The 137,047-nt window shown below is 40.2% G+C and overlaps 7 protein-coding genes across 7 annotated transcripts; 4 read left to right on the top strand and 3 right to left on the bottom strand.

Moving 5' to 3' along the window:
• Positions 1-1,791: 1,791 nt before the first annotated feature.
• LOC117534699 (N-acetyllactosaminide beta-1,3-N-acetylglucosaminyltransferase 2) lies at positions 1,792-3,125 on the top strand. The gene is given in 2 exon segments (XM_034198932.1): positions 1,792-2,395; positions 2,398-3,125. Coding segments are annotated over 2 exon segments (1,332 nt in total).
• Positions 3,126-5,055: 1,930 nt separating this feature from the next.
• Positions 5,056-8,711, bottom strand: eif1ad (eukaryotic translation initiation factor 1A domain containing). Its single transcript, XM_034198929.1, has 5 exons — positions 8,534-8,711; positions 7,721-7,838; positions 7,504-7,612; positions 6,378-6,486; positions 5,056-6,261 (listed from the first exon to the last, which is right to left on the bottom strand). The coding sequence occupies exons 2-5, from the start codon at positions 7,805-7,807 to the stop codon at positions 6,027-6,029; spliced, it is 540 nt and encodes a 179-aa protein (XP_034054820.1). The 5' UTR covers positions 7,808-7,838; positions 8,534-8,711; the 3' UTR covers positions 5,056-6,026.
• Positions 8,712-9,477: 766 nt separating this feature from the next.
• ctsf (cathepsin F) lies at positions 9,478-18,148 on the bottom strand. The gene is made up of 14 exons (XM_034198941.1): positions 17,740-18,148; positions 16,823-16,933; positions 16,099-16,180; positions 15,235-15,296; positions 14,667-14,739; positions 13,522-13,635; positions 12,872-13,020; positions 12,662-12,758; positions 12,439-12,519; positions 11,487-11,606; positions 11,003-11,067; positions 10,775-10,865; positions 10,629-10,687; positions 9,478-10,419 (listed from the first exon to the last, which is right to left on the bottom strand). Exons 1-14 carry the CDS (start codon positions 17,983-17,985, stop codon positions 10,345-10,347), a joined length of 1,425 nt encoding a protein of 474 aa, XP_034054832.1. The 5' UTR covers positions 17,986-18,148; the 3' UTR covers positions 9,478-10,344.
• Positions 18,149-18,931: 783 nt separating this feature from the next.
• Positions 18,932-28,786, top strand: aup1 (AUP1 lipid droplet regulating VLDL assembly factor). Its single transcript, XM_034198942.1, has 12 exons — positions 18,932-19,240; positions 20,205-20,342; positions 20,841-20,991; positions 21,167-21,354; positions 21,838-21,910; positions 25,090-25,163; positions 25,427-25,493; positions 26,352-26,457; positions 26,593-26,730; positions 26,844-26,983; positions 27,212-27,300; positions 28,418-28,786. Exons 1-12 carry the CDS (start codon positions 19,200-19,202, stop codon positions 28,461-28,463), a joined length of 1,251 nt encoding a protein of 416 aa, XP_034054833.1. The 5' UTR covers positions 18,932-19,199; the 3' UTR covers positions 28,464-28,786.
• A 600-nt stretch (positions 28,787-29,386) lies between these two features.
• fnta (farnesyltransferase, CAAX box, alpha) lies at positions 29,387-34,893 on the top strand. Its single transcript, XM_034198928.1, has 9 exons — positions 29,387-29,575; positions 30,064-30,149; positions 30,373-30,487; positions 30,930-31,034; positions 31,617-31,743; positions 31,919-32,067; positions 32,286-32,348; positions 32,960-33,152; positions 33,954-34,893. Exons 1-9 carry the CDS (start codon positions 29,451-29,453, stop codon positions 34,077-34,079), a joined length of 1,089 nt encoding a protein of 362 aa, XP_034054819.1. The 5' UTR covers positions 29,387-29,450; the 3' UTR covers positions 34,080-34,893.
• Positions 34,894-44,259: 9,366 nt separating this feature from the next.
• Positions 44,260-46,059, top strand: LOC117534710 (transmembrane protein 271-like). Its single transcript, XM_034198948.1, has one exon. It carries the CDS (start codon positions 44,913-44,915, stop codon positions 45,696-45,698), a length of 786 nt encoding a protein of 261 aa, XP_034054839.1. The 5' UTR covers positions 44,260-44,912; the 3' UTR covers positions 45,699-46,059.
• Positions 46,060-66,343: 20,284 nt separating this feature from the next.
• Positions 66,344-136,652, bottom strand: pigg (phosphatidylinositol glycan anchor biosynthesis class G). The gene is made up of 9 exons (XM_034198953.1): positions 136,638-136,652; positions 130,558-130,770; positions 121,375-121,592; positions 119,750-120,034; positions 104,530-104,927; positions 95,711-95,902; positions 79,766-80,075; positions 73,244-73,407; positions 66,344-68,049 (listed from the first exon to the last, which is right to left on the bottom strand). Exons 2-9 carry the CDS (start codon positions 130,763-130,765, stop codon positions 67,827-67,829), a joined length of 1,998 nt encoding a protein of 665 aa, XP_034054844.1. The 5' UTR covers positions 130,766-130,770; positions 136,638-136,652; the 3' UTR covers positions 66,344-67,826.
• Positions 136,653-137,047: the final 395 nt, after the last annotated feature.

Below are 137,047 nucleotides of genomic sequence, written 5' to 3'. Positions count from 1 at the left end.
TTGTTATTGTTTTCCATGTACGTCTGCAAGGAGTTAACTCCCTCCACACATACCTGTTCATTCCTTTGCTCTTTCATGCCGATCAAGCGAGTCAATTAATGTCTTTACGTCCGACATCAGCTCACATCCTGGGGTTCTCCGGTTCCTGGAGCGGTGTGTCTGCCATCCTGAAGCCTGAAGAGTAGACTCCAAGTCCGGTTCTCCTGCTGGACTCTCCATGTTGACACCATACTCCAGTAGACCCTGTGCCGCATCTTGTGGGTTGTTAAACACCCTGACTTTTCCGTTTTTCTCGAATAATTTCAGTTTAGCAGGGAACAGAATGCGGGATTTGATGTTTATTTCCTGGAGCTGCTTCCTTACTTGTCTGTATTTTTGCGCGCTCCTTGAACACTTGGGTGGTGAAGTCCTCATCAAAGAAAATCCTGCAATCTTTCACCCTAATGTCCTTCTTTGCCCAGGCGGCTTGTAGCACCCTTTGCCTCACGTTGTAGTTTTGGAAGCGGACTATTATTGATCTGGGACGGTCGCTGTGCCCAGTGAGATGCCCCGTTGCCCGGTGCGCTCTCCCTGCATGTATCCCTGCCTCATGCGCACACCTTACCTGTTGGTGTCTTCTTGGTAGTAGGCATTTGCAGAATTACGTTCCTTTTGTGAGGTACAGCAGTCTAATGTATGGGCTGGACAGATGACCTGACTGATGACAGAAACCAGAAAAGAGAAATAATGTTGACTCAACATTAGAGAAACTTCCATCTTGTGAGAGAAGAAGTCAATCTTGATTTTATTTCTTAAAAATAAAGGGCCCATCGGATTTCTAACATGGACTACCTGCTTTGATTTTCTAAAAAAGACAAGTACTCAGTGAATGTTGGAGTCTTCACCTAAGGCAGGCAAGCAAATAAAACAGCTGACTCATTTATATTAACCCTTATGTTGTGTTCGGATCTCCCATGACCCGTTTCAAGTTAAAATGATATAATAACTACGCTCTAGTTTTTTATCGCAAACAAGGCTTCATGATATCCTCCGCAACAGCTATATAAACACTACAAAACTGATTTTGACCATTTTAGCCTAGTCTGAAGGTCTCTAAAAAAAAAAGTGTATAATTTGGTGTTCGGGTCTGGGAAGACCCAGCAGAATTGTTTTGGGTGACTCGGGTCAAATTTGGACCAATCAAGATTCATCTTTGACTTTAGACATTTCGCATGGCATTTTGGAGATGGTTTTTTCAACTTTCAGTAGCCTTTATCTCCCTCATGGGTTTTTTTCTGTCCATGTACAACTCTGGGCTTCAATGTTTCATTAACTTAGGACTTAGTGTTCTTTTTATAAGGTCCATACTTGTACTTAGGGTTTCTACTTGAACATGTTTACATGTTTTAATGTTGAAAAAAACCGAATTGTTTATACTATGACCAAGTATACCTGTATTCACCCTCTGACCTAAGCGGATTGATTTTGGCAACTTGTATCCTAAAGCAAAGTCAAAAGCAAAAATAAATTCCTCAGTGTGTGGAAATTCTCAGATAGGAGGCAAATATTTTAGTGACATGGGAAGGGGAGCCATATCTTAATGTCTTATTAAACGCCATGTTTCATCACAACAGACATGACAACAAAAAACGAACTTAGTTGTCTTAACTCACAGTCTGTCTCCAGATACCCAAATGTTTGTGCACAAGCCCACAAGTCCTTTCAATGTATTTTGATACTCAAAAACATGTATTTTTTACACAAATGTATTATTTATCCACTCGAACATTCTTTTCATATCTTTGCAGTTAAATGGCAAGGTGCTTCTGTCGCTGGCGCAGAGTGTTGATCTGTGTGTGCACACCATTCATCTCCCTGGCACTGCTGCTATTCCTCATCATGGTCATGTTGTGCAAGGCCATGGAGTCAGGTATCCCAAATCCTCACTTTGTTCCCCTGGGAAATCTTAAGAATGAAGGCCTCGCCCCACTGCCCAAAACGTTCTGGGTTACCAGCCTGCATGGTCAAGCCATATGGAACCGCCTCCAGCTGACCAACGAACGTCGATTCAACCCCATCCTCCACCCCAAAAAACTCACGAGGCGATTTGAAAATGGTAACTTTAATGAGGCCATACTGAAGAATGTTTACTCTGAAGTTACTGACTCAAACACAAACAAGCTACCACAGCAGATACAAGATTTTGTGAGCCAAATGCAAAGGAGAGACTACCCTTTGCTCCTCCAGCCAGATGGAGTATGTGGAGCCGGGGCACATGAGGAGAAGGAGCCCCCTCTTCTTCTTCTGGCCATTAAGTCAACAGAACTGAATTTTAAGAACCGACATGTCATTAGACAGACATGGGGCCAGGGAGGATGGGCAGCTGGACGGAAGAGAAACAACAATGGTGGAGGGTACGCCGCAGGGTCTTTTTGCTGGGCAAGGAAAATACTGAGGAGTTGGGTGTGGATCTATCTGAGATACTGCAGATGGAGAGTAAACTTCATGGAGACATTCTGCAGTGGGACTTTAGTGACACATTTTTCAACCTCACCTTGAAAGATGTGTTGTTCTGGAGCTGGTTCTCAAGCTTGTGCGGCCAGACTAGCTTTGTGTTTAAAGGGGACGACGATGTATTTGTCAACATCCCAAATATGTTGAGCTACCTAAAAGGTGAGCTAAAGAAGCCACAAGCACACAAGTCAATGAAAGGCTTTATGGTTGGCAATGTCATAATTAGAGCTTTACCCAACCGAGTCAACAAGTCTAAGTACTATGTCCCAGAAAGCTTCTACAAGGGCCAGTATCCTTTATACGCAGGTGGTGGAGGGGTGGTGTACTCAGGCCTATTGGCCAAACGCCTACACAATGTGTCTAAAAGGGTCCACCTGTTCCCCATTGATGACGTTTATGTGGGAATGTGTATGGCTAGGCTAAATGCTGGTCCGGTCCACCACCCTGCCTTCCTTACTTTTGATTTCACCGGAAACGATGAAGACCAACTGTGTTCGTATCATGGAATCCTGTTGGTGCACAGACGTCTCCCCAACCAAGTATTAAAACTGTGGGCCAACATGAAAAAAACAGAGGCACAGTGTTGGGGTGTGCCCCTGATAGGAGGGACGAGAATAAACACAACACTGTAAGCAAACCCCAAGTTATTTTAAAGATTCACTGAAGTTCAGCTGTCAGTCATAAAGAGGTGACACTGTATTACGCTGTATTTATTGTCTGCAGGCATCCATGTTCTGGGGTTATATTTAATTATCTTAAACACTGTGAAAGTCCTGGGATCCATCAACATAACAGACTGACCAAAAATACATAATTATTGTTTGAACATTCATTTCACATAAGAAATATAATATGAAGTACCAATTATTAATATTCTTATTATATACAAATAATTGATTTTAACTAGAGAATGTAAAGCATTACCATTCACATTACGTCTTTTTTTAAGTTTAGCCAAAGCTTGCTAACATTAGCCAAAGTATGCACAGAAGTTAGCCTTTTTGTCAAAAGGGTTTAGGCAACTAAACGATTTGGTCGAATATAAATAATCAACACCATTAAATATCATGGTTTGGGTTAAATTAGACCCTTTCTGGCAGAATGCACTGATGGCTAACTTCTGCCATTAGCCCACCGTAAGGTAGAGGTCATATAAGACAATGTGAGGTTGAAGTAGCAAAACTTTCAAGTGAGCAATAACGTTTTTGTGTCCTGTGAATTCATATTTCTGGTAAGCAGAACAATATGTTATTATTTCCTCAAAATACAGAAGTCTTGTTTTTAAGGGCTAGTAAAATATCATATGACCTCTATTTATCTAACATATGGCCCTTGCAATTTTTGTCTCCATCTGTTCTTGTAAAGTAAAGTTATTGTAATTGTTTATATATATGTCTTGTCATACATTGTTTTAGTTTCACTATTTAACTGTAATGATCCCTCCTTTGTTTTGCTATGTATCATCTTTATTTTATCTGAAGTATGTACAAAAAGTATGCTCAATGTAACTATGTTAAACCACTGCTGGGATCATTTGAGTTAGAAGTGGTTTAGCCAGATCTGCAGAATGCGTCATCTGAACTGAATGTACTAACACTCCAGCTAGTCAGAAACATATCCGTGGTTAGAGGACCTGTGGAACTGAAAAAGGCGTTTACTTTATCCCTCCACCCCGACTTCTCAACCAACAACTACATTTGGTCAACCTGCCAATGTTTGATTTGTTTGTTTTTAAACTATTTAATATGTCCTTTAAAGAAAGGATGAGTCATTATCCTGTGACCAAAGCCAAAGCATGACAGTTAACAATGCTTCAAAATATGAATGTCTAAAGATGGTTGCTCCACACACCCTCATCACCCAAGATTATTGACACAAATTCAGTTTCCATCCAGTTGTGAGATATGGTGTCAATCTCTCCTTCTTGGCTAGAAAAGTGTTTTTGCTAAATATTATAACGTCACAGTGAGGTTAACCTATTGGATATAAAATGTCACTACTTTATCATTTCATCCTTTTAGACATTTCTATGAAATATGCCTTTGCATTCTTGAGTTATGGCCAACTTGTTGTGCAGTTTACAGTGAGCTTGATCTTTGACCATCAACATGTAATAATTGTATCTTTTTTTAATGAAAACATGTTTAAAATCAATATATATATATTGTCGAGATATTTCCAGTGGTATGAATTTATATAAATTGACTTTGGTATTGTAATTGGGTTAAAATGTGGGACTATCAAGTAGCAGACTGAATAACAGGGACTTCAAATATTAAAGAATTATTTAGGGTCGAAGTTCTTCATCCACATCATGTTATTTCACAGCAGAATGAGTGTCCTTACAATGCTAAATGTAAGTTTAAGTTAAGCACTCAGCACCTGTCTGCATCAGAAAGAACGTCCTGTAAGACTGGTTTCACTGACATTTCAATCATCCTTTTTTTTTTTACTTCCATGTATTGTGAGCTCATTTGAGTGGAATTGACACATGTATACATATGGTAATTTTGGACGTGAATTGTCATGCTTCAGGGGAAATGTTTCAAGAAGAGATAGTAATCTGAAATAAATAACATTCTTTACAAGGAGAAGATCTATTTCAAAACTTTCAATATTACACAAACCAAAATCAGAGAACGGGTAAGGAATGTCAGATGATGCACAAAGCGATCACAATGGCAGCTTATTAAGTACAACAGCTTGAGGTCAACTAAAATTAATACAAAGAGCGGCAAAAGTCCAAACAATGGCCTCCTGAGGCAAAACTGTAAGGGTGTTACACCTCACACCCCACAGAATAACTATGCAAGTGTTCCGTCATTAGTTTTGAGTATTTAATTGTTGTGAGTGTCTCACAGTCTAATTTTGTCCTATGCGGTATGAATCGATGAACAGTTTACATATACATTATCCTGCATAGGAACGTTATGACCTGTTATATTGGTGATCAAGTAAAGGCTGCACTCGAGGTCATTTTCAGTAAGACACTGAAAGTACGGTAGAAAGTGATCATGAAGTAATACAGCATTCTTTTTCAATTTCAGGTCAAGTTTGATATTGCATATTTCCAATTTTTCTTAAAGCATATAACCAGCAAAACTTATTTCGTTCCATCAAAAGATCAGTGTGTGGATTTGATTCCCCCATGTATTAAATGTTGGGTTCTTAAACACTTCACAAACCCAGCACAATCTACCGCTTCTTCAGCCATGTGGATTCTTGAACCAAGTTAAGACTTCAACACGCAAAAGGAAAGTTCGAAAACACAATTCTTAGTTTTAGGTGATTATACACTCTGGAAAACAGTTATGAATATTATAATTATTTTCTGCTCTACATTCTTAACACTGGTCCTTTAAATACAAGTCCGTTCAATGAAGCGTCAACAACAGGCTACCTAGAGCGAGCAGTTGCATGAGGATCGATGTTTCAGATTATCATCACTTAGTCAGCGATATCAGCTGACTCATGATTTCTTTTACAGCTCTCGTTGGCTCTCCTGATTGTCCGTGTCCTCCTCATCTCTGCCACTACGAACCATTTTCTGTCCTTTTCTCTTTGCCATCTTCTTCTTCCTCATCACTGTCCTCCTCCTCGCTCTCAATGTACTGGTAGTTATTGCGGTTGGTGTTTACAAAAAGGTCGCTCTCGTCATCCTCAGAGTCACTAAAGTCTTCTTCGTCTTTATCCTCCGTGTCCTCTCTCTTTTCCTGCCCTTTTTTTGGCTTTTCCGGCTCCAGTGGCTCCTCTGTGAATCCCTCCGGCCTGAAGGAAGTAAAGGAAACACAAAACAACTCAGTTACTCTTGACAAACTGATTGGTTGTGTGTATGTGTGTGTGTGTGTGTGTGTGTGTGTGTGTGTGTGTGTGTTCCCACTTACCAGAGCTGCTGTTTCTGCAGGTTCTGAATGTGATCTTTGTAGAGAATGAAGCTGATCTCTGCCTTCACCTTCTCTCCTTCCTCAATGGGATCCACTATCACATAGTCACCTTGGAGATTAGAAACATATATGAAATATGAACCAAAAAATAAATCTCATTAAAAATAGAATGAGAGATTTTTCTTTGAGCCCGTATACTAATTCCTACCCACGTATTGCACATTTAGTTTGGATTTTATATCAATATCTATTTTTTTGTAAAAGCCCTAAATACAAAACAGCATTTTTTTTAAAAGCCACAGACAACACAGGTAAAGATATTGTGTTAGCATATGTAAGCATTATACATTTTCTAAAACTCTGATAGTATATGAAAATATATACCACAGGGGGTTCTCTAGAAAAATAAAGTATAGATGAGAGCAACGCTATCGTCACATCCGGGCGAAATGAAGGCCCCATGTCTTAAAGCTGTATATTTTGCACCTCAAACAACACAAATCCCAAGTTACGGTTTCTTTACTACCTCTACAGAAAAAAAGACATTAAAAGAAACGATATAATTCAGAAATCACAGTTTAAGTGTTAGCCCGGTTTAGACAAAACCCTGTATACCCATTGATTAGCTACATACAGGATAACAACTTTACAAATCCCTATGATATTGCAGGATTTTGAAATAGATCTATGAATTGCTATTAGCAATATCGAGCAGTTTTTAATGATCTACATTTTCAATCTAAACATCCATCACTTACCTTAGTTTAATATAGCTAAGAAACCGTTTTTATTGGGTCAACAGTTGACAGTAAAATATATAGAAAAGATAGGGTATAATACTAGAGTATTGCCTTATTGCGTTTATGTCCTAATTTTTCAGTGTTCATAGTGCAAGCTCATTTTGTTCGGAACCCAACATTACATTCAACTCATTTGGTTATTGCTGTAACTTTAATCATGAAACACACGTCACATACATATTCAATTCAATGTGTGTTGAGTTCGTTATTAGCCGTTTATTGGTGTAGATGTTATGGCACCCTTGCTGTAGTATCGTAAGTAAGGGTGCCTGTGAGACATTCTCTTCTGTGTCTTTCGCTCAAGTGTTTGTGAACCCCGGACTTACCTCTCTTGATCCAGAGGTTCTTGCGGAACTTGGGGGGCATGCTCACCAGGAACGTCACGCCCTGAGCCGTGACAGCTTCATGGAGGTTGTTACCACGGCTACCAGTAACCTACCCGTGGCAAAGGAGGGAGACAGAGTGAGGACAGGGTCTTGTATCGATGAGGGTGGTTATTTACAGTCAGTGCGTTAAATACAAAGCAGTCTTCACACAGTTCACCTTCACTATCTGCTGGTTCTCTGTGGGAGTGACAAAGTCTCCAAGAACTTCCTTCACAACATGCTTGCGTTTGGTGGCCTGTGACATTATCAAAGGTGAGCTTCAGTTCCTCCACCAGCTGAGAAAAGAGAGTTTAAAGTAATGGGTAGCATTAATTCATCATTATGATATATTCTTATAAGTTAAGCAACCCAGTAGTATATAAAGTAATTCAAATAAACCCAACGTTTACCACTTTTCACTAAGTGCATCATTGGAAGTTATATCATTTAGAAATATAATAGAAATAATTATAATTCAAACATGTGTAATATGGTGCTTAAATGGGCCATTCTGCATAATGAGTACTTTTACATTTGGTACTGAAAGTATATTTTGATGGTAGTACTTTTTTACTTTTACTTAAGTACAATTGTAAAAAGCAGTAGGCCTACACTGAAATATTGCTACTTCTAAGTAAATCGTCTGAGAACTTCTTCCACCGCAGGTTAAGTAGACAAACTATAACAGGAGGTTTGACTAACAGCAATATAAAAAATGAAAACTGACCAGGTAACATGAAAACAAGCTAAGCTCACACAAACTAGACACCGGTTAGCTTGGCAGATGTTAACCGCTGCGATTTCAATGATGGACGAATAACAACACTTCATATTCCCTTAAGTTTTTGTGCTAGCTGCTAAGCGTAACGTAAGAAAAAAGCTGTTTTCCTACTTTACTAATAACAGAACTAGTGCCTTATGAGAGTAAGCTAACATTAGCTATCTCAAAACATAGCTCAGGTTCAACAGCGATACCAGGTTACATAAATACCTTGAAAGAAAAGAGTAATTGTGTCTCTGTAAGGAAGGCAGTGTTTAAAGGCAGCTCGACAGCAGCTGAGAATCACTTTTGAATCACGTAGAGATGAATGTATCTGTAACTTAAAGCCGAGCCACATGCGTTTCTGTTTTCTTGCTTCACTGAATGTTACACTTCCGGTGTCAAGCTCTCCCCTTTCAAAATAAAGGTATGCAATTATAATTACACTTGGACTTTCAGATAAAAGCCAATCAATACAAAAATGCATTCATTTGTTATTACCTTTCTGACTAATAGTAACTAATAAGATCAGATAATTGTTCAAAAAAGATGGGGGGTCTATTTCTTCCGTTGCAGTGCTATTGCATTGTGGGAAATAGAGTTTTTTTGTTCTCAGTTTGTGGAACATTCAAGATCAATAGCATTCATGATAAGAGACAAGATGGTACTTTATTGATCCCAATTTGGGAAATTGTTTTTGTTGCAGCAGCATGAAAAACAAGGCATTTTACAATAAAACAAAAATAAACAAGAATAGAAATAAATAAATAAATAAAAATAATAAATTTTATATTAAAATAAAATATAAAATATACATGTTGAAATATAAAATATAAAAATATACATGTAGATATTACGAACTGTTCTCACACAATTCCCAAGGTAAAAATGTTACTTTGTGAATTTCAAATGTTATCTATTTTGTACTTACATTGGCCAAATCCTTGTTAAATACAGAAGAAATCCACAAACACACGTATTCAACACAATCTTAGTGCATGTTTATACAGTTTTCTCTACAAAAATGTGATCTTTGCAGTTTATGAATAAGGTTGATTATACAGTTTAATTCAATCATAGTAAAATGTGATGTTGTATTCGTTTGCGTTATCAATTGATTCAAATGAAATGTGTGGTTCAAGTGCATATAGGAAAACAAAACTGTACACAAAGAATTGGATTCCACACTTTTTTATTCAACCTTCATTCAAGTGTGACTGTCTAACAGCAGTTTTTACAATTTCATTGCAGTTACGATCGGAGCATATGTGCAGACCAATATATGGTAAAACTCCCATCTTTCAAAACTCCAGTGCTAAATAGCATTAGCATGAACACTGTTAAAAACATCAAAGAAAACCCACAAGACAGAACACTAACTACAATATTGCACGCTCTTCATCAAACTAGAAATCAGTTACTGTGAGGAAAAATGAGTTAAAAACCAAAACTGCATACAACACAGCAACCACTATGACCAAACGGAATAAAATCTGCACAAATACTTTACTTTAAAATAAGGATCAAAGTCCTAAGAAAAACTAGCTTTATTAGAGCTGGTATACTTTTAGTAAACTGACACGAGGTGTGAGGTATGAGGTATGAAGATGTGAGTTTGGTTTAACGGAAAAGTAACATCAGTAGGACTTTACGTGTGTGTGGTCTAGCGTTACCATACTTGTTGGGACCTACATCTGTTTACACAGTCACGTGTGGGGACTGGCTTCCCTTATGGGGACAAAATGGAGGTCCCCATGAGGGGAATCATTCATTTTAGGGTGAAGACTTGGTTAGGTTTAGGGTAAGGGTAAGGGTTAGGCATGTGTTGGTTATGGTTAAGGTTAGGATAAGTCTCCAGGAAATACATGTAAGTAAATGTAATGTCCCCTGAAGTGATGTGTGTGTGTGTGTGTGTGTGTGTGTGTGTGTGTGTGTGTGTGTGTGTGTGTGTGTGTGTGTGTGTGTGTGTGTGTGTGTGTGTGTAATCATCATGTGTTTTTGATCAATTGTGTGTGAGTGTGTGTATATTGGGTGTTGGTGGTTTAGTTGACGACAGCAGATGAGCACATCTGGTTGATCCCACACGCATTGGACCCCCTGTAGAGGTAGTAGTAACCCTGTATGAGAAAAGAGAGAGAGAAACAAATACACATGTAAAAAAACTCATTAGTTCTGTACAGCATCCCAAATCAAGAAATTCTGCCGATCATTAAATAAAAAAATCTGAATTTGGTTTTCCAACTGCTATATTTCCAAAAATAATAAATACATATTTTACTCACTCGAATCAACAAACAAAGACTGTAAGAAGGTGAGGTTGTCTTACCTGCTCTCCATAATCCTCTCCCCAGCTGTTTTTGATGGCCCAGAATGGGATATTTTTACCTGAAAGCACAGAAACTTTATTACACTTTATTACTTTATTATTAGTAAGTGGGTATATGAGTAAAAAAACTGAACAAAAACTCTTACGTTCTCCGTATCCCACCATCAGCACAGCGTGGTCGATCATCCAGGAGTTGCAGAAGATCTTCATAGGGTGAGACACACCCTTCCTGTAGAACTGCGGGAATGTAAAAGACAAAATGAATTAAATGTGGTTGCATGTCGATGATCCCATAAGGTGCAATTTGACATTATGTTATCTTTTGATGTATCATGTAGATAGAGGTGATGGTAGTGGTGGACAGAACTGCTTACCTGCATGGCGAAGGCATTCAGTGCAACAGAGACGGGTCCATTCTCAGCCAGCCAAGCTGCAATGTCTGTCAAAATATAATAAACACGTAGTCCATTGAATAGCTCTTTGTTACCTATTTTTACACAGCAAAATGATCAAGTAACATTAAATTAACCTGCAAAATCAACACCTACTCATTTCCACTTCCACTTATTTGAGTCATATTTTCATTTGACCTTCATCAATGCTTTGACCTAAGATACAAAATGAAAATGTTCTGAAACCGAGGTTCAGATTACTTCTTGACTGAGCTTTAAATAGAACTATTTTAGCCAACTAAATTGTATTTATTATAGGTTGGAAGTTTTCCTCCAGAACCCTCGACATAATTGTTTTGCCGTTTTCAGATGAATTGTTTTTAGGATATTCAAATATAAAATGATGATTTTCTGAAGCCACAGACTGTATGTCGTTATTCCCTCTCTACAGGCTCAGCCCACTCACCCTTCTCGTCCTTGGACAGCTCCACCGAGCTGTTGATGTAGGCGGCCACCTTCATGCTGGTGAAGTCACAGCTCTGCTTCTTGCCGGTGTAGGAGTAGTCTGTCTCTGTCTCCAGGCCACCTAAATAACACATGCAGGGGAACAAAGTGAAAAGCTTGCACACAGTATTAGCATTAATCACAAGAACACTTCCGCGGGGTGTTTAGATTAGCCGTGGGATGATGAAAACTTTTAATGTCATGATTATTCTGACAATGAGAGTTGTGATTCACAATATTATTATTTATTCAAATGAGTGTCTTCTAAAAATGACATTAAACAACGTAAAATGAAGATCCATTTCAGTGTAATACAAACAATCTTAAATATATATTTTCTTTTTTTCACCTTCACTACAATGATAGTTTATAGCTTCACTTTTAATGGAAATATATAAAGATATCAGGGTTTTTTCTAGAAAAATACAGTATGACGGCAATATTGTGGCGCTGATCTTGTATATATATATATATATATATATACACACATATAAATTATAGATGTATCAATTATCGCGAGAACATGACGCTCGTCTACAAGATGGCGACGCAGACGTAAACAACAACAGGATGTTGGAGGCCCATAAAAACAAAGCTGTCTATGCCGTCTGACGGTCTGTTTGACACGATTTTCCTATTTCTGGAGTAAATGTATTGTTTTGGACGAACAGAAATATGGTTTTCTGGCATCACTTTTACATTTTACGGGGAAAAACTGCATTTTGGTATGTGCAGCGCCCTTGTTATCTGGTTCAGACAAAACCCTGGATCCGATTATTCTTAGTGTTTTTTATCATGATCTGCAATTAAATCCTACATCGTCCCGCCCCTAGCTATCAATAAAAAGCTTTCACTTCCAAAGTAAAAGTATTGGGTATTTGAAGCTTAAATCTTTCATCTCAAGTCTTTCTTACCCAGCTTCTCTATAGCTTCGTAAGCGTTGGACGGCAGCCCGCCTTTGCACGCCTGGTCCAGCCCATCACAGTCAACCAGCTCTGAGAAGGACAACCAAATAAACTAATCAAAACATGACCTATATCTCGTAATATAAGGAAAGATATTTTTTTGAGAAGGAGCTAAATATAAAATGATTGTATCGTTTGTGTCTGTTTGGGTCTGTGCACATGTGTGTGTTACCTTGTTCAGAGAGGGACAGCAGCGTTCCATTTTTCAGGAACCACTGGCCTTCGATGTTGCCAGTCACAGAAAATGCCCAGCAGGATCCACACATACCCTGCGACACAAACAAACAGAAACACACACTCCAATCAGCAGGAAGTGGGCAGGAGGTGTAATGTATTCATGTTCCCCTGTTAATTAGGGTGACTCACCTATAATTAAACCTACCTGGTTCTTGATAGAACTGACAGCCCCGTGATCCCGCCAATCCCAGCTGGCAGGGGCGGGACCTCGGGCAGGAGGAGCCGGTTTCATTAGTCGGTGAAGATTCCATTGACTCAGCAGCGGGTTCAAGTATGCAGACTGGAACTCTTCCTCTGGAGGAAAACAGAAGAAGAGCAGACACACTTTAGTGTTACTCAAGAGGATATCTTGGTGGAGAAGCTGATACAACACAAGAAAAGCAGAAGGGGCCTTTCCTCACTTGAAACTGTGTTGAAATACACACACCACACACACACACACACACACACACACCATGTATACATCACTTCAGGGGACATTACATTTACTTACATGCATTTCCTGGAGACGTATCCTAACCTTAACCATAACCAACACATGCCTAACCCTAACCCTAACCAAGACTTCACCCTAAAATTAATGATTCCCCTCATGGGGACCTCCAATTTGTCCCCATAAGGGACTGTGTAGACACACACACACACACACACACACACACACACACACACACACACACACACACACACACACACACACACACACACACACACACACACACACACACACACACACACACACACACACACACACACACACACACACACACACACACACACACACACACACACACGTACCAGTCAGGTCGCTGAACTTGGTGACTCCATACTCGGCTGAGCCTTGGTCTAAAGTCTGCAGCTTCTCAGCGGTCTTCAGGTTCTCGTGGAAGACAAACAGACGATAATCTGCCTCTGCAGGATCAAAGGGATTCGAAGAAATTCAAAGACTTTATTAGTCACACGCAGAACAGCTCTTGGCAATACAAAGTGTCAGTCTCCTCCAACAATGAAACATCGGTATGATTGACAGATTTGGCCTTTAGCAGTCAAACACTCTGGCCTGGTTATTTATATGGTACATGTTATGTGACAGGTGTAAACACCCTGGGGTTTTGACAGGACACACAATTCTGGATGCAAAGCAACACATCAAATATCCTGTGACCCTCTCTTTTAGTCATTTTTTAAATGTGTTGGAGTCCTTTTAACTCCATTATAATAAATACATTTGTATACCAATAAACAAGAAATCCACAAAGATGTTTAAGATGAAATCCAAGGTATAACTTCAGCCTCATATGTCTATTTTCCAACAACCAGTTAGTCCTTATTTCATCTTTAATAGTTTGTTTTTATTATGTGCCACAGATTGAGATATAAACCCCTCCTTAGTCCACGCCATTTTTAAATGTCTTATTTGGGATTTTTTTGTGAGATGCTTATAAGCCATTGGTCCACAGGTGCTGAATGGATGTGGGATATTAAGCCTTATGTTTAGTCTTTCATACTGGGGTTTTTATTGCTTCAAACACTCAAAGGTTTTGTTTGTCATATGCACAAAGGCAACAGCATAGTTGTTGGCAATCAACATCTAAAGTCCTGTTATATTTATTGTATAATTGATATTATATTTTGGTCTTGTCAACAGTTTTCACGTCTCTCTGTCATTTAAAGCATCTGTGATTACAGTTAGAAAGCTAATGATGTTTTGCTTTGTACATTATCTGTGTAGTCTTTCTACGAGTGGGCTGTGAGCACACTAAGGCGGCAGGTTGTGAAAACAGGAAGGAATATGCACATTGCAATGTTTGTGGTGTATAATACATTAATAATAATAATAATACATTTTATTTTTAGGCGCCTTTCATGACACCCAAGGACACCGTACAATTAGATAAAAAATAAATAAATAAATAACATTAACATTAGTGTCAGTCCCTCACCCTCCTGGCTGCTGTAGTCCTTGTTGTATTTGACCATGAACTCTTTGAACTGGCCCAACAGCTCCACAGAGTCCTAGCAGATAAAGAGCAGACAAACAAACACACAGAATCAACGACACACCTTTTACCTTATCTCAAATCCCGCTGATGACAGTGAATGGACCACTTTAGTGATGAATTAAAAAAAAAAATTACATTTAGACATCACTATGAAACTTCCTCAATGTGATACTTTTGTAAAGACAGTTAGATTTTGTATTATATGTTTTTTGAAGCGTTATTTTTAGATATAAAAGGAATTATTATTAAATATGTACTAATTTGAAGACATTTCCAGAATAGAAATATGAATATCGGATAAAGCCAGGATGAACCTTTTTGTTTATTTAGTCGACATATTACAGTAAAATGTTGTGAGGAGGGCATTCAAGAAATGTTGTATAATTTGATCAGAAAATACTATCAACGGCCTTTAAACAAATCCATTTTCAGTATGTTTTTAGAAACTAAATGTTCTTTAAATCAGACTATAACAGATTTAGATCCAATTCCTCTGTAAAATGTTTACCTCCAGAGGCTGGCTGGTTGATGCATCGACGATGTTGTTTGTCTCTTCTTGTTGAACTTCAACTGATGAGAAAGACATCAGGACATGTTATGAGTCAGTATGCAGAACATCTTAATTAATGTGTCAGACAATACATGGATTGTAAATGAGTATGCCTATTCAATTGTTTTACTGGGCCTTTTTTTGTTTGCTTGTAAATCATCAGTCAATTGTGTATTCTTCATTAGATTATTTCTATTTTTTGTAATCATTTTCTTGAAATGTATATAAAATATGCACTTGACCTGATAACTATGTAATAAAACCCATGAATGTAATGACTTAATGAATATTGTATAGATAATGTTCTGATTTATATTGTAGTAACATTTCAGGTAGCAGATGTTAACATATTTTGAAGGATGATGTAATATTTTGAAAATAATTTTCTTAAATTCCTTATATCGTCAAAAGGCATAACACTATCGGTAAACATGTTTTGTACAACATCAGCCAGGACATTGCATTTGTTATAACACTTTTGATCAGGTCAAGTCAATTCATGACATTTTTTAGGAGTTTATAACATTATTGCGGGTCTAAAACACCATTTAAAAGATTATTTAACCACTTTTTAGAGCCACAGTTACCCTGGAACATACTGCTAATAAAACAGAGGAAGCAAAGCACATGGGATATTAGAAAGATAATATAGACAGCAGACTAATAGTAAGTGCTGTTAACCCTGATGTCTTATGGTAAGAATAAAGGCAAGATACCGGTGCAGAGGAACCACAGTCATTCATGTTGAACCACAGCTGTGTTATTCGGCTTTTATTAGACTAAAGCATGTGTTGACTGATCAATGTCAAAGGTCAAACTCACCTTTAGGCTGGCACTTCTGCTTGAGCAGAGTGGAAGTGCCCTGCCAGGGAATGTCCCACACTTCAAACAAACACACCTCCGTCTGACATAAACATGAAACGTCACAAGATAGAGATATGAATGGTTAATTAATATGATAGGTTTTCAAATACAGTGTATATTAAAGAAGTAGAATAATCTGTTTAGCACGATGCAGCCTAATCTCCCTTTAGATCATCTGTTTGACACCTGTATAAAGGCTGTTTTTAAAAATAGGAATGGATCGTCCCTCTAAAGTAAAAAGGAAACAAAGAAGTGTATGTGTTAGTGCTGTGTATGCATGCCTCTGGCTTGCATACACAGCACTAACACATACACTTCTTTGTTTCATAAAGCATTAGCAAGCTTGGGTTCACTTGAAGTCAAACTCAAGTCACAAGATCATATGACTGGTGACATATCTGCTGATTAAATACTAAAAATAAAATACCCCTCTGCAAAATATATGAAAACACAATTAGATGCACCTTTCCTTTTTTCAAAAAATACATCATTACGTCTTCTTATACAACCATGACAATGACCAACTTTGTCTTATTTATCAACAAAAACTCTGTCTTTCTGTCACACTCACACACACACACACACACACACACACACACACACACACAAACACACACACACACACACACACACAAACACACACACACACACACACACACACACACACACACACACAAACAACCTTGAGTTTCTGTATCTCGGGATAGAAGTCACATGTCCTGAGCATGGTGGATTTCTTGCATTGAGTGTTACTCAGTTCCACTGTGATGGAGTAGCGGATACCCTTGACAAGCTGAAAAGGGAACAAATACACAACAGACAGTGGTCAATTGTAATGTACAAACAGGGAAAAAATACTTCAATAAGAGAATTAATTCAAGATATAACTCTAATAGTGGTAAAGCCTAGTTTACTAGTGGCTATTCAATGTGTGTATTTGAATGTAATTTACCAGACTTTAGGGATTTTTACTGTTGTTTCTGGATGCTTCCATGCTGTATGGAGAGACCATATATACAGTCTATGGGAGAGACTATGGTGGCCCATACTGAACAGTGATAGACAAAGGGAGCTTGTACTGCACAAATGGATAAGGCAATTTGGTTGTAGTGTCAAGTCAGGTGTATTTCAAACAAATGACTTCCGGGCATAATGAAAATAATGAGGGGGAAATGCTGCTAGTAACCTTTCTCTGTATGCTTTACAGACAGTGAAAATATTAAAATAAATAACAAACTCAATGAGAAGTCTGTGAAAGATAAAACTAAAAGCATATTTTATTTTGTATTGTATACCTCTACGTAAGGAACATAAGGCAGACGAGTTTAGGCCATTATTTTGAAGGTAAGTCAGCGTATTTCCGGTCTTTGTTTAGCTAACTCTTGCTAGCGTGACGCAGTTTTAAATGGCCCTATTAGGTGATGTTGTTTACAAAAGATGGAGAACATATGTCTTACTCATCGGTCTTACTACAATGTAAAAAAACAGTATACAGACGACCAATTACAATTGCAACAGTCTGTTATGACAAATGATGACGATACAATGCCGTAATTAATTTAACATGTAAATATTGTAACAAATAACCCGTTTGTGCACCTGTTTGGTGGCCGAGAGGAGCCTGCTGACTTTGCGGAGGTGCATGGCGTTGGAGCCTTGGTTGTAGCGCTCCTCCGCGAACTGCAGAGCCTTCTTCAGCCCAGCGTCGGACTCATGCAGCCGGACGGGAGAGCCTGGAGGCCCGATCAGGGACCGGTCCATGTCCTCACCGAGCCCGAGGACCGAGCCCTGCACGGCGGCCAAGGCCAGCCACAGGATTACCGGACAGCCGAATCCGACCATCATGATGGTTTCGGTGTATTGTCAGAAAGAAATGTTCAGATTAAAAGATAGATGTGATGTTTTTCTTAGCTGACGAATCAATTTCAAACTCGTAAATATCAGCAGTGGTTATACAAGAGGTTTAGCGTTGTTGCCAAACAAAACAGGACTGAGGATGTGGGAGGAGACAGAGTATTAACAGGCGGGGTGTGTTCAAGAGACGTACACACACAATTTAACAGTGTTGCAAATCCGTAATAACAGATACAGATACAACATTACTTTATACATCAAAAGGACTACAATTGTGTGTACCTGGTTATCATATATATTAGTGACATGGTAAAGCAAAAATAAATTTTAAACGTTTGCTATTTAAATGGTTATATTTGATTTTACCACAAAATGTGAGGCAATCCCTACCTTTTGAAATACATTCGGGTCACCCCAGACACAATAATAATAAAGTGTATTCTTTTAAAATCTAGATAACGCACTTAGATATGCATTAAAACATATTTTAGACCACGGTCTCCCTTGCGTCATATTTCAATGTCCTCATGGATACTTTGATTTATAATTGTTCGACTAAATACGAATGAATTTTGTACAATCTCACTGCACAGTATTTTTAAAAGACTATACCTAAACAATATGGCAACATGTAATTATTATTATTATTAGATAATGGTCGTCGCAGCCAATTTCCAATTCTAATGTAATACATCCACCAGAGGGGGACATTATGTCGATGCCTTTTCATGAGGGGACTTTAATTTTGAAAATCCGAGACCAGACGAAGGTGAACTCATAAACTAATCTGGCTTTAAATGATTTATAAGGATTTATAAAGACGTCAGCAAAAGGGTACATTATTGTTCATTTGTATGGCAAAATTAGGAAACCTTTATTATGGCTCTGCTTTATTCAGTTGACATAAATGGATTTTTATTCTGGAGGATTCTGGCCGGAAGTGTTGTTGTTGTGTAGTGCTAGTGGAGCACAGGCGCTAGCGATGCTAGTACCGCAGACAGCAACATTTTTGCTAAGCTAACATTTCAAACTTGAAAAATAGACTGCTAGTTATTCCCGGGGGCATCGTGGGCATAATAACGTTAGCTGACGCTTAAGCCCACCGTGCGACAACATAGCTGCTCTGAACGTAATGACTAATTTATTTGTAGGGATCAGTTTGTATTCTTAGCATTAGCCTCCGAGCAAAGGTCTGACTGGCAGACATGGAGAACCGGGGGATTGAAGATATGTTCGACTTTCGTCGGTAAGTCAGCTAACTGCAGCTAGCTAATGCAAGCTGTTGTTCACCTTCAGCTAACGCTAATTAGCCGCATTAGCATGGATGTTACGGTCGTATCCAGTGTGTTAAAAAAATATATAGTAACGTTATCTGCAGTGACGTGTAATGTTTGTCCGCTAGCATTAACACACATTGCGGAAGGCTTCTCAGTCCAAACGAGAGGCTATTTAGTATTGTATTAACTTGAGCCAGCTAGCTATCATAGCTGTGGTATGGTGACGTTAACGTTTTATTGCTAACTTTTGTTATGCAACCTTGTGCAATACTCATCTCAGTAAACATGTCGCCCAGCCATTCACTGTAGCGTTAAACGAGCCGTGTAAGGGAAGCTAGCTTGGCCTTACACGGTGGTTAAAGTTGACTTCGTAAAATGACTCTTAAAGAACAGAGCTAAGTTTCCTGAACGTCTAAAGCGTGCACAGTAGAATGAGCTAATGTTGAACCTCTACATAGAGTACCATGGCCATTACCCGTCACCTCCGATTTGAAAAGTATATTTTGTGCTTGGCCAATATGTACTACACACCAATACAAGTATCTTTCACATCAATGCAGGTGGGACATGGGGCCTGTAGGTGCACCAGTGCACATTTGTGTGTGGGATTTTAGGCCAGAATAGGACTACTTTGATATAAAACATCCCGAGTGTTCTAAAGCACCCAACCTTAAAGACAATCAAGTAGCGACACGTGTAATAACGTGTGGGAAATGAACGCTACGGGCTGTAATACAACATGGAAAATCAAGTTTCAAACAATAATTGATCCAGCAGTGAATAATTAACATACTAAATCTGAGATGCGTGCTCAGTCATCATGTAAGACCTATTGTAATTCATGTAGACTGTAAATATTTCATCTGCTATAACATTTAAGTTCAAGTTCTCTCCACTGAATTAAAACATGTTTTGCAACTTTTCCTTTGACAGGTTTCCCAAAGATGCTCTAGTCCTCCTACTGTTGCTGATTTACTTTCCAGTTGGTATCTGTTTGATGCTAATACGGATTTTTGTTGGTGTTCACGTGTTCTTGGTCAGCTGTGCACTTCCAGAGAGTTTTATTAGAAGGCAAGTATTTAACATTATACAGTGTACATTTCTCTATGGTCCATTTTACCCTCAACAGTGTTGACAATGCTGTTGTAGTTACTGTTTGTGTATCATTAAGAGTAATCTTTTAATAATATAAGAGTGTGTATCCATGTCTTAATATGAGGAAGTGGGAACAGTTTATGTTATCATACGCTATATAATGCATACTTTGTAATTAATTTAAATAATTGCGTAATGGCTGCCTCAGTTAAAATGACGCTATTAATCACAGCCACCCCATACAAAACTGCAAAGGCTTAAGTGCTAGTTGCACTCTATTTGTTAGTGTTGATAACTCTTACATTTCAGATGGTATTTGGCTTTCAGTCACTTCAATGTTAAGTTAAAGGTAATGATTGTGGGAATGAAGAGCCATAAAGCAGTGATACACCATGTATGTTCTAGATAATTGCCCACTACATATTAAGATAATCATCCCGATTAACTTCAGCTTTATTCCTTTTGTTCTCTTAGATTTATTGTCAGGATTATGTGCTCAGTCCTGGGGATGCACGTGAGAACGAAGAACCCTCGCTCCAGGGACAAAAACACCAAGCTGTACATATGCAACCATGTGACAGAGTTCGACCACAACATAATCAACCTTCTGACCCCCTGCCATACCGTGAGTGTTTGTCTTTTAGATGGGCTAAACCATGTCTCAGTTTCCTGTACAAGTGTGCACCTGTGAGTTTCAGCGCTGATGCAACGTTGGCATTATTTTTGGTTTAACCAGTGCTGGTATTGTTTCTGCTGAATGAAATGTTGGTGAGATGCTCTGTCTCTTTCTGCGCCTTTAGCCCCAGTTAGAGGGCTCCACCGGCTTTGTGTGCTGGGCCAGAGGCTTCATGGAGATCCATTCAGCATCTGGCCAGGGAGCCATAGGAGACACTCTCCAGAGGTACTGCTCCACTGAGGGCACCTCCCCGCTGCTCCTGTTCCCCGAAGAGGAGACCACCAACGGCCGCGCTGGCCTGCTGAAGTTCAGGTTAGTGCCATCAGGATCTGCCTAATGTTTGACTAATGTCACTGAGGCGACAGTTATCATTTCTCTGTGGAAATTGGTTGATGCAATGTGAGCAAAAAGTATGAATAGCTGAACAAATGTAGTGTTGTTCCTGCAAGTTCTATCTTTAGCCTTCCTTTCTGTTTTTGCTAGTCATTTCTGTTGACCTGAAACAGTGAAGCCAGCCCTATAGGACAGCAGTGAGTGTTTGGAATATATCATTATCTGCACTTAGAGACAGGGTTTGGCCAATTCTTCATTTCAATTGATAATATCTTTGACCTACCAGTTACCTGACAGTTTGCCTTATGATTCTGCTACGTATTAATTTGTTTGCAAATAAAATAAATTTGACATGTTTAGAAATCAATTCCTCTTGAGTGAAAAAAGCCACATTTAGCTATTTATTTAAAGCATACAACCTCAAAAACTAACACACTAATGATATACACTTTCCCTTCTCAGTTCTTGGCCTTTCTCACTGACTGACTCCATTCAACCTGTGGCCTTACGAGTGACCAGACCGTTGATTGCTTTGGTAATTATATTTGAACTTGCATTTAAGACAGCAACACAGTGAATGGATAAATAAACAAGAAGATCTGAATACCGATACAAATATATGCTTATTTTGAATGTACGGCCTTAACTGTTTGAATCTTACATGCGCTCTAGACCAGGGGTTCCCAACCTTTATTGTGCCAAGGACCGGCAGATACATTAAAACAAAATCGCGGACCGGTTGTCAATTTGAACTGATTTTAATATTTACTCACCACCAGCAGGTAGCAAGTGAGGCTAATTGTAGCCTATGTAACAGCCTGAACAAATACTAGAACAATATGCATCCAAAACATATTAATGTTTAAAAAAGAACCGGTGTCGTTTTTTGGTTTTTCGGAAAACCTGACGTTATTCAGTTTTTAAACAGATAAATCAACGTTTTGGTTTTGTTTGTATGATTTACGGATAATCCAGTGAATGCTGGGAAAACAAGGAGAAGGCGCATTATTGCACTTAAATGATTCAATACATCCTTTGTACTGAAGTATTCAAAAGTTAAAATTATTACATTTTTAATATAAATGATTTGCTGTGGCCAAATGTTTTCATTGCATTTACAGACCCTGAACTCTCTGATACCACCCAATGAATGCACTGACTTGCTTGTAGAACCACGCAACACAAAGCAGATAGCAACACCAATAACAACTTAAGCATAGACATTTAAAAAAGGACGGCTACCCTATTTTTGTATATTTTACATTTGTATTTAAACAAAAAGCCCTAACAAAACATCAGGGCTCTATGTCTATGTCAAAATACAGCAACAGCTGACGTAGAATCTTAAAAAATAAAAATAATCTTAAATAAATAACATAATGAAAATAAATATTGCAATGCTCAAAACAGCAGCAAATAACAGTCTCTATCATACAAAAAACATAATAAAAATAAATGTATTGTAATGTGCAAAACAGTAGTAGCCTATCAAACAGTCTCTAATGAACCTACCACCGTCAACTATCAAACTGTAACCTTTTCTTTTTCTTTTCAGGGCAGATTGGCATTGAGGAAGACCAAGTGCCTCAGCTTAGAGGGGTTGATCTGGTTTCTTCTCTCTGTTATTATCTGCCCTGTTTTAGAAAAGATCCTTTCTGAGGGGACTGATGTGTCTACAATGCATAGTCGCCGTGTTCTCAAGTGCCTGTGGAGGTTGTTTGTGGACCTTGCTCTATATGAGAGCTTCATCATGTTGCAAATGCTCTTTGAGCCGGCTCGTTCGCGACACTACTCTACACCCCTGGCCGACATATCCTTAAAATGAAGTCCGAGTTTGAAATATATCTCAAATAATGCTTGCACTGCCATTTCCCCACATAAACATAACAGTCTGCAATTAAACGGTTGTCTCCTGTGCGCTCCTCTTCCTACTTGGCGCACCGGTAACTTTCTCGTGCGCACGAGAGGCTGAGACCCTATAGGCTCTATAGAGGATCCGCCGAATCCCTCGGAACATCATAAAAGCCATTTTTAACAGTTTTCTAGTGAAAGTTTAACCAGGCTACTGGATGAAATAATATGACTGGTATAGGTGCAAAAATTAAACACTTTTTGAAAAAAATATTATGATAAAATATTTTTATATATTTATAATTCTGCAAATATTACGATAAACTCACAGCTAATTCGCGGCCCGGCAGTAACACCTCCGCGGACCGGGGGTTGGGAACCCCTGCTCTAGAGTATGAGTGTTGCACAACAAGTACAAGGAGAAGATATTTCTATGATTGCAAAATGAGTGAACTCTCCTGGAAGGAGCGAGTGCTGCTTTAGTCTAATCCAGCCATCTCAGTACCGAGAATAATTAAGTGTAGTGTTGATGTAGGGGTGGGCGATATTGAAAAATACAATATCACGATATTTTTCAAGCAGTATCACGATATTTTTTCATGTCGGTTATTATGGTTATTTTTCAAGTTACTTAACAGTACAACCACCTACAAGGTAACACAAACTAAAATAAAAAGGAGTAACAGACCAAAATACCATTTCAAGCTGGTTTTAATTCTGCAATGAATCCCTGAATGAACAGTTCAACAGGAATTTTGATATGGCTTCCTCAGTGTTCAAGTAGGTAGGCCTACACCCTACAACACACGTTAACACTGGTTTCTTCACCAAGTAAAGTGCACTCTCTTGCTAAATAAAATAAAAATATTCAAGGCACAGTTTCTCAGAATAAAAATGCACTTTCTGTTTTAGGTAGCACTAGCAGTGATGTAACATCAATAAACATGAGAATGAGAGTAAAACATCAATGAGGAAAAGTCCGTGCCAAACAATTAAAATGTAAACTTTAGACTTGAAGTGCAATCAAAGACTTTAACATATCTGAACATCTGTTTCAAAAGGGAAAAACAATATAAATACCTTTATTGATAAAATAAAATATAAGCCAACAGAATCAACCAAGACAATAAATTAAGTGCAATACTGTCTGAATCCTGACTAGACAGCTTGGTTTTGACTAACCGTTATCAGTATTTAGTTACTTCGGCATCATTTTGAAACGTGTATTACAATTAAATCACGATAAAATAGGTTAATTTTGTCGTAGTTGGTTTCCACCACAGTATTTACATGGATATAAGCCCCGCCCCCTCTCCAGCGCGTCCTGTTTGAATGACAGGAGTAAACACAGCTGACAGCCGCGGTGAAACTCCAGCGGTTAGAGCGATGAGAATATTCGCATCGCGTCCGTTGTGAACGCAGCATAATGCAGTTCAGAAACCACTGTTCTGACGCTTTTAAAGCAACTTCGAGATGTTGGCAGTATCAGGGGCACGCAGGCCATGGTGGCCGTAGGATGTTCAATTATTTTCGGGGCTTCGCGGCCAGACCGAGGGGCAATGACGGCATGGCCGCCGTGAAAATCCTACCCTGGTGCACTCGCAGCACTCACATTCTATGACTGAGTGACTCTCTGTATCACGATAGATATGATATCTCTGAAAAGGCATATCGTGGAGACCTAATATCGTCTCGACGATATATATCGTCATATCGCCCACCCCTATGTTGATGTGTGCTGCAGATATTTTTAAATAGCTGCAGGATTGTCTGGGGCACCTGGACACTGACACAGCTATGACTTTCCCATGACACTGTAATACATCCATGTGATTGACTTTGTTGTGTTTTGTCTGTTCACAGAGCACACCTGACTCGAGCTGGATGAAGGAGCTCTTATGGACATTTTTTGCTCCATGTACAGTGTATCATGTAAGGTACTAAACCATTTGTATCATTACTTCTATCAGCAATTGCTTTTTCAAAGTGGAATCCAGATATTGAAGCCAAAAGATCAATGACAAAAATGATTTGTTTTCTTATACATTGAGGTAGTTTTGTGTTGAAAAATCACTCAATATTTTAAAACTAAAATGTTTGCTTTTTGCTTTGAGTTTCAAACTATTTTGAATATTTCTGCTGCAATAATAGTTCTTGTACTTCAAACGTTGTTGTTTCTTTGTGTTCATTTTCTTCCCAGCTGGCTCCCGACAGTATCCAGACAAGATGGCGAGTCCACACAGGAGTTTGCCAACAAAGTCCAGGAGGTAAAACCAATGTTTGCCGGTTGAGTGGATTTGTTAAAGCTTTAATTTTTCTAACAATATAAACAAATCAAAAGTTACACTTGGTCCCTCTTTGGTGAACCTCAAAGATGTTTGCTTTAATAAGACAAAAAAAGAAGGCACCATTATAATTTCTTTATGATTTTTCCCCTCTATGTTTTTTGATCAGACTCTTTTTTTAAAGGTCTCCTATCTTGCAAAATGCACATTTGTACGTCTTCCATACATAAAGATGTGTCCCCGGTGTGTCAGGGAACTCACAACGTGTCAGAAAACAAAACCCTCTCTCTTTTCCTCCGTGCCCAAATCTCTAAAAACGGGGGTACAGCGGAGCTGATCCAGATTTGTGTCCGATATGACGTAAACATGTGCTTTAAGAATATTAAATAAAACAGAATTAAAATATTATATAGGCATAAGAACTTTTACAGAAGCTTTTGTACTATAATATTAAGCACTAATAAATATGTAAAAATGTATATATTACATTATAAAAAGTGGTGTTTAAATATTATTAAAATATTAAAGATGAAAACCAGTTTATTCCTTAGCATTTACAGAGTACTAAAGTTATACTCTTCAGTGTTATTAAAATATGTTTTCTGTTTGTTAGTGTCTCACATACTTATTATTGCAATATATCAGGACATTCTTAAAATTGGGCACAAACGGAACATTTAACTCCAATGTCTAATAATATGATAAAATGATGAAGTGAAAGCATTTTGGATTACCGGATGTAATCGGCCACTTGGCTGGTTGGCGAAGCTTCAGTCGCAAAGCAGTTATTCTAGTTTGCCTTTGTGCTGTGAACTAAAGGTGTGTCGGTTTGTCTTTCAGCTCCTGGCTGGGGAACTGGGCCTGGTCTCCACTAAGATCACTAAAGCCGATAAAGCAGAGCACATCAAACGGACCAAAAGACACACCGTATCACAAGCATCTACAAGTAAGTCTATTACAAAATCTAAAGGATCAAAATGAAAATATTTGATTCGTCCCAGGAGAAAACAGCTCCATTTAAAAAAGAAATAAAATATAAATAACAAATATCATACAATGCCGTTCTTCTCCCTTCCCCTAGGTGCCAGACCAGCATCTATCGGCCTTGGATTCATGGTCCAGAGTTTGGGTACGGATGATCATAGGATTGCTAAGATGGCCCAACAGGTGCAGGACGTGCTGCCTCACGTCCCGCTGAATGTCATCGCAAAGGACTTAGGTAGGGCCGCTAACTCTGCTTCATCCTTCCTTTACATTTGTAACACATTCTTCATACACTTGAGCAGGGTTTGGATATCTGTGAACTTACAGTTGTCTTTTGATTGTGTTCAGCTGAAACCAATTGTGTGGACACCACCATAACTAATCTGCTGGAGAGCAAGGAGGAAGGTCCGATGGAAGCAACCGGGACGTCAACGTTTGGGTCTTCGATGAACAACTCCTATTCCTCTGTCCCTGCCCCCACCATAAAGGTTTGTCAGGGCTCTGCAGAATGATTTGTTAGAGAGAAACTCCCTCATGAGAGATCCCCAAAAAGCAGAAAAGGGCCTCTTTAAATACATTTACAATTTACAGTTAGGTCAACAATCTTTCTTGTGCAAGTCCTATTTTATTTTATTTGCCAGTAAATACAATCCATCTAACTGTTTTTTTCTTATTATTAAGAAATAATAATAATAATGTTCTCTTTTCGTCCACAGCCTGCTGCCAAATGTTTCGGGAGATACCCAGTTGACAGACATTTGTCTCTCCAAGAGAGAAAAGAAGCACTGTATAATTTTGCAAGAAGGTGAGATATTCCTGCCATAAGCAGTGTCACATAGTTACATCACACTTGGAGAATATTGTATTTTAAGCAAGACGAGCAGAATGTCTGTTAATTGTTGTTGTTTGGGCAGAAAGGTGGAGTAAAAGTTTCCATTATACCCTCAACTATTGTTTAAAGGTGGGGTAGGTAAGTTTCAGAAACCGGCTCGAGTGCACTAACATTTGAAAGTACACAGCCGAAAAGAATCCGCCCCTTCCTTCAGACTTCCTTACAGAGCACCTCCTCCAACATACATGAACGCACAATGCACGCCCAATGAGGGCACGAGATACATTTGTGCGTGCACGAGATGGAAGGCTGACAGACAGGGCGGCAATCTAATCCGTTTAGCTGGCCCGGCTAAATGGATTGGTTGTACTTTTTACAGTACCACGGCTTCCACAGATGACATTTTTTTATGGATTTATTGTCAAAGCACTTAAGATATTCATTGCTATCGGGATGTTAAGAGCATTCCATGGAATATAACAAAAAGTGTATCTCGAGCCGGTTTCTGAAACTTACCTACCCCACCTTTAAGTAATACATTCTGGAATAGTCTATTCGGTTCATGTTATAAAGACACCTCTAAATTAAGCTATCACTATGCACAATATTCATTTGATTTGAGATTTACTTTGAATTCCTTTTTTTGTGTCATTTAAGATGTATTCTGAAAAGTCAGTGAAGGATTACAAATCAAGAGAAATGTAGGACTGACCAACCCTCCTTACTATACTCTCTCTGGCATTACGCTGAGCATATTCCAGAAAATGTGTCGCCATTTTGAAAGTGACAATGCGTGCAAATACTTAGTTTTACTTAAAAGCTGCAATGTATCAATATTTGTGAACAATGGGTCCAATAACTGGTTACTGTGAAATAGGTGAATTGTAGTGATAAACTGTAATAGTCAAAAGCACACTCTGAAGCACACTTTTTCTCTATTGAGTATAACCAACTATTACTTTGGGACAAATATAATTTAGATGTGCAGCTGCACTGTCTGTAAAGTTGTGTTTGTTCCACATTGTAATATATACCAGGCATATGTAAGTAAAAGAAGCACTGACTGTTATATCTGTTTTTCCTCATCCAGACGCTACATCGAGAAACACGGATTGGATCAAGAAGACAGTCAATGAACTCGCTTTGGGTCAAGCCATCATTGATAATATGTCAGAGAGAAGCATATTCAACCTGCATAGCTGTCTAAATTGAATGGTGATTTTATATTCCGTCAACAGGTTCTGTTGCAAAACAGATCTTGTTAATTGCAAATAAAGGTGACAAGTGTTCAGAACATGTTACGTTGATGGAATGGTGATTATGCATGTGTTTAATTCTTCATCCTGGCTGGTACATAATTTTGATAACAATTTGTATTACGATCCACTGACTGAATCATCTATTTATTTTTATAATGTCCAGAGTCGTTGATGAAAAATAAAGTTCAGCTTGACCTTAAGAAATGTGTCACTGATGCTGTTTCAATTAAAGGTTGAAGCAAAAGTCCACAACGTGGATGAAGTAGAAAATGATTCAACTGAAATGTGATTTGCATATAATCTATACTTTAGATATCAAATGGTAATTAATTGATGTATGACTGTTAACAATATTTATATTTCCTAATGCATGTCTGCATTTCTCCCAAATATAAGAACTAAATGTTGCCATATGATGGAGCTAAAGAGTAGAAATAACTCAAATAAGTACCATCTACACTCGGATTTAGTAATTGGAACAGATGCATACAAACAATAAAAGCACAATATGTGTGAAAGCATACAGCTTGGGACGTTGATCGGAATCATTCTCAACTTTTCTGTTCCTTATACGTCACATCTCAGCAGCGTGTGTGTCAGTAAATATCAGTGCTTACGGGATTGCAAATTACTGTATAATTACATTGACAGACAAAAGTGAGTGTTTTATTTGTACACGATACCTTAATGTTTTACAGTTTCTTTCGGGGTAGATTTTCAATTGAACCATATTTTAATCAAACAGAGCAATGTTTGGTAGAAATGATTAGTTCCCGCAGTACGTGAAGGCAACTCTGCTACACCGGATATGACGTTTTCTTCCTTCCTCGCGGACTACAGGAGCGATCAGGCTACACAGTTATCATGTCAGGTGCTGAAGCCCTTTCAAATGAGTCTGTGGAGCTGAAAGAAGACAAACAGTTTGATGTGGAGGCTGAAGACAACCTCGAAGATGATTATTTTGACCCGACCCGATATATGTTTTACAGGTAATGTCTGTTTATCACTTAGCATGCCTATTCTGTATGCTAGCTTGATAGCTGCTCTAACGGTAACCACTTATTCATTAACTTTAGTTAAACGCAGTAACGTTTGATAACTTCTACTTTAATGTTTGTTTGTTTGTTTTTGCTTTGTTGTTATTATAAGGCTACCAGCAGTGCCATTGGGTGTGGTAGCAAACCCTATTATCCCTATGTTGGTATAATGTTGTGGTAATTCACTGCTGCTTTATGTTAGTCCGCCACACCCCTGCGAAGTAGGACGTTTTAAGAAGCTAAAGTTAACCAGGGCACAACTAAACGGTCCAATACAGAAATACGTTTATTTTAATTATATATCTACGAATAAAAACGTGTATTGTGTTTGTTAAACAAAGCAGTAGGAACTGTAAGTAGTGCTAGCTGCATTAGCTTCCTTCATTCAGAATAATAGGTGACAGCCATTAAACCCGCCACCCCCGTGTTTTGTCTCTCAGGGACAGAAAGGAGTGGGCTGACCTGGAGCCAGTCCCTCAGGACGATGGACCCAATCCTGTCGTGAAGATCGCCTACTCTGAAAAGTGTAAGATTGTTATTAAGAGATAATCACATCAAAATTAAAGGAAGCGATGTTTAATTTACAATGTACTGCCTGTAAACTTCATACATTTGTAATAGCTGAATTATAAACACAACAATGATTTTACCAAAGTCTCACAGACATGAGACCAGACAATATTCAGTAGTAGTTGGAGTCAGAACTTTGTTGATGTTTATACCAAATGTGTTAATATTTCTTCCAACAGTCTCAGATGTGTTTGACTATTTCCGTGCACTCTTGAAGAATGATGAAAGAAGCGACCGGGCTTTCGCTTTGACAGCAGAAGCGATCGAGCTAAATGCTGCCAATTACACCGTTTGGTAAGCAGGCTGCATGTTTGCAATATGGAAAACTGATGTTCACTATTAAGTAGGGTCTCTTTTTCATACCACAGTGAAACAACACATGTGTCCCCTGTGTGGAAAGAGATTCTGAAAGGATCAGGAACAAAGATTCTCTCTTTTTCTCCTGATCCATTTCTATAAAAACCTGTCTGAAAAAGAGCTGATCAGATTTTGGCCACTTTATGATGTCATAACGTTTTTTTGGCTTGTGTAACCAGTAGCCAATCAGCATCCAAGGTACTGGGCTGCACCTCCACAGTCAGTTAGTAAAACATTTCATCTTTGGATCTCATGTTGTGTTGGATAGAGCCATACCTTGACAAGATCACACTCATGAGTTGTCAACTACTCAATTCCTTTACACTTCTTCACCTTCTGAAAGAAAATGTATTGACAGTCCTTGTGTTGGTGTGTTCAGGCACTACAGGCGCGTGCTGCTGCAGGCCTTAACAAAGGACCTGAGGGAGGAGATGAGGTACATTACAGCCATCATTGAGGAGCAACCCAAAAACTATCAAGTCTGGTGAGTGCTGTCAAATTCATTTCAGGTCACATGTGTCGGTAGCTGTTTTTTTAAAGAACCCTGCATTACTTATGGAAATCTTTATCACCAGGTCTATTAATATAAGTAAAGTATTTGTTAGCAAAGGGCTGTTTTTGCCAAGTTATATGTTTTGTTAAAGAGGCCCTATTATGCTATTTGGAGATGTCCCTTCCCTGTAGTGTGTTATAGGTTTCTGTGCATGTAAATGGTCTGCAAAGGCTAGAATCCCCAAGTTCCCTCCAGAGAGAGTCCTTCACAACACCACGTTTAGGGTTTTTGAAGCATACATGCTATCGCCAGAAGTAAGAGGCGGACGTTGGGCTATAAATGAACTACATAATGATCGCATAACTCACGTCGCTAAGCTAAAGGTGGCGTTTGGAAGAGTAATTTTAGCCACAAGACATTTAAAAGATAACAAATTCACAAGTGGTGAATTTATTGACAGGTTTTATGTCATAGTCAAATCTAACCAAAAAGCCATTAACTTGGAGACAAGAAGTGCACAAATGCTGACTCACTGCAGCACTATGACACTAGCTTCCTAACCTCCTCCTCCAGGCATCACAGACGTATGGTGGTGGAGTGGCTGAAGGACCCCTCAGAGGAATTGGAGTTCATTGCAGATATTCTCAGCCAAGATGCCAAAAACTACCACGCCTGGCAGCACAGACAGTGGGTCATCCAGGTAGGAGTTTGAGCATTCTTTGAGTTTGGATGAGAAAATGACAGAAATCCAATGTTCTGCTCACAGTGAACTCGCCAGAATGAATGCTTTCTTATTTGTGTGGTTAAGTCCATCTGTGGTCAGTACATGATACTAGTACGTTGCCAACAACAACACTGTCCTTGTTTACCTGCAGGAGTACAAACTGTGGGACAGTGAGCTGGAGTTTGTGGAGACTCTTCTGGAAGAAGATGTGAGGAATAACTCTGCATGGAACCAGAGGCATTTTGTTATTTCTCACACTACAGGATTCTCTGAACCTGCATTAGTGGAGAGAGAGATTCAGTGAGTATTCTCTTCATGTCTGGACAACTTGGACACACAGTTCATTTGTACCTTTTGAAGTTGGATGGTACGTTGTTGGCTTCACACCTTAAAGTCACTCTGTTAAGCTTATTTTCCAGTATTTACTTCCCAAAACAACCCAACATTGTTTCTGCTTCAGCAAGCGCTTTACGTTGTCTGTTGCATGCATTTGACTGATTTCCCTCTCTATCTGAAAGGTATTGTCTGACCCAGATCAAGAAGGCTCCACACAATGAGAGTGCATGGAACTATTTAAAAGGGTAAGCTGTTGCATATCAGAATTATTTTTTTCAAACAGCAAAACATGACTTTGTCTTCTTTCACTTGCTTTGACTGACCAAGAAGTTCTTCAGGAGAAATCATTGATATATCAATTTGCCATTCCTAATTCAGAAATGTACGAGATATGACAGGGTTAAAGCGTTAACACTTCATCTGGCAGCCAGAAATTCATCTTAAATGAATCTCATTACGAAGTTTGACCCCAACTTTTTATACCATGACATGCATGGCAGTGAAAAGGCAAAGTAAGCTGCACATGCTACCTGCATTCACTGACTGGAGACCAGCGGACATCAGTAAGCCTCAGCGATGCAACACACCCGGTCAAAGACTAACAGAATCTGCACTCTTTAGGTGTGGGGAAAACGTCGGAGAGGCATTTTACTGAAGCTTACGCCAGTTTCTTGAAGTTGCACGAGAAACACGATCAACTCTACAAATCTCCAATAAAGGCTCGAAAAAATAAAAGAATAATCTGAATAGAATCCTTTATTGTCCTTCTACAGGTACAATGAGAGGAGTAGAGCTGCTCCTTTTTGAAAAAACAAAAAAAAGCTCATTGACAGTTTTTCTTTTTTGACTCCTCAAGGATGCTGCAGGACCAGGGTCTGTCGTCGGTGCCGGGCCTGCTGGAGAGGGTCCTCCGGCTGAAGGAGACGCACTGCTCCCCCTATCTGCTGGCTTTCCTGTTCGACTGCTACGAGGACGCCTTGGAGAACAGCAGTCAGGAAGAGAACAAGTCGGACGAGGAACTAAAGGAAACTTTAGAAAAGGCTCTTGAAGTGAGTGGAAATATAAACTTACAAATCATTGTAACTGAGTATCGAGCGCTGAAGGAGGAAGTCCTGAACCTCGGAAATGAGTCTGCATTTTTGTCATTCCAGTCCCTTGTCTCAAGGTCACTGGGGTTTGAATGAATACCTAGAATGATGTCATCTTAGATGTATTTTGTGACATAAGAAATGTCAGTAAGTAGCCAACTCGTAAGTGTGTAGCTTTTATGAGTCTTGAAAAAGGGTGTTGCTAACAAATGGCCTTAGAAGAGCCTTAAGAATCAGAATCCAGTTTGTTGCCAGGTACGTTTACTCACACAAGGAATTTGCTTTGGTATCTGGTGGTGCGAACATAAACAATCTAAAAAAACAAGTTGCAAATTAGGTAAAATAAATAAATATATAAGGATAAAAAAGAAAGAATTTAGCATTAAAAGTATTTTTAACAAATGTAAATGTAATTATACAAATAACCTTAAAGGCTAAAAAACTAAAACTCTTAGGACACTGAGTATATGGCAAACTACAGTGTATTTAATTTGAAGTGCGCGAACACGAGGGGCACTCCAGGCTTAACAAATCAGAGGTTTGGGTTTATTTGTAAAAATGAACGTGTTATTTCTTGCAATATTGAAAATCAAATTCAAAAGACCCCATGAGTGTTTTGGCCAACACAAATAAGTCATGACTGCAGCACTTTTAAAATGTTACCTGTGAGAGATCAGGAGGATTTTGAATGACAAACAAACTGAGATATATCCATTATTGTGGTGCTTTGACCCTTCCTGTGATTGTTGTCCCCCTTTTTAGATTTGTCATCTTTTGGCCCATGAGACGGACACCATCCGTAAAGAGTACTGGCTGTTTCTGGGACGCTCTTTGAAGAACAAGCAGGGCGCTGATGAGCCTGCGCCCGGGCAGCAGGAGAGGAGCTAAACCACCGGCTGTTCTCTTTGCTTCAACACAACCTTCTGTTTGCTTTGAACTTGTGGGTGTCAGCAGCACGGATAGCGCCCGACAGTGATCTCATGCACACTGAATTCAAACTGTCTTAGAGTGAGGATGGGTCTTACGTATCTTACGTTATTATCTGTTGTAATAAAACGACATATTTTCTAGAAGGAGCTAACTGACATGATCAGAGTTCTTTATGTTGTGTTTTAAAAAATATATATAACTTAAGCTAGTTTTGTAACAGCTATATTTCTTAATGATACTCATTGGTGACAATATGATTTGATCCCCGAATCAAACATTAATAGAAGATATAGTTTGTTGGGTTGTGAAAAAGTGTGACATCATGGGAATTGTTGTCTTTACCACTATTAGTTTTTGCAGTCAGCTTCTCACGGTTTAGATCTGTTCATTGTTCAGGGGGATACACTGAATAAAACATCTTCAATTCAAGTCAGTGTTCGGCTGCTGCTAACTGCTAACTCGAAATCAAGCTGTCCAATGTATAAATCCTTCATCCGAGTGGAAAATATAGTTAAGAATGACTTTAGATGTAAAAAGTGTAAAAAGTGTGGTTTGAAACTGGTTAAAAAGCAAACAAAAAAGAGGTCTAGTTTTTGACATTGTATTGCCAATAGATTGATACCTTTAACTCCAAATAGGACTGAGTGGAGCACAGTGTGCACGTACCACTCTGACTCCAGAGCAGTGTTTGGTGGTTTTGTGACATGTCATTGTGTTTTAATGGAAGGCATCAGAAAGCATCAAGACAAATAAAGTAAACTGTTTGCAGTCATACTGAGAGTTGTTTGAAACAGTATAAGAAATCTAAACCTTTATCAGTTACTCTGAATGTTCTCTGAGCTAAGCTGCTAGACGAAAAGTGAACATAGCAGTGAACTTGCTTGTGTATGACACATGTATGACACTGACAGCCTCAGGTCCTGAACTCCCTTGCAGGGACATGGATTTCCCTCCACTAGATGCAGCTGTTTCTACCTCTGCTGACACTGGAACACATTACATCCCCTTTCTAACTGAGCAGTTGGTTTGCCAGCAGTGTGTAAGTACAGCTCCTGGAAACATATGCTATTAGAGTGGGGACTTGTGCTTTTCTTTGTTTTAGTGTGGAGGACAAAGATTGGTGAGTCTACGTCTAAAACTTTATTTCATGACATGGGGCGTTTCCTGGACCTGGAAACATTCGGGGCTTAGCCCACAGTTCATTAAGGTACATTAAGGCAGCGGGGGTTGCCAAACTTTTCAGCCTGCGACCCCCAAAATAACAGTGCAAGAGACTGGCGACCCCTTTCAAATTAATTAATGTAAGTGTTCCGCACTCTCGCGGGAATATCTGCAATGGAGCGAGCTTAAGTTTCAGCAACACCTTCGTCACACATGTTGCCACTTGTTTGTACCATTTTCAGGCGATTTGTAATCCGTTCTAGAAAGACGATGTGTTTTTTAGGATTTCAAGAAGCAAATAAAACAAACAATGGATGTATTTTATGAACATTTATCCATGCTGAAAGTAGATTTAGATGTTTTAGGAGTGAGATAGAGATTATTATCTATGATGCATTGCATGAAGTCTGTTGATGATCAGAGGCTGCATAAAGCAACATTTATTTTTGTTTTTGTATTAGGCAGACGCAGGCCAGCCCGATGGTCACCAAGGTTCATGTTTTAATAGCATTTTTACAAAAACGTGAAAAAATGGCTTACACCTCAGAGAGTTCAACTTGGGCCTGCGACCATAGTTTTACTGTATATTGTTTTGAAAATCCACAGCCACATTTTGCATATCTCTCAGTAGCCAACGATCTGTGAGTCTGTTGTCTCGGACATAAACTCCGAAATAAAAGGAGTCTACATTTCATAAGAGGTGTAAAACCTGTGAGCATTTTAAATCGCATTTCTGTGGACATTTCTACTGCAACACTCCCCACACGCACACAGCACACCTGCGACTATTACAATGAAGGCTCGATAATCAGCTCACGACATATAGGTCTGTAAGCAGGGGTAAAGTGCTATTTTTATAAGTGGGGGGCGGACCTAACCTCCTCTAGGGGGGGGTCTTCACCTCCTCTAGGGGGGTCCAGGGGCATGCTCCGCCGGGAAGATTTTTTAAAGTTAAAAGCATCAATCTGGTGCACTTTGAGAGCAACATTAAGAGATTTGATACATCTCTCAACACGCATATGAAACAGAACTGTAAACACTTTTTCTTTATGGATATTTTACAAATCACTCCCCTGTGACTGTGTAATGTAAGGTATAGCTTCTAGCTTCATGTCGAACACTGACAGTAAGTCAACATTTCCCAGAGAGCTTTCTTTGAAATCACCAGGTAACGCTAACAAACACAACATTTATATTGTATGACAAAGTGTTAATTAATATATATGGCTAGCTATAGCTACTTGCTAACGGTTTAGCTTACCCGCGCGATTCAAAGTAATGTCAACAACGTGTAATTTATGCCTTACATGTTCGCATAACTTGGAAGTTTACTGACATTTACTTTTACTTGCCGCAAGTGGTGGCTCTGGGGTTGTTGTGTGAGCCACCACTTGAGAATTGTCGTGTTTTTTAAGAAATGTTCTTATGTCCATCTTCAAAAACTCAGAGTCCGACTGACAGTTTAATCATTTGTCACAGGATAGGTACCTGTCAACCAATAAGACACGTTTATTTCCATGCAACTCTCTGGTAATTGGTCTGGTGTCTTGCCTCTGTTGCATTCACTGAACACGGGAAATTACACTCCTGCCGTCCTCTCTAGTGTCATGATGAGGTTCAGGTAAAGCACAGTTAATAGAATAGAATAGAATATCTTTATTGTCATCACACATCAGTGTAATGAAATTCAGTTGGCATCTCTCACTGCAGTACATAAATAAGAACACATCCATAAAGGCAGTGATAAAGCAGAGATAGTAGCAATAATCAGGGTCATCACTTAAATGCACTTTACCAGAATGTTAAAAATACATTTTTAGAAAAGCATATGGCATTTTTGGCTGCAGTCTTTGATGGGAGGTAGTGTGTTTGTATGTGTGCATGTTCAAAGTTGAGTTTTGTGGTTGGACAGGGATGGGACGGGAGTGATGGAGGCCACAGCTCTGGGAAAGAAGCTGTTCTTCAGTCTGTTGGTGCGTGACTTTATTTCGAACAGTGAGTGGCCTGGGTGTGTGATGTCTCTGATGATACTGCTGGCTTTCTTCTGCAGTCGACTCCTGTAGATGTTGTCAAGGTTGGGCAGCTCAGTCCCAACGATGCGCTGAGCAGCCTTCACCACCCGTTGCAGGTCCTTCCGCTCTGCGGCTGTGCAGCTGGTGTACCACAAAGTTATGCAGCTGGTCAGGGTGCTTTCAATGGTCGACCGATAGAAGTTTACCAGCAGTTTTTGTGGAAGCCTGGCCTGTCTCAGTTTCCTCAGGAAAAACAGTCTCTGCTGTGCCTTTTTCACCAGGTTTGAGGTCCATGTTAATTTATTGGAGATGTTGACTCCAAGGAACCGTATAGGTCTTCCACGCTCTCCACTGCTTCTCCATGGATGTGGAGGGGGAGATGGACTTGAGCTCCTTAGTTTTGGAGGTGTTAAGGACAAGGTTGTGCTCCTTACACCAGTCCGTCAGATGTTCCACCTCGAGCCTGTAGGCTGTCTCATTATTGTCTGTAATAAGACCGACTACTGTGGTGTCGTCTGCACATTTACTATGGAGTTGGAGGTGTGGATGGGGGTGCAGTTGTTGGTAAAGAGTGTGAAGAGCACAACGAGTGTAAAGAGTGTGAAGAGCATGGGACTAAGTACACAACCTTGTAATGTATTATATTATTGAGGGAGAATTGTCCGGGGCTACAGAAAAAGCATTCGAGGCTCTGGCCATGACTGAGCATAAGAGTCACATGACACAAGAGGGCACAAAGTGAAAACAACACACTGCCAGCACTGATTTTCTTTAACTTTTTCTATAGGTTTGGAACTGTTTTTTTTACTTTTTCCGACAGATCTGAAAAATATAATCCTCTTGATAAAGCTATTTTATAAAAATATTCTTTGTTAACCTTGCACATGTGATCATTATGATAACATATGTTGCTTTAGTAAAGCACATTCATAGTGTGATCATCATCTTCATCAAAGTAAATCAAGTTGGATATTTGAACACAAATGAACTGTTCGTTTTGATTGATTTGTTCTTCCTGGATTTAGTTCATGTTGCTCTTTGTGCCCTTTACTCTTTGATAAATATAGTTGATTAAAGTCACTCCATAGAAACAAATTAATAATGTATAGATGAGCATGAAATCAATGATGGTATTGAGTAGTGCAACAAATTAAAAAAGGGGACGAGTTTAAAAAAAAAATAGACTTTTGATTGAGGTTAATTTTCTAGATAAGGGTCGAACTCTATTTTTAGGGTCCCCCGTAAAGGAAAGGAACATTTTCAGATTAGAAAAAACGTTTTATATAAAAAGTAAACTTTCTAGATAAGAGTCCCCCCTTTTGTCTGGAACTAACTATTTAGTTAAAGGTCACATGTCATGGCCATTTCCACTGATCATAATTCCATTGTTGAGGTCTACTAGAATAGATTTATACTGTGCAATTTTCCAAACTCACATTGGTTTCTCATACAGCATCTCTGTAAAGTATGTGTATTCAGCAGTATTCACTCTCCACTAAACGGCTCGTTGCAGCTCTTGCCCCCCCCCCCCCCCCCCACCCCCCCTCCCTGTGAGCCCAGTGTGCTCCGATTGGTCGGGACCAGTCGGGACGTTGTGAATCGCGCTGAGCTCCGTGGAGGTGTGATTTCCTTGTTTAGCGATACACAGCGAAACACAGCCAAACTCACCCTGAGCACACACAAAGTCACAGCCGAAGTAAAAACAATAAGTGTGGCTTAATATTGAGTAAGAACAAGGTTGATAAACGCTGTGAGAATGGGTCTGCAGAGAGAATGGGTCTGCAGAGAGAATGGGTCTGCAGAGAGAATTTCGCTGCGATCCCAACTGTCTGTTATCAGCCAGGGAGGAGAGATCAGCAGAGCTGCCTGCACTGAGTGTGTGAGGAAGTCCGTGGATTGGTCAATTTGGACCAATCAGCGGGGGCTTAACGTAACGGCTCCGCGGACGTAACGTAGCGGCTCCACGGATTGGTCCATTTCGTTCCGGGTACGACATGACATCATGATGTACCCGGAAGAATCAAATGGATGATGACGTTTCACCAACGAGGCGTTTTGGGGAGGTAGAGTTGTGTTAGAGTTTTACTCCCTACAGGGTGTACTTTGAGGATTTTGACTCTGCACACCGTTTACATGCATAAAAACCTTCATAACACACAAGGGGACGGATAATAACCGGAAAAGCATAACATGTGACCTTTAAGGGTCCATCTAAAATAAAAGCCAGGTAGCCTACAGTTGGTGATTCTGAATACAGCAACCTGGTGTGTCTGCAGATGAGGTGAATGAGAGCAGAAGTCAAGGGCTAGAAACCAAAACAATTAAAAGAGACTAAAATGCTCCTCAGAGCAAAAACTGCAGAGCTAAGTGATGATTTTCTGATTGTCACAACCAGCAACACATTTCAAGTTTCACATTTCCATTGATACATTGTTCATATCAAATGATTGACTGACACAGCTATTCAATAATACTCCACCTGACCACCTTTCTCCTTTGTTCAGCTGCCTCGCATCCTCTCTATTGGACAGGCCCTGTTCTTTGTCCCACCCTGGACGGACAGCCCCTCTGCCTCTCTATTGATTACATACAGTTCTAAAATAAACATAGTTTGAGTCCATCCAAGCACCAGCCAACAACAGGGGCGAGAGACTGCTTTAGATTCATTAATATTTATAGGCTAACGCAGGTTTTTACAGACCTGTCACCGCTGTTGTAACTGCTGCTGTAGAAATGCATGCTCACTCCTGGCACAGCTGAAGCCCTAAACACACACATGCACAATCCCACACACACAGTGACTTCTCATGATTTGTTAAAATGCTGGTCTTGAAGGGGAAAGGTGATTTTACACAATGTGAGGAATAGGGCTGTTCATGTTTTCTTCACATTGCTGTTGCATCCGTGTGTGTGTGTGTGTGTGTGTGTGTGTATGTGTGTGTGTGTGTGTGTGTGTGTGTGTGTGTGTGTGTGTGTTTGCATCCGTAGCATTTTTACCACTTAGGTCAGGAATGACTTTCCTCTTCAGTAGCAGCTTCTTCCAGGTTTGTGACCATGACAGGGCAATTGTCTGTGTTATGGAGGTGAGCAGACCCCTCCTCGTGCCCTAATGAAAGACATACGCTGTTGACAACTTCTGCCTCATCAAATTTGCCGGACAATTGAATTCACTAGTTTTCCCTCAGATTAAAATACATGCTGCGTATACCGGTGATTGCTTTAACTGAGTGAACTGAAGCCATTTTCTGAGCTGGCCGGGGCCAAGTCTATTTGTATAGCTCTTAATCACAGTTACAGTCTCTAAAGGCTCTGAAACGCCCACGTTATGGAACAACAAATGTGGAAATGAGTTAGAATCTGTTGATAAGCAAAGTGTGGACATTAAACAATACTATAGCAAAAGTAGGTGCTTTTTTTCTTGCGGTGAGGTGATGACTTTCAGTCCGTCTCATCGTTGTTTGTGATGGTGTTGACATCCTCAGCGCTGCTGTTGGAGTGACACACACCCACTGCCAATCAATCAAGCAATCAGCTGATCATCAAAACATCACTCACTGCACCTTCTCTTATCTGCAAACCTATGCAAATAGCAATTACCTAATTAGAGTCCTGCTCACACACACACACACACACACACACACACACACACACACACACACACACACACACACACACCACACACACACACACACACACACACACACACACACACACACACACACACACACACACACACACACACACACACATCACACACTCACACACACACACACACACACACACACACACACACACACACACACACACACACACACACACACACACACACACACACACACACACACACACACACACACACACACACACACACACACACACACACACACACACACACTGGCAGCTGTACTGGTACAGTCAATGAGGTGGCTCATTGTGATGAATGGCTGGGCGAGGGTTTTCCCTGGTGTAATTCTCTAACCCATCAAATGTTTGGTTCATTAATTCAAAAAGTCATGCCTGTCCTCTGAAGGTTTTCACATTCAGGCCAAATGAATTGGAAACAAATCAAATCCAACAACCTGCAGCAACTTGGCAGCAGGGTCACACCATGGGATCATTTTTATACCCTTGAACTTTTTCTCACATGGTTGCGTCTGAAGTTTGGAAAAGTGATTTTTCTTTCAGCTGCTACACCATGGTAACCTCTCAATAACTACAGGATGGATTGCCATGAAATGTTGGTAGAACTATAATTCCCATGTCTATAATGTATTGTATGCTTATAATGTGTAAGAATCTGCTTTTGGGTTTATCCTTTAACAATAATCATCACTCATAAATATTCATAAATGCTCTATATGATTTTGTTTCAATATAATTTCTCATAAAGTCAAATATGACCTATTCAAATCAAATATCACAGAGTTTATGATTTTTGGAGAGGGTCATAGTGCATTTGCATTTGTTGTCTGTTAAACAAATGCATTTCATTTAGGTTTTTTCTTGAAAATATGTAATCTTTTATTTGTTATACTTTACTTAGGCTACAAGTAGCCTTTGCATAAGACATTTACGTTTTTAGAAAGTATAGCAACGTTTTCTGCAGATATGTAAAGTCCAGGGGCCTCATTTATAACGCCGTGCGGATTCACGTGGGAAGGTTGCTTACGTAGTATAAATCCAAAAAATAGGTACAGAAATGTTCCGACATTTTCCGATTCACCAAACATTGCGCACCGGCGAGGAAAGTGCGTACAGCACTTCCTACGCCGGTTTCCCTTTATAAATCACAACCGACTCGAAAAGGGGTGCAGCTTTTGCGGGCTTCACGTAACGCCCATATTTGCCTATAAATAGTCAAAGAAACGCCCATTCATTCATTCATTTATATATACAGTCTATGATTCATTCATTCTGACTGACTTTATGAAGAAGATAGCAGGAAATGACGACAGAACAGCTAAAAAATACATCTCACACCGTGTCAGATTCTGGTTATTTTGGGGAGGTCGAGATAAATCATATTGTTTGGTGGATGCAGTTTGAACCAGAGTAGCAGCATGGAGGTCGGATCGTCACCAAAATAAATAAATAAGTGGTCCGAAAAAGGTTAATGACAAAAACAATACACATAGCCTTCCTCAGGCAGTGTGTTTGTACCGGGGACAGGAGACCCCCCTTGATGAGAGACTGTAAGAAGTGAACGGGGAATCCCTCCAGAGTGGAGTCATGACGACTGGATCTAAATTATGTTTTTGTATTTGGTGGTTTGTGTTCCAGCTGTCGATCAGCTGTGCGCAGCGTCTCCACTGCAGCGTCTCCACCGCAGCAACTCTATATCCACCAGTTAAAGGAAATACAACTAATGTGTGGTGTTATATTAGCTGTACAATTTACCACATATGGTGTTCTTAGCTTCCATACCTCCTGTGTTTTACGAGCGACTTATCAAGTCTTGGCAAACGGCATAAAACACGATTAAACATGATAGTATATAAAACCATGCTCGTATCTACAACCTATAGAAATGCAAAACGGCGTCACTTTAGACGTAATTCTGTCCTCCTGCTTACCGCATCATTTGAGAAAACATTTCATAACATTAACACAACATATTCGAGGTGGTTTTAAATAACATATCCGTATTTATTTATTTCTCCAAGTTATGTTTTTGAGTGCACTGAGGAGTCTCAAACAGGCGTTTGTTTAATCATTTTAAGATTGGCTTTAATCAATGTTTGAAAATGAATTCTTCATATATGATAAATGAGAGGTAACATTTTGTTTATGGTATTATTTCCACATATTTCTCTCCATTCTTCCTTCTGCCAACGGTGTCGCAGTTTCTCGTCTCTCCCGTTGTTGTGCTTATGTGCGTACGCATGGGTTAGAGTTTGTTTATATATACAGTCTATGGGAGGACCGCACGTTTTCCCGTCAAGTTAGTATTTTATAAATCGCAAACATTGCGTAGAAACTGGCGTACGCCATCTTTTGAGCGTATATCCCTTTATAAATGAGGCCCCAGGAGATGTTTCTTAATGCATTTAGTGACTTTGTGCCACCATGAGTTTGATTTGTGTTTCTGAAATGTTTCCCTAACCTGAGTTTTCATTTGTTTATGACCACATGTCTGATAACTGACTCTCCAAACAGCCTCAGACTTTGGTGCTACATAGCAACTGTTGCATTCAAACAAACAAAACTAACTCAGCATGTGACGTAACAATTTACTAGCGGTAGGCTATTTACATTTACTTGCGGTACCGAGGTGGGCCGGCGGTACCGAAGTGGGACGGTCGAGAGTACCGGGCTGATTTTTAGTCCCAGTCCGCCCCTGATGCTGAGGTTAGCATTTAGCTCAAAGTTTAATCTGACTTTATCTGACGTCATGCACCTCTATCTATTCACATATTTACTTTTAGACTGTGAGTCAGCTTCTGTTAGCATTACAGCATCAACTTTGGATGACTCACATTGTCCTTATTTGTTTTGGTACTAAATGGAATTTCTAAACCGTAATCTAAATCTGCTTCTTCTTATTTTCTCTCCGATGGTCTGTTGCCCTCACAATCTCCATCATTTTTCCCTTTAACAAAAAAACCGTCCCCACCTCCACAACAGTGTCATTATCCGTGCTAAATCAAACGTGAGAAGTGTAGTTTCTCCTACGTGTTTTCTCTGTGGGTCTGGCTGAGAGTCAGCTGCCATCTGGATGTTTCAACACCACGGACAGCGCACCGAGCAGATCCATTATTAATGCCTCTGGTGAGGATTTCCAGAAAGATCCACCTGAAAAACAGCAACCTTGAGAGAACACTAAGCAAGGATAACGTAAAGACATGTATAGCTTTTTTTTTTTTTATCAGAGTAGAGTTATATAATCGTAGAAATTAACAAAAACTCATCTCCCAGCTTTTTATTTTCAGGAATGCAGTTAAGCACAATTCATTGAGTTGCTGCTCCCAAACTGGTTTTATGACAAGGCTTGGTGCTGTAAGGGGGTGTGGAGAGACTATGCTCCTGAAAGCCAATGATTTCTGCTCCTGCTCGTGTTTGTTTTCCCAGGCACCAACCACAAGTAGTTAACCCACCTTTTCCTTTACCACAACGTCGCTACAAAGTCACCACGGGGCACATGAGACACATGTAAAGTCCATGAAGGAGTGCTGCAGGGATTTAAAAGGCCAGTGGGTCATCGGTCATTGGTCCACAGGACCCTTGAGCATCTCCAAACCGAGCAGCCGCCTCCTCCTCCGCCACTAAAACACCACCCAGCAGCATTCAACCCGACGACTTTGCGGACTGCAGACTAGCTCCTCAAGAGGAGGGGAAAAATGGAAAACTTTTCCTCAACAGGAGTCTGATAGGCGGTGAGGGGTAAAGTGATCATTGCGTTTGCATGGATTATCGATAAGTGCAAAAAAGAGGCATTAGTTATTAATATATTCCTTTAAAGAGCGGGGATGCGAGAGAGACGCCACAGTGGCGAGGATCGCCCGCGCTGAACCGGAGGAGTCACCGGCAGATGATGTCCCGATGTGAGAGTGCTTCCAGAGGAGACGAGGGAGGATGAAGAAGGGGGAAGAGGGCTCTGGAGCGGCAGAGGTGGAATATAATGAAGTTGAGTGGGAAAGGACTGTGCACCGTGTTCACCAGCACCCTCCTCTTCGTGTGCGCCCTGAGCGAAGTTGTGGTTGGATTAAGATGCGTCTCTTTGGGATCTACGGTGAGGGCGCATTTCCACCTCGGCGCCGCGGCCGGGGCTTTCTACTCCGGGCTCCTGGTGGGGGTCGGCCAGGTGCTGCTGGGCTCCGCGTTGCTCTTTTGCATGGAGAAGCCCGGCTGCAGGAATTTCTTCCTCCTCGGGGTTGTGGTCTTCTTGTTGGGGGTGCTCACCGCCTTCTCGGGCGCTGTGGTGGACGGGGACACTGCTTCTCTGGTGGAGAGGAAATACACCCACTACTGCTTCCACTCTTTGGAAGAGAGCTCTGCCTGCGAGCAGCTAAGGGATTACCAGCGGAGTTTGGTCATCTCCACTGTTCTCAGCACCCTGGAGTGCATCCTGGGGCTCATCAACTTGGTGGCTATCAAAAGGTACAACTCAGCACAGTTTACTAGGAGCCGACAGAGGCAGCGAGCCGAGGCGATCATCTTCAGCGAGGAGCGGGACTGCTCCTCGGCGGATTTCCAGCCGGTGTCTTACATCAATCTGGGTGTTTTTAACGTGTTGGACGAGACAGGTGCAGAAGTGCAGTGCGGGGGGCATCCGTCAATAGAGCTGCCGGGATACTCGCCATCAGACCCGGAGCTCAACCATTGCTTCCCTTTCTCATACCCACTCCCCAGCGAACTCCCGCCCGCATACGAGGACATTTTCCCCGTTGAGGCATGCAACACATAGCCGCCCTGGAGCAGCTTTCTCCTTTTCCTCTGCTGTGACAATCAATGACTTAGTGCTTAAACAATCCCATTCTTCTTGTTCTTCTTCCAACTCACACAACAACAAAAAGCAGTAAGTTACAAAGGAGGACTACAGCAGTGGATTGAATTCACCTGATTCCTTCTCATTCTAATATTTTCTTACATCTGCCTGGTATTGTACATCAGCAGTGAGAATATTAACTACTCATCAAAGTGACAGGCCCAGACAGTGCAGGCCCATAAACGCAACAGCTTGCTAGTATGACAAAAGCAGAGTTTGTGTTTTGAATGTTTGCTGTTAAACATTTTTACTTGTGAATAAAAAGTGTATTTAACCTCAACTGACGTCATGAAGCTGCTGCAAATATAGCTTAGTTCATTCAACTTTTCGTAGGTGAACCATTTACACTTTCTATGTTATCATAATCTAGAGCCATGAATTGAGAAGATACCTTGAACACATCATCATTATGCGATAATATTGAGGAACAACAAAAGGTCACCCACACATTTAATAATTTGCTTCAAAAAGCTGGGGAAGTAAAACAAAGTTTTAAAATAAAAAGATCCTTCAAAATCAAGGTAGCAGATGCCAACAGTCCCAAATGTTGGTTGAGCAGTGGCTCTTCCTTTCCCGAAATGCAACAGGGACACATTTGACGAGAACCTCCTTTTCTGTTGTGTCTCCAAGCCAAAGCTGAAGCAACCCCGATGACATCACTATGACATCATCAGGGTAATTTATTCAGACATTGACAAAATGTCAGATAATAGTGAAAAATCCCATTAAAAAAAAAAATCCATGTCGTGTTCTTTTTGTCCCAACACAAAAAAGGAAATTTCAACATTTGAGAAGATGTTATTTTCTGTCATTTTTGATTTACTTTAACATAAAGATTATCAAAAATAATTGTCTGTTAGTGGACTAATGGTCACAGAAAGCATGATCTCCAATGTGATTATCACTGCACTAAAGTACAAGAAGCTTAACAAAAGGTCTTGTTGTGTGAAAAAGCCAGGTAGCAGGTAAAATGAATGGGATTAATGATAATGATTATGTGGGAAAGATTAGGAGTTGGAAGCTGAAAGCACCTCATTTGCATTTAAGTAGCATGAGGGGTAATGATACAAAACCCTTCATTTTGGGGGTCTTTTCAGACTGAAGGTCGTCTTGCACCTTTTTCAATGTAAGAGATTGAAGATGTGCAGCACAGCTTCCCATATTGTTTGATATGACTTCAAATAATTGATGAACTCCATCCGCACACAAATAACCACATCCGCTCTCGGCGTGCACCCTCCGGGGACCATCAAAACACACTCAGCCTCTCTGTTATTCATTTCACTTAAAAGCTAAGAGTGACAGAAGGAAGCTATTTCATCATTATGGTCCCTTTTCACTCAAATTAAAGCCCTTATGAAAAGGCTTTCCACAGCCACATTTCTGGTCAGGGGCACTTGGAGGGAGACACTTTAATAAGTTCTCCATCGGTGTAATAATCTTCCTCTTATCCTTTTTCAAAACCACTCTCTCGTTCTACTTAAATAGGGCTTCAAGTGCCAGAGCTGAATGCAGGGAGAAAAACCCCTCCTCCTCTCCACTCCATGCCATACAAATACACAGCCATATCCCGAGATCCAGCCAGCAACCGACAAGGAGCAAAAGAGAGCTGATGTCCTAAAAGTTTCATGGAGGTGCTGCCAAAGAAAGCTAATGGTAAGAGCTTTTTCAGAAAACAGAAAAGCAAGACTACGGGTTGGAAGCCTTTCGAACAGATAAGGTGTTGCCCTTGCCAGCAGCAAGTCCTCCACCTGCAGCACATTACAGGTCAGCAGTATCACCACTAATGAGGAAGCTCTTCCTTTCTTAATCTGTGTGGAAAACAGATTCACCTTTAGACAAAAGTACAAGAGAATGTTTTCTGTCTTATTTCTTAACACCTTGAAACAAAAGTGTTTTTTTGTGTGTGAAAGGAGCTGGTGCATTGAAGCGATGTTGCTTATATTACATATTCTTTACTCACGGAAAGCGGTCCGACATTCAGTAACTGAAGCCGAAATAATATGGTGAGAAGATGAGGCAACTTTGGTTTTGCTTGGCTGCCTCTGAATTGGATCTTGCAGAGACTTCATGTGGTATAAATAAATCTGAAATATAGACGGTGGTGGTATATGGAAACCCAGTCTGCGATGGTGCTGTGATCGCCATATTAAATCACTGGGACTTTAGCACTGGCTTTGTTTGCGTGGGGAGGTATTGGAGAGAAGGTGGCTTCCCTTTTTCCATTTTCCAGTTGATTGTCGGCTAAGCTAAGCAGAGGGAGAGATGTCCAGGATGCACAAGCTCTGTTTACATATAGAATCATTGAAATGATGTCCAGAATATATGCATAGAAGCCAAACTGTGCACAAACATCATCTCAGGAGGTAGATACATGTCTGATGATCTCCTTGAGAGGCACACACAGATGCCCAGACTAACATTTGTTGACAGCTCAAATCAATCGCATTGACAACGCAAGGAGGTTGTTTTAAGCACACAGCAACAGAGTGATTTAATGAAGACTGGGCAGTCTTCTTGCTCCTATTAGGACCCTGTAACATTGCACAGCACTAAAACCTTTACTTATGTCCATTATGGCTTTTGTTAGCATAGACTTTACTGCATCACAACAGACTGGACACACAGTTTGGAACCCAGTGCTCTATGGGGTTTGATTTGTTCGGGACATTGGGAACAGTTGGTTCTCTGCAGTTTGCAGACATTAAGAATGGTGAAACTCAAGCAAAACTATTCAATACTCAGAATATGCCTCATCCCATTTGAAGAATAATGACACCATCGTTTCTGTTTCCCTGTAAGCCTAACTATACAAATGCATTCTGTCTACCTTCGGCTAGCGATCTCCCTTTCACAATAAAAGCCCTAGATATATACTGTACAATGAATCACTGCCTACCAGAGAGAATCTTGATGAGGCAATTCAACATAATAGCTTATAGTATACCTCAGGTAGTTATATTATACCCTGAGTTTTCAAAATCAACAGCGTCTAATCATCCAGTAGAGAACAATATATATTAATATAGAGTTTATTTATATACAAACCTGTTACAACGGCCCAACACATTTCCTGCGGTTTCAGAAACGATGCAAATATAAACCAACTTGACAAAAACAGCGGCAACAGCATTATAAGTGTCCCAGCATTTGCAACGTTTGGTTGATGCAGTGCATGTTGAGTTAAGATGGTAAATGGTTTGTAAATTATGCAAATGTGTAGTCAAGTTGGAGAAAAATGTGTTTTGGCACAGTTGGGTTTATATAGTTGCATCAGTTCTGAACCTGCAACGCGCTTCTCCTAATCGAAATGTTTTGGACCGTGAAATGCTTTTACACCTGTCGGCCACCGTAGAAAATATAAAACAATACAATAGACGCATTGAACAGGCAGTATTCACAAGGGTGAAGATATGCGTCAGTGTTTACTTCTGATGGGCGTTAGAGGGGTTAGAGCCTTGCATAGTGCATCTTTTCATGACGATCGACCTGTTGACCTTTCTGTTCACATGTAAACTTCTTTTTGAAAATGGAGCACTTATGCAATATCAAAACTGCTTTGAAATGCCATTGTCAGGGAGTATCTGTAAGTGTATGAACTGTGCCTCCAAAGATAGCTCGTGAAATATTTCCATATGAACAGGTCCTGCTGTTTCAGACGCAGCTCATAATGATGAGTAATTGCACATTTGTAAAAAGCAAAGACATGTCAGGTTGTAATGTAGGGCAGTGTATTATCTTAAGATCTTGTGCTGTCTTTTCTCTTTCGTCCCAGTGGCTGATGCTTTGTTGGATAGCAGAGCTGCATTAGTGTAATGACAGCCCCCAGCGCTGGTCACACAAAGTAAGAAAGCGCTGAGTCGCATTTTTAGGTTCCTCACTGTGAGGAGTCTGAGGGAGGGTTTCAGCTCAACTGATGACTCTGCAGATATTTGGATGAGTGATGTACGTGGACAGAAGAGTGCAGCTGACGGAGGAAGGGAGATTTAAAAAAGTGTTTGGTGCTACGCGAGACAGATAGCTCATTAACGCGCGTAATAATGTTCTTAATGATCTCATTTGGAAGCCGCTCACATAGAGAGAATACTAGTTGTGCTGCTGAGCAAACATTAAAGACTCACACGCACATATCATGCATTACATTGGCTTGTTTCAATCGGCCAAGCTAAATGATCTAATTTGGTTTCTGCTCACACAGAAAGAATAATTGTCGTGCTGCTGAGAGAAAGACAAAAGGCAGGTTGTTTTCTCCCATCTGCATACTTGTCCGAATGTATGTCAAGGACAAAACTGCCGGTCCAAACTTGTGGAAAGAAAAACGAAATCAATACCCCCTAAAAGCCTTTCATTAGACACATATCCATTTGTCTGTGCAGCTGCCAGGAACAGTTGTGTCTGGAAAAGCTCCAGTGGCTTTTGAAAGCCAACACTGGGCCTTTCCGTTCATTACCTAGGTGTGAGCTTCTAAGCCATTAGTGCCAGATCCTGCTTCGTAGGGTACAGAAGGTTTTCCTCAGCAGGAGCCACAGTGTTATGACTGAATGCACAATGAAAGCCTAAAAAAGGTTATTTGTGGATTACATTGTGAATGTATAGCTTTTGGCTTTACGTGCCGAATCACAACCACAAGACACTGATACCCTGATGCTGTTTGCTTTTAAAAACATCATCTATGTGGTTGGTGTCAGTGGACTTGTATGAACTTAAAGAGGCCCTATTATGCTTTTTGGGGTTTACCTTCCCTGTAGTGTGTTATATAGGTTTTAGTGCATGTAAATGGTCTGCAAAGGCTACAATCCTTGAAGTTGATTTGTCTGCGCCATCTTGAGTAGCGTCCCAGTGGCCTTATTTGTGCCGGAGGATCGAGGATCGAGGAGTGATAATGGAGGAGTGAAATCCTCAGACACTCGCCCCGCCCCCTTACTGTGTATCGCTCACTGATTGGACGATGCAGCGCATGCACTGATCTGGCTGCTGTCAGACGATCAGCTGTGCTTCAAATAGTGTTTATTTTGATAATGGATTAATCTAATAATGACTTTGAAGATGAATCATTTAGTCTATTCAATGAGAAAATGCAATGTCTGAATAAAGGTGAAGTCTTTAAATATATTTTCTATTGGGCTTAAACATACCCAAAATTAATCTACAAAACAGAGAAAAAAACAGATTTTAAATCATTAGAAGCTGGAACCAGAGGATGTCTGGCTTTTAAGGGATTACAACATATATTTAAACAATTAATCCGTTTTTCCAAATCCCAACACAAGGTCTACCTACCGATTTACACACACAGTGTTTATCTGCTTATGATAACTGTGAGAGGATTAACAAGATGGACGAGAAGTCCTTAAAGTGCGATGTAATCTCGTTACAGCTAATGCATCTCCATGACTTCATCCACAGATTAGGACCATGTGTTTGAAAACAGTTTCCAGTCATCATGACCTTTAATGTGAATGATAGAGACTCCAACCACACAGGTGCAGAGGATGCTGCAGGAAGTTGTTGGTTGATGGGCAGTGATTTAATGATTACAGCTAAGTGCAGGCTATTTTCTATTCAGTAGGACTATTACATATAAATGTATTACTGTATCAACCATACTATAGTTGATAAGAAACCTCCTACCTACAGAAACATCACGTTTGAATGATAGAACTTTATAGTGTGTATCACAAACAACCTTCACTGTGATTTAAAAGGATGAAATACTTTGTATAAGAGGAGAACAAGTTCTATTGACCTCCTGCTGGTTGCCCAAAAGTGGTCGATGAGTGGATGACTGAGCAAACATTCCCTCATGACGACCTGCAGCTGGATCTGTGGATTTAAATCGTCTCCTCTCACACTGCCGCCTGCTGAATTACTAATAATGAAAACTTTTCCCCGCTGTTGATGTATAATTAATTATTTTTTTGACTCAGTGTGACCCAAACTCCCTGCACCAGATGTCTGTTTCTCCGTGAGTCTGCCAGCAATATGAGCACAGAAAGGTGTTTTCTATTGTCGCAAAACTCCTGGCAAGTTTGTTCACGCACTTTTCAACACTGGAAATTTGAATGTCAATGGGATTGCTGAGAGTGGAGTTTCTCACCTCAAACTTCTCCAAGAGACACACTGGTATATTATTCAGGAGCCATTATGTTAGGGCCAGAGAGAAGTCTGCACATATAATGACAACAAAATACAGAATATGGAGCTCAGGGTGAATAGTGGCCGTCAACCGATTGGAAAGTCGATGGTTTGATACCCAGCCTCTGCATCAACATGACAATGTGTTTTTGGGCAAGAAACTTAATGCCAAACTGCTCCAGATGGCCAGCAGTGTGTGCATGTTGGGGGGAATGTTAGTTTCCTTGGTTCATGGCAGCCTCTGCCTCTGTGTGAATGTGTGTGAATGGTGACTTGTACACGCACAAGCCCTTTGACGGGTCGCAATGACCTGTAGCACTATATAAATGCAGTCCATTTACCTTTCCGAATGACCTCTAACATTAAGGACACAATCTAATGGGGTTAACAAGCAGCTTTACTGCCTCGTAAAGTCAAGCCAGTAGTCATTTCATGCAAACAGCAAGTGTTCCCTTCCAGGCTTCTTAACAACCGAGCAGAGCTTTAGTGAGCTGGACTCCTCTCAGCAGCTTGGAGCAGAGAGTGAGATGGGGGGGTCTGCGCCACCGAGAGAGCCGCGCGTCGATCAATAGCTCCTGCAGTGGCTGTGTTTTCAGAGCCAGCCAGCTCTAAACTTGCAATAACCTCTTTGGCTCGCTGCCATCTGCCACTTAGCAGACAACTGCTGGAGCATCAAAAGAGCTGCGCGGTGCAGCTGAGGTGAGCTCGCTTTCACACGGACAGCTTCAACTCAAAAGGCTCAAATGTAGTCCTCCAGCTGCTCTACTCTAGTTTCTGCTGGACGGGCGGCCATTCGTCCTCCTCACTGAGGAAGACACATACATCAACATGCTTCAGATATGTTTCGCATGCTGAGAAGGTGCAAACTGTATTACTGATTTATGATGACATGATGTATGTGCTCATAAAGCTCATAAGATTGTTGCAAACCAACAGATTTATCGCACCAAGACAGGAAGTGTCACCCATTCTGTTTTGTTTCACGAGAGGAAAAATCTATTTGCTTTTCTTTTCAGTATTTTCAAGGAGGACCTTGATTGTTTAGTAAACACCTGAGTGGGAGGAGTTTGGTCACTTGGGAGTGCTGAATTAAAAAGGAGTATCGTTGTCTATTAAGTTCCTATGGCAACCTGTTAGCAAACAATTGCAATAGCAACATTAGTATGGGTTTACTGTAGCCTTTTATCTGCAGAACAGCTTTTACTTAATGCTTTGTATTATTTGACCTAAATACATGCCCATACTTTTAACATTGTCTTTTGTAGAACGTTGAGCTTTAATTGTGTCAGATTAGACGGTTATTTTTTCTAATTCATGGATTTGCCCCAATTGATCAAGTCCACCTTTGAGTGGCGCTCAACTTGCCTTTTTTTGGTACTTCTGGTTTTGAAGTTCTCAGTTTTCTGGAAAGCAGCATTAGACTTAAGTGATAGCAATCAAGTGTGCAAAACAACCACCGTGTTGTAGAGAAATGTACAGGTGTATCTGGTACCAGAAAACAAACTAAATCTGCGCTGGTTGCAACAAACTCTTGGATGTGCTGAGTGGTGATCGCAGCCTCTTTGGTTGCAGAAGCACAACTACGAGCCGAGTGACTTTTGGTTCCAGCAGAGCGACAGACCCCGCAGGAGGCAGGGTTCTGCCCGGACCCTCTGTGGAGAGGGAAGTCTGTCTGTGACACATGGCTGCAGCAGGAAGAGAGGAGGAGAGGGGGTCCGCTTTCTGATCAGGTCACACTGTGAGAAGGCCCTGGGGCAGACCCAGGACGATGAAGGATGTACCGTCACTCAAGTAAGTACTGTACTAAGGTATAATCTTAAAGGTCACCTATTATGCAAATCCACTTGTTCACGTCTTGTCTACATCAGCATGTGTCCCCTCTACGTAAATAGATTCTGAAAGTTTCAGGAAAAAAGATTCGCTCACTTTTTGTCCTGATCCATTTATATAAAAACCTGTCCAAGGTACCCCCCATTGTCATGCTGAAAGACCCAGCCATGTTTCATCTTCAATGCCCTTGCTGATGGAAGGAGGTTGTCACTAAAAATCTCACGATACATGGCCCCATTCATTCTTTCCTTTACACGGATCAGTCGTCCTGGTCCCTTTGCAGAAAAACAGCCCCAAAGCATGATGTTTCCACCCCCATGTTTCACAGTAGGTATGGTGTTCTTTGGATGCAACTCAGCATTCTTTCTCCTCCAAACACATCTAGTTGAGTTTTTACCAAAAAGTTCTATTTTGGTTTCATCTGACCATATGACATTCTCCCAATCCTCTTCTGGATCATCTAAATCAGGGGTCTCCAACCTTTCTTCATCTGAGAGCTACTTTGAAAAAATGAAAGTGGCCAAGAACTACTGGCATCACATCGCTTACATTTATTCATATAGCACTCATCAGTTGAATTAAGCTATACTTTTGTACACGTGTGAAATTGCAATACCTAAAGCTTATCACAAATCTTAACTTCACATCAAGGTCCAAGAAAACGAAAATGTCTCACATATTATTATGGCCCACATAGTAAGTAAGTCACTGAAAATTCACATAAATGTCCTTAATCACCACCTTACAAGCATCTTATGCACTTATGGTCAAATAAGTGCATTCACTCTTTTTTACAGTTAGTGAGATGAATGGCGCTGCATAGAGTCCACCATAGAGGTGTATGCTGGAGTGTACCCACTTAGGTTCACTCTAATAGAGTCATTTGAATGTTGATCAGTCAGTCTTGTTCTGTATTTAGATTTCATGACATTCATGTCAGAAAAAGCTGCTTCACAAAGGTCTGTAGAACAGAACCAAATAAAGCAGACATTTTCAGTGCTGCTTGGTGATGTTCTTATAGTTTTCTGGGTCTACAAGGCTCCAGAAATGTTGAGAGTTTTGCTGAGACTTAAACTGAACATGATTTTGGAGATTTATAACCTCCATCTCCATCTCCACAGGATTAACACTGAACAGTTCAGCCATCTTTTTCATCTTCTTCTTCGTCTTGACATGAAATTATAAACCATAATAAATCAACTGTATAGGTCTAGCCTCCCTATATCTGTGTGTGAAATTGTTCCATCCTCAAAAACAAAAAACTAATACTCTGCAGTCTAGCTGCAGCTTCTAGCAACGGTCTTCTGTTAAAAAAAAAGGATACTGAATGTCCTGAATGTGGCATCACACACATGACTTGACAGGAGTATTTACAACAGCATTATAACAACAAAATACTGCATGTGGGTGAACACTCACATTCTCTGTTACTGTTACATAAATTCCATGAATGTATGAGACTAAGTTATGTTCATCATATCTCAATCAGTGATTAAGTGAATAATAAAGTTTCTATCGGGTCACTATCAGCATGTCACTCATTATTTTCAGGGAGGGGGCGGGGTTTGGAGGAACGGAGAGGAGACGGTGATCGCGGAAGCTTTCCTCCTGCCTTCACAAACTTTACACAAGTACAGTATTTATCAACTGAAAATAGCAAGAGGACATTCATACTCTGCAATCCAAGACTTGATTAAATCCACCAAAAACCTGACATGACGATAACTAGGGTTTTTCAAAAAACACAAATCCCTCCCTGTGTGTCTCTGAGCCGCGGCCGAGGCTATATACAGGACGGTCCTGTACACAACGCCAAATGGCTATATACAGGACGGTCCTGTACACAACGCCAAATGGCTATATACAGGACCGTCCTGTACACAGCTCTATGAAATGGCTATATACAGGACGGTCCTGCACAGAAGCCCTGAAATGGCTATATACAGGACGGTCCTGTATATAAGGTCTCTGAAATGGCTATATACAGGACGGTCCTGTATTTAAGGTCTCTGAAATGGCTATACAGGGCGGTCCTGTATATAGCCGACGACTTCTCAGTTGCAGTGGGTGACATTATTGTCACAAGTAAGAAGGAAATTACATACCTAGGATCTATTCTTGAGGCAAACCTCTCCTGTGACAAAATGGCATCCAATGTAATAAAAAAAGTCAATCAAAGAACTAGATTCCTATACCGGATCTCCTCTCTGGTAAACAAAAACACCCTGAAAACTCTGGCAGGAGCACTCATTCAAGGGTACTATGACTATGCTTGCACGTCATGGTACCATAGCACCTCCAAGGCGCTAAAAATAAAACTTCAAACATCGCAAAATAAACTGGTCAGACTACTGCTTGACCTTTCATCTAGAACCCACCTCACCTCTGCCCACTTTGACAACCTAGGATGGCTTAGAGTAGACGACAGAGTACAGCTACTTGCAATGGGCCTGGTCTACAAGATCCACTACACCTCTATGGTACCCATGTACATGTCAAAATTCTTCCCAAAGGTCAAGGAATACCATGATCATAACACCAGAGGGAGCTCCACAAATCATGTGAAACCCAGATTTGGCACAAAAAAGGGGGAATACACGTTTCGCAATTATGCCACATCAAGGTGGAACGCTCTTCCCACAACTGTAAAGGAAAGTAAAACTATACTTACCTTCCAAACCTCTCTTAAAGAGCACCTTCGGGGGAGAGCATTGCAAAACTGGCCCCGGTAATGGTACAAATCTCAACCTGTCGTTCAATGGACAGCTTCCCCCCCCCCCCCCCCATCTATGTATATACTCGCATTTTAGACTCTGTTACTAACTGTACATCTGTAGACTTGGTATGTCTTAAATGTCCGGTTAGGATGTATTAGAACGAAATCTAAAATGAAAATTGTAAATAAGCAATCTGTATGTAAAAAACCACCTGTATGTAAATTGTAAATAAGCCATCTGTATGTCAAATATGTCTTATATGTCTTAAATGATATGATGAATTGGAAATGGGGGACCCTGATGTAAACAAGACGAAAGTCTTTCTCTGGTCTGCATCCCCGTAACAATTGTATGTTTTGAGCTGTACTGTACTGTACCCAATATACAAGCTGTTAATAAACTTTTCAATCAATCAATCAATCAGCCACTCCCCTGAGCCGCAGCGACAGGGTCTGATTCAGAGCGGGTCATTCTGCTGTTGGTTCTGGACTGGTGTTGCTGGAGAAAGCAGACTGGTCCGTGTGTGGTGTGCCGTGCCGCTGTCACGTCTGTTCCGTGATCACTGCGTCACGGACCAATTTGATATTCGTGTGACAGAAACAATTCTAAAATAAAAAAACGTTATTGTCGAGCCGCGGCCGAAAAATCAAGAAGCAACCTTACTACGCTATAATCGATAATCGAGCGGCGAGCTACTGAAAAGCTGCCCGCGAGCTACCGGTAGCTCGCGATCGACGTGTTGGAGAGCCCTGATCTAAATGCTCTCTAGCAAACTTCAGACGGGCCTGGGGCCTCATGTATAACGCCGTGCGTAGGATTCACGTGGGAAGGTTGCTTACGTAGTAGAAATCCAAAAAATAGGTACAGAAATTTTCCGAAATTTTCCGATTCACCAAACATTGCGTACCGGCGAGGAAAGTGCGTACAGCACTTCCTACGCCGGTTTCCCTTTATAAATCACAACCGACTCGAAATACGGTGCAGCTTTTGCGGGCTTCACGTAACGCCCATATTTGCCTATAAATAGTCAAAGAAACGCCCATTCATTCATTCATTTTGACTGACTTTATGAAGAAGATCGCAGGAAATGACGACAGAACAGCTAAAAAATACATCTCACACCGTGTCAGATGTGGGTTATTTTGGGGAGGTCGAGATAAATCATATTGTTTGGTGGATGCAGTTTGTAGCAGCATGGAGGTCGGATCGTCACCAAAATAAATAAATAAGTGGTCTGAAAAAGGTTCATGACAAAAAAAATACACATAGCCTTCCTCAGGCAGTGTGTTTGTACCGGGGACAGGAGACCCCCCCTTGATGAGAGACTGTAAGAAATGATCGGGGAATCCCTCCGGAGTGGATCATGACGACTGGATCTGAATTATGTTTTCGTATTTGGTGGTTTGTGTCCCAGCTGTCGATCAGCTGTGCGCAGCGTCTCCACTGCAGCCTTTGCGTCTCAACCCCCCCCCCCCCCAGCAACTCTATATCCACCAGTTAAAGGAAATACAACTAATGTGTTGTGTTATATTAGCTGTACAATTTACCACATATGGTGTTCTTAGTTTCCGTACCTCCTGTGTTTTACGAGCGACTTATCAAGTCTTAGCAAACGGCATAAAACATGATTAAACATGGTAGTGTATAAAACCATGCTCGTACAACCTATAGAAATGCAAAACCGCATAATTTATGAGAAAACATTTCATAACATTAACACAACATATTCGAGGTGGTTTTAAATAACATATCCGTATTTATTTATTTCTCCAAGTGATGTGTTTGTGTGCACTGAGGAGTCTCAAACAGGCGTTTGTTTAATCATTTTAAGATTGGCTTTAATCAATGTTTGAAAATGAATTCTTCATATATGATAAATGAGGTAACATTTTTTTAATGGTATTATTTCCACATATTTCTCTCCATTCTTCCTTCTGCTAACGGTGTCGCAGTTTCTCGTCTCTCCCGTTGTTGTGCTAGTACGTACGCATAGTTTGCGTGGAGGACCGCACGTTTTCCCGTCAAGTTAGTATTTTATAAATCGCAAACATTGCGTAGAAACTGGCATACGCCATTTTCTGAGCGTATATCCCTTTATAAATGAGGCCCCAGGACATGTACTGGCTTAAGCAGGGGGACACGTCTGGCACTGCAGGATTTGAGTCCCTGGCGGTGTAGTGTGTTACTGATGGTAGCCTTTGTTACTTTGGTCCCAGCTCTCTGCAGGTCATTGACTAGGTACCCCCGTGTGGTTCTGGGATTTTTGCTCACCGTTCTTGTGATCATTTTGACCCCACGGGGTGAGATCTTGCGTGGAGCCCCAGATTGAGGGAGATTATCAGTGGTTTTGTATGTCTTCCATTTTCTAATAATTGCTCCCACAGTTGATTTCTTCACACCAAGCTGCTTACCTATTGCAGATTCAGTCTTCCCAGCTTGGTGCAGGTCTACAATTTTGTTTCTGGTGTCCTTTGACAGCTCTTTGGTCTTGGCCATAGTGAAGTTTGGAGTGTGACTGTTTGAGGTTGTGGACAGGTGTCTTTTATACTGATAACGAGTTCAAACAGGTGCCATTAATACAGTTAACGAGTGGAGGACAGAGGAGGCTCTTAAAGAAGAAGTTACAGGTCTGTGAGAGCCAGAAATCTTGTTTGTTTGTAGGTGACCAAATACTTATTTTACCGAGGAATTTACCAATTAATTCATTAAAAATCCTACAATGTGATTTCCTGGATTATTTCCCCCCATTCTGTCTCTCATAGTTGGTGTACGATGAAAATTACAGGCCTCTCATCTTTTTAAGTGGGAGAACTTGCACAATTGGTGGCTGACTAAATACTTTTTTGCCCCACTGTATGTGCCATTCCGCATAATGGGTACTTATTTTCATTAATTCATGTATATTTTGCTGACTCATGTTTACGTGAAATTGAATTTTTAAAGATTTTTTACGTAAATATACGATCGGAGTACTTTTCCACCACTGCATACATTCATGATAACATTACAAAAAATATATAAAAAAGTTAAAAGGAAATGGTAAAAATATATCTATATATGTGTGAAATAAAATGCAGACTGGGGTAATTTATTGATGCTTGCATCGACATTTTTGGACATTCTGGTTTAAAACTTGTTGAATTTAGCTCTTCAGGGCATCTTCACTTTGAAGGTTTTTGAGGAGAGACTATCACTCTGAAGTGAGCGCAGCATAAAACGACAAGTCACCTTTAACGATTGCATTGGAGTCCAGCTCCTGAAGGCATAACATCATTGTTTAGTGGGTGGATAGAAGGATGATACTAAATTATCATCCTCCTACAACTACAGCGTGCGTGGAGCTACGCTAGGCGCCCTTTCACAGATGGTTTCGTGTCCACTTTTTTACGGAGTCAGTAGGACACTTTAACAAGGAGAAACTGCGGTGAAAAGTGGCTCATATGTCAGCCGTCCTCCGGAGCAGACAGATGGAGCTCCAGCAAGGCTGCACCGAGCAGAAAGACAATTCAATGCGCAGACAATCACTAATAATACAGCATGAATTCTTATTAAAATTTCCCCTTTAAAGAATGTGAATGTCAGGGCTTTCTTTAGTTGTTGCAGCTGAAAAATCACACAGAAATTCAAATTGTACGGTGTTGGAAATAATTTATTTCATTATTAAGCACATCAATAATTCAGGAGGAGTTGATTAATAATCATTCAGAGGAAAAAATCATTCGTCACTTTCTTCATTTGCAACAAAAACAAAAAAGGAAAAAAAAAACACCTCAACACAGATTATACAGGATAAAAAAAAAGGACAACATTAGCTGAAAACGGAAAACAATAATAGAAATACAAACACATAACAAGATAAATGGCCAAGAAACGAGGCGGGATATTGATACGAAGGCTGATAACCTGTACACGACTAATTTCTACAAATTGGAGTTGAAAAAAACATCAAAACAAAGATCAGTCCACCTTCCCTGGGATGTATAACGGCATCGGCAACACGTGTTTAAAGGTTCTCAACCATGTGGAAACTACAATTATTCTGATCCATTTCACAGCCTGGTGCTTTTTGGATACAGAGGAATGATTTCACAAAGGAAGCGCGGTCCCATCAGATTTGTGAGAAGCTGCTCAGAGGCTTCTTCTTGCACTGCTGCAGTCAGGATTTACTCCAGGCTCCAGGAGGAAGACACAATTAAACTATGTAGAGAAAGTATGCACCTGTCGTTATTACCCGATTGTTTCCCCTGTTCCATTGGGGTTCATTACAGTTACCCTCTAGCTATTCAGATGTATTCATATTTCATGATTGTCGTGTAAATAAAAACCCTCTTTTGGCCCCTCTACTTGCACCTGACTGAGGCTCAGAGTCACTGTGGGAAGTGTTGATGTCCTTCAATAAGTTCATGTCATGTCAAGAATGATTATAAGTGTAAATATGAATGGAAAAAGAAAATAACCTGACAAATGCCCCTCAGAGACCCTCCAACTCCATCATCAGAAAACCAGAGGAATAACAAATCACATTGCTGGCCGCTGGCGCTGAATCTGCTGCAAACACCAAGACAAATGGTCGATGTAATGATATTATCAAACTCAGTGTACTTCACAAGTTTCAAACGCCACCAAACTAAAGTGGAGTCACAGGTTTTGTTTTAGTAAATTAGCTGATGAGATGCAGAGGGACGCTGATGTATCAAACATCATTTATCTCCAGTGCTTTAAAACAAGCAGAGTGCGATATGACTACATTCATTTATACTTTCAGAACAGAAGATCCATCCACCTCAGAAAAGATGTGATGCAGGTCATTTTAAATATGCTATGGATTAAAATGATATGAGAAACTGAGATATTATTGACACAATGTTGAGTTTTGTATTATATGTCATCATAGTTTTCTATTTGGCTATAATTGGCTTAGGATGTTATTTTGAAAAGAAATGATGTTGGCTGAGAGAAAAGCAAAGTGACGTGAAGCATCCTAAACACTGATTATTATGGCCACGAGCTGTAAAACTTGTGTCTGTCTACACCCAATCTCACATTCTATTGGACCTAACAGCAAACATATCTATCTATTATAACAGGTTTCAAATATCCTATTTTTGTTGTACCATTAATGAGTCCTGATTCCTCTTAAAGGTCCGGTACAGACCTCATGGGATCAACAACTGCTTCTGTTTAAAGGCATTTCCAGCAACCAGCTTGGCTATAAAATAGCTGAGTCTCAATTCTCGGACTTCTTTGAATGTGAAGTATGTCAAATGACTCATGACGTTCAAAAAGTCAAGTGTTGTCTGCTAAACTCACAATCAACAACCGCCATCTTGGCTATAGTGGAAGTTGTCGGACCAGCCACGACTTCAGTTGCTCCGGTGAACACCGCAACATTCAGATCAAAGTTATACATCTGTGTATTTCTATATTTGATACTCGTACTTCTACACTAGTGTCGAATTAGAAGCCACCATTAATTGTATTGGGTGAATTGGGCAGTCAATAAATATTATAAACGATAACGTTAGCTATCTAGCTAGCCTCTGTTAGCTGATAGTTAGCTAGCTAGCTTACAGTGGAGATTGTCAATTCTGGTCAGGGCACAGCAGCAGTGTGGGATTTGAGACAACACTACCTCGAGATTCACACACTGTGTTCACACGACATGGCGATGCAAGGACAGCGTTTAAATTGAGACATAGAGCCTCAACTAGTCTGTTGATGCCACATTGTGACTTTTATGGGAGCTCATGTTGAACTGGCATGGTTAATTCCATAGCCGATACATTATGATCCACTAAAGTTAAGCATAAATAAATAATTGTTTTTCTTTCTTTTCTATAATCTTGACTAAGGGAGTCACGATATAGTGATATTAAACCTGTCATTCTTTGATAGGGGAGACACCTGGGGGAGATCTGCACTCTACTGACTGCCCTTTAGTAGATATTACTGCTATTATTACCTGGTTCATAAACTATTTCCATCAAACTTTATCTCTGTTCAACTGAATAGGGAAGAAGGCACTTTACAACAGTATGTTGTCAATTTAAAACAGGGAGCTTTCAGCTTCAGATTTTAACACCTCAAAGTGGAGACCTGCTTCTGATGCAGACGAACTAAAGTGATCCATATGCAGCACTTGTCTGTCAGTGTGACCCTGTGTATTCAAATGTAAATCCTCTTGTTTGTCTGACTTTCCAATGATGTTCAGGGCATTTCAATTCAGTTTTCTGTGGGTATGCTCAACGTCGAGGTTGTGCCTGTCAAGTTGAGTCACAGCAACTAGCAGCAAAACAAACAAGTGTGAGGCGCGCAGTAAACAATTCAGAAACTATCTGAACACCAGCAGGGCTTTTTTCCCACCCCATCCCCACTTTGGCAGCTGCATCTCCGCTGCACCTCGGGGGGATATCAGTGATCCAGGGGCGGATCTAGACAAATATTCATGGGGTGGCAAGAGGGTGGCAGGAGATTTTGAGGGGTGGCATCCCCTGACAGAAGTATATGCTGATTTAAATCGCAATCATATCAATCAATTAGGGGTGTAACGGTACACGTACCCGTACTGAAATTATTCGGTACGGGCCCTTCGGTTCGGTACACGTGTGTACCGAACGAATATAGCGTTAAACGTAAAAAAATTGAGAACATGAACAACTTTCTGGAAGTAATCTCAGGTATATATCATAGAGCGACCAAGTCATTTCATTGGACGAGAGGCATACTATGAGAGCTGGTCACAGGGATGCGTTCAAATGTAGTCAGTAATTTGAGGAACTGTCGAAATGGCGAACGCAGATAAAGTTGAGCTCGAAAATCCTCCAGCATCATTGAAGTCTCCGGTTTGGGAACATTTTGGTTTCACAGTTACGTACAAGGATGACGGACAAAGACAGGTGGACCGAACCAAAGCTGTTTGTCGGTATTGTTCAACTAACATTGGTTACGCGGCTGGCAATACATCAAACTTGCACACTCATTTGAAAAGGCATCACCCGAATGTGAATATCACCGGTACCAAAAGAAAAAAGACTGAAGTGCAAACCCAATTCCCACTAGCATGTAAGCCTCCACCACTCGCAAAGAGTTCAGACCGAGCCAAAGCTATTACAAACGCCAAATATCCTTATGTTGCCATGTTAGCAAAGCGCTACCTGGCTGTGCTACCTCTGTCCCTAGAGAGGGTGTTCTCCACAGCAGGAGACATTGTTAGTGCCAGCAGATCTGCCATTTCAGCAAGCAATGTGGACAAGTTAATCTTTCTTTAAACAACATGAAAATACAATGACAAGCAAGTCCTAATGTCAAGCTGGCTGCTTAGGTACTAGTACAGTTCAAATACAGATTATTTCAGTTCATCGAAATGCTGCACCTTAATGTTTATTTTACTATATTTTGTATTTATTTGAATACATTAGTCAGTTTAATAATAATAAAAAAAATGTTTTTAATGTTTTGTGATAATTTTTTCTGCTGTACCGAAAACGTACCGAACCGAACCGTGACCTAAAAACGAGGTACGTAACGAACCGAAATGTTTGTGAACCGTTACACCCCTACAATCAATGTTAACTTGGAAAGCCACAATATTAATATTTTAACTCAATCACATAGGTGACATTATTGTGGCACATCAGTAAAGCCTTACATATAAGGTGGCAGATGTAATTTAATGAATTTTAACTGAACAATAACTGAATGAGTTTGTCTCACTCTTAGACCAGCAGGGGAACCAAATCTATGCAGACTGCTGCAATAAGTACATTAATTAACTGTCTCATCGATGTTTGTCTGAATGAATATGATACTATTAACAATCATATTATTCCTATCAGCTGTCAATCACTGTTAATAAATAGTAATAATAATAGATTTAATTTGTTAGCGCTTTACAGGTGCTCAAAGACGCTTTTACAGATATAGTGAAGAACTGTTATGATTCACATATTCATTTATTATTGAATAAACTATATTTTTTGGAGGAGTTAATGATGAATGTTCATCAAGATGCTTGCTCACCCTCCTTCAAATTTGAAAAACAAGTAATTATATCATTATTGATATACAGTTACAACCTTGACTTTACATCAGAAAGAACAAACATTAAAGAAGTGACTAACTGCATCAGTTAGGGTTAAACGTGTATTCAGCTAAAACATCATTGCAGTTATTATCCAGTGGAAGGTCCTTACCTACTGGCCTAGTTAAATCAAAGTGGTTACTTTCTGTTGGCTGGGCAGTGTAGTTTTACACACCGTCTTATTTTACTTTCTCAGGACTTAAAATTGTTTTTTTGGGGGCAGACCCCTCAAAGAAAAAAATATATACACGCATACAAGGTCATCATCTTAATAGTTTGTTATTCTCATCGAGTCATCCGTGAGCAGAGCATCAAGTTGGCATGTCTATTACAGCTGAATACGGCGATTACTATTTTGTTCAGCAAAACGCCTCACAAACGTATTAAGATCAACAGCTGTAGTGCGTTTTGATTCAATGTTGAGTACAGCCAAACTGACAGTCTCTTCTTCATTGTAGACCGCAACTACCTCATTCCTTCAGTGCTTGGGTCCGAAAGGCTTCTCGTTTTGCGCCGTCCCCCCGTTCAAGTGAATTCGCCACCAATCATATTTCCACTCTCGCGCCAGGACCGGGGGAGGGGTTACATGACGTGCATCTTGTGCTGCATTCACTTGCACTCGGACATTAGAGACTTTCTCTCATAAATGTCCGATGAGCCACAACTTTTCTTTCAAAACAAAGATGCCAACTGGGGTGGCAGCTGGGGTGGCAAGGCTATTGTTTAGGGTGGCAGTTGCCACCCCATGCCACCCCGGTAGATCCGCCCCTGCAGTGATCCTAGCCCGGGGCAAGATGCTGTTTCAAGGCAGACAGCTCATCAAGGTGAGTGACAAGCATTGGGGCGGGAACCAACAATTGTCTTTTTCTGCCTCGAGGGGAGAAAGTTGCACACTGTGGCTCCAACAATAAATCTTTGCACTTGGCTATTTACCCCCCCCCCCCCCCCAAGTCTCAAAGGGTGATGATGTAAGAACTGGCAGGTTATAATCAGGAAGGAGCTTTGAAGTAGTCACAGCTGTTCATCGACATCAGGCAGACATGACTCAGCAAAATAGCTGCTGGGAGGGAGGTCGGGGCTTTTATTTTTGCTGCAATAAAACACTAGGACTGCACTACAGTGTACAGGGGGGGCTATTTTTCAGAAATAAATTAAATGAATGGGTTTATGACATGAACGAAGTTTGAAGAGACATTTACATAATTCTTCACTGTAACTGCTGTTTGCATATTTCCATTTTCTCCAGAATTACTTTTGAGATGGAATCCAAGCAAGCAGTGAAATACTGTAGTAATACAGTACGATACTATCTTATAAATCATTAATGAGTGTGCGCCATTATACTAAAAAGCGACACCCCTGCTCTTTTATGTCTTCCATCCAACTCTGTTGCCAGTAGTAACAAGAGCTAACTATTCAACTGTTTTTGTACGTTTTCTGAAATGTCATGTTTAAATATGAACATGGCCTTATGTAATGTTAACTACATACCAAGTTAGTTAAATAAACACATAGGTATGTCACATGGATGCTTTTTTACACTAGTCATGGAAAAAAGCCAACAGGGAAGCAAAATGGCCTAAAATTCTAAATTGGCCAGTGCTTGCTTGTAAGACAAGGTTTTTGCCTTAGTGTCTCACCTTGACTAGAAGAGGAAAAAGACAGAGCATAGCAGCCACGTTAAAGTTAACCTGCACTGGATCCTGATCTCGTTTAGAATATTGAAGATCTTTTACAAGTAAATAGCTCTATGACCAATCATTTCCTAAGTCCTCTGTTAACAGTTTTTTTTAATGCAATTTATCTCCTAAATATGTTTAACTATGTTTTATTGTACTGTTATTTGCTGCCTAAAAACAGTTCCTGTATTTTTCATGAAATATTTTCCGGTATTTATTGTAATTTTCTTTCATCACTTATTTGCCATATGTTAAGGTCATCAAACTACACTAACTTCAGGATTTGTATTCTATATTCAAATATACATCATACTGAGCAGTGTGGGGAATATAGAAAACAATAGGAAAGTGTAGTGTGTGTGTGTGTAGTAGGTGAATGAATGAATGATGCCTCTCGACTGCTTTTATTTGTTTTATGAATGCATTAAGTTTAGTAAGAGATTTCTAATCTAGTTATTGCAGTAAAAGCGTTATGCTTTGGCAGCCATGCATCTCATCAGATAGCTTGAAGTAAGAAACATGAATATGTTAGTCTATCTGATCTGAAAACATCCACAAATCTTTAGTTTGTGCATTACATGGATACACCCACTCACCTTCATATCAGTAGAAACAGAACACATATTCACACAGACAAAGCTTTGTGTTTCAAAATCAATAAATAGTTAATAGATTTAAAAAGAAACAGAAAAAAACATGATTTCACAAGAATATTTGAAAGGTTCTGAAGAGAAACAGTCCCATATTAAAAACCTTTACTTCACAGCAGACATTTTGACTTGTGCTACTACCAAACATTAGACCTATGTCCTCAAACTGCCATAAAGTGTATTTTAATATTATTTCCTTTTACCCAAATTCAGTTTTGATGATCACTGTCAAACATTTATTAATTTCCAGACGGTATCCCCCTCAAAAGCCAAGTTCGGCCTGTTGTATGTTATTAAAAAATGTAGGGGGATTTCTTTGTCTTCGATATGTTGCTATGACTTTGATGCACTTTTGTGAAAACCACAAAAGTAGTATCCATTTACCCCATTATGAGTTATAATCTGGTGAAATAAAGAGTGCATGATTGTATGCTGTATTGGCCGTTTTATCAAGTCCGTATGTCCTCTGTTCAAAATACATATTGAGTTCAGGTGATTTTCAGCATTCTCTGCCACATTCATTAGACCTGTGTGGATGCAGGTGCTAGCTAACAAGCTGAGCTGCATTATCACACACACATCACCCCGTGTTCACTACCCCCCCAACACATGGTGCTCTCCATGTAACAACACAATTTAGTCACAACATCGAACCTTCTAGTTGTCCGTACAGCAGTCCCTGAGGTAATATAACGTAAGTATATGTAAAAAAAAAGGTTCCCTCTTTCAAATATCTTGACGTAATTTCACTTTTATTCTTCATCCAACTTGGAAAATATTTAAACAAACGGCTCAAAAATACATTTTAAGTGCATTCCAAAGTATTTCTTGCGAACCAAAGGAAGGACCCTTTGTGAGCATCAGTAGTGTATCAGTCTGAAAGTCTTACATGTAGAATAGAGACTATTACTCAACATTTTGACTCCCTGTAATGGAAGGACTGCGTGTTTGGCCCCCTAAGACTTACTGGCAGTGTGGCTCTGCTCCATGGTGTTGAAGAAGAGGCAGACCCCCGCAGTCAGCAGCAGGTGCATGGCCTCGTACAGTAATTTGGGTGAAAAGACACTCCATATGAAGAGATGGTAGCGCAGAGTGGTCACCAGCACGATGTAGGCTGCAGCGGGCACAGACCTCAGCAGGGCCAGACAGTAGCAGCCATGGCCGACTGCAACCGGGCTCCTGCAAGGGGAGAGGACTCATCAGAGAGGAGGCAAAGCAGGACACTCGGTGAATAACTTCCTCAAAACTTTACGGGAACCAAGGTCACTCTATCTGCTTTAACGTTTTTTCTTATGATCGGTAAAGCTGCAGATTGTTTGACGATTCACAGCACATTTCCCCCTTAACGCAAGTACCAGGGAGAAGAGTTCAATCCAATTATCATCTTCTCAATAATAAAGGATTGCTGGCAAATTCAGATAGAGAAGTTAATGACTTAAAACCTGCATGATGGATGGGGGGTGGGAGAGAGGAGATTAGGAGATGATGATGTAAAACCAAACACGCGGAGATACAAAGACTGAAACACAGCGTTTAGCTAAGCACGGGGAGGTTGTGAGTTGAAACAGGCAGCAGTCCCATCTGAGGGGGAGGAGCGGACAGAGACAAGAGGAGTAGGAGACATTGGAAGGAGTCCAGGTTGGAGGTGGAAATTCAATCACAGGGCCAGCTATATCACACACACACACACACACACACACACACACACACACACACACACACACACACACACACATCACACACACACACACACACACACACACACACAGCACACACACACACACACACACACACACACACACACACACACACACACACACACACACACACACACACACACACACACACACACACACCCACACACACACACACACACACACACACACCACACACACACACACACACACACCAGCAACACACACACACACACACACACACACACACACACACACACACACACATCACACACACACACACACACACACACACACACACACACACACACACACACACACACACCACACATCAGCCCACCATAATTAGTCTGAATTGCAATCATTCAATTCTGTGTCAGACAGTAAAAACAGATCCAGTCTTAGGGAGGGGTGAAATGAGTCGATATTAATCGAATAAACAATATTACTAACCCATAAACACTACATCTGTTGTGCCAACAGTCTCTTCTTCAAGCGCCCCTATTGTGCTTTTAGGGTATTTCCCTTTCCTGTAGTTTGTTAGATAGGTTTTTGTGCATGTAAATGGTCTGCAAAGGCTAAAATCCCAAAGTTTCTCTCCCACACTCTCTCTCTCACCCCCCCCCCCCCCCGACTGAAACGCCTCCATTGGACTCCTTTGTTCTCTTTCATAACATAGTGACATCACTATGTAACACTCGCACGTCTATTATTCTCTCAGTGGAGAAAGTGGTGACAATTCTCTAATTTCACAAGTTTGGAAAGGAATGAGTTGATAAAGACTCTTTAGCTTGAAGACATCTTTAGAAATCATTTCACAAAATGATCAAACTGTAGAAAGGTCTGTAGAGAACTGAATTGTTCTGCCGTCAGACATGGGCAAAAGAACACAGTGTTAGAAGAGCAAATTGAAGGATAAATGGTCCCTGGAAATCCTCCACGAAAAACACTGAAATAAGATTTTGATGAAAGGCTACGGTGTACATTTTATTTCAGGAATGCATTTCCATTTTGAGCTCACAAAGAAGCAGGAAGCCTTGAAAATCACTGTGTGTCTCCAAGGTAATCTCAAAGAGTGTCTTGGAAATCAAGGCTAAAATAGAAACTACATTTGTCGTTTGTGTTTACGTCAGAATATCGGACACTTTTACTGATGGTAATTAGGTAAAGTGGTGTTTACGGGTCTCCTCTGATCGGTCAGTTTTGAAGGTTTACAGTGCACTAAAACAATGAAGAAACATTCTCTTTGCCTTAAGTAGAGTTTGAGTGTGTGGAGGGAGCCCGTCGGAAAGCTATCGATCAAAGTCCACTCCCAGCACTCGCCTTGTGGTCGAGCTGCTGATGGCGCACAGTGAATTCTTAATGAGCTCCTGAGCACCAGACGCTCTTACAGTTTCATTTGTCACCACGTCTGTGGAACCGAGCGTCATCATTATTTGTTATTTAATCTTTAGATACTCAACTAGGAACATTTTCCTTGTTGTTGTACGTCAAGAAATACATTTTTAAGATCTACAGTTATGGATTACACTGCATATGTTGCTGAAACTGTTTCCAGGTCAGCTATATAACAATTTTCTTCAATAGTGAAAGAATTTGTGCATATCTATATTCCTATCAGAGGTGGGAAGTAACTAAGTAGATTAACTCAAGTACTGTACTTAAGCACCATTTTGAGATACTTGTACTTTACTTGAGTTTCTCCATGTTATGCTACTTTGTTCTTCTACCCCACTACAATTCAGAGGTAAATTGTGAACTTTTCCTCCACTAAATGTATCTAATACCTTTAGTTACTTCACAGATCAGGATGAATGATGTGAAATCTAATCAAGTGTTGAATCAGACTTTAGTTCTACCTGGAGTAAATCCACCAGCTACCCTGCAGTATACAAAGTCATTCAAACTAGCTGCACCTTCACCAGCTTTGAGAAGACTTTCATGATCAATCATTATAAAACATATCATATATATTATTCTGAAATGGACCAAACTGCAGCATGACTACTTTTATTTTTGTTACTTTAAGTACATTTTGATGCTAATACTTTTGTACTTTTACTCGAGTCACATTTTGAGTGCATGACATTTACTTGTAATAGAGTATTCCTACACTTTGTACAAGATCTGAGTACTTCTCCCTCTTCTGATTCCTATGCATGTGTGTATTTGGGACTGTGTTTTTTCAACAGAGTGATACACTGAATCAATTAGATCAATGCAGAAGCATTACATGAAAGAACACCAAATAAGCCAAACTAATTGTAATGTTTTTACGAGGATTGCTTATTTTTCTTCATTGTAAATTGAATAGATTAAGTTTGTGGACTTTGATCAGACAAATCATTTGAAGATGTCACTTTGAACAAATAGACCATTGTTTTTTCCGACGTAACATTTGTCCTCCCTCCTATCTGAACTCTTTGGTGTTGTTGTTTACTGTGAAGTGATTTCTTTGCTACTGTATATGAGGTGCTGTCATGCTTCTGAGGAGGTTATAGTAGAAAATAAAGGCCATACCTTTCTGGAGCTCCCTGAGGGGTAGCTTTAATCTCAGCTGTGCTTTTCATTTGTAACATCTCTACTGTGGGTCTACAGGAGAGATGATGGAGGTCTTGGGAGCATGGCAACTGATTTTCTTTTTGACAATGTTTTGTCATGGATCAAACTGTTGGTCACCGGAAATGTTCTAACTCATTGTAGTACTAAATGAAAGGTCGAGATACATTCTGTGAGGCCCTTTAGTCCACATCAACTCTAACGTCGAAGAGCTGGATGGACGAATCAAATCAAAGCTAAAATCTCTAGGCTCTGCTGCGAGCGCCACAAAAACGCTCAGATGGGTAGAACTTTTTAATCAGGCACTGGAAGAGCTACTGAAATGTTAAACACATCATATTAAAATGTGGCATCAAAGATTATTAAGAATACAGATCATGCATGGGTATACAGCCTCTGCAGTCTCATTTCTGGAGACCTTTCTTGGAACAAAATTAAGAAATGTTTTACATAAAAGTAGTGACTTTTTAATCACCAGTTTCTATAATTTACCCAACAGAGGAAGTTAAACTCTTTTTACATTAAATTCAGCATTTAACTGTTGGCTTCACCAGCAGGGCAGCTGTTGCCCGGACACAGATCTCATCACTCAGCTGTGTGCCGCGGCGTCATGCTGAGGGCGAGCTGTAGTTGTTGGATGTTTCTCACACGTACAGACCCCCAGATACTGGCCTCTCTCCAGTTAAGGTCTTATGCAGGTTAAGCTGTTTACACGCATCTTTGATACCCTGTGAGCAAGATTCCTTTAACAGGGTATCTCAACGCACCAGCACCGCCCCACAGAGAGGGTTCGCTTCAAAAATAGCTTTGAAAATAGAAACAACCAACACTTAGAAATAACTGGAACAGTGATGTTGTGTTGGTGCAGATGGTGGAAACCAAAGTAAAAAGAGTGGAGAGTGGTGAGCAGTGGTTCATAAGATGCCCCGCCCCTTAGCCTATCACGTACAATGTGGTGGAGTGCTAGCCAATAAAAACACGTGTTACATGGTGATGTCATTATGAAACATAAGTAAACAAAGGAGTCCAATGGAGGCGTTTCAGGCATTGGGAGGAACGGGTGGGAGAGAACTTTGGGATTTTAGCCTTTGCAGACCATTTACATGCACCCCAAAAAGCATAATAGAGCCCCTTTAAAAACGATAGTATTTATGACAATTGTTAATTGTTACAATAATGTTTTCACAAATCTGAATGAGCGATTGGCAGTAGTTGAAAGTTTCAATCATTTCTAACTTATAGCTAACTATTTAAACGTAATCCTACAGCTGACTGGTTGATGGGCAGCTGACTGGTTGATGGGCAGCTGACTGGTTGATGGGCAGCTGACTGGTTGATGGGCAGCTAACTGGTTGATGGGCAGCTGACTGGTTGATGGGCAGCTAACTGGTTATTGTAAATTGCTAATATAAGCAGAATTACAATTTAGGCTGTTATTTGGCTGCCAGCCTCCTTCTCACGGGGACGTAGCTAAGCAGTAAAGCCATCCCTCGTGGCCCTAACCACAATTTCTTACACAAGTATACACAAAGGTTACGTAAAAAGGTTTTCCCTTCATTTCATCAAGAACCAAGTTCAACAAAGAACATAAAACACAAAGAAGCAACAATCCTGGAGGTAAATAAGCTTTCGATAGTTAAACTATTGTAAGTGCTACTGGATTGGCTTCATTAAGCAATCATTTTTTAAGTTCTACGAACAAAGGTGAGATTTTCTTTTTGGGCCAAGATGCAGTATAGGAACAGGTTGGCATCTAAGTCTGCGACGGAAAATGTGTAGACTGCTTTTCTGTCTGGATATCAATGGGGAATCAATGGGGAGCTCGGTTTCACCATTTGTGAGCCAGGATAGCCAACATTCATGATTTAGTTGAAAGGTCCCCGGCACCCCCCCCCCAGAAAAAGACAGAGCTTTTTCATTGACTCAAACATATTACTAATATTCAGTGGTGTCTATTATTAATACTTTCGACAACACTGATTATTTGTGTAAAAACTGGGCAACAATTTAGCACACCTTAACCATTCATTATAACGGTTTCATAGTGATTATAATCAAATCAATATAAATAAAAGTTATTTTTGTGTCGAGTTAATGAGTAAGTCATAACTGAGCCTCACCTGTCTCTCTGTGAGCTGAGGAAGCAGACCAGGTGGCACGCCCAGAGCAGGGGCCCCGCATAAGTGCTGAGGGCCGTTAAGAAGATGGCCGGTGCTTCTACGTAACTTTCCAGTCCAACGAAGCCCACTGAAATGTCCACGGTGGCGATGTTGTTCGAATTGCCCTGCAGGAGAAAAGAGAGGTCTAATTTTAGCATCTGTATATGGAGAGACAAAGGAGCACACAAAGATCTGTGGGTGAAGCTTTGTAAGAAGCAGCCCTTTGTCATCATTATGCTCAGCGGCTGGCCTCTTCCCAGCGGCCCAGTTTGTGTTTCCAGTCTCTCTGGAGCCGGCTCAGGTTACTGTGGAGGTGGGCACACACGCTTTGGTTTTTAAAGACCCAACATTTCTGGCGTATTTAACTTTCTCAACAATTTCCAGTATCCCTTGAACTACCAAATATGCCTGAAGTAAACTTTGCTAACCTTGTGTTATTTATTACAGTTCAGGAGTGTTACGTACTCCCCCCCTTTTGTTGTCCTCTTTGTTCTCTCTGCTGTGCAGGTACACCTGGCTCCGCCTTCCCCAGGTGTTCCCAGTTGCCAATCAGCCGAGCATAAAAGAGGAGACTGAAGGAGAAGGAGGGGGCCGATCACTACTCCGGATGTCTCTGCTGTGTCAGAGCTCTTTTGCCTTTTTGTTGTGTTTCCTGGAGGACGTGTTAGTATTAGGTTTTCGCGGCTTTATTTCTCCCGTTAGGTTCTGTTGGATTTTGGGTAGCGGAGGAAGGCTCTGGATCCTACGGCCCGTGGTGTGGTTGGCCCAAGTCCCCTCCGTCTGTTTGTTTGTTTTACCTGTCCTCCAGTGGAATGATTTAGTATTGTGGCAATAAATGTATGATCACAGTTTAGTGCCTACGTGTTGTGTACTTTTGTTTTATGTTGCGGACTGCCTCACGAGCCACTACTATTGAGTAGGGAGGCGGGTCGTAACAAGGAGTTTCATCTGAAGCTTTAGAAATTGCCGCAGGATTTATAGCCACAATATAAAGGGTATTTGGTTGTGCTAATGTTAGTTATATTTAGATCAGGAAAATATGCCTTTGCTCAAATGTAATAACATTTAGAAGATAAGGAAACATTTCATAACCTTGAATAATTAAGAATTGTTATTATGAGCTTGTTTTATCTGAGGCTCAACCAGCATCTAAGAGATTCATTTTAATCAAATATATAAAGTGGTAGTGGTCAGAATTTGGCTGCAGATCATAAAGTTAGCATTTTTTTTCTTCAATTTCACAGGACACTCTTTTAATCCAGTAAAAAATAACGACTGAACCTAGTTATCCCTGGAAAATATTTTCAGCCTTTTATCAATGGACAGACAGGCAAAGTATTTCATTTTTACATTTGATCTGACTTTAGGTTGGAGCATTTAGGTTGCTTTACATTTTTCATTGATTAGGTCCATTGGTTCTCCGCTATTATGTATCCCTAGCCTTGATAATGCTTATTTTACTGTTTACATTATACAGATTTCATGTATATGTATTCACTGAATAGGCAACTGTGTGAACTATGTTGAATGCACAGCCTTGATCTGATTTATAAACACTAATAAGGGTGCATATCTTTCATGTATCTTGACATTGAAAAAGCTTTAGGACAAGTTGATTTTTTTCTCCATATTATGTATATCCATACATTTTCCTTCAATTTTGACTTGTTAATGAATGTTTGGTAACAGTGTAGGGTTCATGGTGCATCAGTGTGTTGGCCATTAAATGCACTTTTTGTACCTTTGTGCCACTGAGCAACTTTAAAGGAATGAACGATGACCCGCCTCCAACGCCGTGGGCGCATTCTCATGATCCAACATGTGACTTGAAACATGTTGAATCCCATGTTTTCTGACTTAAACAGTCAAACAAAGAATGACTAAGTTGTCTTATTTTAACGTTTGTGGGTCGGTATAGGAACTCAAGGTACCTCAAATATATTCACACAAGCACTAAAACAGAGAGTTTTTCATATTATGTACCCCTTCAAAATGTGCTGGTATTACTATATTCAGTGTATTTTCCTTATCTTTGAATGCTATTTTCTGGTAATACATACTGTCCTTACTGTTAGGGAAATAATTGTCCTAGACTCCTAGATATGACGTACAGGACCAACCCTGACGTCTGTTTATCTCCTTTAAGGACATAGGCTGCTTCAGCCATAATGTTATTGTTCCCATTCTGTGACCGGTCAACACTAGGTCACAGATGGTCTGTTGTTGTGGGTGCACTGGGACACTTCCTTCTTTGTTGTTTGTGGACTCCAAGGTATGACATCTTCGAGGCCATAAGTGACGGACGCAAGTGACTCAGTGTGCCCAACTGTTTAAACTATCTTATCAAAATATGTTGATTACTCTCTGTGAAACCAGTTAAATGGGCTAACGAGAGAGAGGCGCTCCAGAATTGACGTGGCAACCCACCCGTGCAGTCTCACCGTGACTGCTGTGACTTGTGATGTGAACTCTCCGGCCGTAACTCCAAATAAATCATCAGTGTTTGACATCAAAGCTCCTGCTCTACCGTGTCTCCTTCCTGAGTCGGTGACTCCCACTGCATTGCTACACAGAAGTTTCCCTTACACTTACAAAGTGGTCCCTAATCAATCTCTGAAAGTCCTCTGATTGGATGATTGAGGCCTGTTGAGATGCTTCTTTGATATAAGATGAAAGTCGTTAAGTAGAGAAATATTTTCAGTATTAAGGGAGAGCGTGTGTGAATTCAGGTTATTGAAATCAAACACGTTCTGTTCAGACAGATCTGTCAACCTGAGCCGCAGAGCAGCAGCTGTGAAAACACTGTCATGGCTGAGAACATTGAAATTGGTTCATTTACAGTATTTCATTTTGACAGTGTTTTATACTTAGCAAATTCAATTTGCGATTTTACATCTAAAATCCACTCCGTGCAGGCATATTTACAGGAAGAAAAAACTGGGAATCAGTGGAGATCAAGGACGTCTTTCTTGTTCATTTGGAAAGCAGTGATGATCCATGAGCAGCAACACTTCAAATAGTTCTTTATTTTCCTTCTGTGCACAACACTTTGATCACACAGGAAGATATCTTAACAGCTGGCTTCATTTTCTACAAACGGTGAATATCAGAGAGCAGGTTGGGCTGCATATGGACATTTTCTACCAGCTTTCTTGCTAAAATCCTGCTGTGATCGTTAATATATATATACAAATATGACACTTGTGGAAAAGCAGTACTGCCTGAAAAGTTGTATTATTGAGATTCAGACTGAAGTGATTATTTAAAAGTCATTCATTAACCTTAAAAATGTCTTGCCAGAAATGTCCTCAGTGATTTGAATTTGGAACCTGGAAGTTCAGCTTTGATTTGGAGCTTTAAAGACATCTTTGTGATGATTCATATTTGATACAGACGGTTGCTCAGTTGTTTCTGATTTCATAACCACGATGCGACTTGTGCTTACTCATGTGGCAACACAAAGTCATTGGTGAAGGATAAACACCTCCTTTCTGTTTTACTGACCATCTGGTTTTGGGACGGGGACGTATTCACAGACAAGCCACAGCCAGATCTGACACATCCATCACTTGATTTGATCACGACAGCTCAATGCAGACGGGCAAAACTTCTACGGTGAGACCGTTCAACTTTTTTTGGTGTCTGCATCTGAGGTTACTTGGAATATTTCCCAAAATCCTGTTTTTGGCTGCCAGACAAGGCTCTCTGCCAATATTTAATAAAACACAGCAGCAGAAGCAACTAAAGCCGTTTTCAGACAAGGGAACCTTTTCCGAGTTCTAAAAATAGTTAATAGTCGAAAAACAGGAGTCAAAAGAGTGGTGCAGTGATGACTTATTTACGAAGGGGCCGACCTGGAAGTTGGCATCGCCAGGGTTCCCTCAACGACAAGTAATGGGATTCTTCCATTGGAGTTTGGATTATTGCAGAAAATAAGATCTGTTGAAAACACATGTTTATGATACCTACGTGTTTTCTTCAGCTTGATTATTTTTCTCATGTTAACACCAATTGTATGCTTTTTGAAGCTTGAATGCATCCGCTAACATTAGGCTATAAACAAACTACATGGCGGTCGCATGACTTTACATCAACAATTCTTCAATAAAAGGTAGATAATGTTGGGTTGGGCATGATGGGGTTTATCAGCGTCATTTAGACACTTCTTAGGCATGGCCGTTGAAAACACAGAGAAGCTCCTGACATTCACCAGTGGGGTATTTACTGACTTTTTGGGTCACAGATTTTTATTTTTGTTAACCACAGACCATATTTCAGGCATCTAGCTTAAAACACATTAAAAACTGTTGATTTCGAGACAAGAAGTGGTGAAATGCTAACTCAAATTTGGATTTTAGGATTTATTCATGCACCACTCTTTGCAGCAATAAAAACCACCTTTTATAAAAAAAAAGATATTAGCATTGTTAACAAAAGAAAACACAAACAAGTACAAACGTACAAACGTAAAAAAGGATCAACAGCGATGTTTGAAAAGTTCAGTTTTCATGAGCTAACAACCAGTGAGCTTTAGAACGAGCGAGAGGTGCTGCTCAGCTAGCTAAACCAGTTAGCGGAAATCCCACCAACAGCTGATTCAAACTGAAATAAACCAAAGCTTACTGATAATGACTGAGCTTGTTTTGGTCTGAATGATTGTAGCAGAGTTGTTTATTCTTTGCAGTTTTAGTAAAAAAGCTAAAAGAGCTAGCTGGAACGTAGCAAACCCCTCAGCTTACCCCACTTTACAGTCCCCCCCCCATTGAGTGGTTCCTCCCTTGACACCTTATGTTTGACTCTTCTAATTTCCTACTGCGCTGATAAATTAGGAACAGGAGCTCAGTGATCAGTTCTAATTGCTGTGTTATTATTCAACATAATTTGATTGTTCTACATGACACCAGTTTTTCTTTGGGAGCTGCACATTTTAATCACATGTGGCAGCTTTACAGATCCATTATGGTTACAGGCAGCTCCGGTATTACTCAAAGGTCTGTAATTACATGCCTGGGCGCCGGGCTGAAAATTGTCTGGTGGCATTCTACTCCCGAGCCCATCACAGTATTAATTACCCAAGAGGTGATGAGTGTTATTAAAATGTTAGCAATTTGGAAGTTCATTGTTGACAGAAATACAGATCTGATAACCAAATATTGGTGAAGTTCAAAAGACAGGTACCATATCTGCCTTTAAGGAACTCATTGCTCATGTTACGTTTTTACAGGAAACAATTAGTCCAGCTGGCTGTCATCCCAGTGCTGCATGAAAGTAATATCATTTACACAGAAGCACTTTCACTGCCCCGAACTGCACCTAATGCTGTTTCCAACACTTTATCAGTGGCGATAGCTTCTCTAAATGTTGCTACACTCTGTGTCAGAGAGCTAAATTAGATGTCTCTTACAATCAGACTAAAAAAAACCTACTTACTGATTTGTTGTCCCCTGAACTCTCTTTTGTAAATATAGGTCATTTGGGCCTTCTGCACTTATGGAGTCAGCACCAATAGGTATCACACTTTGTGAAGTGGTTGTAGCTTGTACACTGTTAATGGTTGGGTGATTGATTTTTAAGGGGAACACTAGTTTTAAGATTTACTGCAGCGAACATTTGACTGGTCTGGACTTTAATCAAATTTGAGAGGAGGTGGTAAGGGTTTGGAATTTACCACCTAACATTTAGAAGAAAATAAATCATTACAGTTACTTTGATTGAAACAAAATAATCAGTTTTAAAGTTAAAAAGTCAAACATTTGGGGATTACAGACGTTGGCCATGCCAATGGTGCGATCACATGCTTCTCCAATGGTCCCATTTCCTGAGTTGAAAAGTAATTGTTCTGACTTCAGGGTGTTCATAACCTTTAAATTATGATGTGGAAACAATTCTATAAAACATATAAGCTGTAATTTATTGCTCTGATTGTTTAAACAAAACGTTGCTGGCTATTTCCACTTAAATGTTTAGTTTGAGGAGGATTATGCGCTCATTTTGCTAAATATTGCAACATCACATACATGCAGAACAAATGCACCATCTCTCAATGCTAACTAAACTAAAATATGATATATTAAATTAAATATAATTTTTTGCGCACATGCTAAACCCCTCCACTGTAGATAGGTCAGTAGTATTTGTTTTGTAATCCAGCTGATTAACAAACAAACGGACAAACCAAGCCAAAAACATTGCCTCCATGATAAAGGTAATGAGAGCAAAGATATACCAAAACAAGCGATAAACTAAAGTGGGAAGTGGGTAATGTGTGTGTGTGTGTTGGCGGGGGTAATTTCTCACCCACTATTAGAAAGTATACAGTATACTGTAAATAAGTAATTTGTGGAGAAATACTGCTTTTGAAAAAAAAAAGAGAGAGATTTTGATGCTGTTATCCCGATTTATATACATGGAGTTTATTTGACTTGATAAACCGCCCGCAAACAGCTAAGCTCTGCTATCACTGACATCATTATGGTTGCTCACCTGAAAGTAAAAGAAGGCCTGTCCGAACCAGTAGTGCATGATGGTAGTTTGTGCCGCGTCGTAGTGGAGTTTCTTCCAGATGAACTGGGCCATGAGCGTCTGGATCAACAGGCAGCAGCAGAGGACCGGCAGGTTGTGAGCACGAAACAACAGCGTCACCAACAAGACCAAGCCACTGTAAATCTCCCATAATCCCCTGCTCTTCAACCTGGCATCTGATGTGATGATCTGGGACCGCAGCAGGTCTTTGGTGCCCGTGAAGAGGATGCCCAAGATGAAGACGTACACAAAGCGCGCCTCCATTGTTCCCCTAAAAGAGAAGGATCACACACGGTGTCACTTTTTGCATTTAAGCCGCTATTGATTTTTTTCTCTACAAAACTCCAAGTTCAATATTCAAGTAATTATGCTAAGTGCCTCTCGGAGAGGGGCTCTGGCAGCCTTGCTGTACCTGCCCATGCATTTAGCAATTAAAAGCAGACAGATTTAGTTTTTTGGACATGAGGAAAATAATTGAATTCAGACTTTATATACGGGAGGACAACAGGAAGAGATGCTTCTTATCAAATACAAGGTGAAAACTAAAAAGATGAAAAACAAGAGAACAAAATGAAGCTAATCAACACAAACAAAACAGCAATCTTAATACATCAAATGCACTAAAGCATAAAGCCTTCAAAAGCGTTGAAAACAAGACAGCAGGTCTGCATAAATTGTCTCCGATGCTGATATTGAAGAAAACGTTGATTAATGAGCAAATATGACGGCATCAGTTATAATGCTGTAAAAGCTCAAAACAATACTTTTCATTTCTTATCTTTAATGATTAGAGACTGTTTTGGACAATACACACCCAATTTCTCTATAGTCTAACAAACACTATCTCTGGTTCCTGCATATTCAGACTCTTTGTTATTATAGCATTTTAATTAATTTCATATCCTTGTCTCTTGCTGAACAAGTTATATTTCTGTAACTCATAACCCATCTTTCATTCAGTATGCAGCGTGTCGATGTAACATTCATAATTAAAGGTATGAGACTGGAAGACAGAGTGAATGGCCCGAGGAAAACAGACTCTCCCACACATCACTCTGTCTGTTGTACGTTTGCCATCGTTATGCTATTATGCTATTGCTGTTCGTGCTATTCATATATTTCTAGTGCATTTAAGGTCATATTGCTTTTTTACAACTGTTCCTGAGAGCAAAGTTCTCTTTCTTTGTATCACAAGTTGTAAATAGAAAGGACAACAGCCAAGACTACTCCGTAATGCCACAACATGTTTAAACCAGCTGATTTGTAATGCTTAACACTTTATATTATATCCACCATGACAAGGTTGCGGCAACAGTACGTCTGCTTTCCTTTCTAGATATTATACCCTCCCAAGGATAAAGGTTACTGTCCCTTTCATTTAGCGTTAGACAACACAAGAGTTATTGTTTACAGGAGTTGTGAATATTACAAACTTCTTTCAATTATAGGTACAATTCTGACCCAAATCAGACATTCAACTCTTTTTATCGGTAAAAAGAGTTTCTCCGCTGGCGTTGCCATTGTGTTTCTATGGAGGAAGCCACCTTCGGCATTGCACAACGCCCGGCATGTTTGCCGAGCTCTGCCCTTAAAGTTTAAGTTATTTCATTTTTGACCACGTTTACTGCTTACCTTTTGACGCCTACCAATCAGATGACAGACATTAGTAGCACAGAAGGTATAGAAACAAATCTTAACATGCTTACAGCTGGAAGACTCTGCACCCAACTGCACAGTGAGCAAAGAGTAAAGTGTGTATCATGTGAATGAGATTTAGGCCCAATTCCAAACAGAGCCCTACCCACAGAGGGTCCACTAATGAAGTGCTGTTCCAAACCAATCAGTGGGGACTGGGAGTGGGTTATGGAGCCCTTATTTTCACGTGATATACAGTGTATCCGTGTCTAGTCTAAACGGTACTTCATATTTATAGGGACTGCTGTAAAGCCAACCAGGTAATACACATCAGATCTGGAAACAAAAAGAAACTCAAAAAAAAAGAAATGTCACTAAAGTTTTTTGGGGGTTTTATCATCATTATTATTGAATATTTGTTGTCAGATATGATGATGATTTGAAACCATTGTTTCATTCAGCGGAGAGTGAGACTACAGATGGAGTTCAATGCTTCACGGAGTAGGAGTGTGTGGGGGTCGGTTTGGAATTTGGCCTTTTTTTTTTACAGTTGGCTTGTCCCACTTCAGTTTGTTAAATTTGAAAATGATTGTCTTTCTGATATCAGAAAACTGTGCTTGTTTTCTTAGCTCTGGTTGGTTACATGCACAATTGTTTCTCTATGACTCAACCTCTTTTGCCCCACACATTTAACAGGAAACAGGATGTCCTATCTTTAATAGTTTGACGGATGATCAGTAAGCTACATAAGCTTTAAATTCACGTCAGCGAGATTGAATGCAGACTTAACGATGGCTAAGGCCCATAATGACTGCCCTGTAAATCTGAGTCTAAAAGCTGAAGCTACTACAAGGTTAAACAAGGCTCTTCTTCTAAAAGGCTTACTCGACAAAAAATCATTTTCCAACCATCAATAATTGATATGCTCAAAAAGGTCCCAAATTGAAGCTTTAAAGGAAAAGTGCTTTCGATTGTGTGGGCATTACATTTAGTTCAATTTACATTTCAGGCATTCAGCTTTTTCTTTAATTCACATAAACTTCAATAAAAATACTTTTTCATCCTTAAAGGTGGGGTAGGTAATTTTGGAGGAACCAGCTCGAGTGCGCTAGAATTTGAAAATACACAACCGGAAAAAATCTGCCACTTCCTTAGAGCCCCTCCTCCAACACACACGAACGCGCACATGACCAATGAGGGCAGGAGATAAGTTTGTGCACAGATGGAAGGCTGACAGGCAGGTAGACCATCCAGTTACTTTAGCCGGGCCGGCTCAGATGATTGGTCGTGCTTTTTACAGTGCTACGGCTTCCACAGATTAATTTTTTGTATGTATTTATTGTCAAAGCATTTAATATATTCATTGCTATCGGAATGTTAAGAGTATTCCATGGATTATAACAAAAAGTGTTTCTGAAATAAATGATATACCCCACCTTTAATATCTACATTTTAATTAACTTACATTCATTAATATATGTCCAAAATGGAGGAATAATTGAATTAGGCCTTAAAAAACAGAAAATAAAAGAGTGGTAGGAGCTACAGTGATAAGTGGTTTTATTCCATTTCAGTACAAATGAAGAAGGAAAGAGAGCATTAAGAGCTAATGACGTTTGGGAAATCAATGCTTCTTTAAAGGAATTACAGCCTGAGGAAACTGACACTTTTAATTATATTCTTAGCAAACATGAAGAGATTAACCCAGTCATTAAGAATACACCATTTTATATTACTTGTACCTATTGATCCCAGTACCCCTCATCATTATTTAAAGTAGCTTCTGGTCATATTTCCAAACTACAAGGGCTCAAAAGCTTTTAGAAAATCTTTTCCTTCACAATCATAACATTGCAAACACCCTTCTTCTCAAGAGAGCGCTGACACGAGGTGAAGGGACGCTGCAGCAGAATGAAGTCAAAGCTGAAAAGTACGACAGGATAATAGCTGACCCTGAAGGAGTTGAGCAAGTATTGGACATGTATTATTAATCAGTGTGTTTTGTGGAAACCTGTTCCAGCGTAGGAAAGGAGCAGAGTAATATGTTCCATACAGCACTATTCTTTATTATTCACAACTCCCCGAACAATGTGGCAGGGATTGTATTCATCATTATTTGATGCAAAGGAAAAAAGGAAAATCCTGGCCTGGATTTGATTGTATGCGAGGACAGTGATGGATTTCAGCTGCCGGGCTTAGTTGTTAACTTCTGTGGGAAAAAACGGCTTTATGTTTGTGTTTACAAAAAGTACCATGCCTTTTCTTAAAGAGGACATTTCACATCTGATTTGTATTTAGTGTCCCTATTGTGATATGTTGAAATGCTTTAATGTTCAAAAAGTGCTTTATTTGCCTCATACTGCCTGCGCTTCAGGTTGGATGGCCGGCTCTGTTGTGATTGGTCAACTGCTTAGAAATGTCCCGCCCCTTAGCCTATCACGTACAGTGTGTTGGTGCGCTAGCCAATAGAAGTGCGGGTTTTTACGCAGTGATGTCACTAAGTTACGGAAGTTAACAATGGAGTCAGGGGGGGGGGGAGTGTGTGGGAGAGAAACTCCCTCTGGAGGGAACTTTGGGATTTTAATCTTTGCAGACCATTTACATACACAAAAACCTAAATAACACACTACAGGAAATGGAAAAACCCCAAAAGAATAATAGGGCCTCTTTAATACCATGCTTCCCACAAAGAAAGCAGGAACCAACAGAAAGGAATCTTGTTGCTTTGACAAATTCTGACGCAGAAATCCCTCTTCCATCTCTGAGCTATCAAGGCTATTTGCTGTTAACGCCATTTCCCCAATTGCAGCCCCACCAAAGTGGCGGCAGTTATTTCAAGTGTCTCCTGATTGTAGTTTACCAAACAGCACAGCTTTGCACCATTACATTCCTAAACGTTTCATGTCATACTTAAATGAGTCATTCAGCTAAAAGGGGGATTACGTAATCCATTTTCCAAACAAGTGAAGATGGCACTATGCAAAACATTTTGGATCTTCAGTCTAGAGGGAGATTAAGTTCCAGGCTACAGAAGGTGTAATTGTAAAGTCATTATTAAACAACAAACCTCTTCAGAAACAATTGGCCATTTTCTATATAGGAGTTTGTAAAAGTCGTTTTCCTTTAGCATTCTGCTGTTCAGACCACCGAGCAAACACCAAGGTCGCAGCAGTCTTATTCCAGAACAATAACAAAGAAGAGGCCAAAGTTGTCGAGATGATAATAGTGTTCAGCTGTGTCTCCAGCAGAGCACATTTATCACCAAGAACAATGGATAAGAGTTCGTTTTGTTTTGTTGAGATTGCATGTGGTCATGAGAATTTGAGCCTCGAAACATTACTACTGTCAGATTAATTAAACAAGGCGGGTCATTAAACATTCATTAAAGCAGATTCAGTAATGCAGTCATTAATCAACGGATCAAAGTATATCCAGTCAGGTACATTGTGTCAGAGAATAATTCTCCCTTACTCCTAAGATATTTAACTTTTCTGCCTGTTGACGTTTTATGACCAACCCTGACTCTGTTATCTCAGTTTATGACTGGTCAACTCTCAGTCACAGAGCCTAAGAGTCAGGCAAGTGATTCAGTGTCTCCAGATGTTGGGATATCTCCAGTGATCCCAGCTGTTTAGTGTATCTCCCCAAATATGTTGTTTATTCTCTCTGAACTAGTTAAAAGGGCTATCGAGAGAGAGAGGCTGGGCAGAATTGATGTGGTAACCCACCCGTGCAGTCAGAACCTCTTGCTGCTGTGACTTGTGATGTGAAATTCTCCGGCCGATACTTGTAATAAAACCACCAGTGTTTGACAGCTCCAACTCTCCTCGTGTCTCTCTGAGTCCTGAGGCTCCATTGCTGCAGAAGTTTCCCTTACACATTGAAAATCACTATACCTTAAGAATATGTACGAAACAGCATTACTCTCAAGCTGACTTACTCTAGTGTTGCTTTCATACCTTACACTTTATCATGACTTTATTTAAAGGACGGTAAAGGTTGTATGATGTGCTGTATGTTTCTGTATGTCCTTTTGTTGTTCTGTTGTTTAAGTTGTTATGTCTTCATGTGGAACCTACTGCTGCAGGTCTCCCTTGAAAAAGAGATCATTGATCTCAATGGGATTTCACCTGGATAAATAAAGCTTTTGAATTGAATTGAACCAGGCAATGCATTATGCAGCGCACCCTTATCACAGTATAAATCATAAGCCAGCACCCCAATAGGTATCCAGTATAATTACAACAATGCATTCTTGATTCCACATCACTGTCTACTGGGTGATTCTATTTTATGTTTCATGATATTTGATAGATCCTAGCTAATTTTTGTAATATTAATGTGGAATTGAATGAATAGATGTCAAATTCATGGATTTTGTCTGTTTAGAACATGGCAAAAAGTGTGACTATGTGCATATGAAATGGTAAATAAAGTCTGAACAAATAATAACTATATTTCCATATAGTTTACTTTATTTCCCATAATTTTCCACCCTGAACATTATCGGAATTTTGCAATCCTATGCACCAGCTCCTTATGAGGAATGGGGTCCTACATAAACATAAGATATCAAGTTATTCTACATTGATCTGCATGTTATCTTCTCACTGGTTTGACCTAAGTAGAAATGAAATTGGAAAAAAATAATGTCACAAGTTTTTAAATTATTAAACTTTTCATAAACTTGAACTTTGATTGGTGTTTATTAAGTCATAAATATGACATGTTATTGAGGGAAATGTCAGCTTTTTGTTCTCAGGACTTCTTTAGCCTCAGGGAATCCCCCACCTTGCTCTGTGAGAAAACTCGATCTGTTGAATCAATCTGATCTTGTTTGCTGCAGTTTGTGATGTTCATAGTAGCAGTGGACAGAAAACTGTAGCCTGTCAAGCTGTGGTACAGAGGAGCTGCCTGGATTCTATGTTACCTTGGAAACAAGCGTTGGTGTTCCAGCGAGTCAATAAGAAAAGGTAAGACTACGACCAATCCTCTCAACATGTTTGCTATATCCCCTTTATCAATCACCTGCATCGGGCCAACACTTACAGTAAATCAGCCAAAACAAGTCATTCACTGCCAGAGGAAGCTTTGCAGCAGACGCCTGAGGATGAGGAGGGACAGCCCACTTTGTCTGAGCCCTGGTCTTTCTATGGGATAAATCTAGGCATTTCAAAGTCGAAACTATTAAAATGCCACTGGGACAAAGTGCCAGACTTTGAAACAATGGTTACCAACAAAACGGCTAGTTCCACTACAAACCACTGGATCAATATGGGAGCATTTGGCAGACTGAATTACATTACATTACATTACATGTCACTTGTTAGACGCTTTTATCCAAAGCGACTTACATACTCAATACTGTGGACAATCCCCACAGGAGCAATTCGGGGTGAAGTGTCTTGCCCAGGGACACAACGACATGCTGACTGCAGTGGGGTTTGAACCTGTGCTCCCCTGATCCCAACACCAACGTAATAGTCCACTGTGCCACACGCCCCCCCAAAATTCATGAAAATGTCATCTCACAAGTGCTACATTCTTATCCAAGTGCTCTGATTAATAAATGTATTCTTTGATTCTGAAAAAGTAACATTATATGTATGTTATTAAGCCTTTCGAGGCCATTGCTAAGATGCTGTGCAACTTAGTCTACATCCTGATTTATTCACACACACTGAGAAAATGGATTGAAACTTTTTTTTACTTTATTAAAAAAAAAGAAATGTTTACACTATTTATAGGCTGATATTTACAACAAAACAGGCTTCACTCTATGTCATTATTTGTTGTGGTTACTACTAAGTAATTTCATGTGGACTTAGACATCCAGCACCCCATATAGCAGTGGTTCTCAAACTTTTTCCGTCAGGCCCCACTTTGGAGGAGAAAAAAAAGTCGGGCCCCCCCAACACAAATAATCACGTATTGGGCCAATTTAACATTTATTCAAATACATCAACATGAACATTCCTTTGCTAGAACAGTGATAATAAAACAATGCTCCATAAGTCTGTGTGCTCAAAAATTGTGCAATCCCTTTGCTAGAACAATAAGTTATAATACTTTGCCACTTTGCAATCTGTGCAAAAAGATGAAAAGAAAGAAAATGCTGATATTTGGCAAAAAAGTGTGTCTTATCACAGCATTAGTGGCTGCAATGAGCCTGTTTGGCACTGCACATTTCTTCAAAACGCGGCTGCAGGCTCAGTGGTGGCGCCAGAGATTTCTTTTGGGGGTGCTGTGGGGTAGCTTGACGTTTCATAGAGGGTGCTCAAACATTTAGGGTTTCCCATTAATGTACCGGTTGCTACAGTGACATTTTCTACTGCAACACTCCCCACACGCACACACAGTGCACCCACGACTGTTACAATGAAGGCTCGATAATCAGCTCACGGCATATAGGTGTAAGCAGGGGTAAAGTACTATTTTTGTGGGGAGTGTACATAACATAGGGGGGTCCGGGGGCAAGCTCCCCCGGGAAGATTTTGTTTAAATATTGTAGTTAAAAGCATCAATCTGGTGCACTTTGAGAGCAAAATGAAGAGATCTATAGACAGGGCTGCACATAACTGGTGCGCAGGTGCGCATGCGCACCTTCGCCATAAAAAGAGCACCGGGTCATTTGAAAAACAACATTGAGAGAGAGAGAGGAGAGAGAGAAAGGAGAAGAGAAAAGAGAGGAGAGAGAAGAGGGAAGAGGGAAGAGAGGAGAGAGAGAAAGATATTTGCGAGTTGCATATGAACTCAGGGTCGGGGTCGAAAATCGGGAGGGTTGGCAAGTATGGTTATAGATGTTCGCCTAGGGCGCCAGATCTGTGAAGGCGCTGCGCTGGCAGCTCTGGGAGGGAAAAAAACATTTTTGACCATTGGTGCTCATCCTAATTTTCGGCCTTGATGTAACAATATTCATAATTAAGTAAATGTAACACCGTTTTCACCCCGGTTACACGTTTCATTTGATGGGCTCTGTAAGTGATGAAAATGGGGGATGTTGGCTTATCTGGCGCCCGCAGCTCACAGCCAAAGTGCGAGTGAGCGAGGGAGAGAGGGAGGGTGCACCGCCCGGTACCGGCGCTGTTGTTATTAGAATCTGGTGCTAGCTGCTCTAACGGATATAAGAAGAAGATGTTTCTACAATGATGTGGAGGGAGAGTCCTCTCCAGTCAGACTGAGAGGCTGATAACTACAGCTCAGTGAGGTAAAGGACTGAGTGTTTAGATAGCTCACTTTAGTCTAAGTTATCTCAGTGGGTCTCAAATGTTTTGATCACAATTTATGTAAACACATATTTCCAAGGCTCTCCTTTATAATTATTGGGATAAACAGGTTTGAAATCATTCCAATGTATACTATAGGACAGTAACCAAAAATATCCTTTAAAACTGGAAAGATAAAAAAAAATGCATAAATAAATAAATGTTAAGGTAAAATAAGATATGAATGAACAACATAAATAAAATAAGTTACATTCATTTGTTATTGGCTATGGTAGGTTATTGGTTATGTTCACATACTTATTTGATTACATCCACTTGTCTAAGATGACAACAGAGACTTTCGACCCAAAACCAGCTGTTGACTTGTGGATGCAAGCAGCTAATCGCAGACTCAACCAGAGAGGAAGTAGTAGGCCTACATCATCAGCTACCATGTCTGACAGAGAGGAAGACAGTGAGGAGAACAGTCAGGAGGGACAGCTTGTAGGATTACTGGTCGTGCTAATGTTGTCTTGTGTTCACCTCTGCATGTGTGTTCTGTGTTCACCTCTGCATGTGTGTTCTGTGTTCACCTCTGCATGTGTGTTCTGTGTTCACCTCTGCATGTGTGTTCTGTGTTCACCTCTGCATGTGTGTTTTGTGTTCACCTCTGCATGTGTGTTCAGCGCCGTGTGTCCGGCAAATAAAGTCAAGACCCCTCAAAAGTTACGGTTTATTTCACTTTAAGGATGAGCACCAAGCAACATCTCCAGGTGCTCCTTTGAGAACCAGGGCAAAAAAGTTATGTGCACCTCTGTCTATAGATACCTCTCAACACCCATATGAAACAGAACTGTAAAAAAGATTTACTTTTTCTTTATGGTATTTTACAAATCACTCCCCTTTTAGACTCTATTCTTGTTTTACTGTCATAGTATTTCATAACTGTTTTTCATTTATTCTCTTATTTTTTATACCTATAATGATCGTATAAACGTGTGCCTCGGAAATAATTGTTTACATTAATCGTGACCAAACCGTTTGAGACACACTGAGATAATCTAAACACTGAGAGAGTCCTTTACCTCACTGAGCTGAGGTTATCTGAGCCTCTCAGTCTGAGCCTCTCCCTCCACCTTGTTGTTGAAAAATCTCCTTATATCCGTTAGTGTAGCTAGCTAGCACCAGATGCTAACAACAACAATCTCCGGTACCGGTGTGCACTCTCTCTCAGTCACGCACGCACACAAACTGGCTTGTTCCACACACACACAGAGCCGAGCTTGAATGAAACACAGAGACCCAGACGTACTTGTACTGTACTGTAGAATATTATTTTCGAATCAATCATTTTTCAAATTATGAATTCCACACATAAAAATAAAAAAGACATACATTTCTTGGGGGTGCTATGCAGGCTTGGATTTTCGTCATTTTAGGGGCAAGGCCATTTGTCCTTTGGTGTCACACGTTTTTTCAGGGCGGAAAGGCCACATGCCAGGGCACAAAGGCCATTGAGGGAAACATTTGGATTTGGAGCTTACAAATAAATAAACTTTCTTATAAGAAAAACACACGAATGACATGGAAAACAAATCACTTTTTTTATAACAATAATATCAACCATTATATCATCCTATAGGCCTATGCCTCCTTAGTATTACCGTGTATAAAATGAAATAGTTTACTTTGATTAATTAGTGTTTGGTATGTTTTCCATCTACTACTTCTCCCATTCACAAATCCGAAATCAAATCACAAATTATATTAATATGTAACAAATAGATTCCATTTCAGAGCAGAAGAAACAGCTCATTCGTGTGTGTGTATACCACAGACTGTCTGTGTCATGTCTGTCTTTAGGACGTTGGTGTGAGATTGGACGGAGCAGCTACAACGTTAGTTTAGCCTGATCGATCCGATCTCCATTCAGAAAACATGCATTTTAAAAGGTTTTTCGCCTGCCGTCTTGTCTGCACACTTGTCAAAGCATGGTTTTTACTAACCGTTACCAGTATTTAGTTAATTCGGCATAATTTTGAAACGTGTATTACAATTAAATCCCGGTAAAATAGGTTAAGTTTGTCGTAGTTGGTTTCCACCACAGTATTTACATGGATATAAGCCCCGCCCCCTCTCCAGCGCGCCCTGTGACAGGAGTAAACACAGCTGACAGCCGCGGTGAAACAGGGTGAAACTCCAGCGGTTAGAGCAATGCGAATATTCGCATCGTGTCCGTTGTGAACGCAGCATAATGCAGTTCAGAAACCACTGTTCTGATGCTTTTAAAGCAACTTCAAGATTTTAACAGTGTGAGGGGCCCAAAGGCCATGGTGGCCGTAGGACGTACAATTATTTGTGGGGCATAACGGCCAGACCGAGGGGCTACGACGGCCATGGCCGTCATGGCCTCCATGAAAATCCCACCCTGGTGCTATGGCTATCTCAGGGGGACCTGCAGCACCCGCTAGCGCCCCCCTGATGCCGCTTATTGACCTTCCATCCTCAAAATGTACATTACACACCTGTATCCTACAGCGCCCTCATAGGTTTCTAAGGTTTCTAAGTGTAACTTCCGCCGGTCATGCCGACGTGATAACAATTTTGTTTAAAAAAAAAAAGGTCCTCCTGGTCTCTGGCGCCCCCGTCATGCCTCTGCGCCCCCCACTTTGAGAAACACTTCCAAAAGATCAACACTTGCTATAGTGCTGGCAGTGTGATTATGTCTAGTGTTTTTAGCTTTATGTTAGATTACAAATAAATAAGCTTTTTTCTATATTAAAGAAAGATAAAGTACACACTAAAGCTCTATTATGAACAATGCTTAACATCAGCAGAGAATAAGGATTTGTTAAATGTTACCAATAATATTTTCAACAAACACAGAATTGCCTTTGAAACAGGGTTATAAAATAGTTTACCTCTTGGGTAATAAAACTGAGAGATGAATTCGGTGTGTGAGTCTGTGTCTGTCTGCGTGTGTGTATGGCAGGGGTTCACAGGTGTTTTGAGACGAGTTTGAATACATTTCCATTTTTAAGCGAGATCGGTATGCATGAATATTTTTAAATTGGGAACCTGCACAACAGTGGCTGTCTAGATAAAGTAGTACATGATAAAATGGGTCATGTTTTGTGCAGGTGTGAAGCACGTGCACACACAGAGATGAAAACAGACGTTTGCGTTGCCTCTTGTGGCTTTATGTTTGGTAGAATATATGCCATAAATGCAAAAGAAAGAGGACGGAGATGACAGAAACTTTGGCTCTGATGTATAAAGGCTTAGACAGACTTGGCCTTCAGCCAGATTCTTTGATGTCGAGCTATTTCCTTTTTGATCACTTGTTTAGAAAATGTGATTGGCTTCAGCCTTTCTCGTTACCTCAATTGCCTCTTTCGCCAAGATTGTTTTAAAATTGTTATTAATGCCAGGGTCATACTCTGTGATCCCCTCGATATTTAATATAAATAATGCGGGGTGCAGAACTTTGCTCTGTCAGTTCACTGGCTGTCTATTTTTAGGTTCATTTGTGATGATGCCATAAGGAAGGGTGTGTGTGAGAGAGAAGGAGAGAAACAGACACAGAGAGACAAACTGTATCCACAGTAACTCTTTGAACCGTTTAAAGGGAGCAGCGTTGGCGTTTCTCAACCCCATTAGCCATTTTGAAAGATGCAACATCGCAATTAGGCCGTTGGCACAAAGGGAAGGCGAGGAGGGAACCGGGGAGTTGTCAGGGGGCTTTACTCTGATAACAATTACAGAGAGAGTAACCCAGGAACAGCAGACTTTAACTCAACAAAGACACTGCTTTTAACATTTACATTATGTTGCGGAAGAAAAAACAAGGTATTGAAAAATGCAACATGTTTCTTTTTCATTCTAGAGAAAGAGAAAGTGCTCTTAATATTCTATCTAAATAAACTAATGGTAGAATGTTACGAAGTGCATCCACAAATACTGTATTTAAAGGGGCCCTCTAATGCTTTTTGGGGTTCTCCCTTTCCTGTAGTGTGTTATACAGTAGGTTTGTGTGCATGTGTATGGTCTGCAAAGGCTAAAATCCCTATGTTCCCTCCAGAGGGAGTTTCTCTCCCACACACTCCTCCCCTGCCTGAAACGCCTCCATTGGACTCCTTTATTTACACCTGGAACATAGTGACATCACTAGGTAACCCTAACCCTTCTATTGGCTAGCGCTCCAACACTTTGGGACATCACTAAGCGCTTAACCACAACAGAGCCGGCGAGCTTACCAATCAGAGCAGACTGGGCTCTGGTTTTAGACAGAGGGTGAAAAGAGGTGCTGCACTAAAGTGTTTTCATTATGCTTCTTTATACTACCCCACTACATTTTGTAAGCAAATGTTGGACTTTTTACTCCACTACATTTATTTGACACGTGAGGTAACTTTTCAGATTAGTAGCTAATACAAAAAACAAATCAACAAATAAATAAACATATAAGTAAGTATAGGCTGCAGTACACACCTTCATCAGTGTGCGTGAAAGCATCAATAATACTAATCCAGTATTTTAATATATTTCTGATTTGCCGTAACGCATTACGACTTAAGTAGCAGTACTTCTTCCACCACGGAAAAAAAACTTAAATTCGGCTACATTGTAGTTAACATAAGCCAAATCAAATAAATACAGTATATCCAGCCCATGAGAAATCATCAACATTCTTTGAATGAAATCAGCAAATGGACGCTAATCTACATTAAAGTATAAAAACAGATATAGCTTCTCCTCGCCAGGCAATCAGAGTACGGCGTCTGGGATGGACTGAATATCATTGTCATTGCCCAAGACTAAAAGTTTGTTTTTGCTAAGATATCTGGCAAGGAATTCACAGACTATGTCCAAAATACACCCTTGAGGTGGAGCGCCGTAATGATCAACTTGTTGAAGAAAAAGCTGAAGGACTGGGTCAACGGCAACCTTGTCAATCATGCAGTTCGTCAAAAGGAGCCAGGGTCCCTGCATGGCATTAGTCAGGTGTCTTTGAATGGGTGAGGGTGAGAGGTTGAGATTTTAATTAGCTAAGGAAGTAGGAGAGACTGCCAAGGAGAACAGGAAAGGTTAGGGAAGGCCAGGTACCGGTGGTAGATGAAGGAAGGTCAGGAAATCTAGACAGGAAGACTGTGTGCAGCCCAGCACACTCATTATTTTTCTGACGGGGGGTTAGTGGGAGATAACTCTGTGCCAAGCTACAGTCTGCAGAATGAAAAATTACCACACTTAGGAGCTGCAAGATTGTTGATTTCCCCTCTTTTCGGACAATTGCTAACAACAGCTATATATAGATTGCGCTAAAGGGTTCTGGGTACGCAGTCGAAGAGGCATCAATCTTCAAGGATAATCAAGCATTTTTCAAAGCCCACGTTAAACATGATTTTGCATTATTCATGGTGAGTTCAAGGACGCAACAGATTGTCTCAGGTGCACAAAAGGGGAGGGTTGTGCTACGCATGAACTGTTATATCATATGTCGGGTACAATGAATGTGATTATGAAACTTGTGTGTTTGATTGAATTTTGAGGGGCTGGGAGAGGAGATTCCTTCCCTCAGGTGTTCACAACAAGGGTTGCAGTGCTGCAGCAGCAGCTCGAAGGAATCCAAACTCCTCTCAGCATTTATATTTAAAAGATAGCAGGAGGAACTCAAGAGCAATATAGGAATTGAGATGAACAGGTTTATTTTCTCACAAAAAGCAACATCCTTATTACCAAGCAGTACAGCAGGTAGTTTAATGTCTAAATGTTAAAGCATTTTACATCATTACAAATGTGTTCAGTCTTCTAAGGGATATTCTTCAATTCTAACCCAGATCTGTCAAAGAATCGCTCAATTTAATATGACTTTTCCCCGCCTCACCTATAATATATTCATCGTGTTTACTATCCTAGTTCAGGGTGTTGACAGGCAGAGCATTTTGTAATGCTTTTTGTAGTGACATCCCTCTTTTTATTGGTGTACATTTTTGTACTTATTTATTTAAATTGTGTCTTAACATCTTATTCTATTTATTTGTTTTTTCTTACGTCTTCCTTTGTTTTACTGAGAGGGCTATCTGTCACTTTTGGATCACTATTTATTTTATTGTACTTTTTTATTATCGTACCTTTTTTACATCCTTGTATTCCTTGAATCATTATATTATGTTTTTATGTGTGAAAAAAGGTTCCAGCATTGACCTGAATAGAATTTCTCTCGATTTTAATTTGTAAGCTGCACTTAGTGAATTAAACGCGCTATACAAATAAAGTTGTTTAATTTTTATTAAAAAACAGAAAAGTGTTACTATAGAATGATACCAAAGACAGTCACTGAGGGTGAATAGGTAACTAAAGGACGTGCATTAAGACTTTAATACCTTCATCTGGATGGAAGCACTTAACCAAAGAGTTGGACTTTTAACACTTTGTTGTAACTTCTGAACAATGGAGAGCAAAGCATTGTTTTGTATTTTTGTCATGGGAACTAAACAAAAACAAATTATCAAGCCAAATAAAAAGCACATTTACAAGCTTTTATTTCAATATTTTACTATGTATTACCTTTTCACTATCTCTGCTCAATCTATGCTCTAATGAGCTGGCTTTGTTCTCAGTGTTGTGACTGAACGTGACTTTGTTTTCATCGCTTACAGACGACAGAAGGGGAGGGTGAGACTTGTGCTGGAGGAGACAAATAAAAAAGGTACCATTCTGTTTATACCACTGATACCAAGTGACAATTTAAATCAACCGTCATAGAGTGTGTCTCGCATTTTAGTGTAATTAATTTAATACACTGCCAGAATTTTTTATTCAGGACTTGCTGGTACACTAGGTCCGAGAGATTTACTGCTGTTAGATGTCAGGAAATAAAAAAAGCTGTCCAGCAGTTAATCATCACAGTTTAAGAGATGCGGGTGTTCGTCCCTAATGACACTTGCAGCACTGCAGCCTCCACGCTCACCGTGCTCTGTAAAACAACCCACTAACAGGGGACAGCAATTTGACGACTGCTACAGTGAATGAAATCGCAATCATAGGGGTTCACAAAAAAACTTACTTGGATGTAGTTCGGCCCGAGTGTTGCCAGGGAAACAAGACGTTGCCAACAGCTGCTCGGTAGCTGTAGACACCCAAAAGTCCGAGGGCGAGGGCAACCTTGGAAACCCATGAGCATCGTCTTTGAACCAGGAGGTAGATAAAAACCAAACAGAAAGCAGCCAGCAGGGAGAGAACGGTCCGGTGTTCAGAGCTGGAAAACATAACAAAGAAGCAGACAGGTGTGGGGTGAAGAAAAGGCTGCAGTCTGATATGGAGTTCATTTAAAGCACCATTTATGTGACCTTTTAACCCTAAAATAATAACTTTTAAATAATTGTAATGTTACCAAGAACATTGGTGTCTCTGTCAGTCCCACTTTAGGCCCTGAATCAAAGTGATGTGCAAAAATGAGTGGTATGTAGCGCGTTAGCCTGTCGAATATCCGAGTTGTAATTAATCCACTTAATTGAGTTAATAGCAACAAAAGTGACTAACTGGTATGATAATATTTTGTTAAAGGGGGCACTATTTTGCAAATGTTCAGGTTCATATTTGTATTTTGTGACTCTAGTGTCTCCATGCTTTAATGTTCAAAAAGCTCTTTATTTCTCTCATACTGTCTGTGCTGCAGCACCTCTTTTCACCCTCTGTCTGAAACCAGAGCCCAGTCTGCTCTGATTGGTTAGCTGGCTGGCTCTGTTGTGATTGGTCAACCGCTTAGAGATGTCGCGCCCCTTAGACTAGATCACGTAATGTATTGGAGTGCTAGCCAATAGAAGCGCATTCTTTACATAGTGATGTCACTATGTCGCGGAAGTAAACACAGGCTAAACTGAATGTGTGTCAGGCGGACAATTTACATGCGCAAAAACCTAAAAAACATGCATACTATAACGTGTGGCGGATACACTTAAACTTTAATGTGCAAAAGTATAAAAAACTTTTACATTTAAAAAATGTCTGAATAACCCTTCTCGACAACTTTTTGCAAAATGTAACTTCTATGTCATTCAGGTGATGTTTTCTAACTATCCCTCTGATACTCTCCTATTGCTCTGCCTTGGTTCTCAAACATTTACAGTTTCCTGATAGACAGAAAAGTGTTCTTGTTGCTAAAGTAACGCTAACTGCTGCTATCTCAGTTTGCCCTGCTGCCAGGACTGCTTTCTTTGATCACCTGGGGAATGTAGGTGTTTACACAGCTAGCACACAAGCTTTGAATGCTGGGAGGAGAAGATTTCCAGGCCTTGGGCAATGGGGAATGCTGGCAAGGAGCAAGTGAGAGCTTCACACATTAAAAAGCTGTAAGGCAGATGCAGGGAAGGCCTTTTTGCTGTTGCACTATTAAGAAGGTTAGCTGGTTTGCTATATCTTGTGTTTTTGCACTTGCTTCATGTTTAGCTGTGCTAGCTAAGGAATTTGCTTGAAAAATTGCACGTATAACGTTACAGCTGTCTGTAGTTACAACAGTCCGTAGTTACAACAGTAGTGTTTCAATGAAGAGCACAACATCGGAGGAAAATGAAACATGCTGTTGCTTTACAACACATAAACAGTTCATGTTGTATCTATTTTGACACCAAAATCAAATAAGCAAAAATTCATCAGGTTATTTGATCAATCAAAGAAGAAAGAGCAACACTTGAAGCACCGTAGACTTTGAGCAACAGAGAACATTTTGATGAGATGAAACACAGCCAGTCATATCCTCAAGGAGTAGTTTAAACTTTAAAGAGGCATAGAACTCCAATTGTTCACTGGATTTCAGGCAATAGTATGTAGTATGAAATTACACTTCCACTGAGCACACACAGGTAATAAGACCTCAAAGGGCATATATCAGAGTTGAAAAGAAGCTGTGTATTTGGACGTTCTGTGGATCAGACAGGATGAGGCGTAACACTACCTAGATCTCATTATCCGAGCAACAGGCAGCAAGAAAGGGCAACGCTGGACAGGGAAAAGGTCAGAATCAACATCTCTATTCCACAATGCATGTTGAAGAACAAACCATAATCCCCTGCCCCATTCTGTTGACGGAATATTAATGGCTCTGAAACAGTCGGTTTTACTGAGAAATCACCCCGTTTTTCTACAGACCAAGCAATCACAGAAAGCTATTTTCCCTCCTTGAATTTTCAAAAAATAAATGCTACTGTAAGTGGATGGTCCTGTCAGCTTCTCAGCCAGAAAAACACCCTTTAAAATGTTTCAGTGTCAGGAGCAAAGACTTGTATAACGTGAACACCTTACACCTTTCTAAATGTCACTGAATGATCACTAAATTGTTCAGGGACTTATTTTGCAGTCAAGTGTAATTTCCTAGAATATTTCACTCAACCAGCCCCATGAAGTATTTCCTATATTTCCCATAATGGCCTTCAATTCTCACCACAGAACAGGAGTGAACTTGTGTAGGTGGAAAGCCAAAAAGGATTGTTACCTGATTGTGTTCCAGTCTACTGAGGCTTCTTTGTCCTTGGACAAATTGGTCGCTTTTTCTTACAATGAATGTATGTCTGTGAGACTGCTGAATGGTCGTACTTAAAATAGTAAAAGAAGCCTATTATCTTGGATTTTCTGTAGCTGTGTTGAAAAGTCCTTCTTATATTTTTCTGTCACCTATATGTTCCCACCTATCCGCATGAAAAAGGCTAATAATTCTGCCTTGTCTTATGGGTTTTATGTCCAATATACTTCAAGATAAGCGTCTGAACACTAATATAATCACTCTATAAATCCAGCTCTTTTGTGTTGTTTAAAGGGAACTCCATTACTTTAAAGGTACTAAAGAGAAATAGAGAAACAAACCACTCGATATTTTTGCTATTCATAGAGTGTGTCTTTTCCCTGGGGATCATCTCAGTAATTACATAGCTGCCAAGAGTAATTCAAAATCAGCCAGGTAGCTGCTGCTGTTAACACTATTCTTTCTGCTTTGCTGCCTCCTCAAAACATCCAACTTTTACAAGCCAACTTAGCTTGCCAGCTGTGTAGCACTGTTAAACTAGTTTGGTTCAATAAGCCTAGCTAACAGAACCTAATCTATGCTCTCTAATTAAATCCATTTTTAACACATTTGAACTTTACCATATATTCAAACAACACTTGGAAAACTGGATTTAATAACTCCTCCTCACAAATAGAAATAGATTTCTAATACAAACATCTCTTTATACTTAAATATTTTATATTATACTTTCATGATTGTCTTATGCTTCCGTTCTGTGACGTAGTCTTCAGTGAAATTAAGAATGTCCTTTTTTAATGTCCTCAATTCGATCATTAATCCTTGTGATGCTTCTCCAATTGTGCCATCAACTACTCTCTGCGATACATTTCTTAAATTTGTTATCGAAAAAGTATCTGCTCTTAGGCTAGCCTATACTAGTGCTACCCCAGATCCTGCTCCCTTTCTGTGCCCTGCTGTCCTCGACCATTTTGAGCCTGTATCCCTCTCTTCTCTCTCGGAAGTAGTCAAGCACCTGCGGCCGACAAACTGCACCTTAGACAGCATTCCCTCTCGCTTCCTTTGAGATGTTTTTGAATCAGTTGGAGCAAGTGTTTTATTGCTTGTAAAGTAAACACTTCTCTTAGCTCAGGATGTGTCCCAGCTGCCTTCAAACATGCCGTGGTTAAGCCACTACTTAAAAAGAAAAATCTCGATCCCTCCATTCTCGCAAATTTCAGGCCCATCTCCCAGCTACCCTTTTTATCTAAAGCCCTGGAGCGAGTAGTCTACGCCCAGTTGCAGTCATTTTTAACCACGCATGGTATCCATGCAAAATTTCAGTCTGGCTTTAAACCTATGCACAGTACTGCCCTTTTAAGAGTTTTTAATGATCTGCTCTTAGCCGCCGATTCAGGTAGCCCAGCTGTTTTGGTGCTGTTAGATTTAACTGCTGCCTTTGACACTGTGGATCATAGTATCCTGTTGTCACGGCTTGAACAGTCCGCAGGCATTACAGGCTCTGCCCTTGCATGGTTCAGGTCTTACCTGACGGACCGTAGCTTCTCAGTGCAGTTAGGTGTCTTCTCCTCTGCCAAAGCCCCTCTTACCTGTGGGGTTCCCCAAGGCTCGATTCTGGGCCCCATCCTTTTTCTATTGTACATACTGCCCCTAGGTTCAATTATCACAAAACATAATATCCCCTTCCATTGTTACGCTGATGATGTACAGATATCTCTGCCTCTCAATCAAAATGCCAACTCATTACAGCAGTTGAAGGACTGCTTAACAGAGATTAAATCCTGGCTGAGTCAAAACTTCCTCACCCTTAATGAGAGTATTTTTCTTTGGACCCCAACCAACAGTCTCCCCGGTTGATATTCTGGGCTCCCTCAATAAAAATATCCTCCCCTCTGTTATGAACCTTGGAGTGACCTTCAACAGCGCCTTTAAATTTGATAAGCAGGTTAGCACTGTAGTCAAGACCTGCTTTTTCAAAATACGACTATTGGCTAAGACCAAGTCATTTTTATCTTTTAAAGACCTAGGTTATTAACGCCTTTGTTACCTCGAGACTGGATTACTGCAATGCTCTGTATGTGGGTATGGATCAGGCCTCAATTAGACGCCTCCAGCTAGTTCAGAATGCAGCTGCACGTCTTCTCACTGGCCATAAAAAGCGCGACCATATCACCCCAATTCTGGCTTCATTGCACTGGCTTCCAGTTCGGTTCAGAATAGATTTTAAACTCCTTTTATTTATTTTTAAAGCCCTAAATGGGCTGGCTCCTGCCTATATAGCCGAACTCCTCCATCGCTACACCCCAGGCAGAGCCTTAAGGTCGGCTGATCAGCTGTTGTTGATAGTGCCTAAGACCAGGCATCGAGCTTTCGCAGCGGCTGGCCCTAGGCTCTGGAATACTTTGCCCCTCCATGTGAGGTCGGCCCAGACCCTGGGGGGTTTTAAATCAACACTTAAAACTCACTTTTTCTCTCTGGCTTTTGTTTAATTATCTATTTATTTATTCATTTATTTTAATATTTATAACATAACATAGGATTTCATAAAGTATTTTTTAAATAGTTTATACATTATTCAAATATAGGAATAGTAGATAGGATTACTTAAAATATAGTACCTTATATTTCATCTTTTTTTTCCCTTTAGACCAGGGGTGGGGAACCTTTTTCCTCTCAAGGGCCATTTCAATTTTTCCAACATCCTCCGAGGGCCGTACAAATTATTGTCCTCTGCTTAAAAATACTAAAATCACAGCCCATTCATTCGGCCTTTCTTTCATGCTGTGCAAAGAAAAAGCAACCTCTCAATCCAGATATCTTGCCATGACTCACGCATGCATGCACGTGCACGGTGTGGCATGACCACCAAAACAGAAAGATTTGGACACAAGATGTGTGCAAATGTATTTAGTTTCCTGTCCATGTGGACATGATTTAAGTGGGGGGGGGACTTAATCTCCTCTAGGGGGGTCCAGGGGGCATGCTCCCCCAGGAAGATTATTTTTTAAATGTTGAAGTTAAAAGCATCAATCTGGTGCACTTTGAGAGCAAAATTAGGAGATCTATGGACACATCTCTCAACACCCATATGAAACAGAACTGTCAACTGATTTCTTTTTCTTTATGGATATTTTACAAATCACTCCCCTTTCAAACTGTATTCTTGTTTATTAATAACAATATGACTTTACTGTCATATAGTATTTTATACCTGTTTACTTTATTCTCTTATTTTTTTATAACTATAATGATCATATAAAGATGTGCATTTACCTCACTGGTTGGAGAAAAAGCTTCTTATATTCGTTAGCATAGCGAGCTAACCAGATGCTAATAACAACAAAGTTATTGACTGTCTGTATGATCAGTATGACGGATGAACAGATCGCCACTGGGCTTTCAACTAAGACACAGCCACGCAAAAACTGCGGCATGTGTACGGCTCCTCATGGGTACTGCAATTTTTGGAAGTGCCGGAGCCGCGTTCTGGTGCTCTCCGTCAGAACTACACCCCTGTCAGACGAGACATATACCACGTGATGACACGTTAGGCTCGTGTTGTATTCAAGGACCCTGACCATGGCTAGGAAAAACAGGGACTCGCTTGTTTAATTATTTTGCGGTCTAGATTTCTTTAATTTTTTTCTTTATTGCGTGTGTTTATATATTGTCTCGCGGGCCGTATACGGCCCGGGGGCCGCAGGTTCCCCACCCCTGCTTTAGACCCTTGCGATTTATTCTTACAAATCCTTACCCTTACCCACCCCCCATTTTCCCTCTGCTGGTCTATGGCCTTGTAAAGGGTAACGGGGTACAGAGTCGCTTAGATAAGCGGGGGAGTGCATCTGACGAAGAGATAGGTTGTTGTGCTCCCTATCTCGGTTTCTTATCCTATATCTAATAGAACTGCTCGGGTCTTGATAGATTGAGTGGGGAAGTTCATGAGATCTTTCTAGAGGGTTATCAAGAATAACTTTTATCCAATGACCTTTTCCCTCTCTGTCTGTGTCTGTGTATTCTCTTGTTCCGATTAACCCAGCCAAATCTTTTTTCTTGTTGTGTATCTATATCTACGCCGGGATCCGGAGTCGAGGCTGATCCTCTTGCTGTAGTCCTGTGTCTTGGATCCTCTATCCTGAGTTCTGGATTAAGTCGTGGACTTCGGGTCGTGGCTGAACTTGTCTCTGCGGTCCTGTCTTGATGGCTTCCACAGGATTGTAGCTGACATCCTCGTGGATTCATCTTCTTATTACAGACACATGCATTTCCTAACATTCGGTCTATATCAGGGGTGCCCAACCTTTTTTGAACCGAGAGCTACTTTTAAAGTTGCCAGTCTGCCGAGATCTACCAGTCCAAATAGAGAGGCGTAGCCATTACTGACAGCCTACTACCAGGTAAATACACACTTCTACTTGTATAAAACTGACCTTTGTACGATTAATACTTCATAAAATACTGCAGATCCTTTATCTTACCTCTTTCTAATCTACACACATACAAGTATTTAACTGAAGCTACACAACAGTGTTGTTGATACAGAGTTGGAGTTTATTCACACGTCACTACAGTGGGTAATGTTTTCAAGAAACATTGAACAGTGCTGCCACATATGACACAGGGAAAAAATAAAAGACTCTGAACCCTTTCTTTGCCATTATATAAAAATAGTGTTGCTACAAAAGTATAAATTAGGCTTACAGATCTGAAGCTACACAGGAATCTGCTGCCAAAGTGCAATAAAAAAGACTTTTTTTTTTAATATAATCAAACCCTTTTCTTGTTGCATTTTAGTAGAGTATAAAAATAAATGCCTTTAAAATAGGATGCAAGCAACACTAGTTTCTTAACCTGAATTGATAATAGACTATAATCACTTTAAGTTTGCATTCTTATACCATTTTGTACAATAATTATAATGAATAAGTTCAAACAAACTAAAACTTACAGCAGATTAATAACCGTATCTAACTTGAGTTTTTATTATATCAAAAACCTGTTGAAATGCTACTGTTATTTTTACTGTCCCCCAAAAGCGCGTCGGCAGCCTCCAGGAATGCTTCTTTCACAACTTCGCCGTCTTAGAAAGACTTCATGTGTTTCTCAAGAACGTGACTGACACGATAAGATGCTCTGGTAGCAGCCTTGCTCTTGTTGTTGGGCCTGGTGAAAATGGACTGCTGTGCATTTAGCTGTCCTTTCAGGCCCCTCCCCTTTTGGGAGCGTAGGGCAGAATTAGGAGGGAATTCCGTCTCGTAGCGTTTGTGCACTGTTTTGAAATGCCGCTCCTAAATTACCCTTCTTCGATAAAGCCACGCTCGCATTGCAGATGAGACAGATGGACTTTGAATTGGAATAGATACAAAAATAATCATCCTCCCACTCGGAGTGAAAATTATATATGTTTTGCTTCTGCCATAATTGCAGTCTTGTGTGTGTGCGGACTGTCACTCCTGATGACACGGACAACGTTAGCGAACTAGTGCACACTGCCCACACTGCTCACCAGCCACGCCCCGACACATGGGGTCACGCCGGCCAATCACAAAGCTTTGATGCGTTCAAGTGCATTATTCTGGCACAGGAAGATTATGTTACAGGACATTAACGATAAAACAGAATATTGTTGTTCTATTTTTAGACACATCTCGCGATCGACCGGGAATCTCCCCGCGATCGACTGGTTGGGCACCCCTGGTCTATATGCTGTAAAATGTATTATCACTTCGATTTACACACGGCATCTATTGCACGTCTGTCCGTCCTGGGAGAGGGATCCCTCCTCTGCTGCTCTCCCTGAGGTTTCTCCCAATTTTTCCCCTTAAACTGTGGGTTTTCTCTGGAAGTTTTTCCTTGTACGATGTGAGGGTCTAAGGATAGAGGGTGTCGTTTTTCTCATACTGATATTCTGAACAATCTGTGCTGTTGTATTTGCTGTAAAGTGTCTCTACTGTAGGCTATTTTTATTTTATGTACAGCACAAAATCGTTTATAAATGTGCTATATAAATAAAACTTGATTTGATTTGAAGCCTTTTCTGTTCTAAAGGAATTGGAATGTCCTTTTAAAATGGATTTCATCTTGTGACCAGAGGTATTTGTTTTGAATTATCATGGCCATACTATATTTGATTTCTTTTGCCCAGCTTCATTTTGAAATAGAGGTGTTGATGTCAGTGAGACTACCTGTGTGAATAAAGCATTTGCTAAGAGGCTAAAGTATTGGCTGACGCAAGGAGTGGGGATTGTTAAAAACACCACTATCATGACCAGACATGAGGAGTAACTGGCAAAAAAAAAATGAAAAAAAATGACTCATGTTTTAATCTATTTTTGAATGATTAATTAAAGAGGAACAGTAAACCCTACCTGTTGAGCCAGTGTCCCATGTCAGGAAGATGAGCCCACTGCACCCCGGTCTGGTTGAGGGAGCGCAGCAGTCGGCAGCAGAGCAGAGTGAATGGCGGTGTGGCTAACGCTAGCCACTTCTCTGAGTAAATCTCTGCCTTGGGAGAGGGGTGACAGTCTTTGGAAGGGAGGATAGACTCTTCTTCGTCTCCAGTGCCCCTCTGCTCTCTGAAGTACTTGCGGCAGACGTCCTGGAAGACGGCAAGGCAGAGGGTGTTGAGCAGGAAGTACCAGGTTTGGTGCTCTTCCTCCACGAAGCTGCTGGCCGCCAGGCTGAGAGTGTGTCCCACCGTGCCGGCCAGCAGCAACACGTCCAGCTCCGACAGCGACCACTCACTGCCAATGCTCCTCAATGGAGACTGTTGAAGAAAACAAAAGTGCTGTTAGAGCAAAAACAATGTGTTTTGTGGTTAGAGTACAGAGCCGACAACATTAATATGTTGCTTCTGTCTAAAGAGGCATTGTATTCATCTTGTCTGTTCATCTGCTAAGTGTCTCATAAATCAAAAGAACAGATGTCCCGATAGATGTTGGAGCTAGAGACCAATATCATTTTGGTAGAGATTAGGGCTAGAAGGTATTTTTGGCTGATCTTGCAATAACAATATGATTCAGTGTACTGGAAGGAATGATAATTGTTGCAGAAGTATTATTTATTTTCATAGAAGGTCTGAGGAAGGCTTTTTTTTTTATCCAGAGCATCTCTGTGGCCCAATTATATTTGAGTTACTTTTTATTTTAGTTTGACATTTTAACGACCATTTTACCTTGATACCAACTACAAATAGTGCAACAAATTCAAGGACAATAACCATAACATTCTGACTAGACGCTACACCTATTTGTAACCCCCAGTTCAAGTTATAATTGTTCCACTCAGTGGGATAATCATTTAGATCAAACTACTGCTTTGGTGATTCATGCCAAATTGAAAAGAACTCATCTAGTGACACTTGTTTTCGACCACTTACTGTACACCTGCCTAATTATCTTACCAACATACTCAAACTCAAATCAAATGTGTCTATTGATGCATACTGCATATTTCTCACAAGAAATATTCATCAGGTTTTTTTTACGAATACACAAGATTCAGTCAGTCATGTCATTTTACGGCATGTGTCTCATATAGGACTTTTATTTGGCCATAGCGCAGCAGAGAGTGACCGTGAGCTGTCATTCATGAATTGTGGTCATCACTAATGTATATTTTAATCCCATTTAAAGAAATTGGTGTTTGGCCAATCGTGTACTTGTATGCAAATCATTTGGTTCGGTGACGGCATACAAAGAAAGATCAAGTGAAGTTCAGCACCAGTCTTATAGCCAAACAAACAAATACAGACCTGTATCTTAAGAGATCACCTCTATGACACTGAGAGGCTGAGATTGCATTTACACTATCTGCAGGCTTCGGCACCTGGTCACTGTGGGATTACTCTGTTTTATACTTGTTTTTTTTCAACCTGTCACACATGTGTCGGTTTTCTTTACACAACATGCAGTCAAATTAAATATTGAGTTCTGTTATTTGTGTTTCAAAAAAGAAAAACAACATCACTCAACTGTTGCAAATGTAGAGTCCACAGCTTGCAGGTTGCATACATATTCATACCTTATGAGAATCTAGGCTGTTCTTTATGAAATGAGTTTGATAACTATCCATGTATTAAAGTTTTTTTTAACATGTCCTAGATTAAATAACCTGTATACAACTAAATTATCACACTTCTTTATCTTTATCCCACACATATTTCATGAATAATCTAAGCAGGCTCTGCCTGTTCATTTTTCAAAATCTGAATTAGCTTTACATTACTGAGAGGAGGATTGATGCCCAGCTCCACTGCTCCATTTTCGAGTCTCTATTCTACAGAAAATTGCAAATTGTTAAATCTCTAAAGCAAAAATCCCCATGACTCTCTTCACTGAGCAAGTATTCTGCATTATGATTTGTGTTTGTGGCATTTCATTTCAAAGTGAATCGAAGACATACTTAATTGAAGCATTTGTAAAAACTCAGCAGCATCACTATCACTAAAGTATTATTACTCTAATGCTATACAATGTATGCAGGTTAGTGTTAGGGAATCATTTGCTTAGGTATTCAACCTTTGACACAGTTCATAGTTTTCTCCTTTCACTGTCTCCTGTCCCATGGCATAGGTCTACGGCCTTGGGTATTGCTGCCATCTCTCTTAAGGAGGGGCAGCTTGGGCGCATTGTTGTTGCCAGTCTATGACCGAGCACAAGCCGCGATGAGATAGTTTATTGTTCAGGGACATCTTCTTTTCTGGAACGTAGGTTCCCTGGCGCACATTCTTTTCTATGGACAACAGCTCCAGTTAGATTCAGGGTCCATATTTGTTTAATCTCGCTGATAAAGAATGTTGATTATTACGCTCTGAACTAGTTAAAACCTGGAACTACAGAATAGTTCTTTAGAATTGGTTTGGCATCTCAACCGTGTGGTCAGATCGTGGCCCGTGATATGTCTTGTGAATTCTCCGGCCGAAGCTCCAAATAAACCGTCAGTGTTTGCCATCAAAGCTCCAGCTCTCCTCGTATCTCTCTGAGTCCTGTCTCCAATTGCTGCAGAAGTTTCCCCCACAGTTAGTTTATGACTTGCATTTTGCAATCCCTATCAGTATATCACAAATGATTGGTATTAATCAATTTAACTGCCTGTTTGACACAGTTGCCTATTGTTGTGAACTGGGTTAGGCTTGCGTGTACTGTCCTGACTGGTTCAGGTCTAACTTTAAATAAATAAATATGTTATTTCCACAGGTATGACCTGTGGAGTACCACAGGAAACCCTGCTTGGCACCCTTTTGTTTGATCTAAAAATGCTACTGATAAGACATGATTTTTCAAAACAATAACATTAAATACCATACTTGTGCTGATAATAATCAAATTAAAGTTCTTAGGGATTGTCTTTGATCTAAAATTAGCATTAATGTTAAATAGGTTAAAATGTCTGCATTTGATTGTCTAAATGTTAACATTAGACAAAGAGATTGTCTCAAAAAGTGTATTCATGCATTCATTTTAAGCAAGTTAAAAGCTTATCAAAGAAATCTCTGCCACCATCCAAACCGCAGCTTTGACCAAAATAAAACAACTTGAACCAATTCAACCTAATTGAAGTTTTTGCTTTGACATAACATACATTTAAATAAAAACACTACTTAACTTCGACCACATTTTTGAAATTTTCTCTGTATGAACAATTTGGTTTCCGGTCTGCGAAGTGTTCCAATCCAGTGAGGCTACAGGAACGTACTGGTCCCAATCTCTACGGCCCTGACCAAGACATAGTCCGGCGTATAACATCCATCATTTACAACCTGAACTGAATCCTAATGTGCCGAGATGGATAAAGGTTTTTACTCCTTTACCCTGTCCAGTCCTCCTCTGCACCATGACAAAGCACAAAACGTCATCATTATGTCATCATTATGAAGGGATGATGACGTTTTTGTCAAAAATATAATATTTTGCCTTTCTGGTTTCATCTTGGCATCCATGCCAGCCACTATTCATATTTCTATGACTTCAGGCAAAAAGTAGTATGGAACTCAAAAATAAGTCACCATACCTTTGGAAATACTTCAACCATTCTTGGGTCCAATATGTGTGTATGATTTATCATATACTACTCGCAAGTGGCAGTTCATGCAGTTGTGATCCATTTTGGACTCAGCCTTCTGTGATAGGACTCTCAAGCTTTCTCTATCTAAAGTTATTTTCACCAAGTAAAAAAAAAGAGCGCTTTTGTATTTGTATTATAGACTCTTACAAACGTTGCGAAATACTCAATTAATATATTTTCAAAAGGTTAATATCCACCCTTTAGTCACCTTCTTTATAGACACCACATCTTAAAGTGGACCTATTATGCTATATTGGAAACATATATTGTAGGGCTATACCTATACAAAACATGTCTGTGAAGTTTTTTGCTTAAAATACCAAACAGATCACCCATTGTAGCCTTGCCTCATACTGCTCATACACCTCTTTTGCAGCCCTGTTAGAGAAACGCGGATTTTGGGTCCTTCGCTTAAAAAAAAAAAAAAAAAGAGGAGGCGGAGCTAATGCCTGATCAGAATTCTACCGGAGATAAAGTTAAATTCTGCTGTGATAAAACGCCATCCTGTTCTAAACCACATCAAAGATTATTTCTGAAACAGTATGGAGCTCAAATGCTTTTTCTCTTGCAGGTTTACCACAAGGTGAGTTCCTTTTTTTATTTCCTGCTTTTTAAACACATGTGCTCTATCCAGTACAGGTTAGCTCTGAGTGTTAGCGAGGCTTGCTAATGTAAACAAAGACGAGATTACGTCCAAAACACGTCAGGCATTGTTTCTGATAGCAATTTTCGGTGGGTCCGCTCGTTGTACCCCTGTTTTTAAAAGATTTGGGTACGGAGGAAAAGAGAGAGGGTTTTATTTTCTGACGCTGCGTGAGTTCCCCGACGCACCGGGGACACATATATATGTATAAAATACATCACAAAGTGCATTTTCCATGATAGGTCCCCTTTAAATAAAGTGCACTCACCTTAAGGTTATTAAACTTAATTCAGCTGGAATTCTAATCACATTTCCGTTGAAGTGGTGAGTTAGTAAGTGTGCTTAATCTTCCTGTAGCAGAGAAACTAATCAGGAAACCTCTAATAAAAAGTTTAGATGCTGCCCTTAATGCAGTCATTTGTTAAGCCAAAGCAAGGTCAGTTTTACACTTTGATCTGAACTTTATAAGTGATTTTGTAATAAGACTTTACCTGACTTTGAATAAAAAAAATGTCTCTTTCACTTATTTCATTTCGGAATTTTGTTGCACATTTTTTTCATTCAAAGTATCAATTTGGAAGCATTTAAGTTAAAGGTCGCTGGAAACTGTAAAAACAAATGCAAAATCGCCAACATCTGAATTTATCTCAAAAGAAATTCAAAGAGGACTCCCTTTCAATTAATTACCAACACCAATATAGTGTTAACCAGATGCATTTCATAATCTTCATATCTAAATTAGTTTGTCAGTCATGAATTTTAGGATAGGAGTCTTAACTCCTCCTAGGATTTTAACCTTTGCTAACTATTTACCTGCACAGAAAACCTATATCACACAATACAGGACAGGGAATACCCCAAAAAGCATACTAGGGCCCCTTTAATTTGTCCTAATATGGTGACAGACATTTTAGGGAATAAATCTGAGGAATTGACCATGAGAAAGGATCATGTAAATCACATGTGTCAAACTCAAGGCCCGGGGGCCAAATCAGGCCCTTGGTGGATTTAATTTCGGCCCACAGGATAATTTCTAATTACTATTAGATCTGGCCGGCTGGTATATTGCACCTTCACTCAATCCTGAGGGTCTCCTCCGCTCAGAGCCTGACCCCAAACATTGATGAACTTGCACCCAAGATGAGATGCCAAGTATCTCAACTAGCATCACAGAGCAGCACACAGTTTCAATGTTTCCTTTTGCACTTTTTTTCTTGCGACAACAGGGCATGTTTGGTTTTTTCTTTGAGGGAAATTGTTTTTTTGAAGCTGTTGGCCTGTGGAAAAATGTAATCATAAGAAATGAGTCTGGAAAAGCTGCAGATAGAGCCATAAGAAATGAATGCAACTGATTATTTAATGTTTAATGTTAAGGCAATCATTTAATAATTTAAGCTTTGTTAGTTCCAGGTTTAATATGTGCAATAAGTTCATTTCAATAAGTTTTGCAATAAACATTGAACCAGTCCGGCCCTCGACTAGTACCCATTCTTTTAATGTTGGCCCACTTTGTATTTGAGTTTGACACCCCTGATGTAAATCATTACATTGTGTTTTCCCTTACATTTTGTTGGCATAGTGTAATCTACAGATACAAAAGGTATTGTTTGTATACTGTATACTTTCATTGTTAGGTTGGCTTTATTTCTTTGCTCACCTTCATAAATTGTGCACCAACTTTTTGTCTTTTACCTTTCCAGCTAAAGTGTGGTGATTTCTCAAGAATCCCCTGCTGGATGATGAAGCACACTTTACTAAGCTCAGTCATTACCCGCCAGCTGAGCTATGTGCAAATTCTTCTGACATTTGTGTGACATTCAAACTGAAAGAAAAATATTCGACAGTCTTTTTCAAGGAAGCCCGAGCCACAGTATATTTCCTCCACATGCTCCCGAGTATAGATTTAGGAGTTTATTCCTTCACCCAACCTTAATGTGGATTCCTCCTGATTTTTTTTTTTTTACCCTATCAGCACTTTGCAAACTTTTCATAAGGGAAATGAGATATAACCTTTACAGATAAATTATAATGAGCAAAGAGGTGCAGCAGTAAGAGGACTTATATTTTAGGCCAATTTAAACAAACACTAAAGACAGAAAGATTCCACCTTCTGAGTAACTAGTCCCATTATATCTGATATGCTTATATGATATTGCCCACATTTAGAGGAGCGATCTCAACATCGCATGCAATTACTTTTATTTGTTGAGGGTGAATTTCAACATGTCATACTTTAAGAGGGAAACAAATTAACATAAACAAACCAAATAATGAAACTAATTTAATTTACAAGGCCTGGGCAAAGGCTAGGAAATCAGGCTCAGAGGTAGAATGTCTGCGATTTAGGCAGCTAAGGAATAGCTTCACATCACATATTAAAAGTGCTAAGTTGAAGTATTATCTGTCAGTTACCACAAAGAACCTGAATAATCCTAGAACATTTTGGAAAGCCATAAAATCAATATCCACCGGTGAGATCCGTAATGAGCTACCTTACCACAGTATCTGGCACTATATCGGACAGGGCCACCATGTTAAATTGTTTTAATAAGCATTTTGTGTCCTGTGGTTCTCTGTTTGATTCTGCTTCTGTGATCACCACAGTCCGTGACTCTGAACAATGTGATCTGGAAAACCCTTTCAGTTTTACTCCTTTTACTATTAATGTTGTTCATGAAGCCTTATCCAAGTTAGATCATAAGAAACCGGCCAGTCCAGACAACGTAGAACCTTTCTTTTTAAAGATAGCTGCAGATTGTATTGCTCTTCCTCTTACTACTCTTTTTAACCTCTCCCTCAGCACAAATGCAATTCCAAAAATATGGAAGTCAGCTTATGTCTTGCCTTTACTAAAAGGAGGGGAGGCAACTATTTCAAATAACTATAGGCCAATCTCTAAATTGTCAGTTCTGGTGAAGGTGCTCGAACGCCTAGTGAGTGAACAAGTAAAGGAGTTTTTATGTACAATAACATCCTGTCTAAACATCAGTCAGGCTTCAGAAAGCAACATAGCACCATCACTGCCACAATGAAAGTAGTGAATGATATTGCGAGTATCTTAGACAATAAGCAGAGTTGTGCAGCTCTGTTTATTGATCTTTCCAAAGCGTTCGATACCGTCGATCATCGCATCTTGAAGCAGAGGCTACTCAGTATCGGCATATCCAGCCATGCAGTAGGATGGTTTGTAAACTACCTCTCTGAAAGGTCCCAATGTGTTCACTTTGATGGGCTGTCTTCTGAGTGGTTAAACATTACAAATGGTGTACCACAAGGTTCTGTTTTAGGTCCACTTTTATTCTCCATCTATAAACAGTTTAGGTGAAAATGTCGATGGAGCAACCTTACATTTGTATGCGGACGATACCGTGATGTATTGTGTAGGTCCCTCCATTAAGGAGGCTGTTGTTAAATTACAGGCTGTTTTTAATATTATCCAGATGCAGCTCGCAGAGCTTAAGCTTATTTTAAATGTTGATAAAACTAAAGTAATGCTCTTTTCAAAAGCTAAAAAGACACCAGAGACTGCTTTGGATATTGTAACTACGCAAGGAAAAGTACTCTAGGTGGTTACCTGTTATAAATACCTTGGTATCTGGCTTGATGATTGCCTCACTTTTAAACTTCAGGTCGATAATCTGCTCAGAAAGCTAACGGCCCGTCTACACTACAGGCATCAAAAAATCTTGAAGCTGGGCGTGTCTGAAGCTTGGCGATTTTTTGCGAGCAACGCGACCAACAACCAATCACATGAATCTCCCGCCCCCGACATACAAAGCAATAGCAATGTTAAAACGAAGTAAACTGGATATAAAATCCCCAAACAGGCGAAAACCTACCAGTTTCACCCACTGTCTCTGCCACCTCCCTCCATGCCTGGTTCCTCCGGTTTGTATCCCGGTAAATAGTTCTGGTCGGAAAGAACCGGGTGATTTGCTACCGTAATTTCTCGTTTGGAATATGAGGAAATGAACTGCGGTCCGGCTCTCCCAGCTTGCACGCGGTTTGATTGGCTAGCGCTTGTACTGGCGGGAATTGCAAAAACGGGATTTGATTGGCTGACGCCAGCTTCGAGCAAGCATCGAGCCTCAGAAGTTGAACATTGTTCAACTTTTGACGCCGATAGACGCTCGCGATGCTTGCAACGCCTTGCCATGCTACCCACAATGCAGTTCGGCGAAGTTTGAAAATATCCTACGTCACCCCATTCAAATGAATGGGCGAAGCGTTGAAAGCATTTTTTGACGCCTGTAGTGTAGACGGGCCGTAAGGGTGAAGCTAGGTTTATTTTTCAGAAACAAGTCCTGTTTCTCGCTTGAGGCCAGGAAAAGGCTCTGTGACCTTTTTACCTGTGCTGGACTATGGTGATCTGATCTATATGAATGCACCTGCCCATTACCTGCACAAGTAAGATGCTGCCTATCACAGTGCACTGAGATTTGTTACTAACTGTACAGCACTTACACATTACTGTACCCTGTATACCAATGCAGGTTTGCCATCACGTACTGTACGGAGGCTCAGTCACTGGTACATGTTCATATATAAAGCCATGTTGGGTAAACTCCCATCTTACATCTGCTCTCTGATCACACAGAGAGTTGCAAGCAGCTATTGTCTGAGATCGCATGATGTAGTATTGTTAGATGTGCCAAGAGCAAGGACTGTCTTAGGTAAGACAGCTTTTATGTGCGCACCTCCACTTGCTTGAACAATCTACAGCTGAGCAATTTCATTCCTCTAAATGTTTTTAAAGCAAGTCTAAATGAAATGCTCATTGAAACTATGGGTATTTGTAAATGTTGATAAGTATGTAAATGCAGCTTGTAAATATGTTGTATGATGTCCTCTATTGTTTTATGTTGTTTTATGTTTCATGTGGAACCTATTTGCTGCAGGTCTCCCTTGAAAAAGAGATCTATGATCTCAAGGGACCAATCTGGTTAAATAAAGGTTTGAAATGAAATGAAATGAAATCTACAAATACCATCAAATGTGTTGTATTTGTAGACCCCCTGTTTAGTGTTATCGCCCTTTGTTTGTTATTTGACTTATTTTTCCATCAACCATGTTAGTGACTGTTTCCTTTGACATGTTCAATAATGTGCACTGGCAGTTTTTCTTCATGTTGCCTATTTCCATTCGATAAACCTCATATTCAGTACAAAAACAACCATATCAATGTTTTTTTAAAAAGGGGATAGTTAGCGAAAACTGGAATGTATCACAATATAGCCTATATTTGTAATAAAAAAGCTGAGTTTGTTTAATTTTAACAATGTGTTCACATAATATTGATCATAATTCTGTGTCATTTAATTAAAAAGATAAAGCTCGCGTAAATAAATTATTTTATTATTACTTATTTAGTAAAAATATTGTTTGCCATGTTTGCATCATTTTAACAGAAACTGATAAAACGGAATGATTATAAAAATTAGAAATAATAGGTTTTTTAATTTTTTATTTGTGCCAGTGTTTCAGTCTACGCGTGGTCAGGGAAGACCATCCCACACGAGCATAAAGGTTGCAGTGGTGGTGAGTCAAGGTTTTGAGGTTTGTAATGAATCTCAGTGCATATCTTACAAAAGATTGAAAAAAATGCATCAGTTTATTATTTCAATGCAATAAATGTTTATGGAGAGCTAGTCTGGGCGACTCCTCTTTCAACCAGAAGGTTGTGGGTTCGATCCCAACCCATGCAGTCAACATGTCGATGTATCCTTGGGCAAGATACTTAACCCTGAGTTGCTCCCGATGGCATGGCCAACGTCGTGTGAATGTGTGTGAATGTTAGGTCCTAGAGTTAGATACACTGCTCTGTATGAATGGGTGAACGACATGTAGTATGTAAAGCGCTTTGAGGGGTCTTAAAGACTGGATAAAGCGCTATATAAGTACAGTCCATTTACCAAATACCATTTAGTGGGAAGTGACACAGCTCAGCCAAATAATACCTAAACACTCAGCTGCCACTTTAATGGGCACACCTAGCTAAAGCTAATGCTGTCTAATGCAACAGTCATTTTCAAGCCATAGATGGTTTTGCACTGATATAAGTGATTTTATAATTTCACAAGACCCTACATGACTTTAGCACATTTTTTAATCCATTTTGCCTTTCATTTTCTAAACTTTTTTCTCCCTAAATGGTAACTCAAGCTGTATTTTATAAGCATTTAACTGAATTGAAAGGGATTGAAAATGATTAAGCTAGTCTCCTTTTAATTCTCCACTTCTGTCCTCAGTTTATGTTTCTCTGCCAGTCCAGACAGCAGTTACTGGGCCTTGGGGGGGCTTTAGTATAAAGATTAGCTATAGCCACTGTTGGCTCCGGCTCTTCTCATCAGCTGTGTTAAGAGATGAACCCCTACTTTCTCCTGAATATGCATTCAGCAAGGTTGTAAATACTCTTTCCATCAGATAATCATAGGACTAAATATGCTAAGTCAGATAGTCAATCTGAACGTAACAGAAGCTGAGGGTTGGTTTGGGCAGAGGCTGTGTCACTACGATGCATCAGCAAATGTTTTCGTCAATTATCCGGGCGTAACTTCCATCAATTGTAAGAGTCTGACAGCAGTTCAAAGTTCTCCTGTGTATTCCTTGTGTTCTGGAGGAATGTCCTCACAACACTGAAAGATGTCCAGTAAGATGTAAGACTGGCAAAATCTGAATTTATCTTAAAAGAAAAGTCCAAGAGGACTGGCTGCAAATTTGTTCGCACTGCAATTTTGCCTCTCTTTGGAAACTAAAAGGTAAAACTAAACTTTTCTAATGGAGAGCGGCGGGTACATCCAGCTGTGGACAAACAATGATCCGGACAGATTCAATCCCCCTAGACTGGAACATTTTTGATATGGAGTGTAATGATTGCAGAGGTTATAAAGCCCTGCAAAGAAACAAGCAGTTTCAAATGATGGATTATGCTCATCAATGCGGCAGTGTGTTTCAGGAAATGTGAGCTGGTTTGAATGTATTTTAAAAACAATGGGACTTCTGGGACACAGAGTGAACCTGCAGCAGAACAGACTGTAACAGCATCAGTTACAGAATCATCTCATTGTTGTTCTGTGGGAATGAGCAGTCCAACTCTGGAGTTTTAGATTGTTCATTAGGGTGGTCCTTAGTGCCATGTACATTTTCAAAATCATTTATTTTAAGCTCCAACCACCGGAATTCGTTATGATAGTCAAGAAAACTGTCCTGGTGAATTTGATTCAAATTCCAACAACATTTACCCCTCCCTCATCAACCTTGAAGTTTCAATCAAAACAAATGACCCAAAAGTCCATTTGTTGGAGCAGATTGGCCAGCGGACCCTAAATGTTGCTAGTCATCAATATTTTACTTTTACTGCCTTACACGGTTCATCCTCCATGCTCTACGGCTGTCAGATGGCTGTCAATGGTGAAACACGTTCATACTTAAATGTGAGAGCAGGCCTCCTCAGTTGGTTGTAATGGTAAAAAAAAAACGTTGTCAAACAAATATATGGTAGCACAAACAGATAATAAAAAGGCAAGCGTGTATTAAGTCTGCAGTGTTGGGTGTAACGCGTTACAAAAGTAACAGAGTTACAGTAATATATTACTTTTTGCGGTAACGAAGTAATGTAACACATTACTAATGAAATATGGGTAATATATTACCCTGTTACAATGCCCAGTAACGCAGTTACAACACATTTTAACCCGAAATTAAATGGCGTTTTGTTTTTTAAGAATGTAACATAGCGAGACATTCCGACACCAGACAAATTGTGCGGGTAGATTAGTAAACCTGGTGTTTACCCTTCAGGCTTCGCGTAGGGATCTTCGGGGCAGTTGAATGTTATTGTTATGCACCCTCTATTCAAAAAAGAGAACGGAGCGAAAAATACAAACAACAAATTGTGTCAGGTACGCGTGACCTGCTCCGCTGCGCGTGCATCATTTCCAAAGTGCTTTCACAGCAGTGACACACATCTGGGGATAATCATTTATACGAAAATGGTTAAAGCAACCATCACTAAACGCCAGCAACACTGCATCTACTGCAGACAGTAGCAACGGGTCAGATGGGGACATCACGTGACCCTCCGTTGTGGACACTAGCTTACTCCCGCCTGACTCGCCGCCCTCGCCCCCGGAGCAGCAGTCTTCGTCATCCGAAACTACGCCGCCCCTCTGCGGCCCGCAGGTGCCAGGGGACCTCGGCAAAACAGAGCCTGCCCAGGTATATCTAAACAAGTACCCGCCTGTACAGTGGGGTTAGGCGGTCATTTCGTGGTATAAAAATAGACTGGCTAGAATATGCATGTGAAAATAGTGCCATATTCTGCCATGTCTGTAGAAATGTTGGGTCACACATAATGCATACAATAGCACAGATGCCTTCACCACGAATGGCTACACAAAGATCTCATATCCCAAGCTTATCAACGAGCTGATGTTGCAGCTGAAATGTTCTCCAGGTCACAAAGTCAACCTCACATGATGATGTGATACCAGTTTTCAAGGACAGTAAATATCCTCTTCCCAGAGTATATGATGGGACCAAGGTGATGATTTAGTACATGGTTTTAATATACTTTTGCTTTTCAATGTTTGCCATTTCAAACCATGAGCTAGTTCAAATAATATGTGCCTTGATTAACAATATGTTCTCATTTGTTTTATCAGTACAGTTTTGAAGCTTTTGTGCTTTTCTTTGCCGTAGTCCACTTTGGACGATATGAGATATTTCAGGATTGCACTTTTAACTCACTTGAAATGTTCTCACTTGCTTGGTTTCAAAACATAACAAATGCCATAATCTGTTCATTGGGACCATCAATGCTATTTTTCATTGCTGTTGCCGGCCACTATTGCTCATGTAAACCTACTACTGCTGCACCCCCTGTAATCTCAGAGGCACCCGGAGTCATTTTGTTCTGGAACCGGGCCTGTACACGGCCATATACTAAACACACTACAGAGCCCATTCCGTGTCCTGTTATTGTTTACTTCCTCTTTGCCTTCTTCTGGTGATTTATCTGACGTCCAGCGCTCCGTCTTTTAACCTCTTTTCCTTTCTCTTTCTTGATCCTCCTTAGCAACCTTCATTATAGTCCTTGACAGTGGTCTGTACTGTATTAACAACGTGTCACATGTTAAGAATTTACAATCAGAATCAAGTATTCAACTAAGCCGTGTCATACAAGTTGTTAGTAGCCTTAACTAAAAAGTAGTGTAACTCATTACATTTCAGACAGTAATATTGTAATGTAACTTATTACTTTCAAAAGACAGTAATAAGTAATATGTAATATATTACATTTTGGAAGTAACTTGCCCAACACTGCTAGTCTGTCATCGGCTGTCAGACGGCTGTGAGTGGTGAAACTCATTCATACAAAGTGTGAGCACAGTCATACTCGGTTGGATGTGCTGGGAGCATTTTTTGTTGACAAATGGCTGCGAGGTGGCTCTGCCAGAATATCTATGCTGGAAAAAGGCACTATAGCCACGTTCACACCGCAGTACTTTTCTTAGTTCCGATATAGTTCCGAAATGTCGCGTTCACACCAAAAAGAGCTGGAGCTAAAATTAATTAATCAGAACCTTTTTTACCCCCTTTTCCGTCCCTGCTAGAGAGCAGGTACTTTCGTGGGAGAAAAAGATTCCTATGTCTGATTGGCTGGGCGGATTGAAAACCACGCCCCGTAAAACTCCCAAAAAGTTTTGGGAAGCCACCATTTTATTATCCTCGCATTAGCATTAGCATTAGCCCAGCGCACAAATGCAGAGAGACTAACTTATGGCAACACAAAAGAAAACATGGGAGTGGTGGAGATGAGGAGGTGTCAGCGTTCTGGTGATTTACTCGGAAGGCTTCAGTAGAAGCTGCTGGGAGTCCCAGCAGCTTCTACTGAAGCCAGTCCCTAACTCCGGGGACTTCCGGCCAGTGACTTCGGGTGGCAGTATACGCCGTGAAGTTGTTTGCGGCCTGCCAGTAAACCCAAAGCAGAAGAAGAAGAAGTGACGTCAGCGGCTTCATTTGCCTAATCCACCCCCAGGGACTTATTCCGGTGTGAACGAGATCTGTACTTAGTTCATGAGAACTAAAGAGTTCTGATGAACTAAGTTCTCATGAACCTTTGTGGGAAAAGTACTGCGGTGTGAATGTGCATGTGGACATGCGGACTCAAGCCCTAAGACAATATTATTTTAATGCTATTTATTTAAAGTTACATTTATGCATTAAAAATGTAAAAATTATAAGCTACTCCTCACTTAAATGCCAAACCATTTTCCTGTGCAATACCGGAGTGAAAAGGAGTAATTAAGGGGCTCTTTGCAATCATTCATGAAGACGCATGATAAGCTGTGCATACAGCCAAGCACTATTTGATTAAAATGAATGGTGGCCAAGGTCTCAAATGGACTAAGGAGCACCCGCTGAAACACTTATTTTCAGCCCCTTATCGTGGAGTGATTTTTCACTTGTCACAGATCCAAGAAAATCTAGCAAAACTTTTCTTTTTTTATCAGGACTTTGTTCCACAACATATTCAAGGGATTTAAGGCTGCTTTAGAAAATACTTTGCTAACTTTGCTGAATCAAAAAAGAGCGAGCTACTGTATCGCCCCTGAGCCTCAGTGGATTTAGTAGATGTTCGCTCAAATAAATTCAAATGTTTCTCTACCCGCAGGAATAGATAAATGAAATGTTGTATCTTTCAAACAGCAGCAAGTTATAATCTTTGTTATGAAGCAATCACAGACCAGCTGAACTTTTTAACTAGTTATATTGAGGTTTTACAGGCAGAAAAGGCAGCATGTTTGCACCTTTGAGGGCAAACATCTGTTCCAATCTGTACCTGTGTTTTGTTGTTGTTATATTTATCAAAAACTCACCTTCCCGTGAATCCTCGCCCCCAGGGGGAGTCTCCGCGTTACCAGAGAGACCAGAATACAAAACATTGCTGAGGATAAGGCGACGGCGGCGAACACGAGTCCCCAGGAGAGGCTGCAGAAGTAACAGGAGCTCTCAGCAGATGTGCACACCAAGACGTGCACCGAGGCGAGCAGCAGGCACATGAGGTAGAAAGGCAGCGAGAGCAGAGCTGAGAGAACAGGAAGTTCCACCGCTGCGTCACCGCTCAGAGCCTCGGGCATAGCCAGCAGTAAGACAAGCAGGAGCTTTATGGCCGGGAGAGAAGAGGAACTTTGATCACTATTGGTTCAACTTATACAACCACAGAAACCCACAAAAAACAGACCATTTCTTTATTTTGGTAGATGACAGCACTGCTATCTAATCTGGACACTCATTAAGTATAATAGAGTGAGTCAGTACATGTTTAAAGTTAGGTAAGGGGTTTGTAATATTATGATGAAAGCGTTTGGGAGCAATGTGGGGGTTCGCTGTACTGGATCCATTTGGGATTTGAACTCTCCATTCTCAAAGCCAAGGCCATACAGCTACTACTGTCCCATATGTACAAATTGTTGTATTTTTCATGCAGTGCAATTACATCCAAAGACACCAATAGATGCAAATCTGCGCTAAACGTAGCATGTTAAAAATGGAATGTTGACATTTTCCTGACTTAACTGTCCTTCTGACTTTGCTGAATCAGAAATGGACGAAAATGGTTTAGCAGTCAGTCGGCACCCGTTCTCAATAATGAACATCTTAAATGCCAGTGAGTTTTAATAATTTGAAAGTTACACGGCAAGTAGATATCTTTGTGTATCAACAATAATGTCGCTGGCTTTTATGCCAAATTACAATGACATTTTCAGGAAAATGCTCTGATTATTTGACTAATCGATCAGTCATTCGACAGGAATATAATACCCTCAGTGGTTCAGTACTTTTCATGCAAACATGTCAGAAAATGTTATGCGTCATATTATCCACTCTTAAATATGGAGATTTCCGGCTTTTCTCTGTTATTTCCTGTTATACTGAATATCTTCATCAGATCAGACAAAATAAGACAAAATAAGACATTAAAATACATCGAAGAAGAAGAAGATTCAACTTATTGTCGTTACGTAGTACATGTACTATGTAACGAAACGCTTTCTCTGCATTTGACCCATCCTAGTGTTAGGAGCAGTGGGCTGCCATTATGTACGGCGCCCGGGGAGCAGTGTAGGGAACGGTGCCTTGCTCAGGGACACCTCGGTAGCACTTGGTCTTTCCGGGAGTTGAACTGGTGACCTTCCAGTTGCCAAGCCAAGTCCCTATCGACTTCGCCACCCACCGCCCAATAAATCAAGGAATGTAAAAAATGTATCTGCAGATTAATTGATGATAACATAATAGTTAGGTGCTGCCCTAAACTATCCAAACTCCATGACCCAGTAGTAAAGCTCCCGAAAATAATATAAACAAGAAAGATGGTCAATCAATCTTACCAAAGCTTTTTCCTTCTAGCTTTTTTATGAAAACTACACTGCTAGGAACATTTCCTTCTAGACATTTCCTCATAGACCAGTGCTAAGGATATATTAAATTGTGCTGCACTCACCTGGAACACAAACACCATGCCTGCGATCATGGAGTACATGTCGTACTTGCCCAGCTGTTTGCTGAGAGCCGAGCTCATGGCAGCCAGGGCTTCCACATACTGCTTCAGGACCTTTTTGCCCATGTTGCTGAGCACCTCAGAGGTGTTGCCCTCCAGGAAGAGCTTCATCCAGCTCCCATGAGCCTTTTCTGCCACGCGGAACTGCTCGAAGCCTGCCTCTGGAATCAGACAGGGGACATCTGTATCAACAACTGGCAAAGTAGACTTAGAGGGAGCATTAAAAAGGATTAGTTGATTTTATGTTTGCTGTCATGTACTCAAAGACTTAAAACTTCTTGTTAGAACTTTTGCATTCATATAGATTAGTCAAAATGAGGACATTCGCAACATCTCATTTATGAACTCTATGGGTTTCCCGACTGGTGTCACATATATTTTGCACTGTTTATTTGTCCGAAAATATCATCTTTCAATTTAAAGTATCTCTGATACAATCTCTGATTTTCAATTACGGTACTTAAGATACTTACATAATCAAACATTAAAGAGGCCCTATTGTGCTTTTTGGGGTTTCCCCTCTCCCGTAGTGTGTTGTATAGTAATAGGTTTCTTTGCATGTAAATGGTCTGCAAAGGGTAAAATCCCAACATTTCCTCCAGAGGGAGTTTCTCTCCCAAGCACTTCCACCTGCTTGAAATGCCTCAATTGGACTCCTTTGTTTACTTCCATAACATAGGGACATCACTATATAACACTTGCAGTTCTATTGGCTAGTGCTCTGAGACATGATAGGCTAAGGGGCGGGACATCTCGTAGTGGTTGACCGATTATAACAGAGACGGCCAGCTAACCATTCAGAGCAGAATAAGCTTGGACTTCACAACAGAAGAGCTGGTAGAAATGCCCATTCTTTACTATTAGCTTAATAAAAAAAAAAAACTGAAATCATAAAGAAGTGAAAAAAGCAAAGGCATAGTGTTTTATCTCACAGAAAAGGTCTCAGAGTGCTGCCTATCTTGCTGTATTTCATCATAAAGAAAATAAGGGCCTTTTTTATTACCAATTGTTTCCTTATGAATGAGAGTCCACTAATCATATTAGACATCAATCATTCTGAAGCATGTTGGATGGTTTGAATGGAAATCTATTAACTTTCTTGTTCTGGTTCCTGTGTCGATAATGTTACTTAAATTGAAAAGATAATAAAATGCCCGTGGTAGAAAAACATTTAGTCCTGAAAAAGCAATGTATAATTTGTCAGGATTCTAACGATGACAAGCTATGACTCATTCACATGTTTACTCAAAGCAGACAAAATGGTGCCTGCTTTCATTTGACTTCAGTGCGTTAGGAACCTGCTCAAGGACACACACACACACACACACACACACACACACACACACACACACACACACACACACACACACACACACACACACACACACACACACACCACACACACACACACACACACACACACACACACACACACACACACACACACACACACACCACACACACACACACACACACACACACACACACACACACACACACACACAACACACACACACACACACACACACACACACACACACACACACACACACACACACACACACACACACACACACACACACACACACACACACACACACACACACACACACACACACACACACACACACACACACACACACACACACACACACACACACACACACACACACACACACACACACACACACACACACACACACACACACACACACACACACACACACACACACACACACACACACACACACACACACACACACACACACCCTATCACATCAGCATCAGGCATAGGGGTGATAAATAGTGAGTGTGGCTTTGCCAGACAGAGGGGTTGGTAGAAATATTAGAACCTTAAGCCACAGGCATGAATCATACAATATCGATGGCCCCGGCCATGTTTCATCTGTCTAAGAGAACAGGGATTGGTTAATGGCTCTCCGAGATGCGTGAGGTTAGAAGCACATATCAAAAAATATATATATATGAAGATTGAACAAGGCAGACAGTGATGGATCTAGAAATTAGTTTTATGATAAGAGTCAAAAGCTACCCCTCCCAGTGTTTCCCACAGGATTTTGTGAGAGTATGGTGGTTGGACTTTGGACCCTAGCAGTGTCACGGTACATTATTTTAAAGCATCATTCTGGTAAACGTTGAGAGCATAATGCTTAGGTGGTTAGTGTTAGATTTATGAAGAGCTTTGTGTTCTTGTACAACATTTGGGGTTTTTAATTGTGTGCCCAACCTCAGAGAAACAACCAAGCAGACTTGTGTCAGTCATGTGATGGGGCCAAATAATTAAAGCTAACTCAACTTTCCAGTGTGAACACTTGGATAAACCTTATTCAATTATTAGGCCATGACATGATACTAATAGACAAATCCAGTTGATTGTTCCACAAAAACCTTTTACCCACTGACCTAAATTGGGAAATTAGGTCGTTGTATATATATGTATCGCTTAAACCAACTTTACAGTATGAATAATTGGATAACCTTTTTAAATTACCGGTTGAGACGCAGTAGCTTTGGGGCGGGGTTTATGGGAAACACAACGACTCTATAGGCCCAATGGTAGTAATCTTAAATACCTGAAGATCCAGGTATTTTCATACTTGAAAGACGGGCCATTTTGTCTTTGTGCACCACTGAGCAAATGACATGGGAATGAATGGGGCCAAGCCTCTAACGCTGTTTCCAGTTATCTTTAAACGTCCATGATTCAGAATGAAAAACGTTGAGAGAACAAAGCTTGTCCCAAAATGAAATGTAACCTTTTTAAGGGTCAACTCTCATGGACACTGACCCTAACCCCTTCGAAAGATGGGCCAAATTGGAGTTGTGTTTACAAACTACAACTGACAAGTCCTATTCATTGGGCCTTTGAATTGGGTTTTGGATAATGCACGATATTAATAAACTTGGTGCTATATACCGCAGGACAATAAATATGTATATGTTTGGTTACACCATTCCTCTGTGTTCGCGAAATCACACACCATGATGAGGGCAGATATTGATGAAGACAGTGAAAAATAGAGCAGAGCTGTGTACTGAGAATATCTATCAAGGGTTATTAGAGAAAACAATCTGGAATGAGATGTATCGGATTGTAAAAGAGGGGTCTAGGAGTCAGAAAATTCAAACTGTTCCCATTGGGAAAAGTGAGCTGACTTCAATTACTTTTACTTTGGATAAAGTTATTGCAATATAGATTTCATTGAGCTAACAGAGGGATTAAAAACATAAAATAAACAGCATTAAAAAAAGAAACAAGGCAGACAGATAACGTGAAGAGAGATGTGCTGGCAGAGCAAGGTTGTGTACACTTTGTATTACCAGAGTTGAACTTGAAAAAAACAAACTTGAAAGTGTCACTTTCATTGTTTGCAGGTTAGACAAAAGATAAGCGAATGCATAAACAATAGGGAAAAGTCCTAAATATATCCAATTGAGAGGAATAAATAACTTGACAATTTCTGAGCATTAATACTATTTTGAATTTTCTTTAAGACAGTAGGCACATTTATTTTTAAAGAAAAACTTTTTTTATGTAAAGTTTGACCCCAACAGGTGTCCATCCTGCATTCTACTTCAAATATCATCCCAGGCGAAATTCCCAGCAGTGACAACTATGACATTCTGCATAAAAGCTTCATGATTACCCAAGTGGACTGATTAAAAAAAATCAACGCATTCAAAAATGTAGGTCTTCTGAAATAATTTCCATTTCATTCCATCACTATGGAAACCAGGGACCAAAATAGAGTAGAACATTTGCTGCGAGAGCGTTTCTTTTAATGGGTAAATAAGAAGTTAGTTTAAAATCATGTTTGGAAAATGCAATGGTTGTTGTTTAGCGTATTTGCCTGTTAGTGACACAACACATTTAGACAACATACTCTACATTTGGCTAACAATTCAGCATAAGAAGCATTAAAAAAAATGAGTACTGAAAATTTGACCATTATGCAAATGTCTGAAGGCCCTGTGACGGCACAAATGTGGTTAAATAATACGTGTTAAATATAACTTTTTAAGATAAGTAAAGTACACTGAACAAAAATATAAATGCAACACTTTTCTTTTTGCTCCCATTTTTCATGAGATGAACTCAAAGATCTAAAACATTTTCTATATACACAAAATAACCATTTATCTCAAATATTGTTCACAAATCTGAAAAAATCTGTGATAGTGAGCACTTCTCCTTTGCCGAGATAATCCATCCCACCTCACAGGTGTGGCATATCAAGATGCTGATTAGACAGCATGATTATTGCATAGGTGTGCCTTAGGCTGGCCACAATAAAAGGCCACTCTAAAATGTTCAGTTTTATCACACAGCACAATGCCACAGATGTCGCAAGTTTTGAGGGAGCGTGCAATTGGCATGCTGACAGCAGAAATGTCCACCAGAGCTGTTGCCCGTGAATTGAATGTTCATTTCTCTACCATAAGCCGTCTCCAAAGGCGTTTCAGAGAATTTGGCAGTACATCCAACCGGCCTCACAACCGCAGACCACGTGTATCCACACCAGCCTAGGACCTCCACATCCAGCATGTTCACCTCCAAGATCGTCTGAGACCAGCCACTCAGACAGCTGCTGCATCAATCGGTTTGCATAACCAAAGAATTTCTGTACAAACGGTCAGAAACCGTCTCAGGGAAGCTCATCTGCATGCTCGTCGTCCTCATCGGGGTCTCGACCTGACTCCGGTTCGTCGTCGTAACCGACTTGAGTGGGCAGATGCTCACATTCGATGGCGTCTGGCACGTTGGAGAGGTGTTCTCTTCACGGATGAATCCCGGTTTTCACTGTTCAGGGCAGATGGCAGACAGCGTGTGTGGCGTCGTGTGGGTGAGCGGTTTTCTGATGTCAATGTTGTGAATCGAGCGGCCCGTGCTGGTGGGGTTATGGTATGGGCAGGCGTATGTTATGGACGACGAACACAGGTGCATTTTATTGATGGCATTGTGAATGCACAGAGATACCGTGACGAGATCCTGAGGCCCATTGTTGTGCCATTCATCCACGACCATCACCTCATGTTGCAGCATGATAATGCACGGCCCCATGTTGCAAGGATCTGTACACAATTCCTGGAGGCTGAAAACATCAAAGTTCTTGCATGGCCAGCATACTCACCGGACATGTCACCCATTGAGCATGTTTGGGATGCTCTGGATCGGCGTATACGACAGCATGTTCCAGTTCCTGCCAATATCCAGCAACTTGGCACAGCCATTGAAGAGGAGTGGACCAATATTCCACAGGCCACAATCAACAACCTGATCAACTCTATGCGAAGGAGATGTGTTGCACTGCGTGAGGCAAATGGTGGTCACACCAGATACTGACTGGTTTTCTGACCCCCCCAATAAAGCAAAACTGCCCCTTTCAGAGTGGCCTTTTATTGTGGCCAGCCTAAGGCACACCTATGCAATAATCATGCTGTCTAATCAGCATCTTGATATGCCACACCTGTGAGGTGGGATGGATTATCTCGGCAAAGGAGAAGTGCTCACTATCACAGATCTTTTCAGATTTGTGAACAATATTTGAGAGAAATGGTTATTTGTGTATATAGAAAATGTTTTAGATCTTTGAGTTCATCTCATGAAAAATGGGAGCAAAAACAAAAGTGTTGCGTTTATATTTTTGTTCAGTGTAACTATGTATATAAAGTAAATGTGGAAAATGTAATCTTAGAGTTTAGAAACATGATAGTAGCTTTGTGACGTCTTTAAGGCGCTGTGGTTCTTTGAGCTAAATGCTAATGTCATCATGCTAACAATAACAATGCTATTAGTGCATTCCATTTGAACTGGGAAGTCAGCTTTTCTAAGTTCCTAAATACAACCTGAATGCCTTCTGAAGTTGCATTTTAACTTTGAATGTAAGAAAAACCTCTCCACCAACCTTGAATTCGAAGAAGGCTGCTCTGCTCCTCAACAGACGGAAAAACATTACTGATCAAGTGTTTGTAAGCCTTCTGTCTTTTTATTGTCCAATGAGATCAGTCATACTGTACACACAGTGCTGTCCAACCTCTATGTGTAGACATTTTGCTATAGTGTTTACATGCAAAAGATACCTCTTATTCGTTATCAATTATCATGATTTCTTATTATTGAAAGCAATGGCTAACCTGACGAGAACTGATATAGCTCACTGGGTTGTACTAGAACGCGAACAAGTTGGATGTGACATCATTCCCAGCTCTGACTGCTGACTTCTGAGGTAAATCAAAGGCAGCATCACTTTCTGATGCTAAGCAGTTAAGATGATTACGAAGGTCACCATTTTAGTATGGTGTTTCCGCATGCTAAAATGTTTTAATTAGCTCTAAAGTTATAATTTAGCTTTAGTGTTGGAGGTATTTAGTAAAGAAGCACAAGATGTTGGCAGTAGTTATTTCAAGTCAGGGGGTTACCAAAGTGAGGGTGAGTTTAATATCTTTGGTATATTTGACTGTAATGCAAACTAATGTTTGTTGAGACATTTAACTTGAAGTCTCAAATGTCACTCATTAAGAGGATCTACAAAAATGTTAGGATCTTCCTAAATGTAATGGTAATCCAACATAGTTTAAAGTCCGACTGTCCATATACAAACGTCAGGGCCATGTCCCTAGCATTGCTAAAAACTAGTATACAACACTTGGTTGGGCAGATGCTCCGTCAGACTGACTATGACTTACATACGTATTTTAATCTTCTATCCAATTCATATTGACGCTATTTGAAGCTTATCCTACTAATTATGCAGTGAAGATTACACACTGTCTCTCATATCCTGGATGTTAAATTAAATGTGTCCTTTCATGTTTGCTATGGACTTTTTTAGATTTTCTGAGTTGATGTTTTTGTTTATTTCAGTATTCACAAATGTCTCGGTATTAAACGTCAGCTGAGGCCTGTTAGCACCACAAACTATTATTTGGTCATCATGTCAAAAATAATACTCTGTTCGCTATAAAAGTGATCAGTTAAAGAAGGGAGAAAAACATATCTCTTGAAATGCCCAATTACATGTCCAATTATTTGTCAAAAAAGGCAGTTATCAAAGAGTGTTCACTCCTTCCTCCTTCCCTCTGTCACATTTAGAAGAATGACATAAATGACTAACTGACCGATGTAACATGAGGAATGGTAATCTCTGCCATTGTTGTGTGCAATGTTTGTGAAAATGAGGACCAGAGCCAGAGACAGGAGGCAGACAGATGAGAGAATGCAAGATGTATAACTCTGACAAACAGTGTGACCCCGAGATAAAAGTAGGGAGCAGCACACAGCGAAGATATGTGCATGCATTTGCACAAAGAGTGGGCAGCATTTATGTTCAAGAACAGACCTCAGACAGCTTGTACGTCTCCCATGAGGAGTTCTCGCAGCTGTAAGGTCATTTATTCACAAACTTAAAAAAACAAGTAAACAGATTTACATCTTGACACGACAGGAAAAGGTCTTCCTGTTTCTCTTTCAGATACTTTGCTTCTGGTGGGATTAGGTTTAGGTTTTCTTCTACATAAACCTGCTCTAGTATCATATTGTCAGTACAGTATTTATGACAGTTATAGAGGAATTTTAGCAGCAACAAAATTTAAAAACATACCGTAAGATGAAAAATGTGGAGGATTATCAATCTTTATTTTTTTCAATCCGTTAACTAGCATTAAAGACCAGTTTTATCTTCATCCAAAACAAGTTCTAATTTCCAATTGGTGATTTTTGTAATAAAGGATTTCAGTGTTGATGAGCTTTGGTGTGATGCAACGATTGAACTTGTAAGGAGATTCTCTCCTCGTGTTAATCAGACTGCTTCAGGTTAAACACTGCTTTGATGTAGTCGACAACACTGTATGAATAATGAGGAGATGGACTTATAGCAAACCATTTCTGAGCCCATTAAGAGTGTGCCATCTCTGTTTTTCAGCATGCACAAAACTGTGAGTGGAATGCAAATAAAACCATCATCTAAATCAACAATGATCCGCTAAGTCTAAGTCTGAGCTAACATACAGTATGTGGTCTTGATAGCTTATGGGATATATATATATATATATAATATGATGGGGTATTCCCATTTTACTTTCTGTAATAGCTCTTTTTTTCTGGCCACTTGAGGGCAGCACAACATTGACTTATTATCACCTTAAAGAGTAGGGTTGACCATTATGACAAATAGAACGGCTTTCCGCAATTAGCGTTAGTGGTTTTTTTCGGGCCATTTTTACATTTTATTTAGTAAATGTAATGGTCTGTCTTCACAGGAATTCAACTTTGCTCGCAATTCATAGTGAGCGAAAATAGGACCCCTTCGCCATATCACAGCACAAACACCTAATTGCATGGCCATGAATCGCAGACCATTAACAGGCATGCAGTGCTACTTCCACTATAGGTGGGGCTAAAAATGGACTTTAAAAAGGGATACATAGGGATGGCTTACGAGCGATCAATGTTTTTTATCAGGATGTTGTGAGTTTAATGTCCCAGTGCTTAATATCTCAAAAGGTGATTGTTTTTCCAAGCTAGCGAAACTAATGTGTTTTTGAAACAACTGTTTGTTATTTGATGAAATACTGTATTCCCTGATAGCAATCAATAAATCAAATGTTCTAATAAAAATGCATTAATTAACTATTTCTTTAGTCTTTTAGAAAAATATTGATAAGTGCAGCTTTAACTGTGATGAAGTAAACATCAACATCTACAAGTAGAAGGTCACTGAGCTCATGTTACTTTTACAGTGCATATGCAGCTACCTGTCACACATAATAATGTATAAGAGGTAGTTAGCAGAATCTTGAATATCTGCTGGACTTTTATTCTTTGGCATTTCAAAAAGATGGCTTTTGACGTTTAAGAAGGAGTAATGGGAACTGACCTGTTATGAGTTTGCCAGTTCTGACAGATTCAATAGAGTAAGAACAAAATGGCTGTAAAGAACTCTTTCTGAAATTGAACTGTCTTCCCTCTATTGGCATTGCTCACACCGCTGTGTACATTAACAAATGCAGCCACTGATCCCACTGCGGACTCACTTTCAGAGGAGGTGGCGACTTTCCGACCTTCAGTGTGTCCAAAGGTTGGACACAGGGAATTTGTAAACCTACCTTTTTCATAATCGGGTACGCTGTCTTTGAGCAGGCAGCTGAGCTGGTGGCCATTGAGATGCAGGAAGCGCAGCTGGTCTCGGAGTGAGGTCTCCTCCAGGACGCCCGGGATGACGCGGCCCACGCTGTTCAGAGATATGGGCAGGCCAAGGCCCAGAGCCAGGGTCGGAGGCAGGTCCACTTGCTCCACCACTCCAGGCTTCTCCATGCCCGCTGAGACCACAGGGCAGAAACACAAAAAAGAAAAACAGTGAGGATCCTTGGATTTCATTTTTCTAAGATTTAAAGCAGTTGTTTTGAAACTCATTTGGAGATTTGTGGATTATATCATTTAATCAATTAGACAAAAACATTGCATGAGAGTATGTCGACTAATATTTTTTGAGGAGAGCACTGATATCTATCCTCTTTTTTATGTAGTTTGGTGGTATTATTGATTTGCTGTGTTGTTTTCTAAAGTTCACTTGTCCATCAGTCTGTACACAATTCATGGAATCTGTTCAAACTGAATGTAAAAACTATCACTCTTCTTTATTTAATCCAAAAAATAGTCTAAATGTAATGCCAGTGGATTGTTCCCTTACAAACCTGCAGTGTCAGAAACAGAAAATGAAAAAGCTCTCAGACCAAATGTTGAATCTCTACTGTGTTACATCAATCAGTGATGGGTAAAATAATAAGAACACAAGTCACATTGTATTACTTAGCAATTCAAACACAACAAACTATTGACATGATGGACACAGAGAAATTGATCAATTTTCAGCGTGTCTGATGTGGAAATTCACACAATAAGAGCTTGTCTAAAAGAATTTGACAACACTCATCAAAATAAATGTAAAAAAGGATCTCCTTTCCCTAAAGTCATAAACATGACAACAACACTAACAGTGAAGAATCCCACGTATTTTTGTTATTTTGAAGTTGGGGATTATGTATAATGCATTTGACTGGGACATATCACTCTAATCTCAGCCTCTTACAGCATCTCACTGATGCTGCTTCCTCTTCCCCTCAGGACAGTCAAGCTGCGGTCACAAGGAAAAAATGGCAGGAGCCTGGTGCAAAATCTACAGCCTTTTCCCCACTTGGCTCTCATTTTTTTAAATTAAAAAGGTCTCTATTGTGCTCATTTACAGGTTTATTTTTTGTATTTCATGCCTCTACTCAGTAGAGTCTACTGTGTGACATGTCTCAATGCTTTAATGTTCAGAAAGCTCTTTATTTTTCTCACACTGCCTGTGCTGCAGCACCTCTTTTCACCCTCTGTCTGAAACCAGAGCTCTGATTGGTTAGCTGGCCTGTTCTGATGTGATGGGTCAATTGGTTAGAGATGTCCTGCCCCTTAGCCTATCATGTACAACAGGGATGGGCAAATGGCGGCCCGGGGGCCGCATGCGGCCCCCACCTCTTATTTTTGCGGCCCTCAGATTAATTTATAAACAACGTAATTAATTAAAATATATATTTTATTTTTTTTACTTGTAGTACACCCACTAGACTCCTAGTTACGTCGTGAGCTGCGTACATGATTTCGTTTGGCAGCCAAATACCGCAAAAATAATCTGTGACGCATTTGTGTGTATTGTGAGAAGCACCGGCTGTTGTTATGCCTGCTGTGACGTTAAGTTGCCTCTTGTAATTATGCCTTTACAAGCTTAACAGTTGTATTTATCATCTGAATTTGGCGAAACAAGTTTAATATTCTAAAAATCAAGACTTTGTTTATTTGAAATCAGATGAAAACAAACTGTCACGGACCCTGCCCAGCCCTGCCGTGTTATCTAGGATTACTACGCTTAACATTCATAATTTCAGCGGGAGGGAGGGGGGGGGCGGCGCTGCGGAACAGCAGAGTGCGGGCTGACAGGTGTCTGTGTTGACATTCCCCTTATTGTGGAATAAGGGGAATGCAGAGACTGGCTACAAGTGTCTTAGGTTCAAGTTAGACAACTAATGTCTGGGGTAGTGTTCATGACTTCATGTTTATGTCATCTTAATGGTTAATCTCAATACACACACATTTTCCGTGCTTTCCAATAGTTTAAAATAGTTTTATTCCACTGTTAAATAACCTGTTCAATACAAACATGCCACTTGTAAAAATGAAATAAGATTTCGTGAACTGATTTGTTTAGTGAGCTTATTAGAGGATATTCCCTGACAGATTGTAAAATGTTAATGAAGATGTCCGACTTAGTATATTTGTTAATAATTACATACAATACATGGAATTTGTGTGTGTGTGTGTGTGTGTTCCAAGTGAATCTGCGGCCCCCTGGTGGCCAGTACATACATTATGTGGCCCCCACCCAGGCCCGGTTCTACGGGGGTGCATAAGGGTGCATTGCACCCTCAGTTGAGTCGTTATGCACCCTCATTTGAAAAATGAAAAGTGAAAAAGAAAAAAGATTAAAAAAAAAAAAAAAGTGAAAAATATTACATATATAATAATAATAATAGTAGTAATGATAATAATAATAATAATTCAGTTGAAATAAATATTTTTTTAATTCTGTTTAAATAACATTGTCTGCTGCATTTATTTGCTCAATTTAAACGGTAAGTAACGTTATTATGTCAGGTGCGCGTGACCTGTGCTGCTGCGCGTTCGTCATCTGCAAGGTGCTTACACAGCAGTCAATGATGGACATCAGAAAATGGTTAAAACATCCAGCCCTAATCAGTAACAGTAACACTGCATCTACTGCAGGTAATAACAGTTCAGATCATGGGGACATTACGTTACCCGCGGCCACTGTCGTGGACACTAACGCCCGACTCGCCGGCTTTGCCCGCCTCGCCCACGGAGGCGGAGCAGCCGCAGCCGTCTTCGTTGCCCCAAACACCGCCACCCCTCAGCGGCCCGCAAGTGCCAGAGGACCTCGGCAAAACAGAGCCTGCCCAGGTATATTTAAAAAAGTACCCAACTTGCCTGTACAGCGGGGTAAGGCGCTCATTTTGCAGCTCATGGTTTCAAAACAGAGATTGGCTGGAATATTCATGTAAAAAAGATGCCATCTTCTGCTATGCATGTAGACATTTCGGTTCAAGTAAGTCAGATGCCTTCACCACAACTGGCTACAACAACTGGCGCCATGCCCTTATAGGCTAGTGATAAGGGACTGGGAAGGCATGAATCAAGCAAAGAGCACATAGATCTCTTAATGTTGCTCTCAAAGTGCACCAGATTGATGCTTTTAACTTCAATATTTACTCTTCCCTGGGGAGCATGCCCCCGGACCCCCCTATAGGAGGTGAGGACCCCACTTATAAAAATAGCACTTTACCACTGCACCCTCTCTAATCTCAGATGCACCCTGAGTCATTTTGTTCTGGAACCGGGCCTGCCCCCACCACCATCAAAGTTGCCTATCCCTGATGTACAATGTGTTTGAGCGCTAGCCAATAGAAGCGCAAGTGTTACGTTATGATGTCATTATGTTGCGGAAGTAAACAAAGGAGTCCAATGGAGGCGTTTCAGGCAGGCAGGTGTGTGGGAGAGAAACTCCCTCTGGAGGGAACACAGGGATTTCAGCCTTTGCAGACCATTTACATGCACACAAACCTATTCAAACCACTAGAGGAAGGGAAAACAAGAAATATTAATAATGCCCGTTATATAAAATATATGGGCTATATGTTAGTGACGTCTTGTTGGTTGTTAATAATCAAGGTAACAAAGAATAGGAGATATATTTAGAAATGGTTTGTGTCTGAGTGAAGTTTGTGGGTCACAATGATGAACTCTACTGGTGTGGAATACATCAGAAAATGAACAATAGCGCTCATACAGTATGTGTGGGAGAGTGAGACTGGGACAAACCCCAGAGCTGTGAGCTAATTTGGTAATTGGACACAATGAAATAAGCTGGCGAATCATCCATTGTACCGCATTTGCAACAGGACAAGGACTTTGCTGTATTAAGCCCATAGCTATTCAAGATAAAGCCATAAATCTACAATGTTTGTGAGGCTTTTAAATCTGTTACTCAGCGATGGAAGACTTAAGAAGTTATGCTTTTAGTTGCGGTACACTATGTTAAAAATGTTGATAGAGCCTAGTTTTTTTATTAAAAGGGAAATATTTTCAAAGCCTGTGAAGAGGTTTTATCAAACACTAATTCCATTAGTAGTAGAATCATGCATTATATTAGTATGATTTGTTCTTTGAGAAAGAGCCAGGAAGAAGAAGCCGTCTCATTGGCAGACCACTAACCCTTTGTCTTTACTTTTACATCCAACCTTCAGAGAGATATCCACTCTGATTCTAACACTCTGGCAGAACAGATGTGTCATAACTCAGTAAGAAAGAATACACACGCAGAATGCTGATTCATAGATGAGATGAGGGCCATATGCGGCCATTTCTGATTCCTAATATGACTGCCAGGCGTTTGCTCAGTTTAGAGATGACTTTGTAACAAAAGCTGGTCCCGTCACAAGGCTTTCTCAGCAGATTAGCACAGTTACTTCAATGTTTGTTATGATGGGGTTTGAATTCATGATGGATGTATGATCACTTATAAAGGCATGTTATTGTCTACAGAATTGAACTACTTACATTGATATGACTGGACGATAAAATTATGCCTCATCCAAGCCTATTTCTGCACTTGCACAATTTTACGAATGTTTTCCTTTATGTATTAAATGAATTGTAAATTGAACTGTTGGAGAGACCTGGGACATAACTTTGTCATTGCCAACGAGAACAATGTGACTGTTGTTCATATGACAATAAAGCCATTAAATCCTCAAATCTTATTCTTCATCTTGAAACCTCTTGAACAAGGTTGAATTTGTCTGTTTTCTGTTTTTAACATATTCAAGTTAAAAAATAAAAGCAGATCATTTTTGCCACAAATTTCTCCCATTTGTTCGGGGAATCTTCTTCGAGACGTTGACCAGCACTAGTTTTTTTTTAGCATAAACACTGGCTAGGACAAAGACCATTTTGAGCTTTGAAAACCAATAAAAGTATATCAAAGTAAATACTGAATCAGACAGGTTGCCAATGCAGAGACTTTTAAAATGGGGTTATGTCTACTCTGTTTCAGTTACGTTTTTATTGAACAGCATAAACAAAAGTCATATCACAACAAAATAATCAAAAAAAGACTAGTTTAAAAGACAAAAGGACAGTAATTAGCCATAAGAAATATATATATGGTTACTATACCGGCTCAGTTCATTTATATCTCTCTCACGCATCAGTAGGTTGAAATATAGTCCATCAATGTATAAAACCGTATGCTATTCTTGCATCAGTGACTGTTGTGGTTGCACCATTGTTGCTGTGGGTGCTGAGGCTGGGATGTCTTCCCTTCATTCATTTTATATTATTGGCTTTCTTTGTTTTGACTGCAATAGAGTGTATTATGGCTCCTTAAAGAATGATACACAGGAATGAGGTAGATGATGAGTGTACGGCCCCTTAAACCGTTTTTCCATCAACATTAGCGAGTATAGGCAGATATAGTTTATCAAAAGAAGAAAAAAATAGGGGAGAGACTAATTTCACATTGCCACGAGACAAATATGCTTTCTCATGTTTTAATGATGTGGCACAGAGAGTTATTTAACAGTGGTATCTTATAATGTATATCCCTTACTCTTTTCAAAGAGGATTGAGTGTGGTGGGAACAGTGGAGAGAAGAACAAAGTGAGTTTTGATGATATTTAGTTTTTGTTGAGTTTGAGTGAAGATCAGCGAGGTTAAATTGTTGTTTTTTCAAACGGAGTCTGGTGGCTTTGATGAGCGTATAATTGTATGTTAATAAAATATAATAATACTATAGCTGTATAACCTATGCAGTTATTTAAATGTGAAATACTAATAAGACGATTCTATCACAATCTGCACCTTTGTTATTGTGTGGGTGTGACACTGGACGACCATCTGTCCTTCACTGCTAACATCGCTTGCAACAACATCAGGAGAATATGTCCCGTGCTCACTCTGAAGGCAACACAGGTACTGGTCCAGGATCGTGTCATCTCAACCTTTGACTACTGCAAGTACCTTAAACCTGTGCAGCTCGTCCAGAATGCAGCAGTTTGACTGGTTTTCAACCTACCCAAGTTCTCCAACACTGAACTACTCCACCCCTGCTCCCTTCTCTGGCTACCAGAGCTGTCTGAATCCGCTTCAAGACACTGGTGGAGGCCTATCACGCTGTGGATGGATTATAGTCAGTAGGCCACTGCGAGTTGGACAGACGAACCCCTCAACAAAAACACGCCTGTTTGCTATCCTGGCTCCAAAATGGTGGAACAAGCTCTCAAGACATGTCAGGACTTCAGAAAGATTACACATCTTCTGTCACAGACTGACAACCCACCAGTTTCAACCGCAACTTTGCTCAAAAAATAATAATAATAAGAATAAGAATAAGAATAAGAATAAGAATAAGAATAATAAGAAGAATAATAAGAAGAATAATAAGAAGAATAATAAGAAGAAGAATAAGAAGAAGAAGAGAAGAAG

Source organism: Gymnodraco acuticeps, unplaced genomic scaffold (assembly GCF_902827175.1).
Source record: "Gymnodraco acuticeps unplaced genomic scaffold, fGymAcu1.1, whole genome shotgun sequence".
Lineage (NCBI taxonomy): Eukaryota > Metazoa > Chordata > Actinopteri > Perciformes > Bathydraconidae > Gymnodraco > Gymnodraco acuticeps.
The sequence above is the reverse complement of the archived record's forward strand: the minus strand, read 5'-3'. Positions and strand labels throughout refer to the sequence as shown.

Excerpts from the sequence above, each read along its gene's own strand:
- pigg (XM_034198953.1), bottom strand. The coding sequence starts at position 130,765 with ATGGAGAAGCCTGGAGTGGTGGAGCAAGTGGACCTGCCTCCGACCCTG. Across the intron at positions 80,076-95,710 it reads TCGGGCCGAACTACATCCAA|GGGAACAATGGAGGCGCGCT; the intron begins GTAAGTTTTTTT and ends CTTCTCTTTTAG. Across the intron at positions 73,408-79,765 it reads AGGCCTTCTTTTACTTTCAG|GGCAATTCGAACAACATCGC; the intron begins GTGAGCAACCAT and ends TTTCTCCTGCAG.
- eif1ad (XM_034198929.1), bottom strand. The coding sequence starts at position 7,807 with ATGTCACAGGCCACCAAACGCAAGCATGTTGTGAAGGAAGTTCTTGGA. Across the intron at positions 6,487-7,503 it reads GAACCTCTGGATCAAGAGAG|GTGACTATGTGATAGTGGAT; the intron begins GTAAGTCCGGGG and ends CTAATCTCCAAG. Across the intron at positions 6,262-6,377 it reads CTGCAGAAACAGCAGCTCTG|GCCGGAGGGATTCACAGAGG; the intron begins GTAAGTGGGAAC and ends TACTTCCTTCAG.
- fnta (XM_034198928.1), top strand. The coding sequence starts at position 29,451 with ATGTCAGGTGCTGAAGCCCTTTCAAATGAGTCTGTGGAGCTGAAAGAA. Across the intron at positions 29,576-30,063 it reads ACCCGATATATGTTTTACAG|GGACAGAAAGGAGTGGGCTG; the intron begins GTAATGTCTGTT and ends TTTGTCTCTCAG. Across the intron at positions 31,744-31,918 it reads ACAGACAGTGGGTCATCCAG|GAGTACAAACTGTGGGACAG; the intron begins GTAGGAGTTTGA and ends GTTTACCTGCAG.
- ctsf (XM_034198941.1), bottom strand. The coding sequence starts at position 17,985 with ATGATGGTCGGATTCGGCTGTCCGGTAATCCTGTGGCTGGCCTTGGCC. Across the intron at positions 15,297-16,098 it reads GCAGAAGTGCCAGCCTAAAG|TTGAAGTTCAACAAGAAGAG; the intron begins GTGAGTTTGACC and ends CTTTCTCATCAG. Across the intron at positions 10,688-10,774 it reads GATGGTGGGATACGGAGAAC|GTAAAAATATCCCATTCTGG; the intron begins GTAAGAGTTTTT and ends CTGTGCTTTCAG.
- aup1 (XM_034198942.1), top strand. The coding sequence starts at position 19,200 with ATGGAGAACCGGGGGATTGAAGATATGTTCGACTTTCGTCG. Across the intron at positions 21,911-25,089 it reads CCAGACCGTTGATTGCTTTG|AGCACACCTGACTCGAGCTG; the intron begins GTAATTATATTT and ends GTCTGTTCACAG. Across the intron at positions 26,458-26,592 it reads CGTATCACAAGCATCTACAA|GTGCCAGACCAGCATCTATC; the intron begins GTAAGTCTATTA and ends CCCTTCCCCTAG.
- LOC117534710 (XM_034198948.1), top strand. The coding sequence starts at position 44,913 with ATGAAGTTGAGTGGGAAAGGACTGTGCACCGTGTTCACCAGCACCCTC.